The sequence below is a fragment of the Mustelus asterias genome, chromosome 6 (genome assembly GCF_964213995.1).
Source record: "Mustelus asterias chromosome 6, sMusAst1.hap1.1, whole genome shotgun sequence".
Lineage (NCBI taxonomy): Eukaryota > Metazoa > Chordata > Chondrichthyes > Carcharhiniformes > Triakidae > Mustelus > Mustelus asterias.
The window spans coordinates 42868104-43012282 of NC_135806.1; the positions used below are offsets into that span (position 1 = coordinate 42868104).

Genomic DNA, 144179 nt, shown 5'->3' on the forward strand with positions numbered 1-144179 from the left:
TTCCTGTCAGAAGAAAATCAAACATTTTCCAACAAGGTGGGTATGAGGTATTTACTGCTTGTGAGGGGACAAGCGAGTGAATTGCATATTAGTCACAGTCTAAAAGGAAACAACATTGTAGCTGCTGCTTTAGGTTAAACGTAGCTTTGTCTAAATCCCTTGTGTGGAATTGTGGTCAAAATACGAAAACAAGATGACGACATTAGCTTGAATTTCCTTGGAGTTGCCCCTGTTCCTCCATCGTAACTTAGCTACAGTGTAAGCTCATGGAAACTAGGCTTTCAACATCTTTCTGGTAAATCTACTGCAGCAGAACTCCAGGCTCAGTCTTATGCATAAGTGATACAGTAAAATCTTTATTACCCAGCATACATGATGGGTGGTGCCAGGCAATCAAAAACAGAGAGTTTCACTTCCCAATGGAATACAGCTCAATACTTAGAATCATAGAATCCCTACAGTGCAGAAGTAGCTCATTGGACCCATCGAGTTTGCAGCAACTCTCTGACAGAGCATCTTACCCTATGCCCATAACTCCATACATTTATCCTGCTAACCTAATCCCCCAACCTAATTGGGGACACTAATTATCAATTTAGCGTGGTCAACCCACCTACTCTGTACATCTCAGGACTGTGGGAGGAAACCGGAGTACCCGGAGGAAACCCACACAGGCACGGGGACAACGCGTAAACTCCACACAGTCATCAAAGCTCGAATTGAACCCTGGTGCTGTGAGGCAGCAGTGGTAATCACTGTGCCACTGTGTCACCCCATTTGTAGGATGAAGTAATACACAAGTACTAAGAGGTAAATAACAGTATTCTCATCACATCCGATCCTCAGCAGTATATTAAAACATCATTTAAAGTACAAAATAGTACAATACACAGTTATGGGTCCCGGATAACTTCATCATTGCTGGTAAGGGATGATTTGTATGAGGAGTACATCAGGAATCCTGGTAAGTAGAGAATTCTGGTTGGTAGAGTGCCAGATAACACAGAGTTTACTGTAATTATTAAATTTATACATGTATAGAAAAAAAACTTTATTCAAAAGATGATAAATGGTTGAAATAATCCTGGCACGTAGCAATAATCCAAAATTATTAGCAATACAATTATGTAATGAACCAGTACAAATGTATTAAAGTTAAAGCCAGTGAGTGGGAAGGGTGAAAACTTTCTGAAGAGTTATATAAAAGCAAATCTTGGTGATATCTGATAATTCTGTATCATATTTTATTTGCCACATAGAATATACATATCAGATCATAATTGGCATACTTTCAGTGAAATAAGTCTAATTTTCCCATCTTTCTTTGCATTTGTATTTTCTCATACCGGGAACATCCTTGTGAATTGACATTGCAATGCATCGGCCACAAAATTCTTCCTCTAATTTGGAGCCGAATGCCTCACCAGAAGCACACCTGGATTGTCTCCCACTTTCTATCATCCAAACTTGAGTTCATTCAAAGCTCTGCTACCCATGCCCTAACACTCAAATTTGGATCATTCATCACCCCTGCACTTGCGAAGTTACATTGGACTCGGGATAAACAACGTCTCAAATTAAAAACACTTGTTATCAAAACCCTCAACAGCCTTGCCCCTTCCTATCTATAATCTCTTCCAGCTCCACAACCCTCGGAGAAATTTGCTCTCCTCTAATTCTGGCCTCTTGAACATCCCCTATTTTAATTACTCCACTATTGGTTGCTGTGGGTGCGATCTTACCCACTGTTCATGCCATGCTCATGCAAGGTCAGAGAATTTGGCTGCTAGCCAAATCTCCTTTCGCTACAGTGGGATGGGAAATTCCCACTGACATGAATGGGGCTACGATTCCAGCCATATGCCTTCAGTTGCCATGCATTCTACTGACTAGGCCCTAAACTCTGAAATTCCAGCCTTGAACCTCTTAGCCTCTCTTTCCTCTCATAAGACACTCCTTAAAACTTATCTCTTTGACCAAGCTTTTGGTCACCTGCCTAAATATCTCCTTAGTAACTTGGTGTCATATTTTGTTTCATGATGTTTCTGTAAAGCTCCTTAACATTTCACTGTTTTGAAGGTGTTTTTCAGCAAGTTGTTATTGCTGCCTGTTGCTACAAATACCTTCATGAAATGCAGACAAAAGGTACAACTCTAGAAATAAAGCTAGGAGGATTTAAAAAAATCAGATGTGGCAAGGTTCTGGAGAAAAAAAAGCTTAATGTTGAGCAACTTTATTATTTGGAGGGGATGATTCAAGATTGGCCCCATAGTCCCACCTCTCCCCTTGATAGATGCTGCTTACAGTACTCCTACTGGTGAATTTGTAGAGCTGCAAGTTCAGAACCTCCATTAAAAATAAGCAGGATGCTGAGGCAGGAACGAGGAATTGTAATGATAGGATAGTGTTGGACACAAAGGACATAAATATGAAAACCTTACTCATGAATAAGAAAGCGAAACTCAGAACAAAAGAAGGAAACACTCATAGCTTTAATAGAGTCATTTCATCGGGAGCTTTTTGAATAGTCTGGAGATTGTCAAGCCCCTTTGAGCTGGGGAGTTTGTTTAATAGCATAACCTCCTGTCTCACTGTTGTACAATATCTATTGCCTGGCACAGTTAACAAGAGTTTCTCAGTGCTGACTGCTCTTGCTTCTGTAGCTGAGGGTAATACTGAGGACGTGTTTACAAATGCTGGGGCTATCCTCCGGGTATACATGTCCCATTTGATGAATTCTGTAGGAAAGCTCCTGCAATCCTATTACCTTTGATATGAATATTATCTAATAACTGTGTCCTTGATAAAAGGAACTCGTTAAATAAATGTTTGTTTTGTATCTGCACACACAAACATAAACATGGGCAAACGCATGCATTGACATGAATGCACACACAGGCACAAATACATCGATACTTGCACAAACAAATGCACAGAATCATGTGCGCACATATACAGAAGAACACACAAGCACACATATCCATGCTTGTGCACAGCAAACACACCACACACACACACATGCATACACGCACACACACACAAGCAGCTACACACATAGACACCCACAATGTCATACACACACACAGACATATACACACCCACAATGCCATACACACACACACAGACGCAGATACACACACAAACATACACAACCCACAGACACACACACCCACACAGACACACATGGACATCGATACACATACACACAGATGCAGGTATTCACACACACACACCTACACACAGGCACACAGACACATACAGACACTCATATAGGTACACCACGCACACATATACACACAGATTCTTGCGAAGAAGCTATATGGGAAAACATGTTTCAAATCAGTTCAATTTTAGGTCCTTTTCTGCAACAGAAAGGTTAGTTTGGTTATGTATTGTGTGGCCAATCCACTATCACCTGCAGTGAAGGCAATATCGCATTCTAGGTTTCTAACAGTGGCAGTGGGTTGTCTGGGTTGCTTTGAGTTGGTATTCATGAACCTTGTGGCTGCTCGGCATTGCTACTGGAACTGTCAATATGTTCAAGAAGAATGTTTACAGTTTCACAAGGTGTGCTGAGCACTGGAAGTTACAAAGTGCTGGAATCATCCATAGACTGTTACAGCACCGAAACAGGCTGATCTCTGAGATCTCTGCAATTCTCCTTCTCCACTTCATGTCAGCCTGTTCTCCTGTTTGCTCCTCCTAACTATCCACATTCTTATTCAGCAAGCAATCCTCCTTTTATAGAATGTATGCCTTTGCTTTAACAGAACCTCCATGAATGCGTTTACAATGTTGCTACACAGAGTGACGAGTGGGATTGCTCCCTCAGTGCAGTACCTTCACCCACTGTCACTAACTGTGAATTGTGTCACCCGCCCTCCCCTCAGTGTCGCAGTGATATCTGACCTCTGCCTGCAGCAGGTCTCCAGCAGACTATTATTCCCCCCCCCCCCCCCCCCATTCCTCTCACATTGGTTGTGGGAGCTGGATCAGGCGGCTCTGAGCGCAGACGACAAACCAGTCCTGGGGGGATGGTAATCAGCCCGCTTTCACTTTTCCCTTTTACTCAGTGTTTGTGCAGCAAGCAGGGGAAAGCAGTAGATAGAAACCACCACAGCAACTTTCACTTCCCCGACACCTGTGACTAACCGTTTGCAGCAAAGTACTTCAGCTGTGAGCTTTATTGCTCGAGGATTAAAAATAAATATATAAAGAACGACAGGTCCCCAAGAGTGTTAACAAGGGAGTGATTCCTACTCAACAACCAGAGATTTAAAAAACATTCTCAAACTTCTTTTTTGCAGTTCAGATTATTGATTTGCCAACAGTCAAGTTCCATTTTAAGACTGAGAATAGTTTGTGGGTTGTGGAGCTGGTAGGGGGCAGATTAAATTGTTTTACTGACACTCATGGCCAGGCTTGGAGCTGTCAGGTGGGTGAATACGGCCCATGTCACCACTTCAGGCCCTCGGCCACTTCAGCGCCAGGCAGCCCCATTTTCTGACCATTTAACTGAGGTGCTCATGATACAGATGATCCCATTCCAAATGTCCCACTGGCATTAAGTTTTATTCACACCAGAGCAAAAACTGTCACCTGGATTTGTGAGGATCTCCCTTAATGCTGATGTGTGGGTTAGGTGCATTGGCCATCCTAACTTAACATCAGAACATAAGAACTAGGAGCAGGAGTAGGCCATCTCGCCCCTCAGGCCTGCTCCGCTATTCAATAAGATCATGGCTGATCTTTTCATGAACTCAGCTCCACTTACCCGCTCACCATAACCCTTAATTCCTTTACTGCTCAAAAATCTATCTATCCTTGCCTTAAAAATATTCAATGAGGTAGCCTCAACTGCTTCACTGGGCAGGGAATTCCACAGAAGAAGTTCCTCCTCAAAGAACAAACAACAGTACAGCACAGGAAAACAGGCCCTTCAGCCCTCCAAGCCTGTGCCGCTCATTGGTCCAACTAGACTATTCGTTTGTATCCCTCCATTCCCAGACTGCTCATGTGACTATCCAGGTAAGTCTTAAACGATGCCAGCGTGTCTGCCTCCACCACCCTTCTTGGCAGCACATTCCAGGCCCCCACTACTCTCTGTGTAAAAAACGTCCCTCTGATACCTGAGTTATACCTCGCCCCTCTCACCTTGAGCCCGTGACCCCTCGTGATCGTCACCTCTGACCTGGGAAAAAGCTTCCCACTGTTCACCCTATCTATACCCTTCATAATTTTGTACACCTCTATTAGGTCTCCCCTCATTCTCCGTCTTTCCAGGGAGAATAAGCCCAGATTACCCAATCTCTCCTCATAGCTAAGAACCTCCATACCAGGCAACATCCTGGTAAACCTTCTCTGCACTTTCTCTAAAGCCTCCACGTCCTTCTGGTAGTGCGGCGACCAGAACTGGACGCAGTACTCCAAATGTGGCCTAACCAGCGATATATACAGCTGCAACATCAGACTCCAGCTTTTATACTCTATACCCCGTCCTATAAAGGCAAGCATACCATATGCCTTCTTCACCACCTTCTCCACCTGTGCTGCCACCTTCAAGGATTTCTGGACTTGCACACCTAGGTCCCTCTGTGTTTCTATACTCTTGATGGCTCTGCCATTTATTGTATAACTCCCCCCTACATTAGTTCTTCCAAAATGCATCATTTCGCATTTATCTGGATTAAATTCCATCTGCCATTTCTCCGCCCAATTTTCCAGCCTATCTATATCCTGCTGTATTGTCCGACAATGTTCATCGCTATCCGCAAGTCCAGCCATCCTCGTGTCATCCGCAAACTTGCTGATAACACCAGTTACACCTTCTTCCAAATCATTTATATATATCACAAATAGCAGAGGTCCCAGTACAGAGCCCTGCGGAACACCACTAGTCACAGACCTCCAGCCGGAAAAAGACCCTTCGACTGCTACCCTCTGTCTCCTGTGGCCAAGCCAGTTTTCTACCCATCTGGCCACCTCTCCTTGTATCCCATGAGCCTTAACCTTCTTAACCAACCTCGTCCCATTGGCGATTCCCCTCCAACTCGCCATCTTGGAAGAACAGAAGGAACAACACTGGACTGGTAAGGTTCCAGTTCAGACCATGGTGCCATCTGTTGGCACCTCTATGCCATGGCATAGAGGCAGAGATGCTCCTATGTGTTTTTGACCAAAGGCCGTTGATGCCCGCACGTCTCTCGCCCACCCATACGACAGGCGTCACTGTTTCTTCGTGGTAAACCTGTGTCAATCAGTCCTAAATCTGCTCCCTCTCAATCAGTCCTAAATCTGCTCCCCCTTATTTTGAGGCCATGCCTCCTAGTTCTAGTTTCACCTGCCAGTGGAAACAACTTCTCGGCTTCTATCTATCTATTCCCTTCAGAACCTTATATGTTTCTATAAGATCCCCCCTCATTCTTCTGAATTCCAATGAGTATAGCCCCAGTCTACTCTAAATTGCTCCTTAGTGCCCTGGGATGCGTAGGTTAGAGGGATTAGCGGGGTAAATTTGTGGGGTTATAGGGATAGGGCCTGGGTGGGATTGTTGTCGGTGCAGATTCGATGGGCCAAATGACCTCCTTCTGCATTGTAGGGATTCTATGATTCTATGACGTCCATTAAAAGGAACAAGCTTATATGCAAAAATAGTGAAAATCTTACAGCATTGTTTTTTTCCATATTTTGTTTTATTTTGTGATGTTGCCACTTACTTTACCAGCTACTTCAGAGACAGTTGTTATGGGGACATTATTATTATTATCTTTTCAGACTCGGCACAATGGTCGTTCCATTGGCGATTCCCCTCCAACTCGCCATCTTGGAAGAACAGAAGGAACAACACTGGACTGGTGAGGTTCCAGTTCAGACCATGGTGCCATCTGTTGGCACCTCTGTGCCATGGCAATTATCAGTAACCCCCACAGCTTTCCCCCTGATCTTGCAGAATCTCACTAGCTGTTCTGTCTGGAGACAATACACATCTCTTTAACCTGTGTTGAATGCTCCCTCTACCCACATTGTCTGTACCTTTAAGACCTGGCTGGCTGTAGAGATTTGCATTCTAATTAGTATTCTGTAACTTGATTTCTGTGTCTGTGCACTGTTGGAGAACAGATATCCACTCCATCTGACGAAGGAGCTGTGCTCCGAAAGCTTATGGTATTTGCTACCAAATAAACCTGTTGGACTTTAACCTGGTGTTGTGAGACTTCTTACCATGGCATAGAGGCAGAGATGCTCCTATCTGTTTTTGACCAAAGGCCGCTGATGCCCGCACGTCTCTCGCCCACCCATACGACAGGCGTCACTGTTTCTTCGTGGGAAACCTGTGTCAGCATAATACTGCAGTTCAATTTTACCTGATAGTTGGATTCTGAAGGTTACAAGGAGTTGTAGGTGATAGTCACATAACCACGTATGCTCCCTTCATCAATAGCATCTAGTTGGACATGATCCTGTAAGGAAATTCTCACCTCCTTTGTGGCCTCCATAATGTGATTTTAAAGAATCCCACAGTACAGTCCAATTCCGTTGACACCACAGAGATATAAGCCATCCACCACAACCCTGGCTTAGCACACCAATGTGCTTCCCCAGGACCCCAGCTGAACAATGCTATAATGAGACTCATTCACCCTCCAGAACTATCATCAGCCACATCACAGCCATACTGAGAGGGAAGGAGAGAGGGAAATAAAGACAGAATTACATTCATATAGAACCTTGCATGACCTCAGGTGCCCCAAAACATTTTTGAAATGTAGCCAATGAAGCGGAGAAAGTAGAACATACTTCAGTGACTAAACAGCTGGACAGCACAGCTGCAAATCAGAATTACAATAGTAAATATCGTTTGGTAGTACAAAACTTGAGTATTGCTGAAAAAAAGAGTTTTAAAGTTTATTTTATTCATGTCAACAATGTAGGTTTACATTAACACTGCAATGAAGTTATTATGAAAATCCCCTAGTCGACACACTCCACGCCTGTTCGGGTTACACTGAGGGAGAATTTAGCATGGCCAATGCACATTCCCAGCACATCTTTCAGACTGTGGGAAGAAACCAGAGCACTCAGAGGAAACCCACGCAGACACGGATGTAGAACGTGCAGACTCTGCACAGACAGTGATCCAAGCTGGGAATCGAACCTGGGTCCCTGGTGCTGTGAGCAGCAGTGCTAACCACTGTGCCACCATACTACCCTAAACATGCTTTCAAAACTTTTTGTCGTAACACAGGCTGGAATTCTCCAACCTCATCAGCAGCTGGGATTTTCTGGTCCCGCTGCTGAGCACTAAATTCTCTGTTCTGACTGGCAGTGGTGGTGGGGCGTGAATGGGATCCGAGAATCCTGGCGATAGAGATAAGCACCAGGATGTTTCCTTATGGAAAACGGATTTTTTTTTTGTTTATATATCCAATTCAATCCAATCAAAGTCCAATTCAAAGTCTCAGCGAGTGAGACATTCCCGATCCAAGCTGACAAGACAGGCCTCTCACTGCCTGTCCCGGGCTTGATCTACATGATCCAAGCTGACAAGACAGGCCTCTCACTGCCTGTTCCGGGCTCGATCTACATGATCCCAGCTGTTTGGAGCAGGCATTGCACCATCTCCAAGGCTTGATCTCATTTGCATCTTAGCCAAAAGGCCAAGATGCTGCTTTTAAAAACTGCTTCAAATGAAGCTAAAATGCAACATAATGACTTCAGCCAAGTCCAGCATGTCGATACTACACTTGATCTTAGCCAAAAGGCCGAGAAGCAATTTAAAAAAAAAAAAATTCCACTTGTAGCCCAATTAAAATTCCCAGTGTCCTAATTGGCCCTCACTATTTTTCCAGTGAATGCCATTGATGAAGGTTGCCAAATCCTGGGAATGGGATAGAGGAGCAAATTTTCAGGTAATGTACAGCGAGTTGTAAGAACTTCGGAATAATGAGAATGGGGGATTTCAATCATCCTGGGATAGGAGGTGTAAAGGGCAAAGGAGGGATGGAATTCCTAAAATATATACAAGGAATTAGTTTGATCTGTGTGTTTTCCACCCAACAAGGAAGAAAGCTGTGCTGGATTCAGTTCTGGGAATGAAGTGGGGCAAGTACGACATGTTTCAATGGGAAAACAGCCGGGGAACACAGATCGAAATCAGATATAGAATAATAAACATCATTTGGCAGTACAGATCTTGAGCATTGCTGAATAAAGAGACATGCTATCGAAACTTTTTGTCTTGCACTTGTCAGGGGAGCTATGCAAGATAAATCAACAGGAAAGGGAACAACAATTTATACTGCCTGAGAAGAGAGTGCTGATTGTTTGGCAAGTGAACTCTGATTGGTAGAGGTGTTGCCATGGAGAATGCAGCAGAGGGCACTTGACTGTTAACTGTCAAGCTTTTGTTTCAAATTAAAACTAAACAGCCCGACTCTGATTGGTCAAGGCATCTGGTGGAGGAGAGGGGAGCAGGGGACCTGCCAGCCAGCAGCAGCAAACCTCTAAGAGTGGGAGGTTGGACTGTTGGGAGCTCTCTAAAGCTTGGCAGTTAACTGTCCTCTGCTGCATTCTCCATGCAGCACCAGTTATTATCATATGATACATGGCTGCATCCTGAAGATAGCCTGATGTGTGTCTTTGCTTATTCCCATGTGGTCATATGGAGGAAGCATCCAGGAGGCCTCATCATGGGCCAAAGGAATTATACCTGCATATGTGTTGGGCTAGGCTCTTTGCGGAAACTCAATATCTCTCCTTCTGCCTGCAGGAAAGGTGGACCCGAGTTGTCCAATTGCCTTTGCCTCTGGAACGAGGAGCTCATCACTCTCTGCCGCCCACTCCGCAGTTGCCTCCACATCCTCATTGTCAGTTGGGGAGTCCTCCTGATGCACGACCATTGACCTCTACCTCACCCTGCCCCCCCTCCCCCCAACCCTACCAACATTCTGCAGTGCTAGCTTATTTAGAGATCAGGAGACCACAGTGATATGGGAGACCCTCACTGGGGTATACAACAGATCTCCATCAGATCCACTGAGAAACAGGCATCTCATCTTCGGTTAGCCAATGGCCTGCTGGATGTTCATTTGGGTGGACTCCTGGTGGATATTGTATCTCTGCTCCATTGAAATGTGAGTGTTCCTCACAGCCATGTCTTCAATGTCTCCGAGGATCCATCCCTGAAAGCATACGATTGGCTGGGGCTGTGGATGCATGTCAGTGATATTCTCCTGGGGAGCAAAGCACACGCCTACAGTGGTAGTCACAGGCCAGTTGGACACTGATGGATTGGAATCCTTTCCTGTTGATGAAGGCCACATTCTTGGATCCTATCTTAAATTTCCCTCTTTGGGAGCATGATGGCCACAATCACTGACCTTGCACCTGGGTGAATCTAATGATTGCCTAATTTGATTGCCCTTTTGCCTGGCTGACAGTATCAGTGTGGTAGCTCATATAGTCACCAGCGCCCTGGAATAGAGCATTGGCCAACTCCTTGATGCAACAGTGTCTTGCAAATCCCACCTGTGTCCCCAATGGAAAGAGCCAAATGGGTAAACGGTCAGTGCTGCAGTGACCTTCAGGGCCATGGGCATTGGGTGTCAACTGAGGCTCATGATCACAGCTCATTTGCAAGCATGGAGTGTAAGTCAGTGAAGGCCTCACTACTCCCGCACCCTCCCCCCCTGCCCCCCACTGCCCCATTCCCACCCCACTCCCCTTAACAACCTCAGTCTTTGATGATACTGTCGCTCAGACATCTGAGGTAGCTGCAGCAATTCCACTAGATTCTCAGCCATGGAAAAGACTACCTTGGCATGGGTGCCTGCTGCCTCTTTTGTTCCTCAAGTGGTGTGCCAAGCCAGAGGATGGCCCTCTTGCTGCTCTGCTGTTGTTGCAATGGAGGCTCTGGGGCCTGGTCCTCTCTCCCTCTGCACTGCTGCTCCTCCATATGGGATCCAAGAGGCTGGGTGTGTAAATTGCATGGCCAGGGTTCTCTCTCTCTTTTTCTTTTTCTCTCTCTGTTTTTCTCTCTCTATTTCTCTCATGCAGTCTACCTTTCCTGAGATCTTACCCACATTTCTGAGCCAGCAGCAATGTTCCTGCATCATTTGCAGAAAACCCAGCAGCAGAGTAGGCTCCCATTCTCAGAGACCCGCTGCTGTGGGCAGGCAAGGGCCTCGGCTCCCCTCTCCACGTTAGGTCAACAACAAATCAAGCAATCACCTCAATATGGCTGACTTCCAGAGGTGGAACTCAGGCCTCATTGTCCTGCTGCCAGTTTTAACTGCTCGGGGATCTGGAGGCACATGATCCCTGTGCACCGTCCACTGAACCTTGAACTCGGCTAAAATCGCTGACAGATGAATGCAGATAACTGTTATGTACTTGCTCGAAGAGCTTAACTTCAGTCCCGCCTTGTTGTAGCAGCAACACCATCTTGGGGCTTTCCCATAGCTGGTAAAAGCTGGAACCAATATCATAACATTGGGGCAAAAACAGAAAGTGCTGGAAAAACCCAGCATGTCTGGCAGCATCTGTGGAGAGAGAAAGCAAGTTAATGTTTTGAGTCCAATATGGCTCTTGTTTGCTTCGAGGCTCTGGGTGTACACACCCACTCTGATTGTCCGACCCGCGTGCCTTTTATTTTTCTCCTGAAGGCTCCCTGAAATTTAGCCCCATAATTCTGGATATTCTCTTTGCACCTAAACCTTGGTCAAGTCTCATTAATGTATTTTATCAAATGAAGATAAGCATGTGTCTTTTGATAAGGCGGAGGCTAGGTCCTGGCACCTTCTCTAGTTGCTCTTCTCTGAAGCTCACAAAGTAGAGATGATTAAAGAAAGGACTTGTATTTACACAATGCCTTTTACAACCTCACAAAATCCCAAAGCACCTTACAGCCAATTACATACTTTGAAATGTGGCCACTGACGTAATATCGGAAACACAACAGTAAATTTTCCCACAGTAAGATCCCACAAACAATGAGATAATAACCAAATAATCTGAGAGCTGGCAGGGCCTAACTTAATGTTTCATTTGAAAGATGGCACCTCTGACAGTGCAGCACTTCCTCAGTATTGCACTGGAGTGTCAGCTGAGATGATGTGCACAAGTGTTTGGAGTGGCACTTGAATCCACAACTTTCTGATTGGCTGACACCTTGAAGAACCCGATTTTATCTCTAGGCACTGGCGGCATGGTGGCACAGTGGTTAGCACTGCTGCCTCACAGCGCCAGGGTCCCAGGTTCAATTCCAGCCTTGGGTGACTGTCTGTGTGGAGTTTGCACATTCTTCCCATGTTTGTGTGGGTTTCCTCTGGGTGCTCAGGTTTCCTCCCATGCTTCAAATTGTGCAGGTTAGGTGGATTGGTCATGGTAAATTGTCCTTTAATGTCCCATGATATGTAGGTTGCGGGAATTAGTGGGGTAAATATGTGGGGTTATGGGGATAGGGCCTGGGTGGGATCCTATCTGTAGTAGAGTCGGTGCAACCCGATGGGTTGAATGGCCTCTTTCTGTACTCTAGGGATGTTATGATTATTAAGCAAGTATCTCATTGTAATATCTAGTTACTCCTGAAATGATAATTCCAGGGTAGTTTTTAGTTCCACTATAGGAGCCCATTCCAAATGTTGCTCATGTTTTCTGTGATGAAGAACATGCTGAAAACAATCCGAAACCTGCGATTGGCCAGTTTGGACAAGTGTCCTCATATCCTCTTCCTGTTTTTCTACTTTAATTACCTCAAAAAAAAATTGCTTAATTAACCCCACAAAACTCAACGCTTTCTTCCCTGTCTTTCAGCAATTTGGAAATCTTCACAAAGTTCCCACCATTCTGCCGCCATGACCTTTTTGCTTTGCTTTGATTTGATTTATGATTGTCACATGTATTAATATACAGTGAAAAGTATTGTTTCTTGTGCTACACAGACAAAACATACCATTCATAGAGAAGGAAAGGAGAGGGTGTGGTGTCACAGTCATAGCTAGGGTGTAGAGAAAGATCAACTTAATTTAAAAGAGTTAGAGTAGAGTTTTAAAAACATAGAACGAGAGTAAACGATAGAATTAGAGGGTATGCTGGGGACAGCTTGCACAAGGTCACCTCGCTCCGCGCCATCTTGGACCCTTTCCGTAAGTGTGGTGGCAATCCTATGACCTGTGTAAACTCTGGCAAAATTCCAGTGAGATCACATCTGAGCACATCACTGCCTATGGTCTTCCAATGCCAGCAACCAGCTTTGTGACTCTTTTTTGTCCCCACTCCCTACCCCATCAGCACTGAGTGTCTCCCTCGACCCCACTCCCCGGCTCTGGATTTTTGATGCTTTGTCCAAGTGTTACAGGAGCAGAGTACTCAATGCAGGTTGCAAAATCTCAGCTTCCAACTCTGGAGTCATATCCTAACGCTGCAAAAGGTGGAGAAAGTGGAGGAAGAGCAGAGAGATGGAGAGGGGAGGAAAGGGAGGAGAGAGGGTGAGGGAAGAGGAGAGAGAAGGAGAGAGGGAGAGATGGAGCCTGCAGAGTTCACTGGTACATTTGATGCCTTTAGCAGCCGGTGGGAACCACAGAGTGTTTTATAGATATATTATTGTCATTCTGACTGAGATGTGGGCTGGGATTCTCCCACCTCACCCGCGACTCGGATTCTCCGACCTCGCCCGCGGCTGGGATTCTCCGACCTCGCCCGCGGCTGGGATTCTCCGACCTCGCCCGCGACTCGGATTCTCCGACCTCGCCCGCGGCTGGGATTCTCCGACCTCGCCCGCGGCTGGGATTCTCCGACCTCGCCCGCGGCTGGGATTCTCCGACCTCTCCCGCGGCTGGGATTCTCCGACCTCACCTGCGGCTGGGATTCTCCGACCTCGCCCGCGGCTGGGATTCTCCGACCTCGCCCGCGGCTGGGATTCTCCGACCTCACCTGCGGCTGGGATTCTCCGACCTCGCCCGCGGCTGGGATTCTCCGACCTCTCCCGCGGCTGGGATTCTCCGACCTCACCTGCGACTGGGATTCTCCGACCTCGCCCGCGGCTGGGATTCTCCGACCTCGCCCGCGGCTGGGATTCTCCGACCTCTCCCGCGACTGGGATTCTCCCACTTCGCCCGCGGCTGGGATTCACCAGTCCCGCTGCACTGAAAGGAGTTTTGGCTGAGCACCAAATTCTCCGTTCTCGCTGGCAATGGTGGTGGGGGGTGGGAGACTGGAGAATTCTGGCTGTTGAGTTTTTGTTCTGTTGTTGTGTTCGGGATGTTATTGTTCATTTTATTAGATTAGTGGTGTCCCAGAACAGGGATTATAATGATTTCCTGTTTTTGTTTGCTTGCGCAAGGGTGTTTAGTGTAGCCCCTCTTGGTTTAAATAAGAAAGGCCTAAAACCATGAATGGCCTTCATTCATGACTTTATCTTTGCACTGGCAGGGTATAACTCCGGTCTAGTGTGAAGTTACATTAAAAAGTACTGAGTCAGCCCATGGGCCAGGATTTCCTCACCCCTCTTACCTGACGGGAGATTATGGTCCCGCTGAAGTGAACGGCAATTTAAATGGCCCATTGCATCCACCAGAGGCGGAGAGACAAGCTGTGTAAATCTTGGCCCGTGGGTGTCTCAAATATTTTACAAAGTTGGTATTGAAACTTGTAACCTGGTGACTGATATTACTGAGAATGGGCTTTAATTATTTCTGCTGGACAAGTTACAGGTGGGCAACAAGTCGGAACTTGTTCTGATTTTCCTGTTCTCTGTCCCATCTCCCAAAAGGAACAAATAAAACCAAACATCCTGAGAATGATTTCTAATAATTGTAGAATAAGCAAAATACTGCAGATGCTGGAATCTGAAACAAATAGAGAATGCTGGAAAAACTCAGCAGGTCTGGCAGCATCTGAGGGAGAGAGAGCAAAGTTAATATTTTGAGCCTGTTTGGCTCTTCATCAGAAGGTTAACTCTATTCTCCCTCCCTACGGATGCTGCCAGACCTGCTGAGATGTTCCAGCGTTCTCTGTATGCCTCTAATAACCGTAGGCCCAATTCTCTGATCCCTGCTGGGGAATTGCAGGATCACCATCAGCCTCATCATCTTTTCAGCTGTCCGGGGACATCCGGCCAAAATCAAAAGCTAAGTTTACCAGTGGGGCAGAAACTTCTGATTTGAACACAGGTATTGTCATTCCGTGCCTCATTGCAAAAGTTTTATTCTAAATTTGTTGGCTGTTATTTCGACTCCCAATGCTCAGACTTCAAGATGACGGCCAAAGCATAGCCAAAAATATTTTGAGTGATTTGCTTGGCTGAAGTTTTATTGGTTAACTTTACAGATTTAAAAATAAATAATGCAGTAATTCGGCCAAATGCCAGTTTCCGTCACCAACATATTTTATTGTGAACTAAGGAAAAGGGCGCTCTCGTGGCTGACAGTCAGATAGTCTTCACCTCAGCACCTACAACTCAGGTCTGGAGAAAGTTACAGGCTTAAAAATGCCTGCTGGCAGCTTCCCATTGGGCGAGCTGCTGCTCACTCAATAAGGCAGCTCGTATTTCACAAAGACCAGATCTATTGATGAGATAGATCTGGTCTTTGGTCCCTATGGCTTTTGTGCTCATTTTGTGAGGATGTCCTTTTTGATGTTTGGCCCTCGGGTGGATGTCCATTGAAGCCGGGTTGGGTCAGGCAGTGTATATCGAACAGAGGACCTTCTTTTTCCCAGGGTGTGTTGCAGAGTTATTGAAGCAGGTTTATCCTTAGGTTCCGCTTCAACCTGGAGGCCTATTTCTTCAGCCTCCATCTTCGAGTCCGTACATTCGCTATCTGGAGGGGCCAATGCGGAGGCAGCTTCAGGCTGAGAGCTGGCACCGGCAGCGGGTATCTCCATAGCTGGTGGCGGGGTGGCTCAGGCATGGACTCACTGGCCCTGAGAGGGTCTAAGTGTATCTTTAGGGTATTACCCTGAACTTTGGCCTTGTAAGATACTGGTCCTGTTTTCTTCATAATGATTCCTGGGGCCCATCTGGTACCATCCCCGAAGCTCCTTACATGAATCAGATCACCCATTGCAAAAGTTCTTTCTGTCTTTGTGGAATCAAAGTTTTTTTTGTGGTTCTCCTGTTCTCCACCTTCGCTGCCAAGTTTGGGAATAATGGGCTCAATCTGGTATGAAGCCATCATCCCATCAACAGCTCTATTGGAGCAACATCTGTTGTGGTGTGTGGTGTGGTCTTGTAATTGACCAAAAACCATGCCAGTTTAGTCACCATGGGTGCCACCAGTCGTTTCTTCATACCATTTTTGAAGGTTTGAACTGCCTGATTTACCAGTCCATTTGATGACAGGTGATAAGATGCAGCCAGATGTGTTGGGTACCATTGTCGAGTGCACAGTTAGTGAAGGCCATGCCGTTATTGGAAACCAGGACTTCTGCTATTCCGTGTCATAGAATCATAGAAACCCTATAGTACAGAAAGAGGCCGTTCGGCTCATCAAGTCTGCACCGACCACAATCCCACCCAGGCCCTACCCCCATATCACTACATATTTATCCACTAATCCCTCTAACCTACGCATCTCAGGACACTAAGGGGCAATTTTAGCATGGCCAATCAACCTAACCCGCACATCTTTGGACTGTGGGAGGAAACCGGAGGAAATCCATGCAGACACGAAGAGAATGTGCAAACTCCACATAGACAGTGACCCGAGCTGGAATCGAACCCAGGTCCCTGGAGCTGTGAAGCAGCAGTGCTAACCACTGTGCTACCGTGTCTGCTGAAGCTTTGCTTCTATTCTTTGATCATGACCTCAGTAGCCATAGAGTCCAACCGATGCACCTGTGTCCACTCGGAGTGTGAGTCGACCATAATTAAAAACAGGGAAGCCATAAGGGGACCTGCAAAGTCCACATGTAGAGGCCACTCCCACGGGTGTAGGGAGGCTGAGGGTGGGAGCTTTCGATTTTCCTGGCACAGGTCACAAGTCTGTGATTTGGAATCAAGACCAGGCCACCAGGTGTAACTCCAGGCCCGAGGCATCCCTTCTCAATGGATCAGCTGCTGGTTCTGTTTCTGAATGTCTGTGCATGTGGTCGCCCTGAAGAACCTGCCTGACCCCTGCCTGGCGTCACTGCCACTGCCACTGTGCTCGGCCACAAATGAAGACGGATATGATTAACTGAGGCGTGGAGGTTGAACTGGTTTGGATCTCCATGTTTACCCCATGGCCCCATGCTTGCCTCCTGCTCCCAGTTACAATCAGGGCTGATGGCAATGGGAACTGCAGGGAACATTTGTTCAGGCTTGTTTTTTTTTTCCTTTTGGGTTTTTTTCCTGAAATTGATGCAATATTTGCACTTTAAAGGCAACCCGGGGGTTATGCCAGCAATAAACAGGACATGAGAAACAAGGTTTACTCAACATTCCTCTTGAATCTGTAGAACAAAAGCCTTTTGTGTCTGGCTGACAGTAACATGCCCTCTCACTAGTGCCAGACTTTTGAGTCCCCGCAATGTGCATTTGTCCCATTAAAATATTTTCCTGGTTTTGCAATGTCGATGCTAGCACACAGTGCACCAGGGAACAGTGTCGCCTCTTTGATTCTGACTGTGTACAGATTTTCCCCCTCGCAGACATTACCATCAACGTCTCCTGATCAGTAGCAATTAGAGTAAATGGATTCGTCTGTGGGCTTGAGAAGCACGGGATAAAGGTGACAATATAATTAAGGTTTTTAATTCTATGCCTGAATAGTTAAGTCCAGAATTCCTGATAATTAGCTGGCTATAATGAAAAATCTTTAGTTGCCATTTTCACTCTTTGTTTCCAGTGTCTGTTCATCTCAGCTGTCTACACTTGTCCTTTGATCTGAGTTGTGTCCGCTATTTTGGTGTCAATTAATTTACCGCTGGCGATTGAGACAGAGGAATGACATTCATTGTGCAGTTAAATTAAAATAAATGAATGGCTTGTATTTACAGTGCAGTTTCACTGACTCATGACAGAATTGCAGATGGTGTAAAATTGAGCTTTGATGTATTAAGACAGAAGTTTCCAAACATGAGTTTCCTGTTTTTCTTTCTTCGAAGACAGTATTTTCAGGCACAGTTTTTATGAACAAAAGGTAATCTGGTTTGAACTGAAGTCAAATGACGTCTTTCACCAGTCTGTGAAATATCCTGGGAATGTGTGACTCTTAAAGCTGTGTGATGATTCCCTTCACCAGTCTGTTCCTCACCTTGAGATGTTTAGTTAGTGTTCTGAGTTATATTTAATGTGACACTTTATTATTTACTCTGGGCTAATTTTGCAAATCTAACTCGAACCCCACTTTTTGCAGTGATATATTTTCAACCCATGGCAGCCCCTGATTATAATTCGGGTATTGGCAGTGTGTGGTCTTAGAGTGAGTTAGCTGATAAACTGGCAATTTGAACAGGCCGCTCCACTAGGAATTAAAGTTGACGATGGATTCATGTTGCTGTGGATTTCCAAAGTCAGTGTACAGGTGTAATAGGAGGAGAGAGAGGGATGTTTTTACATGTTGCATGTTTATCTGCTCAACAATACATGGGTGGCATGGTGGCACAGTGGTTAGCACTGCTGCCTCACAGTGCCAGGGACCTGGGTTCAATTCCCGACTTGGGCCACTGTTTGTGCGGAGTCTGCACATTCTCTCCGTGTTGGCATGGGTTTCTTCTGGGTGTCCCAGTTACCTCCCACAGTCCGAAAGACCTGCTGGTTAGATGCATTGGCCATGCTAAATTCTCCCTCAGTGTACCTGAATAGGCGCCAGAGTGTGGCGACTAGGGGATTTTCACAGTAACTTCATTACAGTGTTAATGTAAGCCAACTTGAGATACAAATAAATAAACTTAAACAATTCTAAGAAAGATTTCATTGGCTGTAACTGCTTTGGGGTGTTCCTCGGATCTGCTAAGATGCTGTTTAATTGCAAGTTCTTCCCTCTTTTGGTGTTGTGGCACTGGTTTGTCTCTGCTTCAGCCTCGAGTCCAGTCTGAAGTCCCAGTTCTCACGCACTCCATGACATTCCTCATCAATTAAAGTTGACGATGGAGGGTCCGGCAGCTCTGGATTCATGTTGCTGTGGATTTCCAAAGTCGGTGTACAGGTGTAATAGGAGGAGGGAGAGGGATGTTTTTACATGTTGCCCCATCACACCTCATTCAGCTAAAGAGCAACAAGCTGAAATGGCTGCTCCCACAGTTAAAATGAGGCTATCTGCAAATAAGTCATGGGTCTCTTGGCAATTTACTTTTAAAACATTGTTTCGATAAAAAAGAATCCTGCTACCATCTTATCCATAAATTATCAACGAACTTCCCTTTAACTCTCTTTCTCTCTCCACAGATGCTGCCAAACCTGCTGAGTTTATCCAGCATTTTCTGTCTTCATTTCTGATTTCCAGCATCCGCAGTGTTTTGCTTTCACATTCCTGCCAATAATATTACCCATCCATTATCCCGGTTCACTGTCTCCTGCCATTCAGTCTATTCCCTATCCAGAGGAACATAGGAATAGGAACACAGGGACACAGGAGTAGGTGAAGGCCATTCAGCCCATTGGGCCTGTTCTGCCATTCAGTACCATCATGGCTGATCATCCACTTCAATGCCTTTTTCTCTCACTAGCCCCATATGGTATTTAGAAATCTGTCAGTCTCTGCTTTAAACATACTCAATGACTGAGTTTCCCTCGGGGGTATAGAATTCCAAAGATTCACAACCTTCTGAGTCAAAAAGATGTTCCTCATCTCAGATCAAACTGGCTTCCCCCTTATTTTGAAATTGTGTTCCCTGGTTCTAGACTCCCTAAGAGAAACATCACACTGCATCTACCCTCTCAATCCCTTTAAATATTTTGCAGGTTTCAATGAGATCACCCCCCCCCCCCCCCCCCCCCCCCCCACATCAAATCTCTCTTCACAGGACGGTCCTGTCATACCAAGAAACAAGTCTGACGAATGTTCATTGCACTCTCTCTATGGCAATAATATTCTTCCTAAGGTAAGGGAACCAAAACTGCACACAGTACCCCAGGTGCAGTCTAACCAAGTTTCAATACAATCGAAGCAAGACTTCCTTGTACTCAAATCTTCTTGCGATGATGGCTAACATACCATTAGCCTCCTAATTGCTTGATGCACCTGCATGTTAGCTTTCAGTGACTTATTGACGAGGACACCAAGGTCCCTTTGTACATCTATGTACAAAGATTAGCTATGAGGAGAGATTGGGTAGACTGGGGTTGTTCTCCTTGGAAAGACGGAGAATGAGGGGAGATCTAATAGAGGTATACAAGATTATGAAGGGTATAGATAGGGTGAACAGTGGGAAGCTTTTTCCCAGGTCAGAGGTGACGATCACGAGGGGTCACGGGCTCAAGCTGAGAGGGGCGAAGTATAACTCAGACACCAGAGGGACGTTTTTTACACAGAGGGTGGTGGGGGCCTGGAATGCGCTGCCAAGTAGGGTGGTGGAGGCAGGCACGCTGACATCGTTTAAGACTTACCTGGATAGTCACATGAGCAGCCTGGGAATGGAGGGATACAAACGATTGGTCTAGTTGGACCAAGGAGCGGCACAGGCTTGGAGGGCCGAAGGGCCTGTTTCCTGTGCTGTACTGTTCTTTGATCTTTGTTCTTTGTTCTATCTATACTTTCTGATCTCTCACCATTTAGGAAACTCTGCACATCTGTTCATCTTACCAAAGTGGATAACCTCACATTTTTCCAAATTATATTACATCTGAAATGTTTTTGCCTTTTCACCAAGTCTGTCCAAATTCTGTTGAAGCCACTTTGTATCTTCTTCACAACACACGTTCCCACCTTGCTTTGTGTCATCGATGAACTTGAAAATATTACACTTGGTCCTTGAATGCAAATCGTTGATTCAGACAGTGAACAGTTACGGCCCCGTGTACTGATCCTTGCACAACCTCACCAGTCACAGTCTGCCAATGTGTATCTGAGCTGAAATCATCTCTGGGGATGGTAAACTATTATGGAAACTTTTACAGATGCACAATAGAAAGCATTCTTTCTGGTTGTATTACAGCTTGGTATGGCTCCTGCTCTGCCCAAGACTGCAAGAAACTACAAAAGGTTGTGAATGTCACCTAATCCATCACGCAAACTAGCCTCCCATCCACTGACTTTGTCTACATCTCTCGCTGCCTTGGCAAAGCAACCAGCATAATTAAGGTCCCCATGCACCTCGGGCATTCTCTCTTCCGCCTTTTCCGCTGAAAAAGATACAAAAGTCTGAGGTCATGTACCAACCGACTCAAGAACAGCTTCTTCCCTGCTGCTGTCAGACTTTTGAATGGACTTACCTTGCATTAAGTTGATCTTTCTCTACACCTTACCTCAGACTGTAACACTACATTCTGCATTCTCTTGTTTCCTTCTCTATGAATGGCATGCTTTGTCTGTATAGCGCACAAGGAACAAGACTTTTCACTGTATGTTAATACATGTGACAATAATAAATCAAATCAAATCAACAGTGGTTAGCACTGCTGCCTCCCAGCGCCAGGGTCCTGGGTTCAATTCTGGCCTTGGGTCACTGTCTATGTGGAGTTTGCACATTTTCCCCGTGTCTGTGTGGGTTTCCTCCGGGTGCTCCAGTTTCCTCCCACAGTCCAAAGATGTGCAGGTTAGCTGGATTGGCCATGCTAAATTGTCGCTTAGTGTCCCAAGATGTGTAGATTAGGGGGAGTATTGGCATAAACATGTGGGGTTATGGGGATGGGGCCTGGGTTGGAAAGTCAGTGCAGACTCGATGGGCAAATGGCCTTCTTCTGCACTGTAGGGATTCTATGATTAAACCTTTGATGAGTTTTCCAGTGGCTCTTCTTACTGCCCTTTTTACATAAGAACCTATTGTGCATCTTACTAACTCTGTTCTTTCTTTCTCCTTCGGAGTATTTCAGATTTCAGGGGGAAGATGTGTAGGAGCGTGGCTCTTTTAGGGGGGGGTGTTTACCGAGGACCCTTTTAGTGGGGGGTGTTTACCGAGGACCCTTTTAGTGGGGGGTGTTTACCGAGGACCCTTTTAGTGGGGGGTGTTTACCGAGGACCCTTTTAGGGGGGGTGTTTACCGAGGACCCTTTTAGTGGGGGGTGTTTACCGAGGGCCCTTTTAGTGGGGGGTGTTTACCGAGGGCCCTTTTAGTGGGGGGTGTTTACCGAGGGCCCTTTTAGGGGGGTGTTTACCGAGGGCCCTTTTAGGGGGGTGTTTACCGAGGGCCCTTTTAGGGGGGTGTTTACCGAGGGCCCTTTTAGGGGGGTGTTTACCGAGGGCCCTTTTAGGGGGGTGTTTACCGAGGGCCCTTTTAGGGGGGTGTTTACCGAGGGCCCTTTTAGGGGGGTGTTTACCGAGGACCCTTTTAGGGGGGTGTTTACCGAGGGCCCTGTCATCGGCATGACCCTATGGATCATCCCAACATGAAGTAGAGCCAATCAGCAGCAGGATGCGGAGCATGGGTCGAGGAGGGCCTCGAAGTTGGAGCCAGGGACTTGAGTAAAGCAGTCGCATTGTATCTGAGTCTGACCTTGCTGTATGCATTTTATTCTTTATTTGACAACAAAGCCTTTGGTGAGTCAAGCTACATCGAGTCGCCCTCGATTTATAATACCATACTACTGATGTAAGGCTAACAGAGCTGTGCTGTCTGGAATTTGGAAAGTGAAGGGGTGATTTGACCAAAGTAAAGGGAAATAGATAAGTTAGAAAGAACCTATTTTCATTGTTTGAAGTCTCGAAATAAAGGACGTAGTCTAAAAATTAGCCAGATATTCCAGGAGGTAAATTAAGAAACACTTACAGACACTAAGGTGGTAGACGTTTAGAACTCACCTCTGCAAACTACAATTGATTCTAGATTAACCGTGCATCTGCTTGTTTTCCATTGTTAATCAAAGGCATTAAGGGACAAGGGGCAAACAGAAATAAAGGGCAGGGTTCTCCGGTCTCATCCATTCCTGTCTCACTGCCAGAAAGAATAGAGAATTTGGCACTCAGTTAAAATGTCATTCACCGTGCCAGCACTGGAGAATCCCAGCCATGGCGAGGATCTGGGGTAGGCCTCAGGCCTCTCAGTGTTTACATGCGAGAGGCCACATCTCAATTTTTTTCTCACTCCAATAAAATGTTGAGGTATGTAGAAAATGTATAACTTCCTGAGCAGAAGGATAGCAATGCCAAAGCAATAAATGGACCATTTAAAATATTGAGTGAGTAATGAAGATGACTATGAAAGATTCAAATGGTGTTTCTCAGCTGATTCTCAGGATATTTATTCACTTTCTCTCACACAGAATCCGTTACTGTGTTGGGGCGGATGGAGCTGAGAGTGAACCCAGAGATTAGGAGTGAGTCTCTCCTCCCACTCACACACCCACGGATGCATCCTCCCCACACTCACGCACCCGCTGGCACCTGCCCCCCCCGACTCACATCCCCCGACTGTGCTCACACCCCCACCCCCCCCGTGTTCACAACCCCCTGTGCTCACACCCCCCCTGTGCTCACACCCCCCTTGTGCTCACCCCCCCTGTGCTCACACCCCCTGTGCTCACACCCCCCCGTGCTCACCCCCTGTGCTCACCCCCCCTGTGCTCACCCTCCTGTGCTCACCCCCCCTGTGCTCACCCTCCTGTGCTCACCCCCCCTGTGCTCACCCCCCCTGTGCTCACCCTCCTGTGCTCACCCCCCCTGTGCTCACCCCCCCTGTGCTCACCCTCCTGTGCTCACCCCCCCTGTGCTCACCCCCCCTGTGCTCACCCTCCTGTGCTCACCCCCCCTGTGCTCACACCCCCTGTGCTCACCCCCCCTGTGCTCACCCTCCTGTGCTCACCCCCCCTGTGCTCACCCTCCTGTGCTCACCCCCCCTGTGCTCACCTTCCTGTGCTCACCCCCCCTGTGCTCACCCTCCTGTGCTCACCCCCCCTGTGCTCACCCTCCTGTGCTCACCACCCTGTGCTCACCCCCCTGTGTTCACCCCCCCCCCCCCCCCCCGCCGTGTTCACACACACACCCCCTGTGCTCACACATACCCCCGTGCTCACTAGAAGGCCAGGCCGGGAATTACTCTGGGGCCTGGGTCCAGAAGCCTGGCGAGCTGGGCAGTGGTTGGGGGCTTGGCTAGAGTGGCCTGGGGTACTGGCTAGTGAGTGCTGCACAAGCCTGCTCTGGAGGGTACCTGGCTCAGTTCCTATGTGCCAATATTATAGAATCATGTCAGATCAGCAAACGCTGACGGCTCTGCTCTGCAAGATCAAAGCTTAAATCATTCAAATAACTAGAATAAAATGCACAGCTTAACACAATTTCAGATACAGCTACTGCCCATGTAGGTTGATTGACAACCTTTATTGCTTTGAGAGCAAGTGAGAGAGAGAAGTAGTCACTGGGGTTGCATCTCAAAATCTACCCCAGACAGGCAGCCAAAATCCACCAGTATGATTTTGTTACATTATCCATAAAAGGATGTCTACCAGGTGATTTTTGCACTGCACAGAACTCACTCCAAACACTGTGGGCTGTACATGGTCCCAATTTGAAAGGCTACAATGGAAGATCTTTGTTCAAAGGTAAGTTTTGGAGTGGCTGTCAGTTAGTTAGACCATAGAATCCCTACAGTGCAGAAAGAAGCCATTCAGCCCATCGAGTCTGCACTAAATCTCCAAAACAGCATCTCGCCTAGGGTCACCCCCTGCCCTATCCCCGTAACGCCCATGCATTTACCCTGCTAATCCCCCTAACCTACACATCTTGGGACACTAAGGGGCAATTTAGCATGGTCAATCCACCTAACCTGCACATGTTTGGACTGTGGGAGGAAACCGGAGCACCTGGAGGAAACCCACAGAGACACGGGGAGAACATGCAAACTCCACACAGACAGTGACCAAAGCCAGGAATCAATCCCGGATCCCTGGCGCTGTGAGGCAGCAGTGCTAACTACTGTGTTTCATACAAACCATTAGTAATTATCTCTTATGTTTTAACTTCACCAAAGTATCCAGTCCACACCACTCGCCCCTGCTATCAGCTCAGCTCTGTCACTTCCAGAGCCTGGCATTTCCTTCTGAATGTAACCCTCACACAAGGAGAACCCAAACAGGCAACAGTCTTCAGAACTCAGCTCAGTTACAGTCACTTTATGAATATATTCCTGAGTGAATGTAATACTCAAATAATTATATCTCTGTTCTAATAAACATCGAGCCTTCTGACAGTTATTAAATAAATATTTAATTGCGTTATTGAGTTAAATCATTTAATACTGACTAGATTTCATAGGCGCATAATTTACTGACTGACATGCCTTCCACACATAAATAATGTTCAATGTTTCTGAGCTTTCAGAGCAACTAGTTATTAAATGAATCGGCACAAAAATATCAACAGTGTTCACCAATGTACCTAGAGGCCAGTTGTTAATCAGCATATAAGAGAATAATGATGAAATTCAAAATGAAACATACAAATGTGCTTTAATCAATGGCTCATTGTACAAATTAACCAAATTGCCACTTGCCTTGCTTTCCGTATTCCTTCTTCACTCTGAGAGCCTCACTCTGCCCTTTCCTTTCTGGAATATCATTGATCACTGCTCTTTCCCGCTCAGCTTCTTCCTAGCAACTTCCAAAGGCTTCCATACTTTTCCCTGTCCACTTCCCAGCGACTGCTGCTTCCGGGTCATGGCCTGATGTTAGAGGCACATCACTGCCTTTGATCTGTTCCTGCACCACCAGCACTGCCCCATTGCATCCATCCATTCCCAGGGCTCTGCCCAGGGCTCTGCATTGCCCTTTACCCTCTCTCCGACTTCAGCTGGATGCTGAAATTCTGAGGGTGGGCGGAGTTTGTTGCTGCGCCTGAATTTGGGTAACATGCCCAACACCTCACCTGGGAATCTCTTCTTGGCTACATTTATTCATTAACGGTGTGTGGACATCGCTGGCAAGACCAGCATTTATTGCCCATCCCTAGTTGCTCTTGTGAAGGTGGTGGTGAGCTTCTTGAACCAAAGTCCTGAAGTGTAGGCACACCAACAGCGCTGTTAGTGAGGGAATTTCTTCCTAAACTCCTCTCCTCCATTCTCAACTGGACAAACAAATGTGAGAGGCTCATGAACCTCTTTGTCACAAAGATTGAGCCTATCATTGAGCTGCCCCAGCCGCCTCTCTCCCTTGCTCTAATCCACTGGGAATATCTTCATCTCAGATCCCCAAACTAACCATCTATCGTTCTCTAGATTCTCTCCATCTCCTTCCCTTACGCCCTCTCCAATCTCATTTTATCGATGTGATGATTTCCATGAATTTCAACAAACCAAAAGAACTGAATGACCCCAGTGGAAAACCAATGGATAAGATTTCACACTCTTCAACTATCAAACCAAAAACAATATAAACTAAATGTGAATTTACAGGCAAATTGTGGTCAATATAAAATAATTACACATTAAATTGTAGATACGACAAAGATAGATCTCAGGGGTTATTGGGCAGCTCACTTAACATATCAGACTTTTGAATGGACCTACCTTGTATTAAGTTGATCTTTCTCTACACCCTAGCTATGCCTGTAACACTACATTCTGCACTCTCTCGTCTCCTTCTCTATGAACGGTATGTTTTGTCTGTGTAGCGCACAAGAAACAATATTTTTCACTGTATACTAATACATGTGACAATAATAAATCAAATCAAATCCATTCATATCTGGCACTAATTCCAGCCACATGTCGTTTGAAGCTCTGAACCATCTCAGGTAGAGTTCCAGCTCCTTTCTTTCGAGGATGTGGTCACTGATCCATATTGAACAGCGGCTGCCTGCAATGGTCATGGTCTTCACTGGCTCACTTTTGCAGAACATCTTCCTCAGCTCCGTACACAACTGTGATGATGGTGTGGATTCACCCAGAGTTAGTTTTATCTAACCCCTCAGCAGCACCTCTGTGCATTGTGTGGCCAGTTCTGGTCAATCACTCCCTTTATATCCTTAACTCACCTAATGCAGGAACAGCGCTCCGAAAGCTCGTGATTCCAAATAAACCTGTTGAACTTTAACCTGTTCTTTTGAGACTGCCTACTGTGCCCACCCCAGTCCAACGCCGGCACCTCCACATCATGACTCCCTTTATAATCACTGAAGAAGCAACAGTAACCTGCTTTTCAGTTCTTCCTGCTCCCAGATCCAGCTTCATGTTTACCTTTTTTCAACTTCTTCTGCATTGCACCTGTTCACATGGGCCAGTTTTCTGCACTGGCCTGGGATCATGTGTGCCTGGTTTACATTGCATAGCCTGGTGGTTGCCTGATTCCCCAAACATACTATTGTCTCCCCCTCCCCACCCCACACAACCCCAACCCCCCCCCCTTGGAAAATCACCTCCAAATGCTGCCTCCGCCCCCCCCCCCCCCCCACCCCACGCCCGGCTTTGGGACATTGACTGACACTGACAGTTGCCATTGCTGGCTCTGGCTAAGCTGCAGCCTCTTTCCCCCCTCTGTGCAGGCTCTTGCCCCCCTCCAGCTGATTGGCTCAGGCTGACACCAGCACACGTGAAAGCCGCCTTCTGCTCCCTCAAACTGCTGCCTACCCATCCTCCCTTCCTGCGCCCCATGCCAGCTGATGTTATTAACCCGGGTTTCATTCCCGGCTTGGGTCACTGTCTGTGAGGAGTCTGCACGTTCTCCCTGTGTCTGTGTGGGTTTCCTCCGGGTGCTCCGGTTTCCTCCCACAGTCCATTGATGTGCGGGTTAGGTGGATTGGCCGTGCTAAATTGACCCTAGTGTCAGGGGGACTAGCAGGGTAAATATGTGAGGTTATGAGGGATAGGGCCTGGGTAGGATTGTGCTCAGTGTAGACTCGATGGGCCGAATGGCCTCTTTCTGCACTGTAGGGATTCTATGACCAACCTGTCTCCAATCTCCCTTTCCTCTCCAATGTACTTCAATGTGTTGTCACCTCATAAACCTTTGCAAGAACTTCATATTTGAATCACTAAAATCAGGTTTTCACCCCTGCCACAGGACTTAAAAGGCTTTTTGTTGATCAAAGTCATAGATTACATTTTATGTGAGTGTGACCTTCCCTCCTCATCCTGCTGGACCTGTCTGCCTTTGACACAGTTGACTGCACCATCCTCCAACCGCTCTCCTTTGTCACCCAGCCGGGTGGACTGCCCTGGCCTTGTTCCATTCTTATCTATTTAGTTGTGTCGCCAGCTCCTGTTGCCAGTCCCACGCTGTGAGCTGAGGTATCCTTCAAGAATATCTTTGGGCCCCTCCTGTTTCTTTTCCACATACATCATCTAAAAGCATATTTTTAGGTCCTGAAAGTTCACTGAGGGCAATCAGCTTTATGTCACCACTAACTCTCTGGAACCCACCATTGTCTCCAGATTGCGAGACTCCTTGTCAAATGTCCATTGCAGGATGAGCAGAAATCTTCTCCAACTAAAAAAAAGACTATAGTTCATTGCCTTCGATGTCTGGCACAAACTCTGCTCCCTCACCACAGACTTCATCCGTCTCTCTTGCAACTGTCTGAGGCTGAAATAGATCAACGATGTCCTTTGTTTTATTTGACATTTGACACCAAAATGAGCTTTTGGCCACGTATCTACTTCATCCCCAAGGTTGTCTTCTGCACCTCTAAAACATTCCCTGCCTCTGTCTCTGCCTCAACTTTCCTATTGCTGAAATCCTCATCCCGTCTGATCCAGTACTTGGTGCAATTTTGGGACAACTCTTGTTTCTCTCTCCACAGATGCTGCCAGATCTGCTGAGTTTATACAGCTTTTTCTGTTTTAATTCAGCAGCATCCACAGTGTTTTGCTTTCATTATTATATTGCATTGATGTGCTGCCTTTAACCACCGTAAAATCGTCCCAAGGTACTTTACAGGAAGCAAAAAATGTTGTTCGTCCGCTCCCTACTGAATGCTTCTCAATCCCAGTGAACCTGTTAGCCTTTCCTCCAGCCCAATTAATTCTATCTGATCCACTTTCATGCTCACTTATGTGTATTATTTATGCTTGTTTCTTATTTACTTTTTGACTGATTAATTTTATCTATCAATTTTCCTCTATTATTTTATTCTTCAGGCTAATCACATGTACCAGTTCAGCCAGGGTCTCATAAGAGATGGAAAAGGCTTTGATGGGCCGAATGGTCTACTTCTGTTCCTAGCAAGTGGCTTTGGTTTGGCTGGGAAGTTAAAATGTTAGAACATTTCAAACCCAAACACAATCCATCTCCATGCTGTCCACCTTTACTTCTAAACAAAGCCGGATAGCTGACCCCCCCATTAATCTGCCATCAGCAAAATCACAAACTAGAATCATTGAATCCCTACTGTGCAGAAGGAGGCCATTCGGCCCACTGAGTCTGCACTGACCACAATCCCACCCAGGCCCTATCCCCATAGCCCCCATGTATTTACCCCGCTAGTTCCCCTGATACAATTTATCATGGCCAAACAACCTAACCTGCACATCTTTTTGGACTGTGGGAGGAAACCGGAGCACCCAGAGGAAACCCACGCAGACATGGGGAGAATGTTCTAACTCCGCACAGACAGTGGCCCATGCCGAGAATCGAACCCAGGTCCCTGGCGCTGTGAGGCAGAAGTGCTAACCACTGTGCTATCGTGCCACCCAAACTAGTTTTATGTCAGCGGGTTTCCAACATTTTGCCAGCTGCTGGACTCTCCGCTTCCAGCTTCCAGCTGTGGGATGGAAGAATTCTGCCTTTAAAGTGGGTAAGGCTGTGGAATCAGGAGTGAGATTGGCAAAGACAGCCACGGGTTAGGAACCTAATTGATCCAGTTGGAGGCCAGCTGAGTGCGGCAGAGGCTATGGTGGTCCATTATTGGCCAAGTTTGGCGAGAGATGACACCAGCTCCGGGATCTTCTTGACTGCGGTGAGACACCCACTCACACCCCTCACCCTCTCACCTTCTGCTGAGGCTAGAAACTGAACTGGAGACAACCTATCAGCACAGCCAGGGAACCATTGGTGCCTCCTCTCCATCTGCCCCAGCACCGACTGGCTGGAATGTGGCAGCCATATTCCTATGGAGGGATTCTCCTGCACAATGTGGCCGAGAGGATTCTGAGCTTGCTGCAGGGAGCGTCTCCAAATTGCAGCTCTCATGTAGTCTCCTGCTGCCCTCAGCAGCATCCAGCTGTCCCGGTGAAGCTGGCAGCTGGACATCGGTGAGAGTGCTCAGACTGAGCCTGCTGCTTCCCTGATTTCCCACCTCCTCTTATCCGGATTGGGCTTCTGGAGGCAGCTTTGTGATTGGCCGTCTCCGGGGAGATCATGAACGACTTCCCAGCACAGTCACTTCAAGGTGCCCGACCTAAAATTGAAGCCAACACAGGGTTTGTGATCCAACTGGGAAAATCTAACCCAGAGCATCATCGAATAGTTACATCACAGAAGGAGGCCATTCAGCCCATTGTGCTTGCACAAGCTCTTGGCAAGAACAATTCAGCTTATCCCATACATTCAATGGCGGTATCAGTTAAAAGGACCATCTGACTGTTGAACTAAAGAACAAAGAACAAAGAAAATTACAGCACAGGAACAGGCTCTTCGGCCCTCCAAGCCTGCACCGACCATGCTGCCTGACTTAACTAACCCCCTACCCTTCCGAGGACTATATCCCTCTATTCCCATCCTATTCATGTATTTGTCAAGACGCCCCTTAAAAGTCACTACCTCCCCCGGCAACAAGTTCCAGGCACCCACTACTCTCTGTGTAAAAAATCTGCCTCGTACATCTCCTTTAACCTTGCCCCTCACACCTTAAACCTCTGCCCCCTAGTAATTGACACTTCCATCCTGGGAAAAAGTTTCTGACTATCCACTCTGTCCATGCCTCTCATAATCTTGTAGACTTCTATCAGGTCTCCCCTCAATCTCCATCGTTCCAGTGAGAACAAACCAAGTTTCCCCAACCTCTCCTCATAGTTAATGCCCTCCATACCAGGCAACATCCTGGTAAATCTTTTCTGTACCCTCTCCAAAGCCTCCACATCCTTCTGGTAGTGTGGCGACCAGAATTGAACACTATATTCCAAGTGCGGCCTAACTAAGGTTCTATAAAGCTGCAACATGACTTGCCAATTTTTAAACTCAATGCCCCGACCAATGAAGGCAAGCATGCCGTATGCCTTCTTGACTACCTTCTCCACCTGCATTGCCACTCTCAGTGACCTGTGTACCTGTACACTCAGATCCCTTTGCCTATCAATATTCTTAAGTGTTCTGCCATTTACTGTATATTTCCTAACCGTATTAGACCTTCCAAAATGCATTATCTTACATTTGTACGGATTAAACTCCATCTGCCATCTCTCCGCCCAAGTCTCCAACCGAACTATATCCTGCTGTATCCCCTGATGTTCCTCATCGCTATCCGCAAATCCACCAACCTTTGTGTCATCCGCAAACTTACTAATCAAACCAGTTACATTTTCCTCCAATCATTTATATATATTACAAATAGCAAAGGTCCCAGCACTGATCCCTGAGGAACGCCACTTGTCACAGCCCTTCATTCAGAAACGCACCCTTCCACTGCTACCCTCTGTCTTCTTTGACCGAGCCAGTTTTGTATCCACCTTGCCAGCTCACCTCTGATCCCATGCGACTTCACCTTCTGCACCAGTCTGCCATGAGGGACCTTGTCAAAGGCCTTACTGAAGTCCATGTAGACAACATCCACTGCCCTACTCTCATCAATCATCTTCGTCACTTCCTCGAAAAACTCGATCAAGTTCATGAGATATGACCTCCCCTTCACAAAACCATGTTGCCTCTCACTAATACGTTCACTTATTTCCAAGTGGGAATAAATCCTGTCTCGAAGAATCCTCTCCAATAATTTCCCTACCACTGATGTAAGGCTCACCGGCCTGTAATTACCTGGATTATTCTTGCTACCCTTCTTAAACAAAGGAACAACATTGGCTATTCCCCAATCCTCTGGCTCCCCTGTAGCCAGTGAGGATACAAAGATTTCTCTCAAGGCCCCAGCAACTTCCTCCCTTGCCTCTCTCAGTATTCTGGGGTATATCCCATCAGGCCCTGGGGACTTGTCTACCTTAATGTTTCTCAAGAACCCCAATACCTCCACCTTTTTGATCTCAACATGACTCAAACTATCTACACATCCTTTCCCAGACTCATCATCCAATAAGTCCTTTTCTTTGGTGAATACTGACGCAAAGTATTCATTTAATACCTCACCCATTTCCTCTGGCTTTTATTTGTTATAAAATCCTAAATGTTTCAATGATGTCCATTCTTTAGGGAAGGAAACTTCTGTCTTTACCCAATCTGATATACATGTGATTCTAATTCCACATCACCACGGTTGACACCATGGCCAAGGAAGCTACTCAGTTGTAACAAATCGCTATCAGTGGCTCTCGAGGGAGAATTACCACAACCTTAGCAGGGATAGACAATAAAAAGCAGCCAAGCTAGTGATGGCCACATTCCCATAATAAATAAAAGAAAAAAATATCTTCCTGTACTACCTCCTTATAACTTGATGCCACAGAACGTAGAATGATAAACGGATAGAGCAGCAAAGGAGGCCCTTCAGCCCATTTGAGAGCATGCTGGATCTCTGAATTGACCCAGATGGATGGCCTCTCATGTTTACCCTGCTGATCCTCCTGGCACTAGCACGGCCAATCAACCTAACTCTGCTGGCAGCTGAGACAGGGTGAGAGCAAGTTTCAGTCTGAACCAGCCAATGGGAAGCTGTCAGGATCAAATTGCTCACCCTTTTTAGACTCTGCCCCATTTTACTTTCTGCTCACTTTAAAAGAAAGGCAAATCCAGTTGGCAGTTGGAGCTGAGGTGGGGAAAGTTATATGGAATGGGGACCACTCCTGTCTGGCCTCACTTAAAATATAGGAGGTATTTATTGGTCTATTTGTGACCTAGCTCCCGTGTTTATTTGAGGACAAATGGTTAGGTCACTGATACCTGACAAAAGGGGGCAGAATGTTGTTGCTCCACCCTTTGGACCTCAACATCCAATTGCAGCCCTAATAGAAGGCAGCTTGGCATAACTTGATGATGTTTCATGATGTGGGTATGAGGGCCGTTTTTGAAATGCCCCTGGGCACGGTGGTTGGGATTCCAGCAGGAGCTACAAGGTGTGAGGTACAGTACTCAAACTTGCAGCCCACTGCTAGCCAGTCTCCATCCAACAGACTGAGTTATATACAAACTAGGAGCAGGACTAGGCAATTTAGCCCCTTGAGCCTGCTCCACCATTTAATACAATCATGGCTGATCCCATCTCAGCCTCAACTCCACTTTCCTGCCCATTCACCATGGCCCTTTAAACCCTTACAAATTAAAAATCTGTCCACCTCTTCCTTAAGTTTACTCAATGTCCCGGCATCCACCAAGCTCTGGAATAGTGAATTCCACAGACTCACCACCCTTTGAGAGAAGTAATTTCTCCTCATCTCTGTTTTAAATCTGCCACCCCTTATCCTAAAATGATGACCTCTTGTTCTAGATTGCACTGTGAGAAGAAACATCCTCTCCATGTTTTGTCAATTCCCCTTTATCATCATGTGCACCTCAATTAGATCGTCTCTCATTCTTCTAAATTCCAGGGAGTACAGGCTTAAACAGCCCAATCTCGCTCCGTGAGACAAACCCTTGATCTCTGGAATCAATCTAGTGAATTTCCTCTGAACCGCAATTACATCCTTCCTCAAGTAAGGGAACCAAAGCCTTACACAATATTTTAAGTGTGGTCTTATTAATGCTTTGTACAGGAGCAGCAACAGTTCATTACTTTTATATTCTATTCCTTTCACAATAAGTGCCAAGATTCCATTTGCCTCCCTTATTACCTGCTGTACCTGCATTCTAGTTTTTTGCAATTCATGCACGAAGACTCCCAGATCCCTTTGCACCAAAGCACTCCAAAATTTCTCTCCAGTTAGATAATTTGCCTTCATATTTTTCCGACCAAAATGGATAACCTCACATTTAGCCATGTTAAACTTCATCTGACAAAATTTGCTCCATTCGCTTATTCTATCCATATCCATTTGTAAGTTTCTTATTTCATTATCGCAACAACTTACTATTCCACCTATTTTAGCGTCATCGGCAAATTTGGCAATGGTACCTACTGTCCCTGCATTCAAGTCATTAATATGGATTGTAAACAGTTGGGGCCCGAAGACTGAACCCTGTGGCAACCCACTAGTTACATCTTGCCAACCAGAAAAGACCATTTATCCCAACTCCATGCTTTCTGTGGTTAGCCAATCCTCTATCCAAGCTAATAAATTACCCCTAATCCCATGTGAACTAAACTTGTGCATTAACCTTTTGTGTGGCACCTCATCAAATTCCCTCTGGAAGTCCAGATATACTACACCCACCTTGTTTGTTACATCTTCGGAGAACTTAAGCAAATTAGTCAAACATGATTTACCATTGATAAAACCATGCTGACTCTCATGGATCGCATTTCGACTTTCCAAATGTCCTGTTATTACTTCCTTAACAATGGATTCCAACAATTTCCCAATGACAGATGTTAAACTAATTGGCCTATAGTTGCCTACATTTTCCTCCCTTTTTGAATAAGAGTATTATATTAATAGAGGGCAGCACGGTGGCACAGTGGTTAGCACTACTGCCTCACAGCACCAGGGACCCGGGTTTGATTCCCGGCTTGGGTCACTGTCTGTGCGGAGTCTGCACATCCTCCCCGTGTCTGCGTGGGTTTCCTCCGGGTGCCCCCGTTTCCTCTCACACTCCAAAAGACATGCTGGTTAGATACATTGGCCGTGCTGAATTCTCCCTCAGTGTACCCAAACAAGTGTGGAGACTAGGGGATTTTCACAGTAACTTCACTGCAGTGTTAATGTAAGCCTACTTGTGACACTAATAAATAAACTTTAAACTTAATTAGCAGTTTCCCCGTCCACCAGAACCTCCCCCGCATTCAGGGAATTTTGGAATATTGTAATCAATGGATCTACTATCTCCAATGCCTCTTCCCTTAAGACCCTCGGATGTCAGCCAACAGGCCCTGGGAACTTGTCTGCCTTCAATCCCAATGGTTTGCTCAGCATGTTTTCCCTAGTGGCGATGAGAGTTCTATGTTCCTTCATTCCTGTAACCTCTACACTTTTTATTACTATTGGGATGATACTCGTGTCCTTCACCATGAAAACTGAAGCAAAATATTGATTCAGCGTCTCAGCTATTTCTGCGTTCCCCACTATTAACTTCCCAGCCTCATCTTCCAAGGAACCAACATTCACTTTAGCTACTCTCTTCCTCTTTATAGAAGCTTTTGATGACCATTTTTATATTTTGTACTAATTTGTTTCATAATTTACCCTTGCCCTTTTTATTTCTTTTTTAGTGACCCTTTGTTGAACTTTAAAAGCTTCCCAACCTTCCGGCCTTTACAATATGATATGCCTTAGTTTTTATCTTTCTGTTATCCTTAACTTCCTTCCTTAGCCATGGAAGTCTTTTTCCCCTCTTACCACCTTTCCTTCTCTCTGGAATATATTTCAGTTGGGAGGATTTGAAACTCTCCTTAAATATCTGCCACTGTTCATCAAATGTCCTACCTTGTAGTTATCCTGCCCACTCCACTAGGGCCAAATCTTCCTCATGCCTGTATAATTCCCTTTGTTTAGTTCCTGATTGCTAGCATGGTTCTCCAGTTTCTTGCCCTCAGACTGATTTTGAAATTCTACAATGCTAGCCCTAACATGTCCAGCCAATGCAATCACTCAGGTATTGAGCTGTGTAACCAAAGCAGCACAAGTCAGATGGGATAATGATGGAACTCTGCAGTTTTCAGACCATTTTGAGTCACTGAGAAACCGGGGAGTTATTCAAACACTGGAGGCTGCGCATGGGGTAGTCACAAGGCTGATTTCCAGTAGCAGAGGGCTGAGTGATGGGGATAGACTGGGGAGGGATAGGCGTTGATATTGACAGGGGTGGTTTATGCTGTTTGGGGGGTGGGGGGGCACCAGCTCCTTCTGGTCCACAGGCAGTGTTTGAAAGCTGTCCCCACCTCCCCTGAGCTGATGCATTTCCCCAGGTTGGTGAGGTTAAACCTGCAAAGCAAAGTAAATCTGAGGCTGTCACCTTTCAATTGCCAATCAGCCTCCTGCCACTCTGTGGCCTTCCTACACCCTCCTTCAGTCTCTGGGAAGTGGGCAAGTTCTGGCCGGGTTTGAGGTTCTCAAGTCTTTAACATCTCATCTGACCCCAAACTACTTGTCTTTGCGGGGGTTTTAAAATTTACTCCTTGGGGCTTCCAGCCTGAAATGTAGGTACCTAGGAGATGATCTTATAAGGGGAAATAAGATTGCGAACAATATGTAAAGGGTTAGTCTGGAATGCTACATTAACCTGTGTGAGAAGGACAAGAGATCACAGGTTCAAACTAGTTGTAAATTCCATTAATAATCTATGATGGAGGAATAATACTGCAGCTTGCATTTTACCTCCAGCAAGTTTATTCTATAATACTGTAGAGATACAAACTCCTTGTGGCTCCCCACTTCAACTTTTCCAGCTCTGTCCATTTATACTCTTATGCCGGTTGAGGCAATCACTTGTAAGGCAATTTAGCTTAACAATGACATTGCTAAAGCATATACTTGCTGATACATTGACACTAGTCAAAGATAACTTTCAGACTGATAGCAAGAGGATCTTCCTACTCTGAGGCATCAACACTTGCATCTGACAGAGAAGGGGAGCTGAAAACTCTGGAATCATTTGAGAAGCAAGTAGAATCTGCAGTGGGGGGAGTGTTGATTTGTACTGGATAGATGTATTCAAATGGGCTGAATGGCCTCCCTTAGTCTTATGATGTAGTGAGCAGCTGATGCTCTCTGAGTCAGAAATAACGAACCATTTTGAGGCTTTCAAACAGTCCTCTTTACACTAATTCTTTGTTGCAGGAATTCCTATTCCACTACAGTCTTGAAATCTTTACTCTTCCTTCCTGAGAAAGTGTCGAAAGATAATAATTAGCAGAAGTTGAACAAACTGTATTAATATTAATAAAAGGTGCAGCCGTGCTAATTGGGTGGAAACTGTTTAACATACAGTCTGGCAAAGGGTTCATTTATACCAGCAACAAATATTTATAGAGGAAGCAGTTTCATCTTCAGAGCTCCTGTTAAAAATTTTAATTGCTACAGAGTTGCTACATTATATGTAACCTTAATGCACTTTGGATTTCCTTTTACCTAACCTGTTAAATTTTTTGGCACTATTAAAACATTTTTGCTTAAACTACTGGGGTGAATTCATGCCGTGTGATATTAGCATGCAAACATGTCCAAAATTCTTTTGTCTGTTATTTCAGAAAAGGGGGTAACTAAGAATTATTGTGTTAAAATAAGCAGACAAAGGAATTTCATCTGAATATGCCCACGTGTTCATATGTTAATATCACACAGTGTGATTTCACTTCAAGTGAGTGCTAATGACACCATCAGGGAAGCTGGTGTTGAAGTAATGTTTCAGTGAGGAGGGACTGGGACCAATATCGGGTGCGGCACAGATTTAACAATGTATGCATTTTGCACAGAGATATGTCAGTGAACTTTCTCAAAAGGGCTAGGGAAAATGTTTATATTTTAAAAAGCAGCCAATCTCAAAGAGGAATCATAAGGGAATAATGTAATAGATCATCTCAGTCAAGCATTGAAGAGAAACATTAGTACAACTTGCATTCATACAGCACTTTTAATTGAGAAAAAAACATCCCAAGGCATGTTACAGAGGAGAAATCAAAAAAATGGACAGCAAGCCAAATAATTGACCCAGAACTTGTTGCAAAGATGGGTCTGTGAATGACACACTCTTGTTAATGTGCAAATTGGCCAGCAAGTTGTAGCGAGGAAGTGATACCACATAAATTGAAAAATGCCACAAGTTGTTGGTTAACGTACACCAGTTGGTTGTTAGCTTCGCAAAAGCAGTCTCCTGCCCTTAACCTCCCTGTGATTAAATTGTTGGATTTGTGTATTAATTTCCAATTAAAATCTGCACACAATGTGAGATCAAATCATATGTAAGCACCCTTTAAACAACATAAGAACATAAGAACATAAGAAATAGGAGCAGGAGTAGGCCATCTAGCCCTTCGAGCCTGCCCCGCCATTCAATAAGATCATGGCTGATCTGACGTGGATCAGTACCACTTACCCGCCTGATCCCCATAACCCTTAATTCCCTTACCGATCAGGAATCCATCCATCCGCGCTTTAAACATATTCAGCGAGGTAGCCTCCACCACCTCAGTGGGCAGAGAATTCCAGAGATTCACCACCCTCTGGGAGAAGAAGTTCCTCCTCAACTCTGTCTTAAACCGACCCCCCTTTATTTTGAGGCTGTGTCCTCTAGTTTTAACTTCCTTACTAAGTGGAAAGAATCTCTCCGCCTCCACCCTATCCAGCCCCCGCATTATCTTATAAGTCTCCATAAGATCCCCCCTCATCCTTCTAAACTCCAACGAGTACAAACCCAATCTCCTCAGCCTCTCCTCATAATCCAAACCCCTCATCTCCGGTATCAACCTGGTGAACCTTCTCTGCACTCCCTCCAATGCCAATATATCCTTCCTCATATAAGGGGACCAATACTGCACACAGTATTCCAGCTGCGGCCTCACCAATGCCCTGTACAGGTGCATCAAGACATCCCTGCTTTTATATTCTATCCCCTTCGCAATATAGGCCAACATCCCATTTGCCTTCTTGATCACCTGTTGTACCTGCAGACTGGGCTTTTGCGTCTCATGCACAAGGACCCCCAGGTCCCTTTGCACGGTAGCATGTTTTAATTTGTTTCCATTGAGATAGTAATCCCATTTGTTATTATTTCCTCCAAAGTGTATAACCTCGCATTTCTCAACGTTATACTCCATTTGCCATATCCTCGCCCACTCACTCAGCCTGTCCAAATCTCTCTGCAGATCTTCTCCGTCCTCCACACGATTCACTTTTCCACTTATCTTTGTGTCGTCTGCAAACTTCGTTACCCTACACTCCGTCCCCTCCTCCAGATCATCTATATAAATGGTAAATAGTTGCGGCCCGAGTACCGATCCCTGCGGCACGCCACTAGTTACCTTCCTCCAACCGGAAAAACACCCATTTATTCCGACTCTTTGCTTCCTGTCGGATAGCCAGTCCCCAATCCACTTTAACACACTACCCCCAACTCCGTGTGCCCTAATCTTCTTCAGTAGCCTTTTATGGGGCACCTTATCAAACGCCTTTTGGAAATCCAAAAACACCGCATCCACCGGTTCTCCTCCATCAACCGCCCTAGTCACATCTTCATAAAAATCCAACATGTTCGTCAAGCACGACTTTCCCCTCATGAATCCATGCTGCGTCTGATTGATCGAACCATTTCTATCCAGATGCCCTGCTATCTCCTCTTTAATAATGGATTCCAGCATTTTCCCTACTACAGACGTTAAGCTGACCGGCCTATAGTTACCCGCCTTTTGTCTCCTTCCTTTTTTAAACAGCGGCGTAACATTAGCCGTTTTCCAATCAACCGGCACTACCCCAGAATGCAACGAGTTTTGATAAATAATCACTAACGCATCCACTATTACCTCTGACATTTCTTTCAATACCCTGGGATGCATTCCATCCGGACCCGGGGACTTGTCCACCTTCAGTCCCATTAGTCTACCCAGCACTGCCTCTCTGGTTACATTAATTGTATTAAGTATTTCTCCTGCTGCCAACCCTCTATCGTTAATATTTGGCAAACTATTTGTGTCCTCCACCGTGAAGACCGACACAAAAAACTTATTTAAAGACTCAGCCATATCCTCATTTCCCACTATTAACTCCCCCCTCTCGTCCTCCAAGGGTCCAACATTCACTCGAGCCACTCTATTCCTTTTTATATATTTATAAAAACTTTTACTATCATTTTTTATATTAATTGCTAGCCTAGCTTCATAGTCTATCCTTCCTTTCTTTATCGCTTTCTTAGTCTCTCTTTGTTGTTTCTTAAATTTTTCCCAATCACTTGTTTCTCCACTATTTTTGGCCACTCTGTACGCAGCTGTTTTTATTTTAATACTCTCCTTTATTTCCTTCGTTATCCACGGCTGGTTCTCCCTTTTCTTACAATCCTTGTTTTTTGCTGGAATATATTTTTGCTGAGAACTGAAAAGGATCTCCTTAAAAATCCTCCACTGTTCCTCAGCTATCCTACCTGCCAGCCTGCTCTCCCAGTCTACCTTAGCCAATTCATCCCTCATCCTATCATATTTCCCTCTGTTCAAACAGAGGACACTGGTTTGGGACCAAACTTTCTCCTCTTCCATCTGAATCAGAAATTCGACCATATTGTGGTCACTAGACCCAAGAGGGTCCTTCACAATAAGATCCTTAATTCTACCTACCTCGTTACACAATACCAGATCCAAAATAGCTCGTTCCCTCGTCGGTTCCGTAACATGCTGTTCAAGGAAACTATCCCGACAGCATTCTAAGAACTCTTCCTCCATTCCACCCTTACCGACTTGAGTCTGCCAGTCAATGTGCATGTTGAAGTCCCCCATGATTATTGCCGTTCCGTTTTTACACGCATCCCTTATCTGCTTGTTTATAGCCCTCCCCACCTCAACATTATTATTTGGGGGCCTATATACCACACCTACTAGTGTCTTTCTCCCTCTACTATTCCTCATCTCTACCCATAACGATTCCACGTTTTGTTCCTCAGAGCCTATGTCATCCCTCAGTACTACCCTGATATTATCTCTTATTAATAGCGCGACCCCACCACCTTTTCCTTCCTGTCTATTCTTCCTAAACGCCTGATACCCCTGGATATTCATCTCCCAGTCCTGGTCACCTTTCAGCCACGTTTCTGTAATGGCCACTAGATCGTACCCACTCGTGCTGATTTGCACCATCAACTCATATACCTTGTTCCGAATGCTTCGTGCATTCAGGCAAAGTGTCCTTATTCCAGCTTTTATCTGGACCCGCTTTGATGAGTCGCGAACACCCTCTCCCTCTACTCCCTTATCTAAATTACCGCCTTCATTCACTTGCACCCTCTCCTCTACCATTAATTTTGTAATTCCCCTTACCCCTGCATCCTCCACCCCATCAATTAGTTCCTTGATCCTAGTCAACTCTTCTAGCTCCCCTCCCCCCAACCTATCTAGTTTAAATTCTCCCCAGTAACTTTAGCCAACCTACCGGCCAGGATATTGGTCCCCGTGTGATTCAAGTTCCACCCGTTTTTTGTATACAGATCACCCCTGCCCCTAAAGAGGTCCCAATGGTCCAGGAACCTGAATCCCTGCCCCCTGCACCAGTCCCTCAGCCACACATTCATCTTCCACCTCACTCCATTCCTGCCCTCACCTTCCCGTGGCACAGGCAGTAATCCTGAGATTACTACCTTTGCTTTCCTCTTTCTCAGCTGTCTCCCTAATTCCCTGTACTCCCTTTTCATGACCCCTTCTCCCTTCCTACCCACATCAGCGGTACCAATATGTACCGCTACCTCAGGCTCCTCTCCCTCCCACCTCAGGATTTCCGGGACGCGACTAGCGACATCCTGGATCCCGGCCCCAGGGAGGCAGATAATAATAATAATAATAATAATAATAATAATAATAATAATAATAACATGATAATCATTAGCAACTGCCAATAAACCTCTCTGGCCTAGAAAGTAAACACTTGAAAGTGTAGAAACTCATTCCTTCAGGTTATGAATTGTTGTTGGAGATTTTTAAAATGTCAGTTTTAAAAATTAACGACGTTTTAAATTACCTTTGTTCTATCTCTCTCCCTCTTAATCCAGTCTTTACTCACCTCTCTGTATCCCTCTTTCTGGAACTGATTTGACATTGAATTCACCCTCTTTAATTCAAGCTTGTTCTTTGTATTTCCCCTGTTGATTTCTCAGGTCTTTAATCTCATTAGTTCAGGAGGCATCCTGTTTATTTCATTGTTGTCAAGGTCCTAGAGGCCCCATTACCTTCACTGCCTCACTATCAGTGCACACTTCCACCAACTTTGTTGTCAAAGACATTAAAGCCTGAGTGCCCAAACCAGTCCATCTGATAGAGTATGTCACAAACAACCCTGCCCCAACAAAAAGGATCACCATATTGAATTGTGTTTTAAGCAAGGTCCTAAACATAGAAACATAGAGACGAGAAGCAGGTGTAGGCCCTTGGAGCCTGCTCCGCCATTCATTTTGATCATGGCTGATCATCAAATTCAATATCCTGACCCCCCTTTCCCCCAAATCCCTTGATCCCTTTAACCCCAAGAGCTATATCAAATTTCTTCTTGAAATCAGACAACATTTTGGCCTCAACTACTTCCTGTGGTAGTGAATTCCACACATTCACCACCCGCTGGGTGAAGAAATTTCTCCTCACCTCAGTTCTAAAAGGTTTACCCCTTCTCCTCAAACTATGACCCCTAGTACTTGACTGAACCAAAGGAAATATGAGTAGGAAACATTAGTTGTCAAGAAGGGAACTGAAACAGGTTGGCACATTTGGAGGTTCAGACTCGAGGCTGAAATGACTGGTTTTCCATTCTCCACAGGTGTATTTATAAAGAGTGTGGTCCTCTGATTACTGAGCTGTGTTGAAAGAACATGCAACATGGGCGGCACGGTAGCACAGTGGTTAGCACTGCTGCTTCACAGCTCCGGGGACCTGGGTTCGATTCCTGGCTTGGGTCTCTGTCTGTGTGGAGTTTGCACATTCTCCTCGTGTCTGCGTGGGTTTCCTCCGGGTGCTCCGGTTTCCTCCCACAGTCCAAAGATGTGTGGGTTAGGTTGATTGGCCATGCTAAAATTGCCCCTGAGTGTCCTGAGATGTGTAGGTTAGAGGGATTAGTGGATAAATATGTAGGGATATGGAGGTAGGGCCTGGGTGGGATTGTGGTCGGTGCAGACTCGATGGGCCGAATGGCCTCTTCCTGCACTGTAGGGTTTCTATGATTTTTTTCTATGATTTCTAACACGTATGATCATGATATGAAATGGAATATTCTGGCATTTTTCCAATCCAGTATCAGCATCAAGCATTCTAATTATCCTTCTTTGAACTCTTGGGCAAGGAATGGGATGTGATGAGGAATAGAAACATAGAAAATAGGAGCAGGAGTAGGCCATTTGGCCATTCAAGCCTGCTCACCATTCATTAGGATCATGGCTGATCATCCAATCTTTTCCCGTTTTACCCCCATATCCTTTGATCCCCTTCGCACCAAGTACTATATAACTCCTTTTTGAAAACATATAGGGGGCGATTCTCCCAGCTGCTGCACTGTTCTAGCATTTCTGCTGTCGTCAGCTCCGCGCCGAATTCCGGTTTGGAGCTGATTTGAATATTGAAATTCCTATTTAAATCTTATTAATAGGCTTGGGGCTGACGTCTCTGGACCTGCTAGTGTCTCCCACCCCCAACCCCCCCCCCGCCCACCGGGCATCGGGCAGCGCCAAGGGGGTGGGGCCAGAGTGGTGGGACCTATTGGGGCAGGGCCTATGGGGAAACGATCAGTGGGGGTGGGGGGTCCTGCTGCCACTCTGCAGTCAGGATCAATGACAGTGGGAGGGAAGAGATTGTGGCTGGCCATCAGGGTGGGGTGGGAGGTCAGGACTCCCTGGGGGAAGCGGGTAGGGGAGATCGGAGCTGCTGGGGGGGGGGGAAGGAGGAGAGGCCGGGGGGATTGAGGTGGACTGAGGGAGTCGGGGCTGGCCCAGAAACGTCCAGGAAACCAGCGATTGGAGGATAGGGAGGTCGGAAGGCCAGGGATGGAGAGTTGCTGTGCTGGCCAGCGATCGGGAGGCTGGCAGTGCGGGGCTACTGCTCTGACAGATCGGCGCATACGCAGTGGCCCACTCAGCGCTATGATACCGACTTCTTCAGTGGGAATAGGCCCCGCCCACTGATTTTCTACGTGAACTTTGCTAGGACGCTCTGCAGTGCTCAGAATATAGGAGGCTCATTTTGAAAATCCCGTTAGACAGACAGTGTTACTGCCTGAAAATATGGCAGACAGACAGTGTTACTGTCTGAGAATGTGGCAGACAGACAGTGTTACTGTCTGAGAATGTGGCAGACAGACAGTGTTACTGTCTGAGAATGGGGCAGAGAGATAGTGTTACTGTCTGAGAATGGAGCAGACAGACAGTGTTACTGTCTGAGAATGGAGCAGACAGAAGTGTTACTGTCTGAGAATGAAGCAGACAGACAGTGTTGCAGTCTGAGAATGTGGCAGGCAGACAGTGTTATTGTCTGAGAGTGTGGCAGACAGACAGTGTTACTGTCTGAGAATGGGGCAGACAGACAGTGTTACTGTCTGAGAATGTGGCAGAGAGACAGTGTTACTGTCTGAGCATGGGGCAGACAGACAGTGTTACTGTCTGAGAATGGAGCAGACAGACAGTGTTATTGTCTGAGAATGTGGCAGACAGACACTGTTAAAGTCTGAGAATGTGTCAGACAGACAGTGTTACTGTCTGAAAATATGGCAGACAGACAGTGTTACTGTCCGGGAATGCGGCAGACAGGCAATGTAACTGTCCGAGAATGGGGCAGACAGACAGTGTTACTGTCTGAGAATGGAGCAGACAGACAGTGTTACTGTCTGAGAATGGAGCAGACAGACAGTGTTACTGTCGGAGAATGGAGCAGACAGAAGTGTTACTGCCTGAGAATGGAGCAGACAGACAGTGTTGCAGTCTGAGAATGTGGCAGGCAGACAGTGTTACTGTCTGAGAACGTGGCAGAGAGACAGTGTTACTGTCTGAGCATGGGGCAGACAGACAGTGTTACTGTCTGAGAATGGGGCAGACAGACAGTGTTACTGTCTGAGAACGTGGCAGAGAGACAGTGTTACTGTCTGAGCATGGGGCAGACAGACAGTGTTACTGTCTGAGAATGGAGCAGACAGACAGTGTTATTGTCTGAGAATGTGGCAGACAGACAGTGTTAAAGTCTGAGAATGCGTCAGACAGACAGTGTTACTGTCTGAAAATATGGCAGGCAGACAGTGTTACTGTCCGAGAATGCGGCAGACAGACAGTGTTACTGTCTGAGAATGTGGCTGACAGACAGTGTTACTGTCTGACAATGGAGCAGACAGACAGTGTTACTGTCAGAGAATGGAGCAGACAGACAGTGTTACTGTCAGAGAATGGAGCAGACAGACAGTGTTACTGTCTGAGAATGTGGCAGACAGACAGTGTTACTGTCTGAGAATGTGGCAGACAGGCAGTTTAATGTCTGAGAATGGAGCAGACAGACAGTGTTACTGTCAGAGAATGGAGCAGACAGACAGTGTTACTGTCAGAGAATGGAGCAGACCGACAGTGTTACTGTCTGAGAATGTGGCAGCCAGACAGTGTTACTGTCTGAGAATGGAGCAGACAGACAGTGTAACTGTCTGAGAATGGAGCAGACAGACAGTGTTACGGTCTGAGAATGGAGCAGACAGACAGTGTGACTGTCTGAGAATGTGGCAGACAGACAGTGTTACTGTCTGAGAATGTGGCAGACAGATAGTGTTACTGTCTGAAAATGGAGCAGACAGACAGTGTTACTGTCTGAGAATGGAGCAGACAGAAGTGTTACTGCCTGAGAATGGAGCAGACAGACAGTGTTGCAGTCTGAGAATGTGGCAGGCGGACAGTGTTATTGTCTGAGAGTGTGGCAGACAGACAGTGTTATTGTCTCAGAATGTGGCAGACAGACAGTGTTACTGTGTGAGAATGGGCAGACGGACAATGTTACTGTCTGAGAATGGGGCAGACAGACAGTGTTACTGTCTGAAAATGTGGCACACAGACAGTGTTATTGTCTGAGAATAGAGCATGCAGACTGTGTTACTGTCTGAAAATGCGTCAGACAGACACTGTTACTGTCTGAAAATGTGGCAGACAGACAGTGTTATTGTCTCAGAATGTGGCAGGCAGACAGTGTTACTGTCTGACAATCCGGCAGACGGACAATGATACTGCCTGAGAATGGGGCAGACAGACAGTGATCCCGTCTGAGAATGGGGCAGACAGACAGTGTTACCGTCTGAGAATGTGGCAGACAGACAGTGTTACAGTCTGAGAATGTGGCTGACGGACAGTGTTACTGTCTGAGAATGTGGCTGACAGACAGTGTTACTGTCTGAGAATGTGGCAGACAGACAGTAACTGTCTGAGCCTAGAGCAGACAGACAGTGTTGCGGTCTGAGAATGGAGCAGACAGACAGTGTGACCGTCTGAGAATGGGGCAGCCAGAGAGTGTTACTGTCTGAGAATGTGGCAGACAGACAGTGTTACTCTCTGAGAATGGGCCAGACAGCCAGTGTTACTGTCTGAGAATGTGGCAGACAGACAGTGTTACAGTCTGAGAATGGGGCAGTCAGACAGTCCTACTGTCTGAGAATGGAGCAGACAGACAGTGTTCCTGTCTGCGAATGGACGGACAGACAGAGATACTGTCTGAGAATGTGGCAGACAGACAATGTTACTGTCTGAGAATTGAGCAGACAGACAGTGTTACTGTCTGAGAATGGAATAGACAGACAGTGATACTGTCTGAGAATAGAGCAGACAGACAGTGTTACTGTCTGAGAATGTGGCAGACAGAGAGTGTTGCTGTCTGAGAATGTGGCAGACAGACAGTGTTACTCTCTGAGAATGGGGCAGACAGACAGTGTAACAGTCTGAGAATGGGGCAGTCAGACAGTGTTACTGTCTGAGAATGGAGCAGACATACAGTGTTACTGTCTGACCATGGAGCAGACAGGCAGTGTTACTGTCTGAGAATGGAGTAGACAGACAGTGTTACAGTCTGAGAATGTGGCAGGCAGAGAGTGTTATTGTCTGAGAATGGAGCATGCAGACAGTGTTACTGTCTGAAAATGCATCAGACAGACAGTGTTACTGTCTGAAAATGTGGCAGACAGACAGTGTTATTGTCTCAGAATGTGGCAGGCAGACAGTGTTACTGTCTGACAATCCGGCAGACGGACAATGATACTGCCTGAGAATGGGGCAGACAGACAGTGATCGCGTCTGAGAATGGGGCAGACAGACAGTGTTACCGTCTGAGAATGTGGCAGACAGACAGTGTTACAGTCTGAGAATGTGGCTGACGGACAGTGTTACTGTCTGAGAATGTGGCTGACAGACAGTGTTACTGTCTGAGAATGGAGCAGACAGACAGTGTAACTGTCTGAGCACGGAGCAGACAGACAGTGTTACAGTCTGAGAATGGAGCAGACAGACAGTGTGACTGTCTGAGAATGTGGCAGACAGACAGTGTTACTCTCTGTGAATGGGCCAGACAGCCAGTGTTACTGTCTGAGAATGTGGCAGACAGACAGTGTTACAGTCTGAGAATGGGGCAGTCAAACAGTCCGACTGTCTGAGAATGGAGCAGACAGACAGTGTTACTGTCTGAGAACGTGGCAGACAGACAGTGTTACTGTCTGGGCATGGGTCAGACAGAGAGTGTTACTGTCTGAGAATGGAGCAGCCAGACAGTGTTACAGTTTGAGAATGTGGCAGGCAGACCGTGTTATTGTCTGAGAATGTGGCAGAGAGACAGTGTTACTGTCTGAGCGTGGGGCAGACAGACAGTGTAACTGTCTGAGAATGGAGCAGACAGACAGTGTTATTGTCTGAGAATGTGGCAGACAGACAGTATTACAGTCTGAGAATACGTCAGACAGACAGTGTTACTGCCTGAAAATATGGCAGGCAGACAATGTTACTGTCCGAGAATGCAGCAGACAGACAATGTCACTGTCCGAGAATGGGGCAGACAGACAGTGTTACTGTCTGAGAATGGAACAGACAGACAGTGTTACTGTCTGACAATGGAACAGATAGACAGTGTTACTGTCTGAGAATGTGGCAGACAGAGAGTGTTGCTGTCTGAGAATATGGCAGACAGGCAGTGTTACTCTCTGAGAATGGGACAGGCAGACAGTGTTACTGTCTGAGAATGTGGCAGACAGACAGTGTTACAGTCTGAGAATAGGGCAGTCAGACAATGTTACGGTCTGAGAATGGAGCAGACATACAGTGTTCTTGTCTGCGAATGGAGCAGACAGACAGTGTTACAGTTTGAGAATGTGGCAGGCAGACAGTGTTATTGTCTGAGAGTGTGGCAGACAGACAGTGTTACTGTCTGTGAATGGGGCAGACAGACAGTGTTACTGTCTGAAAATATGGCAGACAGACAGTGTTACTGTCCGAGAATGCGGCAGACAGACAGTGTTACTGTCTGAGAATGTGGCTGATAGACAGTGTTACTGTCTGAGAATGTGGCAGACAGACAGTGTTACTGTCTGAGAATGGGGCAGAGAGACAGTGTTACTGTATGAGAATGGAGCAGACAGACAGTGTTACTGTCTGAGAATGGAGCAGACAGAAGTGTTACTGCCTGAGAATGGAGCAGACAGACAGTGTTGCAGTCTGAGAATGTGGCAGGCAGACAGTGTTATTGTCTGAGAGTGTGGCAGACAGACAGTGTTACTGTCTGAGAATGGGGCAGTCAGACAGTGTTACTGTCTGAGAACGTGGCAGAGAGACAGTGTTACTGTCTGAGCATGGGGCAGACAGACAGTGTTACTGTCTGAGAACGTGGCAGAGAGACAGTGTTACTGTCTGAGCATGGGGCAGACAGACAGTGTTACTGTCTGAGAATGGAGCAGACAGACAGTGTTATTTTCTGAGAATGTGGCAGACAGACAGTGTTAAAGTCTGCGAATGCGTCAGACAGACAGTGTTACTCTCTGAAAATATGACAGGCAGACAGTGTTACGGTCCGAGAATGCGGCAGACAGACAGTGTTAAAATCTGAGAATGTGGCAGACAGACAGTGTTACTGTCAGAGAATGTGGCAGACAGACAGTGTTACTGTCTGAGATTGTGGCAGACAGACAGTGTTACTGTCAGAGAATGGAGCAGACAGACAGTGTTACTGTCAGAGAATGGAGCAGACAGACAGTGTTACTGTCTGAGAATGTGGCAGACAGACAGTGTTACTGTCTGAGAATGGAGCAGACAGACAGTGTTACTGTCAGAGAATGGAGCAGACAGACAGTGTTACGGTCAGAGAATGGAGCAGACAGACAGTGTTACTGTCTGAGAATGTGGCAGACAGACAGTGTTACTGTCTGAGAATGTGGCAGACAGACAGTGTTACTGTCTGAGAATGTGGCAGACAGACAGTGTTACTGTCAGAGAATGGAGCAGACAGACAGTGTTACTGTCAGAGAATGGAGCAGACAGACAGTGTTACTGTCTGAGAATGTGGCAGACAGACAGTGTTACTGTCTGAGAATGGAGCAGACAGACAGTGTTACAGTCTGAGAATGGGGCAGTCAAACAGTCCTACTGTCTGAGAATGGAGCAGACAGACAGTGTTACTGTCTGAGAAGGTGGCAGACAGACAGTGTTACTGTCTGAGCATGGGTCAGACAGAGAGTGTTACTGTCTGAGAATGGAGCAGCCAGACAGTGTTACAGTTTGAGAATGTGGCAGGCAGACAGTGTTATTGTCTGAGAATGGAGCAGACAGACAGTGTTATTGTCTGAGAATGTGGCAGACAGACAGTATTACAGTCTGAGAATGCGTCAGAGAGACAGTGTTACTGCCTGAAAATATGGCAGGCAGACAGTGTTACTGTCCGAGAATGCGGCAGACAGGCAATGTCACTGTCCGAGAATGGGGCAGACAGACAGTGTTACTGTCTGAGAATGGAACAGACAGACAGTGTTACTGTCTGACAATGGAACAGATTGACAGTGTTACTGTCTGAGAATGTGGCAGACAGAGAGTGTTGCTGTCTGAGAATATGGCAGACAGGCAGTGTTACTCTCTGAGAATGGGACAGGCAGACAGTGTTACTGTCTGAGAATGTGGCAGACAGACAGTGTTACAGTCTGAGAATGGGGCAGTCAGACAGTGTTGCGGTCTGAGAATGGAGCAGACAGACAGTGTTCCTGTCTGCGAATGGACGGACAGACAGAGTTACTGTCTGAGAATGTGGCAGACAGACAATGTTACTGTCTGAGAATTGAGCAGACAGACAGTGTTACTGTCTGAGAATGGAATAGACAGACAGTGATACTGTCTGAGAATAGAGCAGACAGACAGTGTTACTGTCTGAGAATGTGGCAGACAGAGAGTGTTGCTGTCTGAGAATGTGGCAGACAGACAGTGTTACTCTCTGAGAATGGGGCAGACAGACAGTGTTACAGTCTGAGAATGGGGCAGTCAGACAGTGTTACTGTCTGAGAATGGAGCAGACATACAGTGTTACTGTCTGACCATGGAGCAGACAGGCAGTGTTACTGTCTGAGAATGGAGTAGACAGACAGTGTTACAGTCTGAGAATGTGGCAGGCAGAGAGTGTTATTGTCTGAGAATGGAGCATGCAGACAGTGTTACTGTCTGAAAATGCATCAGACAGACAGTGTTACTGTCTGAAAATGTGGCAGACAGACAGTGTTATTGTCTCAGAATGTGGCAGGCAGACAGTGTTACTGTCTGACAATCCGGCAGACGGACAATGATACTGCCTGAGAATGGGGCAGACAGACAGTGATCGCGTCTGAGAATGGGGCAGACAGACAGTGTTACCGTCTGAGAATGTGGCAGACAGACAGTGTTACAGTCTGAGAATGTGGCTGACGGACAGTGTTACTGTCTGAGAATGTGGCAGACAGGCAGTGTTACTCTCTGAGAATGGGACAGGCAGACAGTGTTACTGTCTGAGAATGTGGCAGACAGACAGTGTTACAGTCTGAGAATGGGGCAGTCAGACAGTGTTGCGGTCTGAGAATGGAGCAGACAGACAGTGTTCCTGTCTGCGAATGGACGGACAGACAGAGTTACTGTCTGAGAATGTGGCAGACAGACAATGTTACTGTCTGAGAATTGAGCAGACAGACAGTGTTACTGTCTGGGAATGGAATAGACAGACAGTGATACTGTCTGAGAATAGAGCAGACAGACAGTGTTACTGTCTGAGAATGTGGCAGACAGAGAGTGTTGCTGTCTGAGAATGTGGCAGACAGACAGTGTTACTCTCTGAGAATGGGGCAGACAGACAGTGTAACAGTCTGAGAATGGGGCAGTCAGACAGTGTTACTGTCTGAGAATGGAGCAGACATACAGTGTTACTGTCTGACCATGGAGCAGACAGGCAGTGTTACTGTCTGAGAATGGAGTAGACAGACAGTGTTACAGTCTGAGAATGTGGCAGGCAGAGAGTGTTATTGTCTGAGAATGGAGCATGCAGACAGTGTTACTGTCTGAAAATGCATCAGACAGACAGTGTTACTGTCTGAAAATGTGGCAGACAGACAGTGTTATTGTCTCAGAATGTGGCAGGCAGACAGTGTTACTGTCTGACAATCCGGCAGACGGACAATGATACTGCCTGAGAATGGGGCAGACAGACAGTGATCGCGTCTGAGAATGGGGCAGACAGACAGTGTTACCGTCGGAGAATGTGGCAGACAGACAGTGTTACAGTCTGAGAATGTGGCTGACGGACAGTGTTACTGTCTGAGAATGTGGCTGACAGACAGTGTTACTGTCTGAGAATGGAGCAGACAGACAGTGTAACTGTCTGAGCACGGAGCAGACAGACAGTGTTACGGTCTGAGAATGGAGCAGACAGACAGTGTGACTGTCTGAGAATGTGGCAGACAGACAGTGTTACTCTCTGAGAATGGGCCAGACAGCCAGTGTTACTGTCTGAGAATGTGGCAGACAGACAGTGTTACAGTCTGAGAATGGGGCAGTCAAACAGTCCTACTGTCTGAGAATGGAGCAGACAGACAGTGTTACTGTCTGAGAACGTGGCAGACAGACAGTGTTACTGTCTGAGCATGGGTCAGACAGAGAGTGTTACTGTCTGAGAATGGAGCAGCCAGACAGTGTTACAGTTTGAGAATGTGGCAGGCAGACCGTGTTATTGTCTGAGAATGTGGCAGAGAGACAGTGTTACTGTCTGAGAATGGAGCAGACAGACAGTGTTATTGTCTGAGAATGTGGCAGACAGACAGTATTACAGTCTGAGAATACGTCAGACAGACAGTGTTACTGCCTGAAAATATGGCAGGCAGACAATGTTACTGTCTGAGAATGGAGCAGACAGACAGTGTTATTTTCTGAGAATGTGGCAGACAGACAGTGTTAAAGTCTGAGAATGCGTCAGACAGACAGTGTTACTGTCTGAAAATATGGCAGGCAGACAGTGTTACTGTCCGAGAATGCGGCAGACAGACAGTGTTAAAGTCAGAGAATGTGGCAGACAGACAGTGTTACTGTCAGAGAATGTGGCAGACAGACAGTGTTACTGTCTGAGAATGTGGCAGACAGACAGTGTTACTGTCAGAGAATGGAGCAGACAGACAGTGTTACTGTCAGAGAATGGAGCAGACAGACAGTGTTACTGTCTGAGAATGTGGCAGACAGACAGTGTTACTGTCTGAGAATGGAGCAGACAGACAGTGTTACTGTCAGAGAATGGAGCAGACAGACAGTGTTACGGTCAGAGAATGGAGCAGACAGACAGTGTTACTGTCTGAGAATGTGGCAGACAGACAGTGTTACTGTCTGAGAATGTGGCAGACAGACAGTGTTACTGTCTGAGAATGTGGCAGACAGACAGTGTTACTGTCAGAGAATGGAGCAGACAGACAGTGTTACTGTCAGAGAATGGAGCAGACAGACAGTGTTACTGTCTGAGAATGTGGCAGACAGACAGTGTTACTGTCTGAGAATGGGGCAGTCAAACAGTCCTACTGTCTGAGAATGGAGCAGACAGACAGTGTTACTGTCTGAGAACGTGGCAGACAGACAGTGTTACTGTCTGAGCATGGGTCAGACAGAGAGTGTTACTGTCTGAGAATGGAGCAGCCAGACAGTGTTACAGTTTGAGAATGTGGCAGGCAGACAGTGTTATTGTCTGAGAATGGAGCAGACAGACAGTGTTATTGTCTGAGAATGTGGCAGACAGACAGTATTACAGTTTGAGAATGCGTCAGAGAGACAGTGTTACTGCCTGAAAATATGGCAGGCAGACAGTGTTACTGTCCGAGAATGCGGCAGACAGGCAATGTCACTGTCCGAGAATGGGGCAGACAGACAGTGTTACTGTCTGAGAATGGAACAGACAGACAGTGTTACTGTCTGACAATGGAACAGATTGACAGTGTTACTGTCTGAGAATGTGGCAGACAGAGAGTGTTGCTGTCTGAGAATATGGCAGACAGGCAGTGTTACTCTCTGAGAATGGGACAGGCAGACAGTGTTACTGTCTGAGAATGTGGCAGACAGACAGTGTTACAGTCTGAGAATGGGGCAGTCAGACAGTGTTACGGTCTGAGAATGGAGCAGACAGACAGTGTTCCTGTCTGCGAATGGACGGACAGACAGAGTTACTGTCTGAGAATGTGGCAGACAGACAATGTTACTGTCTGAGAATTGAGCAGACAGACAGTGTTACTGTCTGAGAATGGAATAGACAGACAGTGATACTGTCTGAGAATAGAGCAGACAGACAGTGTTACTGTCTGAGAATGTGGCAGACAGAGAGTGTTGCTGTCTGAGAATGTGGCAGACAGACAGTGTTACTCTCTGAGAATGGGGCAGACAGACAGTGTAACAGTCTGAGAATGGGGCAGTCAGACAGTGTTACTGTCTGAGAATGGAGCAGACATACAGTGTTACTGTCTGACCATGGAGCAGACAGGCAGTGTTACTGTCTGAGAATGGAGTAGACAGACAGTGTTACAGTCTGAGAATGTGGCAGGCAGAGAGTGTTATTGTCTGAGAATGGAGCATGCAGACAGTGTTACTGTCTGAGAATGCATCAGACAGACAGTGTTATTGTCTGAGAATGGAGCAGACAGACAGTGTTATTGTCTGAGAATGTGGCAGACAGACAGTATTACAGTTTGAGAATGCGTCAGAGAGACAGTGTTACTGCCTGAAAATATGGCAGGCAGACAGTGTTACTGTCCGAGAATGCGGCAGACAGGCAATGTCACTGTCCGAGAATGGGGCAGACAGACAGTGTTACTGTCTGAGAATGGAACAGACAGACAGTGTTACTGTCTGACAATGGAACAGATTGACAGTGTTACTGTCTGAGAATGTGGCAGACAGAGAGTGTTGCTGTCTGAGAATATGGCAGACAGGCAGTGTTACTCTCTGAGAATGGGACAGGCAGACAGTGTTACTGTCTGAGAATGTGGCAGACAGACAGTGTTACAGTCTGAGAATGGGGCAGTCAGACAGTGTTACGGTCTGAGAATGGAGCAGACAGACAGTGTTCCTGTCTGCGAATGGACGGACAGACAGAGTTACTGTCTGAGAATGTGGCAGACAGACAATGTTACTGTCTGAGAATTGAGCAGACAGACAGTGTTACTGTCTGAGAATGGAATAGACAGACAGTGATACTGTCTGAGAATAGAGCAGACAGACAGTGTTACTGTCTGAGAATGTGGCAGACAGAGAGTGTTGCTGTCTGAGAATGTGGCAGACAGACAGTGTTACTCTCTGAGAATGGGGCAGACAGACAGTGTAACAGTCTGAGAATGGGGCAGTCAGACAGTGTTACTGTCTGAGAATGGAGCAGACATACAGTGTTACTGTCTGACCATGGAGCAGACAGGCAGTGTTACTGTCTGAGAATGGAGTAGACAGACAGTGTTACAGTCTGAGAATGTGGCAGGCAGAGAGTGTTATTGTCTGAGAATGGAGCATGCAGACAGTGTTACTGTCTGAAAATGCATCAGACAGACAGTGTTACTGTCTGAAAATGTGGCAGACAGACAGTATTATTGTCTCAGAATGTGGCAGGCAGACAGTGTTACTGTCTGACAATCCGGCAGACGGACAATGATACTGCCTGAGAATGGGGCAGACAGTGATCGCGTCTGAGAATGGGGCAGACAGACAGTGTTACCGTCTGAGAATGTGGCAGACAGACAGTGTTACAGTCTGAGAATGTGGCTGACGGACAGTGTTACTGTCTGAGAATGTGGCTGACAGACAGTGTTACTGTCTGAGAATGGAGCAGACAGACAGTGTAACTGTCTGAGCACGGAGCAGACAGACAGTGTTACGGTCTGAGAATGGAGCAGACAGACAGTGTGACTGTCTGAGAATGTGGCAGACAGACAGTGTTACTCTCTGAGAATGGGCCAGACAGCCAGTGTTACTGTCTGAGAATGTGGCAGACAGACAGTGTTACAGTCTGAGAATGGGGCAGTCAAACAGTCCTACTGTCTGAGAATGGAGCAGACAGACAGTGTTACTGTCTGAGAACGTGGCAGACAGACAGTGTTACTGTCTGAGCATGGGTCAGACAGAGAGTGTTACTGTCTGAGAATGGAGCAGCCAGACAGTGTTACAGTTTGAGAATGTGGCAGGCAGACAGTGTTATTGTCTGAGAATGTGGCAGAGAGGCAGTGTTACTGTCTGAGCGTGGGGCAGACAGACAGTGTTATTGTCTGAGAATGTGGCAACAGACAGTATTACAGTCTGAGAATACGTCAGACAGACAGTGTTACTGCCTGAAAATATGGCAGGCAGACAATGTTACTGTCCGAGAATGCAGCAGACAGACAATGTCACTGTCCGAGAATGGGGCAGACAGACAGTGTTACTGTCTGAGAATGGAACAGACAGACAGTGTTACTGTCTGACAATGGAACAGATAGACAGTGTTACTGTCTGAGAATGTGGCAGACAGAGAGTGTTGCTGTCTGAGAATATGGCAGACAGGCAGTGTTACTCTCTGAGAATGGGACAGGCAGACAGTGTTACTGTCTGAGAATGTGGCTGACAGACAGTGTTACAGTCTGAGAATAGGGCAGTCAGACAATGTTACGGTCTGAGAATGGAGCAGACATACAGTGTTCCTGTCTGCGAATGGAGCAGACAGACAGTGTTACAGTTTGAGAATGTGGCAGGCAGACAGTGTTATTGTCTGAGAGTGTAGCAGACAGACAGTGTTACTGTCTGTGAATGGGGCAGACAGAGAGTGTTACTGTCTGAGAATGTGGCAGAGAGACAGTGTTACTGTCTGAGCATGGGGCAGACAGACAGTGTTACTCTCTGAGAATGGAGCAGACAGACAGTGTTATTGTCTGAGAATGTGGCAGACAGACAGTGTTAAAGTCTGAGAATGCGTCAGACAGACAATGTTACTGTCTGAAAATATGGCAGACAGACAGTGTTACTGTCCGAGAATGCGGCAGACAGACAGTGTTACTGTCTGAGAATGTGGCTGATAGACAGTGTTACTGTCTGAGAATGTGGCAGACAGACAGTGTTACTGTCTGAGAATGGGGCAGAGAGACAGTGTTACTGTATGAGAATGGAGCAGACAGACAGTGTTATTGTCTGAGAATGGGGCAGACAGATAGTGTTACTGTCTGAGAATGGAGCAGACAGAAGTGTTACTGCCTGAGAATGGAGAAGACAGACAGTGTTCCAGTCTGAGAATGTGGCAGGCAGACAGTGTTATTGTCTGAGAGTGTGGCAGACAGACAGTGTTACTGTCTGAGAATGGGGCAGTCAGACAGTGTTACTGTCTGAGAACGTGGCAGAGAGACAGTGTTACTGTCTGAGCATGGGGCAGACAGACAGTGTTACTGTCTGAGAATGGAGCACACAGACAGTGTTACTGTCTGAGAATGTGGCAGACAGACAATGTTACTGTCTGAGAATGAAGCTGACTGACAGTGTTACTGTCTGAGAATGGAGCACACAGACAGTGTTACTGTCTGAGAATGGGGCAGACAGACAGTGTTACTGTCTCCGAATGCGGCAGACAGACAGTGTTACTGTCGGAGAATGGGGCAGACAGACAGTGTTACTGTCTGAGAATGGAGCAGGCAGACAGTGTTACTGTCTGAGAATGGAGCAGACAGACAGTGTTACTGTCAGAGAATGGAGCAGACAGACAGTGTTACTGTCAGAGAATGGAGCAGACAGACAGTGTTCCTGTCTGAGAATGTGGCAGACAGACAGTGTTACTGTTTCCGAATGCGGCAGACAGTCAGTGTTACTGTCTGAGAATGAGGCAGACAGACAGTGTTGCCATCTGAGAATGGAGCAGACAGACAGTGTTACTATCTGAGAATTGGGCAGACAGTCAGTGTTACAGTCTGAGAATGGGGCAGACAGACAGTGTTACTGTCTGAGAATGGAGCAGACAGACCGTGTTACTGTCTGGGAATGTGGCAGACAGACAGTGTTACTGTCTGAGAATGGAGCAGACAGACAGTGTTTCTGTCTGAGAATGGAGATGACAGACAGTGTTACTATCTGAGAATGGAGCACACAGATAGTGTTACAGTCTGAGAATGTAGCAGACAGACAGTGTTTATATCTCAGAATGGGGCAGAAAGTCAGTCTTACTGTCGGAGAATGTGGCAGTCAGACAGTGTTACTGTCTGAGAATGGAGTAGACAGACAGTGTTACTGTCTGAGAATGGAGCAGACAGACAGTGTTACTGTCTGAAAATGTGGCAGACAGACAGTGTTACTGTTTCCGAATGCGGCAGACAGACAGTGTTACTGTCTGAGAATGAGGCAGACAGACAGTGTTACTATCTGAGAATGCGGCAGACAGACAGTGTTACTATCTGAGAATGGGGCAGACAGACAGTGTTACCATCTGAGAATGAAGCAGGCAGACAGTGTTACTGTCTGAGAATGGAGCAGACAGACAGTGTTACTGTCTGCGAATGCGGCAGTCAGACATTGTTTCTGTCTGAGAATGGAGCTGACAGACAGTGTTACTGTCTGAGAATGGAGCAGACAGACAGTGTCACTAACTGAAAATGTGGCAGACAGACAGTGTTACTGTTTCCGAATGCGGCAGACAGACAGTGTTACTGCCTGAGAATGGAACAGACTGACAGTGTTACTGTCTGAGAATGGAACAGACAGACAGTGTTACTGTCTGAGAATGTGGCAGACAGCCAATGTCACTGTCTGAGAAAGTGGCAGACAGACAGTGTTACTGTCTGAGAATGTGGCAGACAGACAGTGTTACTGTCGGAGAATGGAGCAGAAAAACAGTGTCACTGTCTGAGAATGTGGCAGACAGACAATGTTACTGTCAGAGAATGTGGCAGACAGACAGTGTTACTGCCTTAGAATGGAACAGACAGACAGTGTTGCTGTCTGAGAATGTGGCAGACAGACAGTGTTACTGTCTGAGAATGTGGCAGGCAGACAATGTTACTGTCTGAGAATGGAGCTGACAGACAGTGTTACTGTCAGAGAATGGAGCACACAGACAGTGCTACTGTCTGAGAATGGGGCAGACAGACAGTATTACTGTCTGAGAATGTAGCAGACAGACAGTGTTACTGTCTCCGAATGCGGCAGACAGACAGTGTTACTAACTGAAAATGTGGCAGACAGACAGTGTTACTGTTTCCGAATGCGGCAGACAGACAGTGTTACTGTCTGAGAATGAGGCAGACAGACAGTGTTCCCATCTTAAAATGGATCGGACAGACAGTGTTACTATCTGAGAATGAGGCAGACAAACAGTGTTACTGTCTGAGAATGGAACAGATAGACAAGGTTACTGTCTGGGAATGTGGCAGAAAGACAGTGTTACTGTCTGAGAATGAGGCAGACAGACAGTGTTCCCATCTTAGAATGGAGCAGACAGACAGTGTCACTGTCTGAGAATGGAACAGACAGACAGTGTTACTGTCTGAGAATGTGGCAGACAGACAGTTTTACTGTCTGAGAATGCGGCAGACAGACAATGTTACTGTCTGAGAATGGGGCAGACAGACAGTGTTACAGTCTGAGAATGGGGCAGACGGACAGTGCTACTGTCTGTGAATGTGGCAGACTGACAGTGTTACAGTCTGCGAATGTGGCAGACAGACAGTGTTCCTGTATGAGGTGCGGCAGACAGACAGTGTTACTGTCTGAGAATGTGGCAGACAGCGAGTGTTACTGTCTGAGAATGTGAAAGACAGAGAGAGTTACTGTCTGAGAATGGAGCAGACAGACAGTGTTCCTGTCTGAAAATTTGGCAGACAGACAGTGTTACTGTCTGAGAATGGAACGGATAAACAGCGTTACTGTCTGAGAATGTGGCAGACAGAACGTGTTACAGTCTGCGAATGTGGCAGACACACAGTGTTACAGTCTGAGCATGTGGTAGACAGACAGTGTTACTGTCTGAGAATGGAGCAAACAGACAGTGTTATTGTCTGAGAATGGAGCACACAGACAGCGTTACTGTCTGAGAATGTGGCAGACAAACAGTGTTACTGTCTGAGAATGGAACAGACAGACAGTGTTACTGTCTGAGAATGTGGCAGAAAGACAGTGTTACTGTCTGAGAATGTGGCAGACAGACAGTGTTACTGTCTGAGAATAGAAAAGAAAAACAGTGTTACTGTCTGAGAATGTGTCAGACAGAAAGTGTTACAGTCTGCGAAGGTGCCAGACAGACAATGTTAGTGTCTGAAAATGTGGCAGACAGACAGTGTTATTGTCTGAGAATGTGGCAGAAAGACAATGTTACTGCCTGAGAATGGAACAGACAGACAGTGTTACTGTCTGAGAATGGAACAGACAGACAGTGTTACTGTCTGAGAATGTGGCAGACAGCCAATGTCACTGTCTGAGAAAGTGGCAGACAGACAGTGTTACTGTCTGAGAATGTGGCAGACAGACAGTGTTACTGTCTGAGAATGGAGCAGAAAAACAGTGTCACTGTCTGAGAATGTGGCAGACAGACAATGTTACTGTCAGAGAATGTGGCAGACAGACAGTGTTACTGCCTTAGAATGGAACAGACAGACAGTGTTACTGTCTGAGAATGTGGCAGACAGACAGTGTTACTGTCTGAGAATGTGGCAGGCAGACAATGTTACTGTCTGAGAATGGAGCGGACAGACAGTGTTACTGTCAGAGAATGGAGCACACAGACAGTGCTACTGTCTGAGAATGGGGCAGACAGACAGTATTACTGTCTGAGAATGTAGCAGACAGACAGTGTTATTGTCTCCGAATGCGGCAGACAGACAGTGTTACTAACTGAAAATGTGGCAGACAGATAGTGTTCCTGTGTCCGAATGCGGCAGACAGACAGTGTTACTGTCTGAGAATGAGGCAGACAGACAGTGTTCCCATCTTAGAATGGATCGGACAGACAGTGTTACTATCTGAGAATGTGGCAGACAAACAGTGTTACTGTCTGAGAATGTGGCAGACAAACAGTGTTACTGTCTGAGAATGGAACAGACAGACAAGGTTACTGTCTGGGAATGTGGCAGAAAGACAGTGTTACTGTCTGAGAATGAGGCAGACAGACAGTGTTCCCATCTTAGAATGGAGCAGACAGACAGTGTCACTGTCTGAGAATGGAACAGACAGACAGTGTTACTGTCTGAGAATGTGGCAGACAGACAGTTTTACTGTCTGAGAATGCGGCAGACAGACAATGTTACTGTCTGAGAATGGGGCAGACAGACAGTGTTACCGTCTGAGAATGGGGCAGACGGACAGTGCTACTGTCTGAGAATGTGGCAGACTGACAGTGTTACAGTCTGCGAATGTGGCAGACAGACAGTGTTCCTGTATGAGATGCGGCAGACAGACAGTGTTACTGTCTGAGAATGTGGCAGACAGCGAGTGTTACTGTCTGAGAATGTGAAAGACAGTGAGAGTTACTGTCTGAGAATGGAGCAGACAGACAGTGTTCCTGTCTGAAAATGTGGCAGACAGACAGTGTTACTGTCTGAGAATGGAACGGATAAACAGCGTTACTGTCTGAGAATGTGGCAGACAGAACGTGTTACAGTCTGCGAATGTGGCAGACACACGGTGTTACAGTCTGAGCATGTGGTAGACAGACAGTGTTACTGTCTGAGAATGGAGCACACAGACAGTGTTACTGTCTGAGAATGTGGCAGACAAACAGTGTTACTGTCTGAGAATGGAACAGACAGACAGTGTTACTGTCTGAGAATGTGGCAGAAAGACAGTGTTACTGTCTGAGAATGTGGCAGACAGACAGTGTTACTGTCTGAGAATAGAAAAGAAAAACAGTGTTACTGTCTGAGAATGTGTCAGACAGAAAGTGTTACAGTCTGCGAAGGTGCCAGACAGACAATGTTAGTGTCTGAAAATGTGGCAGACAGACAGTGTTATTGTCTGAGAATGTGGCAGAAAGACAATGTTACTGCCTGAGAATGGAACAGACAGACAGTGTTACTGTCTGAGAATGGAACAGACAGACAGTGTTACTGTCTGAGAATGTGGCAGACAGCCAATGTCACTGTCTGAGAAAGTGGCAGACAGACAGTGTTACTGTCTGCGAATGGAGCAGAAAAACAGCGTCACTGTCTGAGAATGTGGCAGACAGACAATGTTACTGTCAGAGAATGTGGCAGACAGACAGTGTTACTGCCTTAGAATGGAACAGACAGACAGTGTTACTGTCTGAGAATGTGGCAGACAGACAGTGTTACTGTCTGAGAATGTGGCAGGCAGACAATGTTACTGTCTGAGAATGGAGCAGACAGACAGTGTTACTGTCAGAGAATGGAGCACACAGACAGTGCTACTGTCTGAGAATGGGGCAGACAGACAGTATTACTGTCTGAGAATGTAGCAGACAGACAGTGTTACTGTCTCCGAATGCGGCAGACAGACAGTGTTACTGTCAGAGAATGGGGCAGACAGACAGTGGTACTGTCTGAGAATGTGGCAGACAGGCAATGTTAATGTCTGAGAATGGAGCTGACAGACAGTGTTACTGTCTGAGAATGTGGCAGACAGACAGTGTTACTGTCTGAGAATGGAACAGACAGACAGTGTTACTGTCTGAGAATGTGGCAGACAGACAGTGGTACTGTCTGAGAATGTGGCAGACAGACAATGTTACTGTCTGAGAATGGAGCTGACAGACAGTGTTACTGTCTGAGAATGGAGCACACAGACAGTGTTACTGTCTGAGAATGGGGCAGACAGACAGTGTTACTGTCTGAGAATGTGGCAGACAGACAGTGTTACTGTCTGAGAATGGAGCAGACAGACAGTGTTACTGTCTGAGAATGTGGCAGACAGCCAATGTCACTGTCTGAGCAAGTGGCAGACAGACAGTGTTACTGTCTGAGAATGTGGCAGACAGACAGTGTTACTGTCTGAGAATGTGGCAGGCAGACAATGTTACTGTCTGAGAATGGAGCTGACAGACAGTGTTACTGTCAGAGAATGGAGCACACAGACAGTGTTACTGTCTGAGAATGGGGCAGACAGACAGTATTACTGTCTGAGAATGTAGCAGACAGACAGTGTTACTGTCTCCGAATGCGGCAGACAGACAGTGTTACTGTCGGCGAATGGGGCAGACAGACAGTGGTACTGTCTGAGAATGTGGCAGACAAACAATGTTAATGTCTGAGAATGGAGCTGACAGACAGTGTTACTGTCTGAGAATGTGGCAGACAGACAGTGTTACTGTCTGAGAATGGAACAGACAGACAGTGTTACTGTCTGAGAATGTGGCAGACAGACAGTGGTACTGTCTGAGAATGTGGCAGACAGACAATGTTACTGTCTGAGAATGGAGCTGACAGACAGTGTTACTGTCTGAGAATGGAGCACACAGACAGTGTTACTGTCTGAGAATGGGGCAGACAGACAGTGTTACTGTCTGAGAATGTGGCAGACAGACAGTGTTACTGTCTGAGAATGGAGCAGACAGACAGTGTTACTGTCTGAGAATGTGGCAGACAGCCAATGTCACTGTCTGAGCAAGTGGCAGACAGACAGTGTTACTGTCTGAGAATGTGGCAGACAGACAGTGTTACTGTCTGAGAATGGAGCAGAAAAACAGTGTCACTGTCTGAGAATGTGGCAGACAGACAATGTTACTGTCAGAGAATGTGGCAGACAGACAGTGTTACTGCCTTAGAATGGAACAGACAGACAGTGTTACTGTCTGAGAATGTGGCAGACAGACAGTGTTACTGTCTGAGAATGTGGCAGGCAGACAATGTTACTGTCTGAGAATGGAGCTGACAGACAGTGTTACTGTCAGAGAATGGAGCACACAGACAGTGTTACTGTCTGAGAATGGGGCAGACAGACAGTATTACTGTCTGAGAATGTAGCAGACAGACAGTGTTACTGTCTCCGAATGCGGCAGACAGACAGTGTTACTGTCGGAGAATGGGGCAGACAGACAGTGGTACTGTCTGAGAATGTGGCAGACAAACAATGTTAATGTCTGAGAATGGAGCTGACAGACAGTGTTACTGTCTGAGAATGTGGCAGACAGACAGTGTTACTGTCTGAGAATGGAACAGACAGACAGTGTTACTGTCTGAGAATGTGGCAGACAGACAGTGGTACTGTCTGAGAATGTGGCAGACAGACAATGTTACTGTCTGAGAATGGAGCTGACAGACAGTGTTACTGTCTGAGAATGGAGCACACAGACAGTGTTACTGTCTGAGAATGGGGCAGACAGACAGTGTTACTGTCTGAGAATGTGGCAGACAGACAGTGTTACTGTCTCCGAATGCGGCAGACAGACAGCGATACTGTCGGAGAATGGAGCAGACAGACAGTGTTACTGTCTGAAAATGTGGCAGACAGACAGTGTTACTATTTCCGAATGCGGCAGACAGACAGTGTTACTGTCTGAGAATGAGGCAGACAGACAGTGTTGCCATCTGAGAATGGAGCAGACAGACAGTGTTACTGTCTGAGAATGGAGCAGACAGACAGTGTTACTACCTGAGAATTGGGCCGACAGACAGTGTTACTGTCTGAGAATGGGGCAGACAGACAGTGTTACTGTCGGAGAATGTGGCAGTCAGACAGTGTTACTGTCTGAGAATGGGGCAGACACACAGTGTTACCGTCTGAGAATGGAGCAGGCAGACAGTGTTACTGTCTGAGAATGGAGCTGACAGACAGTGTTACTGTCAGAGAATGGAGCACACAGACAGTGCTACTGTCTGAGAATGGGGCAGACAGACAGTATTACTGTCTGAGAATGTAGCAGACAGACAGTGTTATTGTCTCCGAATGCGGCAGACAGACAGTGTTACTAACTGAAAATGTGGCAGACAGATAGTGTTCCTGTGTCCGAATGCGGCAGACAGACAGTGTTACTGTCTGAGAATGAGGCAGACAGACAGTGTTCCCATCTTAGAATGGATCGGACAGACAGTGTTACTATCTGAGAATGTGGCAGACAAACAGTGTTACTGTCTGAGAATGTGGCAGCCAAACAGTGTTACTGTCTGAGAATGGAACAGACAGACAAGGTTACTGTCTGGGAATGTGGCAGAAAGACAGTGTTTTACTGTCTGAGAATGAGGCAGACAGACAGTGTTCCCATCTTAGAATGGAGCAGACAGACAGTGTCACTGTCTGAGAATGGAACAGACAGACAGTGTTACTGTCTGAGAATGTGGCAGGCAGACAGTTTTACTGTCTGAGAATGCGGCAGACAGACAATGTTACTGTCTGAGAATGGGGCAGACAGACAGTGTTACCGTCTGAGAATGGGGCAGACGGACAGTGCTACTGTCTGAGAATGTGGCAGACTGACAGTGTTACAGTCTGCGAATGTGGCAGACAGACAGTGTTCCTGTATGAGATGCGGCAGACAGACAGTGTTACTGTCTGAGAATGTGGCAGACAGCGAGTGTTACTGTCTGAGAATGTGAAAGACAGTGAGAGTTACTGTCTGAGAATGGAGCAGACAGACAGTGTTCCTGTCTGAAAATGTGGCAGACAGACAGTGTTACTGTCTGAGAATGGAACGGATAAACAGCGTTACTGTCTGAGAATGTGGCAGACAGGACGTGTTACAGTCTGCGAATGTGGCAGACACACGGTGTTACAGTCTGAGCATGTGGTAGACAGACAGTGTTACTGTCTGAGAATGGAGCACACAGACAGTGTTACTGTCTGAGAATGTGGCAGACAAACAGTGTTACTGTCTGAGAATGGAACAGACAGACAGTGTTACTGTCTGAGAATGTGGCAGAAAGACAGTGTTACTGTCTGAGAATGTGGCAGACAGACAGTGTTACTGTCTGAGAATAGAAAAGAAAAACAGTGTTACTGTCTGAGAATGTGTCAGACAGAAAGTGTTACAGTCTGCGAAGGTGCCAGACAGACAATGTTAGTGTCTGAAAATGTGGCAGACAGACAGTGTTATTGTCTGAGAATGTGGCAGAAAGACAATGTTACTGCCTGAGAATGGAACAGACAGACAGTGTTACTGTCTGAGAATGGAACAGACAGACAGTGTTACTGTCTGAGAATGTGGCAGACAGCCAATGTCACTGTCTGAGAAAGTGGCAGACAGACAGTGTTACTGTCTGAGAATGTGGCAGACAGACAGTGTTACTGTCTGAGAATGGAACAGAAAAACAGCGTCACTGTCTGAGAATGTGGCAGACAGACAATGTTACTGTCAGAGAATGTGGCAGACAGACAGTGTTACTGCCTTAGAATGGAACAGACAGACAGTGTTACTGTCTGAGAATGTGGCAGACAGACAGTGTTACTGTCTGAGAATGTGGCAGGCAGACAATGTTACTGTCTGAGAATGGAGCAGACAGACAGTGTTACTGTCAGAGAATGGAGCACACAGACAGTGCTACTGTCTGAGAATGGGGCAGACAGACAGTATTACTGTCTGAGAATGTAGCAGACAGACAGTGTTACTGTCTCCGAATGCGGCAGACAGACAGTGTTACTGTCTGAGAATGTGGCAGACAGACAGTGTTACTGTCTGAGAATGGAACAGACAGACAGTGTTACTGTCTGAGAATGTGGCAGACAGACAGTGGTACTGTCTGAGAATGTGGCAGACAGACAATGTTACTGTCTGAGAATGGAGCTGACAGACAGTGTTACTGTCTGAGAATGGAGCACACAGACAGTGTTACTGTCTGAGAATGGGGCAGACAGACAGTGTTACTGTCTGAGAATGTGGCAGACAGACAGTGTTACTGTCTGAGAATCGAGCAGACAGACAGTGTTACTGTCTGAGAATGTGGCAGACAGCCAATGTCACTGTCTGAGCAAGTGGCAGACAGACAGTGTTACTGTCTGAGAATGTGGCAGACAGACAGTGTTACTGTCTGAGAATGGAGCAGAAAAACAGTGTCACTGTCTGAGAATGTGGCAGACAGACAATGTTACTGTCAGAGAATGTGGCAGACAGACAGTGTTACTGCCTTAGAATGGAACAGACAGACAGTGTTACTGTCTGAGAATGGAGCACACAGACAGTGTTACTGTCTGAGAATGGGGCAGACAGACAGTATTACTGTCTGAGAATGTAGCAGACAGACAGTGTTACTGTCTCCGAATGCGGCAGACAGACAGTGTTACTGTCGGAGAATGGGGCAGACAGACAGTGGTACTGTCTGAGAATGTGGCAGACAGACAATGTTAATGTCTGAGAATGGAGCTGACAGACAGTGTTACTGTCTGAGAATGTGGCAGACAGACAGTGTTACTGTCTGAGAATGGAACAGACAGACAGTGTTACTGTCTGAGAATGTGGCAGACAGACAGTGGTACTGTCTGAGAATGTGGCAGACAGACAATGTTACTGTCTGAGAATGGAGCTGACAGACAGTGTTACTGTCTGAGAATGGAGCACACAGACAGTGTTACTGTCTGAGAATGGGGCAGACAGACAGTGTTACTGTCTGAGAATGTGGCAGACAGACAGTGTTACTGTCTCCGAATGCGGCAGACAGACAGCGATACTGTCGGAGAATGGAGCAGACAGACAGTGTTACTGTCTGAAAATGTGGCAGACAGACAGTGTTACTATTTCCGAATGCGGCAGACAGACAGTGTTACTGTCTGAGAATGAGGCAGACAGACAGTGTTACCGTCTGAGAATGGGGCAGACGGACAGTGCTACTGTCTGAGAATGTGGCAGACTGACAGTGTTACAGTCTGCGAATGTGGCAGACAGACAGTGTTCCTGTATGAGATGCGGCAGACAGACAGTGTCTGAAAATGTGGCAGACAGACAGTGTTACTGTCTGAGAATGGAACGGATAAACAGCGTTACTGTCTAAGAATGTGGCAGACAGAACGTGTTACAGTCTGCGAATGTGGCAGACACACGGTGTTACAGTCTGAGCATGTGGTAGACAGACAGTGTTACTGTCTGAGAATGTGGCAGAAAGACAGTGTTACTGTCTGAGAATGTTGCAGACAGACAGTGTTACTGTCTGAGAATAGAAAAGAAAAACAGTGTTACTGTCTGAGAATGTGTCAGACAGAAAGTGTTACAGTCTGCGAAGGTGCCAGACAGACAATGTTAGTGTCTGAAAATGTGGCAGACAGACAGTGTTATTGTCTGAGAATGTGGCAGAAAGACAATGTTACTGCCTGAGAATGGAACAGACAGACAGTGTTACTGTCTGAGAATGGAACAGACAGACAGTGTTACTGTCTGAGAATGTGGCAGACAGCCAATGTCACTGTCTGAGAAAGTGGCAGACAGACAGTGTTACTGTCTGAGAATGTGGCAGACAGACAGTGTTACTGTCTGAGAATGGAGCAGAAAAACAGCGTCACTGTCTGAGAATGTGGCAGACAGACAATGTTACTGTCAGAGAATGTGGCAGACAGACAGTGTTACTGCCTTAGAATGGAACAGACAGACAGTGTTACTGTCTGAGAATGTGGCAGACAGACAGTGTTACTGTCTGAGAATGTGGCAGGCAGACAATGTTACTGTCTGAGAATGGAGCAGACAGACAGTGTTACTGTCAGAGAATGGAGCACACAGACAGTGCTACTGTCTGAGAATGGGGCAGACAGACAGTATTACTGTCTGAGAATGTAGCAGACAGACAGTGTTACTGTCTCCGAATGCGGCAGACAGACAGTGTTACTGTCGGAGAATGGGGCAGACAGACAGTGGTACTGTCTGAGAATGTGGCAGACAGACAATGTTAATGTCTGAGAATGGAGCTGACAGACAGTGTTACTGTCTGAGAATGTGGCAGACAGACAGTGTTACTGTCTGAGAATGGAACAGACAGACAGTGTTACTGTCTGAGAATGTGGCAGACAGACAGTGGTACTGTCTGAGAATGTGGCAGACAGACAATGTTACTGTCTGAGAATGGAGCTGACAGACAGTGTTACTGTCTGAGAATGGAGCACACAGACAGTGTTACTGTCTGAGAATGGGGCAGACAGACAGTGTTACTGTCTGAGAATGTGGCAGACAGACAGTGTTACTGTCTCCGAATGCGGCAGACAGACAGCGATACTGTCGGAGAATGGAGCAGACAGACAGTGTTACTGTCTGAAAATGTGGCAGACAGACACTGTTACTATTTCCGAATGCGGCAGACAGACAGTGTTACTGTCTGAGAATGAGGCAGACAGACAGTGTTGCCATCTGAGAATGGAGCAGACAGAGTGTTACTGTCTGAGAATGGAGCAGACAGACAGTGTTACTATCTGAGAATTGGGCCGACAGACAGTGTTACTGTCTGAGAATGGGGCAGACAGACAGTGTTACTGTCGGAGAATGTGGCAGTCAGACAGTGTTACTGTCTGAGAATGGAGCAGACAGACAGTGTTACTGTCTGAGAATGGAGCAGACAGACAGTGTTACTGTCTGAAAATGTGGCAGACATACAGTGTTACTGTTTCCGAATGCGGCAGACAGACAGTGTTCCTGTCTGAGAATGAGGCAGACAGACAGTGTTCCCATCTTAGAATGGATCGGACAGACAGTGTTACTATCTGAAAATGCGGCAGACAGACAGTGTTACTGTCTGAGAATGGGGCAGACACACAGTGTTACCGTCTGAGAATGGAGCAGGCAGACAGTGTTACTGTCTGAGAATGGGGCAGACAGACAGTGTTACTGTCTGAGAATGTGGCAGACAGACAGTGTTACTGTCTCCGAATGCGGCAGACAGACAGCGATACTGTCGGAGAATGGAGCAGACAGACAGTGTTACTGTCTGAAAATGTGGCAGACAGACAGTGTTACTATTTCCGAATGCGGCAGACAGACAGTGTTACTGTCTGAGAATGAGGCAGACAGACAGTGTTACCGTCTGAGAATGGGGCAGACGGACAGTGCTACTGTCTGAGAATGTGGCAGACTGACAGTGTTACAGTCTGCGAATGTGGCAGACAGACAGTGTTCCTGTATGAGATGCGGCAGACAGACAGTGTCTGAAAATGTGGCAGACAGACAGTGTTACTGTCTGAGAATGGAACGGATAAACAGCGTTACTGTCTAAGAATGTGGCAGACAGAACGTGTTACAGTCTGCGAATGTGGCAGACACACGGTGTTACAGTCTGAGCATGTGGTAGACAGACAGTGTTACTGTCTGAGAATGTGGCAGAAAGACAGTGTTACTGTCTGAGAATGTTGCAGACAGACAGTGTTACTGTCTGAGAATAGAAAAGAAAAACAGTGTTACTGTCTGAGAATGTGTCAGACAGAAAGTGTTACAGTCTGCGAAGGTGCCAGACAGACAATGTTAGTGTCTGAAAATGTGGCAGACAGACAGTGTTATTGTCTGAGAATGTGGCAGAAAGACAATGTTACTGCCTGAGAATGGAACAGACAGACAGTGTTACTGTCTGAGAATGGAACAGACAGACAGTGTTACTGTCTGAGAATGTGGCAGACAGCCAATGTCACTGTCTGAGAAAGTGGCAGACAGACAGTGTTACTGTCTGAGAATGTGGCAGACAGACAGTGTTACTGTCTGAGAATGGAGCAGAAAAACAGCGTCACTGTCTGAGAATGTGGCAGACAGACAATGTTACTGTCAGAGAATGTGGCAGACAGACAGTGTTACTGCCTTAGAATGGAACAGACAGACAGTGTTACTGTCTGAGAATGTGGCAGACAGACAGTGTTACTGTCTGAGAATGTGGCAGGCAGACAATGTTACTGTCTGAGAATGGAGCAGACAGACAGTGTTACTGTCAGAGAATGGAGCACACAGACAGTGCTACTGTCTGAGAATGGGGCAGACAGACAGTATTACTGTCTGAGAATGTAGCAGACAGACAGTGTTACTGTCTCCGAATGCGGCAGACAGACAGTGTTACTGTCGGAGAATGGGGCAGACAGACAGTGGTACTGTCTGAGAATGTGGCAGACAGACAATGTTAATGTCTGAGAATGGAGCTGACAGACAGTGTTACTGTCTGAGAATGTGGCAGACAGACAGTGTTACTGTCTGAGAATGGAACAGACAGACAGTGTTACTGTCTGAGAATGTGGCAGACAGACAGTGGTACTGTCTGAGAATGTGGCAGACAGACAATGTTACTGTCTGAGAATGGAGCTGACAGACAGTGTTACTGTCTGAGAATGGAGCACACAGACAGTGTTACTGTCTGAGAATGGGGCAGACAGACAGTGTTACTGTCTGAGAATGTGGCAGACAGACAGTGTTACTGTCTCCGAATGCGGCAGACAGACAGCGATACTGTCGGAGAATGGAGCAGACAGACAGTGTTACTGTCTGAAAATGTGGCAGACAGACACTGTTACTATTTCCGAATGCGGCAGACAGACAGTGTTACTGTCTGAGAATGAGGCAGACAGACAGTGTTGCCATCTGAGAATGGAGCAGACAGAGTGTTACTGTCTGAGAATGGAGCAGACAGACAGTGTTACTATCTGAGAATTGGGCCGACAGACAGTGTTACTGTCTGAGAATGGGGCAGACAGACAGTGTTACTGTCGGAGAATGTGGCAGTCAGACAGTGTTACTGTCTGAGAATGGAGCAGACAGACAGTGTTACTGTCTGAGAATGGAGCAGACAGACAGTGTTACTGTCTGAAAATGTGGCAGACATACAGTGTTACTGTTTCCGAATGCGGCAGACAGACAGTGTTCCTGTCTGAGAATGAGGCAGACAGACAGTGTTCCCATCTTAGAATGGATCGGACAGACAGTGTTACTATCTGAAAATGCGGCAGACAGACAGTGTTACTGTCTGAGAATGGGGCAGACACACAGTGTTACCGTCTGAGAATGGAGCAGGCAGACAGTGTTACTGTCTGAGAATGGAGCAGACTGACAGTGTTACTGTCTGCGAATGCGGCAGTCAGAGAGTGTTTCTGTCTGAGAATGGAGCTGACAGACTGTGTTACTGTCTGAGAATGGAGCAGACAGACAGTGTCACAGTCTGAAAATGGAACAGACAGACAGTGTTACTGTCTGAGAATGAGGAAGACAGACAGTGTTGCCATCTGAGAATGGAGCAGACAGACAGTGTTACTGTCTGAGAATGGAGCAGACAGACAGTGTTACTATCTGAGAATTGGGCAGACAGACAGTGTTACTGTCTGAGAATGGAGCAGACAGACAGTGTTTCTGTCTGAGAATGGAGCAGACAGACAGTGTTACTGTCTGGGAATGGAGCTGACAGACAGTGTTACTATCTGAGAATGGAGCACACAGATAGTGTTACAGTCTGAGAATGTAGCAGACAGACAGTGTTGCTATCTGAGAATGGGGCAGAAAGACAGTCTTACTGTCGGAGAATGTGGCAGTCAGACAATGTTACTGTCTGAGAATGGAGCAGAAAGACAGTGTTATTGTCTGAGATTGAGCAGACAGACAGTGTTACTGTCTGAAAATGTGGCAGACAGACAGTGTTACTGTTTCCGAATGCGGCAGAGAGACAGTGTTACTGTCTGAGAATGGAGCTGACAGACAGTGTCACTGTCTGAAAATGGAACAGACAGACAGTGTTACTGTCTGAGAATGTGGCAGACAAACAGTGTTACTGTCTGAGAATGTGGCAGACAGACAGTTTTACTGTCAGAGAATGCGGCAGACAGACAAGGTTACTGTCTGGGAATGTGGCAGAAAGACAGTGTTACTGTCTGAGAATGAGGCAGACAGACAGTGTTCCCATCTCAGAATGGAGCAGGCAGACAGTGTTGCTGTCTGAGAATGGAACAGACAGACAATGTTACTGTCTGAGAATGTGGCAGACAGACAGTTTTACTGTCAGAGAATGCGGCAGACAGACAATGTTACTGTCTGAGAATGGGGCAGACAGACAGTGTTACCGTCTGGGAATGGGGCAGACGGACAGTGCTACTGTCTGAGAATGTGGCAGACTGATGGTGTTACAGTCTGCGAATGTGGCAGACAGACAGTGTTCCTGTATGAGATGCGGCAGACAGACAGTGTTACTCTGTCTGGGAATGTGGCAGACAGACAGTGTTATTGTCTGAGAATGAGGCAGACAGACAGTGTTCCCATCTTAGAATGGAGCAGGCAGACAGTGTTACTGTCTGAGAATGGAACAGACAGACAATGTCACTGTCTGAGAAAGTGGCAGACAGACAGTGTTACTGTCTGAGAATGTGGCAGACAGACAGTGTTACTGTCTGAGAATGGAGCAGAAAGACAGTGTCACTGTCTGAGAATGTGGCAGACAGACAGTGTTACTGTCAGAGAATGTGGCAGACAGACAGTGTTACTGCCTGAGAATGGAACAGACAGACAGTGTTACTGTCTGAGAATGTGGCAGACAGACAGTGTTACTGTCTGAGAATGTGGCAGACAGACAATGTTACTGTCTGAGAATCGAGCTGACAGACAGTGTTACTGTCTGAGAATGTGGCAGACAGACAGTGTTACTGTCTGAGAATGGAACAGACAGACAGTGTTACTGTCTGAGAATGTGGCAGACAGACAGTGGTACTGTCTGAGAATGTGGCAGACAGACAATGTTACTGTCTGAGAATGGAGCTGACAGACAGTGTTACTGTCTGAGAATGGAGCACACAGACAGTGTTACTGTCTGAGAATGGGGCAGACAGACAGTGTTACTGTCTGAGAATGTGGCAGACAGACAGTGTTACTGTCTCCGAATGCGGCAGACAGACAGCGATACTGTCGGAGAATGGAGCAGACAGACAGTGTTACTGTCTGAAAATGTGGCAGACAGACAGTGTTACTATTTCCGAATGCGGCAGACAGACAGTGTTACTGTCTGAGAATGAGGCAGACAGACAGTGTTGCCATCAGAGAATGGAGCAGACAGACAGTGTTACTGTCTGAGAATGGAGCAGACAGACAGTGTTACTATCTGAGAATTGGGCCGACAGACAGTGTTACTGTCTGAGAATGGGGCAGACAGACAGTGTTACTGTCGGAGAATGTGGCAGTCAGACAGTGTTACTGTCTGAGAATGGAGCAGACAGACAGTGTTACTGTCTGAGAATGGAGCAGATAGACAGTGTTACTGTCTGAAAATGTGGCAGACATACAGTGTTACTGTTTCCGAATGCGGCAGACAGACAGTGTTCCTGTCTGAGAATGAGGCAGACAGACAGTGTTCCCATCTTAGAATGGATCGGACAGACAGTGTTACTATCTGAAAATGCGGCAGACAGACAGTGTTACTGTCTGAGAATGGGGCAGACACACAGTGTTACCGTCTGAGAATGGAGCAGGCAGACAGTGTTACTGTCTGAGAATGGAGCAGACTGACAGTGTTACTGTCTGCGAATGCGGCAGTCAGAGAGTGTTTCTGTCTGAGAATGGAGCTGACAGACTGTGTTACTGTCTGAGAATGGAGCAGACAGACAGTGTCACAGTCTGAAAATGGAACAGACAGACAGTGTTACTGTCTGAGAATGAGGAAGACAGACAGTGTTGCCATCTGAGAATGGAGCAGACAGACAGTGTTACTGTCTGAGAATGGAGCAGACAGACAGTGTTACTATCTGAGAATTGGGCAGACAGACAGTGTTACTGTCTGAGAATGGAGCAGACAGACAGTGTTTCTGTCTGAGAATGGAGCAGACAGACAGTGTTACTGTCTGGGAATGGAGCTGACAGACAGTGTTACTATCTGAGAATGGAGCACACAGATAGTGTTACAGTCTGAGAATGTAGCAGACAGACAGTGTTGCTATCTGAGAATGGGGCAGAAAGACAGTCTTACTGTCGGAGAATGTGGCAGTCAGACAATGTTACTGTCTGAGAATGGAGCAGAAAGACAGTGTTATTGTCTGAGATTGAGCAGACAGACAGTGTTACTGTCTGAAAATGTGGCAGACAGACAGTGTTACTGTTTCCGAATGCGGCAGAGAGACAGTGTTACTGTCTGAGAATGGAGCTGACAGACAGTGTCACTGTCTGAAAATGGAACAGACAGACAGTGTTACTGTCTGAGAATGTGGCAGACAAACAGTGTTACTGTCTGAGAATGTGGCAGACAGACAGTTTTACTGTCAGAGAATGCGGCAGACAGACAAGGTTACTGTCTGGGAATGTGGCAGAAAGACAGTGTTACTGTCTGAGAATGAGGCAGACAGACAGTGTTCCCATCTCAGAATGGAGCAGGCAGACAGTGTTGCTGTCTGAGAATGGAACAGACAGACAATGTTACTGTCTGAGAATGTGGCAGACAGACAGTTTTACTGTCAGAGAATGCGGCAGACAGACAATGTTACTGTCTGAGAATGGGGCAGACAGACAGTGTTACCGTCTGGGAATGGGGCAGACGGACAGTGCTACTGTCTGAGAATGTGGCAGACTGATGGTGTTACAGTCTGCGAATGTGGCAGACAGACAGTGTTCCTGTATGAGATGCGGCAGACAGACAGTGTTACTCTGTCTGGGAATGTGGCAGACAGACAGTGTTATTGTCTGAGAATGAGGCAGACAGACAGTGTTCCCATCTTAGAATGGAGCAGGCAGACAGTGTTACTGTCTGAGAATGGAACAGACAGACAATGTCACTGTCTGAGAAAGTGGCAGACAGACAGTGTTACTGTCTGAGAATGTGGCAGACAGACAGTGTTACTGTCTGAGAATGGAGCAGAAAGACAGTGTCACTGTCTGAGAATGTGGCAGACAGACAGTGTTACTGTCAGAGAATGTGGCAGACAGACAGTGTTACTGCCTGAGAATGGAACAGACAGACAGTGTTACTGTCTGAGAATGTGGCAGACAGACAGTGTTACTGTCTGAGAATGTGGCAGACAGACAATGTTACTGTCTGAGAATCGAGCTGACAGACAGTGTTACTGTCTGAGAATGTGGCAGACAGACAGTGTTACTGTCTGAGAATGGAACAGACAGACAGTGTTACTGTCTGAGAATGTGGCAGACAGACAGTGGTACTGTCTGAGAATGTGGCAGACAGACAATGTTACTGTCTGAGAATGGAGCTGACAGACAGTGTTACTGTCTGAGAATGGAGCACACAGACAGTGTTACTGTCTGAGAATGGGGCAGACAGACAGTGTTACTGTCTGAGAATGTGGCAGACAGACAGTGTTACTGTCTCCGAATGCGGCAGACAGACAGCGATACTGTCGGAGAATGGAGCAGACAGACAGTGTTACTGTCTGAAAATGTGGCAGACAGACAGTGTTACTATTTCCGAATGCGGCAGACAGACAGTGTTACTGTCTGAGAATGAGGCAGACAGACAGTGTTGCCATCAGAGAATGGAGCAGACAGACAGTGTTACTGTCTGAGAATGGAGCAGACAGACAGTGTTACTATCTGAGAATTGGGCCGACAGACAGTGTTACTGTCTGAGAATGGGGCAGACAGACAGTGTTACTGTCGGAGAATGTGGCAGTCAGACAGTGTTACTGTCTGAGAATGGAGCAGACAGACAGTGTTACTGTCTGAGAATGGAGCAGATAGACAGTGTTACTGTCTGAAAATGTGGCAGACATACAGTGTTACTGTTTCCGAATGCGGCAGACAGACAGTGTTCCTGTCTGAGAATGAGGCAGACAGACAGTGTTCCCATCTTAGAATGGATCGGACAGACAGTGTTACTATCTGAAAATGCGGCAGACAGACAGTGTTACTGTCTGAGAATGGGGCAGACACACAGTGTTACCGTCTGAGAATGGAGCAGGCAGACAGTGTTACTGTCTGAGAATGGAGCAGACTGACAGTGTTACTGTCTGCGAATGCGGCAGTCAGAGAGTGTTTCTGTCTGAGAATGGAGCTGACAGACTGTGTTACTGTCTGAGAATGGAGCAGACAGACAGTGTCACAGTCTGAAAATGGAACAGACAGACAGTGTTACTGTCTGAGAATGAGGAAGACAGACAGTGTTGCCATCTGAGAATGGAGCAGACAGACAGTGTTACTGTCTGAGAATGGAGCAGACAGACAGTGTTACTATCTGAGAATTGGGCAGACAGACAGTGTTACTGTCTGAGAATGGGGCAGACAGACAGTGTTACTGTCTGAGAATGGAGCAGACAGACCGTGTTACTGTCTGAGAATGTGGCAGACAGACAGTGTTACTGTCTGAGAATGGAGCAGACAGACAGTGTTTCTGTCTGAGAATGGAGCTGACAGACAGTGTTACTGTCTGGGAATGGAGCTGACAGACAGTGTTACTATCTGAGAATGGAGCACACAGATAGTGTTACAGTCTGAGAATGTAGCAGACAGACAGTGTTGCTATCTGAGAATGGGGCAGAAAGACAGTCTTACTGTCGGAGAATGTGGCAGTCAGACAATGTTACTGTCTGAGAATGGAGCAGACAGACAGTGTAACTGTCTGAGATTGAGCAGACAGACAGTGATACTGTCTGAAAATGTGGCAGACAGACAGTGTTACTGTTTCCGAATGCAGCAGAGAGACAGTGTTACTGTCTGAGAATGGAGCTGACAGACAGTGTCACTGTCTGAAAATGGAACAGACAGACAGTGTTACTGTCTGAGAATGTGGCAGACAAACAGTGTTACTGTCTGAGAATGGAACAGACAGACAAGGTTACTGTCTGGGAATGTGGCAGAAAGACAGTGTTACTGTCTGAGAATGAGGCAGACAGACAGTGTTCCCATCTCAGAATGGAGCAGGCAGACAGTGTTGCTGTCTGAGAATGGAACAGACAGACAATGTTACTGTCTGAGAATGGGGCAGACAGACAGTGTTACCGTCTGAGAATGGGGCAGACGGACAGTGCTACTGTCTGAGAATGTGGCAGACTGACAGTGTTACAGTCTGCGAATGTGGCAGACAGACAGTGTTCCTGTATGAGATGCGGCAGACAGACAGTGTTACTCTGTCTGGGAATGTGGCAGACAGACAGTGTTATTGTCTGAGAATGAGGCAGACAGACAGTGTTCCCATCTTAGAATGGAGCAGGCAGACAGTGTTACTGTCTGAGAATGGAACAGACAGACAATGTCACTGTCTGAGAAAGTGGCAGACAGAGAGTGTTACTGTCTGAGAATGTGGCAGACAGACAGTGTTACTGTCTGAGAATGGAGCAGAAAGACAGTGTCACTGTCTGAGAATGTGGCAGACAGACAGTGTTACTGTCAGAGAATGTGGCAGACAGACAGTGTTACTGCCTGAGAATGGAACAGACAGACAGTGTTACTGTCTGAGAATGTGGCAGACAGACAGTGTTACTGTCTGAGAATGTGGCAGACAGACAATGTTACTGTCTGAGAATCGAGCTGACAGACAGTGTTACTGTCTGAGAATGTGGCAGACAGAGAGTGTTACTGTCTGAGAATGGAACAGACAGACAGTGTTACTGTCTGAGAATGTGGCAGACAGACAGTGTTACTGTCTCCGAATGCGGCAGACAGACAGTGTTACTGTCGGAGAATGGGGCAGACAGACAGTGTTACTGTCTGAGAATGGAGCAGACAGACAGTGTTACTGTCTGAAAATGTGGCAGACAGACAGTGTTACTGTTTCCGAATGCGGCAGACAGACAGTGTTACTGTCTGAGAATGAGGCAGACAGACAGTGTTGCCATCTGAGAATGGAGCAGACAGACTGTGGTACTGTCTGAAAATGGAGCAGACAGACAGTGTTACCATCTGAGAATTGGGCAGACAGACAGTGTTACTGTCTGAGAATGGGGCAGACAGACAGTGTTACTGTCTGAGAATGGAGCAGACAGACCGTGTTACTGTCTGAGAATGTGGCAGACAGACAATGTTACTGTCTGAGAATGGAGCTGACAGACACTGTTACTGTCTGAGAATGGAACACACAGACTGTGTTACTGTCTGAGAATGGGGCAGACAGACAGTGTTACTGTCTGAGAATGTGGCAGACAGATAGTGTTACTGTCTCCGAATGCGGCAGACAGACAGTGTTACTGTCGGAGAATGGGGCAGACAGACAGTGTTACTGTCTGAGAATGGAGCAGACAGACAGTGTTACTGTCTGAAAATGTGGCAGACAGACAGTGTTACTGTTTCCGAATGCGGCAGACAGACAGTGTTACTGTCTGAGAATGAGGCAGACAGACAGTGTTGCCATCTGAGAATGGAGCAGACAGACTGTGTTACTGTCTGAAAATGGAGCAGACAGACAGTGTTACCATCTGAGAATTGGGCAGACAGACAGTGTTACTGCCTGAGAATGGGGCAGACAGACAGTGTTACTGTCTGAGAATGGAGCAGACAGACCGTGTTACTGTCTGAGAATGTGGCAGACATTCAGTGTTACTGTCTGAGAATGGTGCAGACAGACAGTGTTTCTGTCTGAGAATGGAGCTGACAGACAATGTTACTGTCTGAGAATGGAGCTGACAGACAGTGTTACTATCTGAGAATGGAGCACACAGATAGTGTTACAGTCTGAGAATGTCGCAGATAGACAGTGTTGCTATCTGAGAATGGGGCAGAAAGACAGTCTTACTGTGGGAGAATGTGGCAGTCAGACAGTGTTACTCTCTGAGAATGGAGCAGACAGACAGTGTTACTGTCTGAGAGTGGAGCAGACAGACAGTGTTACTGTCTGAAAATGTGGCAGACAGACAGTGTTACTGTTTCCGAATGCGGCAGACAGACAGTGTTACTGTTGAGAATGAGGCAGACAGACAGCGTTCCCATCTTAGAATGGAGCAGACAGACAGTGTTACGGTCTGAGAATGGAGCAGACAGACAGTGGTACTATCTGAGAATGCCGCAGACAGACTGTGTTACTGTCTGAAAATGGAGCAGACAGACAGTGTTACCATCTGAGAATTGGGCAGACAGACAGTGTTACTGTCTGAGAATGGGGCAGACAGACAGTGTAACTGTCTGAGAATGGAGCAGACAGACCGTGTTACTGTCTGAGAATGGAGCAGACAGACAGTGTTTCTGTCTGAGAATGGAGCTGACAGACAATGTTACTGTCTGAGAATGGAGCTGACAGTGTTACTATCTGAGAATGGAGCACACAGATAGTGTTACAGTCTGAGAATGTAGCAGACAGACAGTGTTGCTATCTGAGAATGGGGCAGAAAGACAGTCTTACTGTGGGAGAATGTGGCAGTCAGACAGTGTTACTCTCTGAGAATGGAGCAGACAGACAGTGTTACTGTCTGAGAGTGGAGCAGACAGACAGTGTTACTGTCTGAAAATGTGGCAGACAGACAGTGGTACTGTTTCCGAATGCGGCAGACAGACAGTGTTACTGTCTGAGAATGAGGCAGACAGACAGTGTTCCCATCTTAGAATGGAGCAGACAGACAGTGTTACGGTCTGAGAATGGAGCAGACATACAGTGGTAATATCTGAGAATGCGGCAGACAGACAGTGTTACTGTCTGAGAATGGGGCAGACAGACAGTGTTACCGTCTGAGAATGGAGCAGACAGACAGTGTTACTGGCTGCGAATGCAGCAGTCAGACATTGTTTCTGTCTGAGAATGGAGCAGACAGACAGTGTTACTGTCTGAGAATGGAGCAGACAGACAGTGTCACTGTCTGAAAATGGAACAGACAGACAGTGTTACTGTCTGAGAATGCGACAGAATGACAGTGTTACTGTCTGAAAATGTGGCAGACAGTGTTATTGTCTGAGAATGTGTCAGAATGACAATGTTACTGCCTGAGCATGGAATAGACAGACAGTGTTACTGTCTGAGAATGGAACTGACAGACAGTGTTACTGTCTGAGAATGGAACAGACAGCCAATGTCACTGTCTGAGAAAGTGGCAGACAGCCAGTGTTACTGTCTGAGAATGTGGCAGACAGACAGTGTTACTGTCTGAGAATGGAGCAGAAAGACAGTGTCACTGTCTGAGAATGTGGCAGACAGACAGTGTTACTGTCAGAGAATGTGGCAGACAGACAGTGTTACTGCCTGAGAATGGAACAGACAGACAGTGTTACTGTCTGAGAATGTGGCAGACAGACAATGTTACTGTCTGAGAATGGAGCTGACTGACAGTGTTACTGTCTGAGAATGGAGCACACAGACTGTGTTACTGTCTGAGAATGGGGCAGACAGACAGTATTACTGTCTCCGAATGCGGCAGACAGACAGTGTTACCGTCTCCGAATGCGGCAGACAGACAGTGTTACTGTCGGAGAATGGGGCAGACAGACAGTGTTACTGTCTCCGAATGCGGCAGACAGACAGTGTTACTGACGGAGAATGGGGCAGACAGACAGTGTTACTGTCTGAGAATGGAGCAGAGAGACAGTGTTACTGTCTGAAAATGTGGCAGACAGAAAGTGTTACTGTTTCCGAATGCGGCAGACAGTCAGTGTTACTGTCTGAGAATGAGGCAGACAGACAGTGTTACTGTCTGAGAATGGAGCAGACAGACCGTGTTACTGTCTGAGAATGTGGCAGACAGACAGTGTTACTGTCTGAGAATGGAGCAGACAGACAGTGTTTCTGTCTGAGAATGGAGCTGACAGACAATGTTACTGTCTGAGAATGGAGCTGACAGACAGCGTTCCCATCTTAGAATGGAGCAGACAGACAGTGTTACGGTCTGAGAATGGAGCAGACAGACAGTGCTACTGTCTGAGAATGTGGCAGACAGACAGTGTTACAGTCTGCGAATGTGGCAGACAGACAGTGTTCCTGTATGAGATGCGGCAGACAGACAGTGTTACTGTCTGAGAATGTGGCAGACAGAGAGTGTTACTGTCTGAGAATGAGGCAGACAGACAGCGTTCCCATCTTAGAATGGAGCAGACAGACAGTGTTACGGTCTGAGAATGGAGCAGACAGACAGTGCTACTGTCTGAGAATGTGGCAGACAGACAGTGTTACAGTCTGAGAATGAGGCAGACAGACAGCGTTCCCATCTTAGAATGGAGCAGACAGACAGTGTTACGGTCTGAGAATGGAGCACACAGATAGTGTTACACTCTGAGAATGTAGCAGACAGACAGTGTTACTGTCTGAGAATGAGGCAGACAGACAGCGTTCCCATCTTAGAATGGAGCAGACAGACAGTGTTACGGTCTGAGAATGGAGCAGACAGACAGTGCTACTGTCTGAGAATGTGGCAGACAGACAGTGTTACAGTCTGCGAATGTGGCAGACAGACAGTGTTCCTGTATGAGATGCGGCAGACAGACAGTGTTACTGTCTGAGAATGTGGCAGACAGAGAGTGTTACTGTCTGAGAATGTGAAAGACAGAGAGAGTTACTGTCTGAGAATGGAGCAGACAGACAGTGTTCCTGTCTGAAAATGTGGCAGACAGGCAGTGTTACTGTCTGAGAATGGAACGGATAAACAGCGTTACTGTCAGAGAATGTGGCAGACAGAACGTGTTACAGTCTGCGAATGTGGCAGACACACGGTGTTACAGTCTGAGCATGTGGTAGACAGACAGTGTTACTGTCTGAGAATGGAGCAAACAGACAGTGTTACTGTCTGAGAATGGAGCACACAGACAGTGTTACTGTCTGAGAATGTGGCAGAAAGACAGTGGTACTGTCTGAGAATGTGGCAGACAGGCAGTGTTACTGTCTGAGAATAGAACAGAAAAACAGTGTTACTGTCTGAGAATGTGTCAGACAGAAAGTGTTACAGTCTGCGAATGTGCCAGACAGACAATGTTACTGTCTGAAAATGTGGCAGACAGACAGTGTTATTGTCTGAGAATGTGGCAGAAAGACAATGTTACTGCCTGAGAATGTGGCAGACAGCCAATGTCACTGTCTGAGAAAGTGGCAGACAGACAGTGTTACTGTCTGAGAATGTGGCAGACAGCCAGTGTTACTGTCTGAGAATGGAGCAGAAAGTCAGTGTCACTGTCTGAGAATGTGGCAGACAGACAGTGTTACTGTCAGAGAATGTGGCAGACAGACAGTGTTACTGCCTTAGAATGGAACAGACAGACAGTGTTACTGTCTGAGAATGTGGCAGACAGACAGTGTTACTGTCTGAGAATGGGGCAGACAGACAGTGTTACTGTTTCCGAATGCGGCAGAGAGACAGTGTTACTGTCTGAGAATGGAGCTGACAGACTGTGTTACTGTCTGAGAATGGAGGAGACAGACAGTGTCACTGTCTGAAAATGGAACAGACAGACAGTGTTATTGTCTGAGAATGTGGTGACAGACAGTGTTACTGTCTGAGAATGCGGCAGAAAGACAATGTTACTGTCTGAGAATGTGGCAGACAGACAGTGTTACTGTCTGAGAATGTGGCAGACAGACAATGTTACTGTCTGAGAATGGAGCAGACAGACAGTGTTACTGTCTGAGAATGTGGCAGACAGACAGTGTTACTGTCTGAGAATGTGGCAGACAGACAATGTTACTGTCTGAGAATGGAGCAGACAGACAGTGTTACTGTCTGAGAATGTGGCAGACAGAGAGTGTTACTGTCTGAGAATGGGGCAGACAGACAGTGTTACTGTCTGAGAATGGAGCAGATAGACAGTGTTACTGTCTGAGAATGTGGCAGACAGCCAGTGTTACTGTCTGAGAATGGGGCAGACAGACAGTGTTATTATCTGAGAATGGAGCAGACAGACAGTGTTACTGTCTGAGAATGGGGCAGACAGACAGTGTTACTGTCTGAGAATGTGGCAGACAGACAATGTTACTGTCTGAGAATGGAGCTGACAGACAGTGTTACTGTCTGAGAATGGAGCACGCAGACAGTGTTACAGTCTGAGAATGGGGCAGACAGACAGTGTTACTGTCTGAGAATGCGGCAGACAGACAGTGTTACTGTCTCCGAATGTGGCAGACAGACAGTGTTACTGTTTCTGAATGCGGCAGACAGACAGTGTTACTGTCTGAGAATGAGGCAGACAGACAGTGTTGCCATCTGAGAATGGAGCAGACAGACAGTGTCACTGTCTGAGAATGTGGCAGACAGACAGTGTTACTGTCGGAGAATGTGGCAGACAGACAGTGTTGCTGCCTTAGAATGGAACCGACAGACAGTGTTACTGTCTGAGAATGGGGCAGACAGACAATGTTACTGTCTGAGAATGCGTCAGACTGACAGTGTTGCTGTCTGAAAATGTGGCAGACAGGGTGTTATTGTCTGAGAATGTGGTGACAGACAGTGTTACTGTCTGAGAATGCGGCAGAAAGACAATGTTACTGTCGGAGAATGTGGCAGACAGACAGTGTTACTGTCTGAGAATGTGGCAGACAGACAATGTTACTGTCTGAGAATGGTGCAGACAGACAGTGTTACTGTCTGAGAATGTGGCAGACAGAAGTGTTACTGTCTGACAATGGGGCAGACAGACAGTGTTACTGTCTGAGAATGGAGCAGACAGACAGTGTTACTGTCTGAGAATGTGGCAGACAGACAGTGTTGCTGTCTGAGAATGGAGCAGACAGACATTGTCACTGTCTGAGAATGTGGCAGACGGTCAGTGTTACTGTCAGAGAATGTGGCAGACAGACAGTGTTACTGCCTGAGAATGGAACAGACAGACAGTGTTACTGTCTGAGAATGTGGCAGACAGACAGTGTTACTGTCTGAGAATGTGGCAGACAGACAATGTTACTGTCTGAGAATGGAGCAGACAGACAGTGTTACTGTCTGAGAATGTGGCAGACAGAGAGTGTTACTGTCTGAGAATGGAGCAGATAGACAGTGTTACTGTCTGAGAATGTGGCAGACAGAGAGTGTTACTGTCTGAGAATGGGGCAGACAGACAGTGTTACTGTCTGAGAATGGAGCAGATAGACAGTGTTACTGTCTGAGAATGTGGCAGACAGAGAGTGTTACTGTCTGAGAATGGGGCAGACAGACAGTGTTACTGTCTGAGAATGGGGCAGACAGACAGTGTTACTGTCTGAGAATGTGGCAGACAAACAATGTTACTGTCTGAGAATGGAACTGACAGACAGTGTTACTGTCTGAGAATGGAGCACACAGACAGTGTTACTGTCTGAGAATGGGGTAGAAAGACAGTGTTACTGTCGGAGAATGTGGCAGTCAGACAGTGTTACTCTCTGAGAATGGATCAGACAGACAGTGTTACTGTCTGAGAGTGGAGCAGACAGACAGTGTTACTGTCTGAAAATATGGCAGACAGACAGTGTTACTGTTTCCGAATGCGGCAGACAGACAGTGTTACTGTCTGAGAATGAGGCAGACAGACAGTGTTCCCATCTTAGAATGGAGCAGACAGACAGTGTTACGGTCTGAGAATGGAGCAGACAGACAGTGGTAATATCTGAGAATGCGGCAGACAGAAGTGTTACTGTCTGACAATGGGGCAGACAGACAGTGTTACTGTCTGAGAATGGAGCAGACAGACAGTGTTACTGTCTGAGAATGTGGCAGACAGACAGTGTTGCTGTCTGAGAATGGAGCAGACAGACAGTGTCACTGTCTGAGAATGTGGCAGACGGTCAGTGTTACTGTCAGAGAATGTGGCAGACAGACAGTGTTACTGCCTGAGAATGGAACAGACGGACAGTGTTACTGTCTGAGAATGTGGCAGACAGACAGTGTTACTGTCTGAGAATGTGGCAGACAGACAATGTTACTGTCTGAGAATGGAGCAGACAGACAGTGTTACTGTCTGAGAATGTGGCAGACAGAGAGTGTTACTGTCTGAGAATGGGGCAGACAGACAGTGTTACTGTCTGAGAATGGAGCAGATAGACAGTGTTACTGTCTGAGAATGTGGCAGACAGAGAGTGTTACTGTCTGAGAATGGGGCAGACAGACAGTGTTATTATCTGAGAATGGAGCAGACAGACAGTGTTACTGTCTGAGAATGGGGCAGACAGACAGTGTTACTGTCTGAGAATGTGGCAGACAAACAATGTTACTGTCTGAGAATGGAGCTGACAGACAGTGTTACTGTCTGAGAATGGAGCACACAGACAGTGTTACTGTCTGAGAATGGGCCAGACAGACAGTGTTACTGTCGGAGAATGTGGCAGTCAGACAGTGTTACTCTCTGAGAATGGAGCAGACAGACAGTGTTACTGTCTGAGAGTGGAGCAGACAGACAGTGTTACTGTCTGAGAATGGAGCAGACAGACAGTGTTACTGGCTGAGAATGGAACAGACAGACAGTGTTACTGTCTGAGAATGGAGCAGACAGACAGTGTTACTGTCTGAGAATGGAGCAGACAGACTGTGTTACTGTCTGAGAATGGAGGAGACAGACAGTGTCACTGTCTGAAAATGGAACAGACAGACAGTGTTATTGTCTGAGAATGTGGTGACAGACAGTGTTACTGTCTGAGAATGTGGCAGAAAGACAATGTTACTGTCTGAGAATGTGGTAGACAGACAGTGTTACTGTCTGAGAATGTGACAGACAGACAATGTTACTGTCTGAGAATGGAGCAGACAGACAGTGTCACTGTCTGAGAATGTGGCAGACAGTCAGTGTTACTGTCAGAGAATGTGGCAGACAGACAGTGTTACTGCCTGAGAATGGAACAGACAGACAGTGTTACTGTCTGAGAATGGAGCAGACAGACAGTGTTACTGTCTGAGAATGTGGCAGACAGACAATGTTACTGTCTGAGAATGGAGCAGACAGACAGTGTTACTGTCTGAGAATGTGGCAGACAGAGAGTGTTACTGTCTGAGAATGGGGCAGACAGACAGTGTTACTGTCTGAGAATGGAGCAGATAGACAGTGTTACTGTCTGAGAATGTGGCAGACAGCCAGTGTTACTGTCTGAGAATGGGGCAGACAGACAGTGTTATTATCTGAGAATGGAGCAGACAGACAGTGTTACTGTCTGAGAATGGGGCAGACAGACAGTGTTACTGTCTGAGAATGTGGCAGACAGACAATGTTACTGTCTGAGAATGGAGCTGACAGACAGTGTTACTGTCTGAGAATGGAGCACACAGACAGTGTTACTGTCTGAGAATGGGGCAGACAGACAGTGTTACTGTCTGAGAATGCGGCAGACAGACAGTGTTACTGTCTCCGAATGCGGCAGACAGACAGTGTTACTGTTTCTGAATGCGGCAGACAGACAGTGTTACTGTCTGAGAATGTGGCAGACAGAGAGTGTTACTGTCTGAGAATGGGGCAGACAGACAGTGTTACTGTCTGAGAATGGAGCAGATAGACAGTGTTACTGTCTGAGAATGTGGCAGACAGCCAGTGTTACTGTCTGAGAATGGGGCAGACAGACAGTGTTATTATCTGAGAATGGAGCAGACAGACAGTGTTACTGTCTGAGAATGGGGCAGACAGACAGTGTTACTGTCTGAGAATGTGGCAGACAGACAATGTTACTGTCTGAGAATGGAGCTGACAGACAGTGTTACTGTCTGAGAATGGAGCACGCAGACAGTGTTACAGTCTGAGAATGGGGCAGACAGACAGTGTTACTGTCTGAGAATGCGGCAGACAGACAGTGTTACTGTCTCCGAATGTGGCAGACAGACAGTGTTACTGTTTCTGAATGCGGCAGACAGACAGTGTTACTGTCTGAGAATGAGGCAGACAGACAGTGTTGCCATCTGAGAATGGAGCAGACAGACAGTGTCACTGTCTGAGAATGTGGCAGACAGACAGTGTTACTGTCGGAGAATGTGGCAGACAGACAGTGTTGCTGCCTTAGAATGGAACAGACAGACAGTGTTACTGTCTGAGAATGGGGCAGACAGACAATGTTACTGTCTGAGAATGCGTCAGACTGACAGTGTTGCTGTCTGAAAATGTGGCAGACAGGGTGTTATTGTCTGAGAATGTGGTGACAGACAGTGTTACTGTCTGAGAATGCGGCAGAAAGACAATGTTACTGTCGGAGAATGTGGCAGACAGACAGTGTTACTGTCTGAGAATGTGGCAGACAGACAATGTTACTGTCTGAGAATGGAGCAGACAGACAGTGTTACTGTCTGAGAATGTGGCAGACAGAAGTGTTACTGTCTGACAATGGGGCAGACAGACAGTGTTACTGTCTGAGAATGGAGCAGACAGACAGTGTTACTGTCTGAGAATGTGGCAGACAGACAGTGTTGCTGTCTGAGAATGGAGCAGACAGACATTGTCACTGTCTGAGAATGTGGCAGACGGTCAGTGTTACTGTCAGAGAATGTGGCAGACAGACAGTGTTACTGCCTGAGAATGGAACAGACAGACAGTGTTACTGTCTGAGAATGTGGCAGACAGACAGTGTTACTGTCTGAGAATGTGGCAGACAGACAATGTTACTGTCTGAGAATGGAGCAGACAGACAGTGTTACTGTCTGAGAATGTGGCAGACAGAGAGTGTTACTGTCTGAGAATGGAGCAGATAGACAGTGTTACTGTCTGAGAATGTGGCAGACAGAGAGTGTTACTGTCTGAGAATGGGGCAGACAGACAGTGTTACTGTCTGAGAATGGAGCAGATAGACAGTGTTACTGTCTGAGAATGTGGCAGACAGAGAGTGTTACTGTCTGAGAATGGGGCAGACAGACAGTGTTACTGTCTGAGAATGGGGCAGACAGACAGTGTTACTGTCTGAGAAAGTGGCAGACAAACAATGTTACTGTCTGAGAATGGAACTGACAGACAGTGTTACTGTCTGAGAATGGAGCACACAGACAGTGTTACTGTCTGAGAATGGGGTAGAAAGACAGTGTTACTGTCGGAGAATGTGGCAGTCAGACAGTGTTACTCTCTGAGAATGGATCAGACAGACAGTGTTACTGTCTGAGAGTGGAGCAGACAGACAGTGTTACTGTCTGAAAATGTGGCAGACAGACAGTGTTACTGTTTCCGAATGCGGCAGACAGACAGTGTTACTGTCTGAGAATGAGGCAGACAGACAGTGTTCCCATCTTAGAATGGAGCAGACTGACAGTGTTACGGTCTGAGAATGGAGCAGACAGACAGTGGTAATATCTGAGAATGCGGCAGACAGAAGTGTTACTGTCTGACAATGGGGCAGACAGACAGTGTTACTGTCTGAGAATGGAGCAGACAGACAGTGTTACTGTCTGAGAATGTGGCAGACAGACAGTGTTGCTGTCTGAGAATGGAGCAGACAGACAGTGTCACTGTCTGAGAATGTGGCAGACGGTCAGTGTTACTGTCAGAGAATGTGGCAGACAGACAGTGTTACTGCCTGAGAATGGAACAGACGGACAGTGTTACTGTCTGAGAATGTGGCAGACAGACAGTGTTACTGTCTGAGAATGTGGCAGACAGACAATGTTACTGTCTGAGAATGGAGCAGACAGACAGTGTTACTGTCTGAGAATGTGGCAGACAGAGAGTGTTACTGTCTGAGAATGGGGCAGACAGACAGTGTTACTGTCTGAGAATGGAGCAGATAGACAGTGTTACTGTCTGAGAATGTGGCAGACAGAGAGTGTTACTGTCTGAGAATGGGGCAGACAGACAGTGTTATTATCTGAGAATGGAGCAGACAGACAGTGTTACTGTCTGAGAATGGGGCAGACAGACAGTGTTACTGTCTGAGAATGTGGCAGACAAACAATGTTACTGTCTGAGAATGGAGCTGACAGACAGTGTTACTGTCTGAGAATGGAGCACACAGACAGTGTTACTGTCTGAGAATGGGGCAGACAGACAGTGTTACTGTCGGAGAATGTGGCAGTCAGACAGTGTTACTCTCTGAGAATGGAGCAGACAGACAGTGTTACTGTCTGAGAGTGGAGCAGACAGACAGTGTTACTGTCTGAGAATGGAGCAGACAGACAGTGTTACTGGCTGAGAATGGAACAGACAGACAGTGTTACTGTCTGAGAATGGAGCAGACAGACAGTGTTACTGTCTGAGAATGGAGCAGACAGACAGTGTTACTGTCTGAGAATGTGGCAGACAGACAATGTTACTGTCTGAGAATGGAGCAGACAGACAGTGTTACTGTCTGAGAATGTGGCAGACAGAGAGTGTTACTGTCTGAGAATGGGGCAGACAGACAGTGTTACTGTCTGAGAATGGAGCAGATAGACAGTGTTACTGTCTGAGAATGTGGCAGACAGCCAGTGTTACTGTCTGAGAATGGGGCAGACAGACAGTGTTATTATCTGAGAATGGAGCAGACAGACAGTGTTACTGTCTGAGAATGGGGCAGACAGACAGTGTTACTGTCTGAGAATGTGGCAGACAGACAATGTTACTGTCTGAGAATGCGGCAGACAGACAGTGTTACTGTCTCCGAATGCGGCAGACAGACAGTGTTACTGTTTCTGAATGCGGCAGACAGACAGTGTTACTGTCTGAGAATGAGGCAGACAGACAGTGTTGCCATCTGAGAATGGAGCAGACAGACAGTGTCACTGTCTGAGAATGTGGCAGACAGACAGTGTTACTGTCAGAGAATGTGGCAGACAGACAGTGTTACTGACTTAGAATGGAACAGACAGACAGTGTTACTGTCTGAGAATGTGGCAGACAGACAGTGTTAATGTCTGAGAATGGGGCAGACAGACAGTATTACTGTCTGAGAATGTGGCAGACAAACAGTGTTACTGTCTGAGAATGGAGCAGACAGACAATGTTACTGTCTGAGAATGCGTCAGACTGACAGTGTTACTGTCTGAAAATGTGGCAGACAGACAGTGTTATTGTCTGAGAATGTGGTGACAGACAGTGTTACTGTCTGAGAATGCGGCAGAAAGACAATGTTACTGTCTGAGAATGTGGTAGACAGACAGTGTTACTGTCTGAGAATGTGGCAGACAGACAATGTTACTGTCTGAGAATGGAGCAGACAGACAGTGTTACTGTCTGAGAATGTGGCAGACAGAAGTGTTACTGTCTGAGAATGGGGCACACAGACTGTGTTACTGTCTGAGAATGGGGCAGACAGACAGTATTACTGTCTGAGAATGTGGCAGACAGACAGTGTTACTGTCTCCGAATGCGGCAGACAGACAGTGTTACTGTCGGAGAATGGGGCAGACAGACAGTGTTACTGTCTGAGAATGGAGCAGACAGACAGTGTTACTGTCTGAGAATGTGGCAGACAGAAAGTGTTACTGTTTCCGAATGCGGCAGACAGTCAGTGTTACTGTGTGAGAATGAGGCAGACGGACAGTGTTGCCATCTGAGAATGGAGCAGACAGACAGTGTTACTATCTGAGAATTGGGCAGACAGTCAATGTTACTGTCTGAGAATGGGGCAGACAGACAGTGTTACTGTCTGAGAATGGAGCAGACAGACCGTGTTACTGTCTGAGAATGTGGCAGACAGACAGTGTTACTGTCTGAGAATGGAGCAGACAGACAGTGTTTCTGTCTGAGAATGGAGCTGACAGACAATGTTACTGTCTGAGAATGGAGCTGACAGACAGTGTTACTATCTGAGAATGGGGCACACAGATAGTGTTACAGTCTGAGAATGTAGCAGACAGACAGTGTTACTGTCTGAGAATGAGGCAGACAGACAGCGTTCCCATCTTAGAATGGAGCAGACAGACAGTGTTACGGTCTGAGAATGGAGCAGACAGACAGTGCTACTGTCTGAGAATGTGGCAGACAGACAGTGTTACAGTCTGCGAATGTGGCAGACAGACAGTGTTCCTGTATGAGATGCGGCAGACAGACAGTGTTACTGTCTGAGAATGTGGCAGACAGAGAGTGTTACTGTCTGAGAATGTGAAAGACAGAGAGAGTTACTGTCTGAGAATGGAGCAGACAGACAGTGTTCCTGTCTGAAAATGTGGCAGACAGGCAGTGTTACTGTCTGAGAATGGAACGGATAAACAGCGTTACTGTCTGAGAATGTGGCAGACAGAACGTGTTACAGTCTGCGAATGTGGCAGACACACAGTGTTACAGTCTGAGCATGTGGTAGACAGACAGTGTTACTGTCTGAGAATGGAGCAAACAGACAGTGTTACTGTCTGAGAATGGAGCACACAGACAGTGTTACTGTCTGAGAATGTGGCAGAAAGACAGTGTTACTGTCTGAGAATGTGGCAGACAGGCAGTGTTACTGTCTGAGAATAGAACAGAAAAACAGTGTTACTGTCTGAGAATGTGTCAGACAGAAAGTGTTACAGTCTGCGAATGTGCCAGACAGACAATGTTACTGTCTGAAAATGTGGCAGACAGACAGTGTTATTGTCTGAGAATGTGGCAGAAAGACAATGTTACTGCCTGAGAATGTGGCAGACAGCCAATGTCACTGTCTGCGAAAGTGACAGACAGACAGTGTTACTGTCTGAGAATGTGGCAGACAGCCAGTGTTACTGTCTGAGAATGGAGAAGAAAGACAGTGTCACTGTCTGAGAATGTGGCAGACAGACAGTGTTACTGTCAGAGAATGTGGCAGACAGACAGTGTTACTGCCTTAGAATGGAACAGACAGACAGTGTGACTCTCTGAGAATGTGGCAGACAGACAGTGTTACTGTCTGAGAATGGGGCAGACAGACAGTGTTACTGTTTCCGAATGCGGCAGAGAGACAGTGTTACTGTCTGAGAATGGAGCTGACAGACTGTGTTACTGTCTGAGAATGGAGGAGACAGACAGTGTCACTGTCTGAAAATGGAACAGACAGACAGTGTTATTGTCTGAGAATGTGGTGACAGACAGTGTTACTGTCTGAGAATGTGGCAGAAAGACAATGTTACTGTCTGAGAATGTGGTAGACAGACAGTGTTACTGTCTGAGAATGTGGCAGACAGACAATGTTACTGTCTGAGAATGGAGCAGACAGACAGTGTTACTGTCTGAGAATGGAGCAGACAGACAGTGTTACTGTCTGAGAATGTGGCAGACAGAAAGTGTTGCTGTCTGAGAATGGAGCAGACAGACAGTGTCACTGTCTGAGAATGTGGCAGACAGTCAGTGTTACTGTCAGAGAATGTGGCAGACAGACAGTGTTACTGCCTGAGAATGGAACAGACAGACAGTGTTACTGTCTGAGAATGGAGCAGACAGACAGTGTTACTGTCTGAGAATGTGGCAGACAGACAATGTTACTGTCTGAGAATGGAGCAGACAGACAGTGTTACTGTCTGAGAATGTGGCAGACAGAGAGTGTTACTGTCTGAGAATGTGGCAGACAGCCAGTGTTACTGTCTGAGAATGGGGCACACAGACAGTGTTATTATCTGAGAATGGAGCAGACAGACAGTGTTACTGTCTGAGAATGGGGCAGACAGACAGTGTTACTGTCTGAGAATGTGGCAGACAGACAATGTTACTGTCTGAGAATGGAGCTGACAGACAGTGTTACTGTCTGAGAATGGAGCACACAGACAGTGTTACTGTCTGAGAATGGGGCAGACAGACAGTGTTACTGTCTGAGAATGCGGCAGACAGACAGTGTTACTGTCTCCGAATGCGGCAGACAGACAGTGTTACTGTTTCTGAATGCGGCAGACAGACAGTGTTACTGTCTGAGAATGAGGCAGACAGACAGTGTTGCCATCTGAGAATGGAGCAGACAGACAGTGTCACTGTCTGAGAATGTGGCAGACAGACAGTGTTACTGTCAGAGAATGTGGCAGACAGACAGTGTTACTGCCTTAGAATGGAACAGACAGACAGTGTTACTGTCTGAGAATGTGGCAGACAGACAGTGTTACTGTCTGAGAAAGGGGCAGACAGACAATGTTACTGTCTGAGAATGCGTCAGACTGACAGTGTTACTGTCTGAAAATGTGGCAGACAGACAGTGTTACTGTCTGAGAATGTGGCAGACAGAAGTGTTACTGTCTGAGAATGGGGCACACAGACTGTGTTACTGTCTGAGAATGGGGCAGACAGACAGTATTACTGTCTGAGAATGTGGCAGACAGACAGTGTTACTGTCTCCGAATGCGGCAGACAGACAGTGTTACTGTCGGAGAATGGGGCAGACAGACAGTGTTACTGTCTGAGAATGGAGCAGACAGACAGTGTTACTGTCTGAGAATGTGGCAGACAGAAAGTGTTACTGTTTCCGAATGCGGCAGACAGTCAGTGTTACTGTGTGAGAATGAGGCAGACAGACAGTGTTGCCATCTGAGAATGGAGCAGACAGACAGTGTTACTATCTGAGAATTGGGCAGACAGTCAATGTTACTGTCTGAGAATGGGGCAGACAGACAGTGTTACTGTCTGAGAATGGAGCAGACAGACCGTGTTACTGTCTGAGAATGTGGCAGACAGACAGTGTTACTGTCTGAGAATGGAGCAGACAGACAGTGTTTCTGTCTGAGAATGGAGCTGACAGACAATGTTACTGTCTGAGAATGGAGCTGACAGACAGTGTTACTGTCTGAAAATGTGGCAGACAGACAGTGTTACTGTCTGAGAATGTGGCAGACAGAAGTGTTACTGTCTGAGAATGGGGCACACAGACTGTGTTACTGTCTGAGAATGGGGCAGACAGACAGTATTACTGTCTGAGAATGTGGCAGACAGACAGTGTTACTGTCTCCGAATGCGGCAGACAGACAGTGTTACTGTCGGAGAATGGGGCAGACAGACAGTGTTACTGTCTGAGAATGGAGCAGACAGACAGTGTTACTGTCTGAGAATGTGGCAGACAGAAAGTGTTACTGTTTCCGAATGCGGCAGACAGTCAGTGTTACTGTGTGAGAATGAAGCAGACAGACAGTGTTGCCATCTGAGAATGGAGCAGACAGACAGTGTTACTATCTGAGAATTGGGCAGACAGTCAATGTTACTGTCTGAGAATGGGGCAGACAGACAGTGTTACTGTCTGAGAATGGAGCAGACAGACCGTGTTACTGTCTGAGAATGTGGCAGACAGACAGTGTTACTGTCTGAGAATGGAGCAGACAGACAGTGTTTCTGTCTGAGAATGGAGCTGACAGACAATGTTACTGTCTGAGAATGGAGCTGACAGACAGTGTTACTATCTGAGAATGGGGCACACAGATAGTGTTACAGTCTGAGAATGTAGCAGACAGACAGTGTTACTGTCTGAGAATGAGGCAGACAGACAGCGTTCCCATCTTAGAATGGAGCAGACAGACAGTGTTACGGTCTGAGAATGGAGCAGACAGACAGTGCTACTGTCTGAGAATGTGGCAGACAGACAGTGTTACAGTCTGCGAATGTGGCAGACAGACAGTGTTCCTGTATGAGATGCGGCAGACAGACAGTGTTACTGTCTGAGAATGTGGCAGACAGAGAGTGTTACTGTCTGAGAATGTGAAAGACAGAGAGAGTTACTGTCTGAGAATGGAGCAGACAGACAGTGTTCCTGTCTGAAAATGTGGCAGACAGGCAGTGTTACTGTCTGAGAATGGAACGGATAAACAGCGTTACTGTCTGAGAATGTGGCAGACAGAACGTGTTACAGTCTGCGAATGTGGCAGACACACAGTGTTACAGTCTGAGCATGTGGTAGACAGACAGTGTTACTGTCTGAGAATGGAGCAAACAGACAGTGTTACTGTCTGAGAATGGAGCACACAGACTGTGTTACTGTCTGAGAATGTGGCAGAAAGACAGTGTTACTGTCTGAGAATGTGGCAGACAGGCAGTGTTACTGTCTGAGAATGTGGCAGAAAGACAGTGTTACTGTCGGAGAATGTGGCAGACAGCCAGTGTTACTGTCTGAGAATGGAGAAGAAAGACAGTGTCACTGTCTGAGAATGTGGCAGACAGACAGTGTTACTGTCAGAGAATGTGGCAGACAGACAGTGTTACTGCCTTAGAATGGAACAGACAGACAGTGTGACTCTCTGAGAATGTGGCAGACAGACAGTGTTACTGTCTGAGAATGGGGCAGACAGACAGTGTTACTGTTTCCGAATGCGGCAGAGAGACAGTGTTACTGTCTGAGAATGGAGCTGACAGACTGTGTTACTGTCTGAGAATGGAGGAGACAGACAGTGTCACTGTCTGAAAATGGAACAGACAGACAGTGTTATTGTCTGAGAATGTGGTGACAGACAGTGTTACTGTCTGAGAATGTGGCAGAAAGACAATGTTACTGTCTGAGAATGTGGTAGACAGACAGTGTTACTGTCTGAGAATGTGGCAGACAGACAATGTTACTGTCTGAGAATGGAGCAGACAGACAGTGTCACTGTCTGAGAATGTGGCAGACAGTCAGTGTTACTGTCAGAGAATGTGGCAGACAGACAGTGTTACTGCCTGAGAATGGAACAGACAGACAGTGTTACTGTCTGAGAATGGAGCAGACAGACAGTGTTACTGTCTGAGAATGAGGCAGACAGACAGTGTTGCCATCTGAGAATGGAGCAGACAGACAGTGTCACTGTCTGAGAATGTGGCAGACAGACAGTGTTACTGTCAGAGAATGTGGCAGACAGACAGTGTTACTGCCTTAGAATGGAACAGACAGACAGTGTTACTGTCTGAGAATGTGGCAGACAGACAGTGTTACTGTCTGAGAAAGGGGCAGACAGACAATGTTACTGTCTGAGAATGCGTCAGACTGACAGTGTTACTGTCTGAAAATGTGGCAGACAGACAGTGTTATTGTCTGAGAATGTGGTGACAGACAGTGTTACTGTCTGAGAATGCGGCAGAAAGACAATGTTACTGTCTGAGAATGTGGCAGACAGACAGTGTTACTGTCTGAGAATGTGGCAGACAGAAGTGTTACTGTCTGAGAATGGGGCAGACAGACAGTGTTACTGTCTGAGAATGGAGCAGACAGACATTGTTACTGTCTGAGAATGTGGCAGACAGACAATGTTACTGTCTGAGAATGGAGCAGACAGACAGTGTTACTGTCTGAGAATGTGGCAGACAGAAGTGTTACTGTCTGAGAATGGGGCAGACAGACAGTGCTACTGTCTGAGAATGGAGCAGACAGACATTGTTACTGTCTGAGAATGTGGCAGACAGACAGTGTTACTGTCTGAGAATGGAGCAGACAGACAGTGTCACTGTCTGAGAATGTGGCAGTCGGTCAGTGTTACTGTCAGAGAATGTGGCAGACAGACAGTGTTACTGCCTGAGAATGGAACAGACAGACAGTGTTACTGTCTGAGAATGTGGCAGACAGACAGTGTTACTGTCTGATAATGTGGCAGACAGACAATGTTACTGTCTGAGAATGGAGCAGACAGACAGTGTTACTGTCTGAGAATGTGGCAGACAGAGAGTGTTACTGTTTGAGAATGGGGCAGACAGACAGTGTTACTGTCTGAGAATGGAGCAGATAGACAGTGTTACTGTCTGAGAATGTGGCAGACAGAGAGTGTTACTGTCTGAGAATGGGGCAGACAGACAGTGTTATTATCTGAGAATGGAGGAGACAGACAGTGTTACTGTCTGAGAATGGGGCAGACAGACAGTGTTACTGTCTGAGAATGTGGCAGACAAACAATGTTACTGTCTGAGAATGGAGCTGACAGACAGTGTTACTGTCTGAGAATGTGGCAGACAGACAATGTTACTGTCTGAGAATGGAGCTGACAGACAGTGTTACTGTCTCAGAATGGGGCAGACAGACAGTGTTACTGTCTGAGAATGGGGCAGACAGACAGTGTTATTATCTGAGAATGGAGGAGACAGAGAGTGTTACTGTCTGAGAATGGGGCAGACAGACAGTGTTACAGTCTGCGAATGTGCCAGACAGACAATGTTACTGTCTGAGAATGTGGCAGACAGCCAGTGTTACTGTCTGAGAATGGAGAAGAAAGACAGTGTCACTGTCTGAGAATGTGGCAGACAGACAGTGTTACTGTCAGAGAATGTGGCAGACAGACAGTGTTACTGCCTTAGAATGGAACAGACAGACAGTGTTACTGTCTGAGAATGTGGCAGACAGACAATGTTACTGTCTGAGAATGGAGCAGACAGACAGTGTTACTGTCTGAGAATGTGGCAGACAGAAGTGTTACTGTCTGACAATGGGGCAGACAGACAGTGTTACTGTCTGAGAATGGAGCAGACAGACAGTGTTACTGTCTGAGAATGTGGCAGACAGACAGTGTTGCTGTCTGAGAATGGAGCAGACAGACATTGTCACTGTCTGAGAATGTGGCAGACGGTCAGTGTTACTGTCAGAGAATGTGGCAGACAGACAGTGTTACTGCCTGAGAATGGAACAGACAGACAGTGTTACTGTCTGAGAATGTGGCAGACAGACAGTGTTACTGTCTGAGAATGTGGCAGACAGACAATGTTACTGTCTGAGAATGGAGCAGACAGACAGTGTTACTGTCTGAGAATGTGGCAGACAGAGAGTGTTACTGTCTGAGAATGGAGCAGATAGACAGTGTTCCTGTCTGAGAATGTGGCAGACAGAGAGTGTTACTGTCTGAGAATGGGGCAGACAGACAGTGTTACTGTCTGAGAATGGAGCAGATAGACAGTGTTACTGTCTGAGAATGTGGCAGACAGAGAGTGTTACTGTCTGAGAATGGGGCAGACAGACAGTGTTACTGTCTGAGAATGGGGCAGACAGACAGTGTTACTGTCTGAGAATGTGGCAGACAAACAATGTTACTGTCTGAGAATGGAACTGACAGACAGTGTTACTGTCTGAGAATGGAGCACACAGACAGTGTTACTGTCTGAGAATGGGGTAGAAAGACAGTGTTACTGTCGGAGAATGTGGCAGTCAGACAGTGTTACTCTCTGAGAATGGATCAGACAGACAGTGTTACTGTCTGAGAGTGGAGCAGACAGACAGTGTTACTGTCTGAAAATATGGCAGACAGACAGTGTTACTGTTTCCGAATGCGGCAGACAGACAGTGTTACTGTCTGAGAATGAGGCAGACAGACAGTGTTCCCATCTTAGAATGGAGCAGACAGACAGTGTTACGGTCTGAGAATGGAGCAGACAGACAGTGGTAATATCTGAGAATGCGGCAGACAGAAGTGTTACTGTCTGACAATGGGGCAGACAGACAGTGTTACTGTCTGAGAATGGAGCAGACAGACAGTGTTACTGTCTGAGAATGTGGCAGACAGACAGTGTTGCTGTCTGAGAATGGAGCAGACAGACAGTGTCACTGTCTGAGAATGTGGCAGACGGTCAGTGTTACTGTCAGAGAATGTGGCAGACAGACAGTGTTACTGCCTGAGAATGGAACAGACGGACAGTGTTACTGTCTGAGAATGTGGCAGACAGACAGTGTTACTGTCTCCGAATGTGGCAGACAGACAATGTTACTGTCTGAGAATGGAGCAGACAGACAGTGTTACTGTCTGAGAATGTGGCAGACAGAGAGTGTTACTGTCTGAGAATGGGGCAGACAGACAGTGTTACTGTCTGAGAATGGAGCAGATAGACAGTGTTACTGTCTGAGAATGTGGCAGACAGAGAGTGTTACTGTCTGAGAATGGGGCAGACAGACAGTGTTATTATCTGAGAATGGAGCAGACAGACAGTGTTACTGTCTGAGAATGGGGCAGACAGACAGTGTTACTGTCTGAGAATGTGGCAGACAAACAATGTTACTGTCTGAGAATGGAGCTGACAGACAGTGTTACTGTCTGAGAATGGAGCACACAGACAGTGTTACTGTCTGAGAATGGGCCAGACAGACAGTGTTACTGTCGGAGAATGTGGCAGTCAGACAGTGTTACTCTCTGAGAATGGAGCAGACAGACAGTGTTACTGTCTGAGAGTGGAGCAGACAGACAGTGTTACTGTCTGAGAATGGAGCAGACAGACAGTGTTACTGGCTGAGAATGGAACAGACAGACAGTGTTACTGTCTGAGAATGGAGCAGACAGACAGTGTTACTGTCTGAGAATGGAGCAGACAGACTGTGTTACTGTCTGAGAATGGAGGAGACAGACAGTGTCACTGTCTGAAAATGGAACAGACAGACAGTGTTATTGTCTGAGAATGTGGTGACAGACAGTGTTACTGTCTGAGAATGTGGCAGAAAGACAATGTTACTGTCTGAGAATGTGGTAGACAGACAGTGTTACTGTCTGAGAATGTGACAGACAGACAATGTTACTGTCTGAGAATGGAGCAGACAGACAGTGTCACTGTCTGAGAATGTGGCAGACAGTCAGTGTTACTGTCAGAGAATGTGGCAGACAGACAGTGTTACTGCCTGAGAATGGAACAGACAGACAGTGTTACTGTCTGAGAATGGAGCAGACAGACAGTGTTACTGTCTGAGAATGTGGCAGACAGACAATGTTACTGTCTGAGAATGGAGCAGACAGACAGTGTTACTGTCTGAGAATGTGGCAGACAGAGAGTGTTACTGTCTGAGAATGGGGCAGACAGACAGTGTTACTGTCTGAGAATGGAGCAGATAGACAGTGTTACTGTCTGAGAATGTGGCAGACAGCCAGTGTTACTGTCTGAGAATGGGGCAGACAGACAGTGTTATTATCTGAGAATGGAGCAGACAGACAGTGTTACTGTCTGAGAATGGGGCAGACAGACAGTGTTACTGTCTGAGAATGTGGCAGACAGACAATGTTACTGTCTGAGAATGGAGCTGACAGACAGTGTTACTGTCTGAGAATGGAGCACACAGACAGTGTTACTGTCTGAGAATGGGGCAGACAGACAGTGTTACTGTCTGAGAATGCGGCAGACAGACAGTGTTACTGTCTCCGAATGCGGCAGACAGACAGTGTTACTGTTTCTGAATGCGGCAGACAGACAGTGTTACTGTCTGAGAATGTGGCAGACAGAGAGTGTTACTGTCTGAGAATGGGGCAGACAGACAGTGTTACTGTCTGAGAATGGAGCAGATAGACAGTGTTACTGTCTGAGAATGTGGCAGACAGCCAGTGTTACTGTCTGAGAATGGGGCAGACAGACAGTGTTATTATCTGAGAATGGAGCAGACAGACAGTGTTACTGTCTGAGAATGGGGCAGACAGACAGTGTTACTGTCTGAGAATGTGGCAGACAGACAATGTTACTGTCTGAGAATGGAGCTGACAGACAGTGTTACTGTCTGAGAATGGAGCACGCAGACAGTGTTACAGTCTGAGAATGGGGCAGACAGACAGTGTTACTGTCTGAGAATGCGGCAGACAGACAGTGTTACTGTCTCCGAATGTGGCAGACAGACAGTGTTACTGTTTCTGAATGCGGCAGACAGACAGTGTTACTGTCTGAGAATGAGGCAGACAGACAGTGTTGCCATCTGAGAATGGAGCAGACAGACAGTGTCACTGTCTGAGAATGTGGCAGACAGACAGTGTTACTGTCGGAGAATGTGGCAGACAGACAGTGTTGCTGCCTTAGAATGGAACAGACAGACAGTGTTACTGTCTGAGAATGGGGCAGACAGACAATGTTACTGTCTGAGAATGCGTCAGACTGACAGTGTTGCTGTCTGAAAATGTGGCAGACAGGGTGTTATTGTCTGAGAATGTGGTGACAGACAGTGTTACTGTCTGAGAATGCGGCAGAAAGACAATGTTACTGTCGGAGAATGTGGCAGACAGACAGTGTTACTGTCTGAGAATGTGGCAGACAGACAATGTTACTGTCTGAGAATGGAGCAGACAGACAGTGTTACTGTCTGAGAATGTGGCAGACAGAAGTGTTACTGTCTGACAATGGGGCAGACAGACAGTGTTACTGTCTGAGAATGGAGCAGACAGACAGTGTTACTGTCTGAGAATGTGGCAGACAGACAGTGTTGCTGTCTGAGAATGGAGCAGACAGACATTGTCACTGTCTGAGAATGTGGCAGACGGTCAGTGTTACTGTCAGAGAATGTGGCAGACAGACAGTGTTACTGCCTGAGAATGGAACAGACAGACAGTGTTACTGTCTGAGAATGTGGCAGACAGACAGTGTTACTGTCTGAGAATGTGGCAGACAGACAATGTTACTGTCTGAGAATGGAGCAGACAGACAGTGTTACTGTCTGAGAATGTGGCAGACAGAGAGTGTTACTGTCTGAGAATGGAGCAGATAGACAGTGTTACTGTCTGAGAATGTGGCAGACAGAGAGTGTTACTGTCTGAGAATGGGGCAGACAGACAGTGTTACTGTCTGAGAATGGAGCAGATAGACAGTGTTACTGTCTGAGAATGTGGCAGACAGAGAGTGTTACTGTCTGAGAATGGGGCAGACAGACAGTGTTACTGTCTGAGAATGGGGCAGACAGACAGTGTTACTGTCTGAGAAAGTGGCAGACAAACAATGTTACTGTCTGAGAATGGAACTGACAGACAGTGTTACTGTCTGAGAATGGAGCACACAGACAGTGTTACTGTCTGAGAATGGGGTAGAAAGACAGTGTTACTGTCGGAGAATGTGGCAGTCAGACAGTGTTACTCTCTGAGAATGGATCAGACAGACAGTGTTACTGTCTGAGAGTGGAGCAGACAGACAGTGTTACTGTCTGAAAATGTGGCAGACAGACAGTGTTACTGTTTCCGAATGCGGCAGACAGACAGTGTTACTGTCTGAGAATGAGGCAGACAGACAGTGTTCCCATCTTAGAATGGAGCAGACTGACAGTGTTACGGTCTGAGAATGGAGCAGACAGACAGTGGTAATATCTGAGAATGCGGCAGACAGAAGTGTTACTGTCTGACAATGGGGCAGACAGACAGTGTTACTGTCTGAGAATGGAGCAGACAGACAGTGTTACTGTCTGAGAATGTGGCAGACAGACAGTGTTGCTGTCTGAGAATGGAGCAGACAGACAGTGTCACTGTCTGAGAATGTGGCAGACGGTCAGTGTTACTGTCAGAGAATGTGGCAGACAGACAGTGTTACTGCCTGAGAATGGAACAGACGGACAGTGTTACTGTCTGAGAATGTGGCAGACAGACAGTGTTACTGTCTGAGAATGTGGCAGACAGACAATGTTACTGTCTGAGAATGGAGCAGACAGACAGTGTTACTGTCTGAGAATGTGGCAGACAGAGAGTGTTACTGTCTGAGAATGGGGCAGACAGACAGTGTTACTGTCTGAGAATGGAGCAGATAGACAGTGTTACTGTCTGAGAATGTGGCAGACAGAGAGTGTTACTGTCTGAGAATGGGGCAGACAGACAGTGTTATTATCTGAGAATGGAGCAGACAGACAGTGTTACTGTCTGAGAATGGGGCAGACAGACAGTGTTACTGTCTGAGAATGTGGCAGACAAACAATGTTACTGTCTGAGAATGGAGCTGACAGACAGTGTTACTGTCTGAGAATGGAGCACACAGACAGTGTTACTGTCTGAGAATGGGGCAGACAGACAGTGTTACTGTCGGAGAATGTGGCAGTCAGACAGTGTTACTCTCTGAGAATGGAGCAGACAGACAGTGTTACTGTCTGAGAATGGAGCAGACAGACAGTGTTACTGGCTGAGAATGGAACAGACAGACAGTGTTACTGTCTGAGAATGGAGCAGACAGACAGTGTTACTGTCTGAGAATGGAGCAGACAGACAGTGTTACTGTCTGAGAATGTGGCAGACAGACAATGTTACTGTCTGAGAATGGAGCAGACAGACAGTGTTACTGTCTGAGAATGTGGCAGACAGAGAGTGTTACTGTCTGAGAATGGGGCAGACAGACAGTGTTACTGTCTGAGAATGGAGCAGATAGACAGTGTTACTGTCTGAGAATGTGGCAGACAGCCAGTGTTACTGTCTGAGAATGGGGCAGACAGACAGTGTTATTATCTGAGAATGGAGCAGACAGACAGTGTTACTGTCTGAGAATGGGGCAGACAGACAGTGTTACTGTCTGAGAATGTGGCAGACAGACAATGTTACTGTCTGAGAATGCGGCAGACAGACAGTGTTACTGTCTCCGAATGCGGCAGACAGACAGTGTTACTGTTTCTGAATGCGGCAGACAGACAGTGTTACTGTCTGAGAATGAGGCAGACAGACAGTGTTGCCATCTGAGAATGGAGCAGACAGACAGTGTCACTGTCTGAGAATGTGGCAGACAGACAGTGTTACTGTCAGAGAATGTGGCAGACAGACAGTGTTACTGACTTAGAATGGAACAGACAGACAGTGTTACTGTCTGAGAATGGAACAGACAGACAGTGTTACTGTCTGAGAATGTGGCAGACAGACAGTGTTAATGTCTGAGAATGGGGCAGACAGACAGTATTACTGTCTGAGAATGTGGCAGACAAACAGTGTTACTGTCTGAGAATGGAGCAGACAGACAATGTTACTGTCTGAGAATGCGTCAGACTGACAGTGTTACTGTCTGAAAATGTGGCAGACAGACAGTGTTATTGTCTGAGAATGTGGTGACAGACAGTGTTACTGTCTGAGAATGCGGCAGAAAGACAATGTTACTGTCTGAGAATGTGGTAGACAGACAGTGTTACTGTCTGAGAATGTGGCAGACAGACAATGTTACTGTCTGAGAATGGAGCAGACAGACAGTGTTACTGTCTGAGAATGTGGCAGACAGAAGTGTTACTGTCTGAGAATGGGGCACACAGACTGTGTTACTGTCTGAGAATGGGGCAGACAGACAGTATTACTGTCTGAGAATGTGGCAGACAGACAGTGTTACTGTCTCCGAATGCGGCAGACAGACAGTGTTACTGTCGGAGAATGGGGCAGACAGACAGTGTTACTGTCTGAGAATGGAGCAGACAGACAGTGTTACTGTCTGAGAATGTGGCAGACAGAAAGTGTTACTGTTTCCGAATGCGGCAGACAGTCAGTGTTACTGTGTGAGAATGAGGCAGACGGACAGTGTTGCCATCTGAGAATGGAGCAGACAGACAGTGTTACTATCTGAGAATTGGGCAGACAGTCAATGTTACTGTCTGAGAATGGGGCAGACAGACAGTGTTACTGTCTGAGAATGGAGCAGACAGACCGTGTTACTGTCTGAGAATGTGGCAGACAGACAGTGTTACTGTCTGAGAATGGAGCAGACAGACAGTGTTTCTGTCTGAGAATGGAGCTGACAGACAATGTTACTGTCTGAGAATGGAGCTGACAGACAGTGTTACTATCTGAGAATGGGGCACACAGATAGTGTTACAGTCTGAGAATGTAGCAGACAGACAGTGTTACTGTCTGAGAATGAGGCAGACAGACAGCGTTCCCATCTTAGAATGGAGCAGACAGACAGTGTTACGGTCTGAGAATGGAGCAGACAGACAGTGCTACTGTCTGAGAATGTGGCAGACAGACAGTGTTACAGTCTGCGAATGTGGCAGACAGACAGTGTTCCTGTATGAGATGCGGCAGACAGACAGTGTTACTGTCTGAGAATGTGGCAGACAGAGAGTGTTACTGTCTGAGAATGTGAAAGACAGAGAGAGTTACTGTCTGAGAATGGAGCAGACAGACAGTGTTCCTGTCTGAAAATGTGGCAGACAGGCAGTGTTACTGTCTGAGAATGGAACGGATAAACAGCGTTACTGTCTGAGAATGTGGCAGACAGAACGTGTTACAGTCTGCGAATGTGGCAGACACACAGTGTTACAGTCTGAGCATGTGGTAGACAGACAGTGTTACTGTCTGAGAATGGAGCAAACAGACAGTGTTACTGTCTGAGAATGGAGCACACAGACAGTGTTACTGTCTGAGAATGTGGCAGAAAGACAGTGTTACTGTCTGAGAATGTGGCAGACAGGCAGTGTTACTGCCTGAGAATAGAACAGAAAAACAGTGTTACTGTCTGAGAATGTGTCAGACAGAAAGTGTTACAGTCTGCGAATGTGCCAGACAGACAATGTTACTGTCTGAAAATGTGGCAGACAGACAGTGTTATTGTCTGAGAATGTGGCAGAAAGACAATGTTACTGCCTGAGAATGTGGCAGACAGCCAATGTCACTGTCTGCGAAAGTGGCAGACAGACAGTGTTACTGTCTGAGAATGTGGCAGACAGCCAGTGTTACTGTCTGAGAATGGAGAAGAAAGACAGTGTCACTGTCTGAGAATGTGGCAGACAGACAGTGTTACTGTCAGAGAATGTGGCAGACAGACAGTGTTACTGCCTTAGAATGGAACAGACAGACAGTGTGACTCTCTGAGAATGTGGCAGACAGACAGTGTTACTGTCTGAGAATGGGGCAGACAGACAGTGTTACTGTTTCCGAATGCGGCAGAGAGACAGTGTTACTGTCTGAGAATGGAGCTGACAGACTGTGTTACTGTCTGAGAATGGAGGAGACAGACAGTGTCACTGTCTGAAAATGGAACAGACAGACAGTGTTATTGTCTGAGAATGTGGTGACAGACAGTGTTACTGTCTGAGAATGTGGCAGAAAGACAATGTTACTGTCTGAGAATGTGGTAGACAGACAGTGTTACTGTCTGAGAATGTGGCAGACAGACAATGTTACTGTCTGAGAATGGAGCAGACAGACAGTGTTACTGTCTGAGAATGGAGCAGACAGACAGTGTTACTGTCTGAGAATGTGGCAGACAGAAAGTGTTGCTGTCTGAGAATGGAGCAGACAGACAGTGTCACTGTCTGAGAATGTGGCAGACAGTCAGTGTTACTGTCAGAGAATGTGGCAGACAGACAGTGTTACTGCCTGAGAATGGAACAGACAGACAGTGTTACTGTCTGAGAATGGAGCAGACAGACAGTGTTACTGTCTGAGAATGTGGCAGACAGACAATGTTACTGTCTGAGAATGGAGCAGACAGACAGTGTTACTGTCTGAGAATGTGGCAGACAGAGAGTGTTACTGTCTGAGAATGTGGCAGACAGCCAGTGTTACTGTCTGAGAATGGGGCACACAGACAGTGTTATTATCTGAGAATGGAGCAGACAGACAGTGTTACTGTCTGAGAATGGGGCAGACAGACAGTGTTACTGTCTGAGAATGTGGCAGACAGACAATGTTACTGTCTGAGAATGGAGCTGACAGACAGTGTTACTGTCTGAGAATGGAGCACACAGACAGTGTTACTGTCTGAGAATGGGGCAGACAGACAGTGTTACTGTCTGAGAATGCGGCAGACAGACAGTGTTACTGTCTCCGAATGCGGCAGACAGACAGTGTTACTGTTTCTGAATGCGGCAGACAGACAGTGTTACTGTCTGAGAATGAGGCAGACAGACAGTGTTGCCATCTGAGAATGGAGCAGACAGACAGTGTCACTGTCTGAGAATGTGGCAGACAGACAGTGTTACTGTCAGAGAATGTGGCAGACAGACAGTGTTACTGCCTTAGAATGGAACAGACAGACAGTGTTACTGTCTGAGAATGTGGCAGACAGACAGTGTTACTGTCTGAGAAAGGGGCAGACAGACAATGTTACTGTCTGAGAATGCGTCAGACTGACAGTGTTACTGTCTGAAAATGTGGCAGACAGACAGTGTTACTGTCTGAGAATGTGGCAGACAGAAGTGTTACTGTCTGAGAATGGGGCACACAGACTGTGTTACTGTCTGAGAATGGGGCAGACAGACAGTATTACTGTCTGAGAATGTGGCAGACAGACAGTGTTACTGTCTCCGAATGCGGCAGACAGACAGTGTTACTGTCGGAGAATGGGGCAGACAGACAGTGTTACTGTCTGAGAATGGAGCAGACAGACAGTGTTACTGTCTGAGAATGTGGCAGACAGAAAGTGTTACTGTTTCCGAATGCGGCAGACAGTCAGTGTTACTGTGTGAGAATGAGGCAGACAGACAGTGTTGCCATCTGAGAATGGAGCAGACAGACAGTGTTACTATCTGAGAATTGGGCAGACAGTCAATGTTACTGTCTGAGAATGGGGCAGACAGACAGTGTTACTGTCTGAGAATGGAGCAGACAGACCGTGTTACTGTCTGAGAATGTGGCAGACAGACAGTGTTACTGTCTGAGAATGGAGCAGACAGACAGTGTTTCTGTCTGAGAATGGAGCTGACAGACAATGTTACTGTCTGAGAATGGAGCTGACAGACAGTGTTACTGTCTGAAAATGTGGCAGACAGACAGTGTTACTGTCTGAGAATGTGGCAGACAGAAGTGTTACTGTCTGAGAATGGGGCACACAGACTGTGTTACTGTCTGAGAATGGGGCAGACAGACAGTATTACTGTCTGAGAATGTGGCAGACAGACAGTGTTACTGTCTCCGAATGCGGCAGACAGACAGTGTTACTGTCGGAGAATGGGGCAGACAGACAGTGTTACTGTCTGAGAATGGAGCAGACAGACAGTGTTACTGTCTGAGAATGTGGCAGACAGAAAGTGTTACTGTTTCCGAATGCGGCAGACAGTCAGTGTTACTGTGTGAGAATGAAGCAGACAGACAGTGTTGCCATCTGAGAATGGAGCAGACAGACAGTGTTACTATCTGAGAATTGGGCAGACAGTCAATGTTACTGTCTGAGAATGGGGCAGACAGACAGTGTTACTGTCTGAGAATGGAGCAGACAGACCGTGTTACTGTCTGAGAATGTGGCAGACAGACAGTGTTACTGTCTGAGAATGGAGCAGACAGACAGTGTTTCTGTCTGAGAATGGAGCTGACAGACAATGTTACTGTCTGAGAATGGAGCTGACAGACAGTGTTACTATCTGAGAATGGGGCACACAGATAGTGTTACAGTCTGAGAATGTAGCAGACAGACAGTGTTACTGTCTGAGAATGAGGCAGACAGACAGCGTTCCCATCTTAGAATGGAGCAGACAGACAGTGTTACGGTCTGAGAATGGAGCAGACAGACAGTGCTACTGTCTGAGAATGTGGCAGACAGACAGTGTTACAGTCTGCGAATGTGGCAGACAGACAGTGTTCCTGTATGAGATGCGGCAGACAGACAGTGTTACTGTCTGAGAATGTGGCAGACAGAGAGTGTTACTGTCTGAGAATGTGAAAGACAGAGAGAGTTACTGTCTGAGAATGGAGCAGACAGACAGTGTTCCTGTCTGAAAATGTGGCAGACAGGCAGTGTTACTGTCTGAGAATGGAACGGATAAACAGCGTTACTGTCTGAGAATGTGGCAGACAGAACGTGTTACAGTCTGCGAATGTGGCAGACACACAGTGTTACAGTCTGAGCATGTGGTAGACAGACAGTGTTACTGTCTGAGAATGGAGCAAACAGACAGTGTTACTGTCTGAGAATGGAGCACACAGACTGTGTTACTGTCTGAGAATGTGGCAGAAAGACAGTGTTACTGTCTGAGAATGTGGCAGACAGGCAGTGTTACTGTCTGAGAATAGAACAGAAAAACAGTGTTACTGTCGGAGAATGTGGCAGACAGCCAGTGTTACTGTCTGAGAATGGAGAAGAAAGACAGTGTCACTGTCTGAGAATGTGGCAGACAGACAGTGTTACTGTCAGAGAATGTGGCAGACAGACAGTGTTACTGCCTTAGAATGGAACAGACAGACAGTGTGACTCTCTGAGAATGTGGCAGACAGACAGTGTTACTGTCTGAGAATGGGGCAGACAGACAGTGTTACTGTTTCCGAATGCGGCAGAGAGACAGTGTTACTGTCTGAGAATGGAGCTGACAGACTGTGTTACTGTCTGAGAATGGAGGAGACAGACAGTGTCACTGTCTGAAAATGGAACAGACAGACAGTGTTATTGTCTGAGAATGTGGTGACAGACAGTGTTACTGTCTGAGAATGTGGCAGAAAGACAATGTTACTGTCTGAGAATGTGGTAGACAGACAGTGTTACTGTCTGAGAATGTGGCAGACAGACAATGTTACTGTCTGAGAATGGAGCAGACAGACAGTGTCACTGTCTGAGAATGTGGCAGACAGTCAGTGTTACTGTCAGAGAATGTGGCAGACAGACAGTGTTACTGCCTGAGAATGGAACAGACAGACAGTGTTACTGTCTGAGAATGGAGCAGACAGACAGTGTTACTGTCTGAGAATGAGGCAGACAGACAGTGTTGCCATCTGAGAATGGAGCAGACAGACAGTGTCACTGTCTGAGAATGTGGCAGACAGACAGTGTTACTGTCAGAGAATGTGGCAGACAGACAGTGTTACTGCCTTAGAATGGAACAGACAGACAGTGTTACTGTCTGAGAATGTGGCAGACAGACAGTGTTACTGTCTGAGAAAGGGGCAGACAGACAATGTTACTGTCTGAGAATGCGTCAGACTGACAGTGTTACTGTCTGAAAATGTGGCAGACAGACAGTGTTATTGTCTGAGAATGAGGTGACAGACAGTGTTACTATCTGAGAATTGGGCAGACAGTCAATGTTACTGTCTGAGAATGGGGCAGACAGACAGTGTTACTGTCTGAGAATGGAGCAGACAGACCGTGTTACTGTCTGAGAATGTGGCAGACAGACAGTGTTACTGTCTGAGAATGGAGCAGACAGACAGTGTTTCTGTCTGAGAATGGAGCTGACAGACAATGTTACTGTCTGAGAATGGAGCTGACAGACAGTGTTACTATCTGAGAATGGGGCACACAGATAGTGTTACAGTCTGAGAATGTAGCAGACAGACAGTGTTACTGTCTGAGAATGAGGCAGACAGACAGCGTTCCCATCTTAGAATGGAGCAGACAGACAGTGTTACGGTCTGAGAATGGAGCAGACAGACAGTGCTACTGTCTGAGAATGTGGCAGACAGACAGTGTTACAGTCTGCGAATGTGGCAGACAGACAGTGTTCCTGTATGAGATGCGGCAGACAGACAGTGTTACTGTCTGAGAATGTGGCAGACAGAGAGTGTTACTGTCTGAGAATGTGAAAGACAGAGAGAGTTACTGTCTGAGAATGGAGCAGACAGACAGTGTTCCTGTCTGAAAATGTGGCAGACAGGCAGTGTTACTGTCTGAGAATGGAACGGATAAACAGCGTTACTGTCTGAGAATGTGGCAGACAGAACGTGTTACAGTCTGCGAATGTGGCAGACACACAGTGTTACAGTCTGAGCATGTGGTAGACAGACAGTGTTACTGTCTGAGAATGGAGCAAACAGACAGTGTTACTGTCTGAGAATGGAGCACACAGACTGTGTTACTGTCTGAGAATGTGGCAGAAAGACAGTGTTACTGTCTGAGAATGTGGCAGACAGGCAGTGTTACTGTCTGAGAATGTGGCAGAAAGACAGTGTTACTGTCGGAGAATGTGGCAGACAGCCAGTGTTACTGTCTGAGAATGGAGAAGAAAGACAGTGTCACTGTCTGAGAATGTGGCAGACAGACAGTGTTACTGTCAGAGAATGTGGCAGACAGACAGTGTTACTGCCTTAGAATGGAACAGACAGACAGTGTGACTCTCTGAGAATGTGGCAGACAGACAGTGTTACTGTCTGAGAATGGGGCAGACAGACAGTGTTACTGTTTCCGAATGCGGCAGAGAGACAGTGTTACTGTCTGAGAATGGAGCTGACAGACTGTGTTACTGTCTGAGAATGGAGGAGACAGACAGTGTCACTGTCTGAAAATGGAACAGACAGACAGTGTTATTGTCTGAGAATGTGGTGACAGACAGTGTTATTGTCTGAGAATGAGGTGACAGACAGTGTTACTATCTGAGAATTGGGCAGACAGTCAATGTTACTGTCTGAGAATGGGGCAGACAGACAGTGTTACTGTCTGAGAATGGAGCAGACAGACCGTGTTACTGTCTGAGAATGTGGCAGACAGACAGTGTTACTGTCTGAGAATGGAGCAGACAGACAGTGTTTCTGTCTGAGAATGGAGCTGACAGACAATGTTACTGTCTGAGAATGGAGCTGACAGACAGTGTTACTATCTGAGAATGGGGCACACAGATAGTGTTACAGTCTGAGAATGTAGCAGACAGACAGTGTTACTGTCTGAGAATGAGGCAGACAGACAGCGTTCCCATCTTAGAATGGAGCAGACAGACAGTGTTACGGTCTGAGAATGGAGCAGACAGACAGTGCTACTGTCTGAGAATGTGGCAGACAGACAGTGTTACAGTCTGCGAATGTGGCAGACAGACAGTGTTCCTGTATGAGATGCGGCAGACAGACAGTGTTACTGTCTGCGAATGCGGCAGAAAGACAATGTTACTGTCTGAGAATGTGGCAGACAGACAGTGTTACTGTCTGAGAATGTGGCAGACAGAAGTGTTACTGTCTGAGAATGGGGCAGACAGACAGTGTTACTGTCTGAGAATGGAGCAGACAGACATTGTTACTGTCTGAGAATGTGGCAGACAGACAATGTTACTGTCTGAGAATGGAGCAGACAGACAGTGTTACTGTCTGAGAATGTGGCAGACAGAAGTGTTACTGTCTGAGAATGGGGCAGACAGACAGTGCTACTGTCTGAGAATGGAGCAGACAGACATTGTTACTGTCTGAGAATGTGGCAGACAGACAGTGTTACTGTCTGAGAATGGAGCAGACAGACAGTGTCACTGTCTGAGAATGTGGCAGTCGGTCAGTGTTACTGTCAGAGAATGTGGCAGACAGACAGTGTTACTGCCTGAGAATGGAACAGACAGACAGTGTTACTGTCTGAGAATGTGGCAGACAGACAGTGTTACTGTCTGATAATGTGGCAGACAGACAATGTTACTGTCTGAGAATGGAGCAGACAGACAGTGTTACTGTCTGAGAATGTGGCAGACAGAGAGTGTTACTGTTTGAGAATGGGGCAGACAGACAGTGTTACTGTCTGAGAATGGAGCAGATAGACAGTGTTACTGTCTGAGAATGTGGCAGACAGAGAGTGTTACTGTCTGAGAATGGGGCAGACAGACAGTGTTATTATCTGAGAATGGAGGAGACAGACAGTGTTACTGTCTGAGAATGGGGCAGACAGACAGTGTTACTGTCTGAGAATGTGGCAGACAAACAATGTTACTGTCTGAGAATGGAGCTGACAGACAGTGTTACTGTCTGAGAATGTGGCAGACAGACAATGTTACTGTCTGAGAATGGAGCTGACAGACAGTGTTACTGTCTCAGAATGGGGCAGACAGACAGTGTTACTGTCTGAGAATGGGGCAGACAGACAGTGTTATTATCTGAGAATGGAGGAGACAGAGAGTGTTACTGTCTGAGAATGGGGCAGACAGACAGTGTTACAGTCTGCGAATGTGCCAGACAGACAATGTTACTGTCTGAGAATGTGGCAGACAGCCAGTGTTACTGTCTGAGAATGGAGAAGAAAGACAGTGTCACTGTCTGAGAATGTGGCAGACAGACAGTGTTACTGTCTGAGAATGTGGCAGACAGACAGTGTTACTGCCTTAGAATGGAACAGACAGACAGTGTTACTGTCTGAGAATGTGGCAGACAGACAATGTTACTGTCTGAGAATGGAGCTGACAGACAGTGTTACTGTCTGAGAATGGAGCACACAGACAGTGTTACTGTCTTAGAATTGGGCAGACAGACAGTGTTACTGTCTGAGAATGCGGCAGACAGACAGTGTTACTGTCTCCGAATGCGGCAGACAGACAGTGTTACTGTTTCTGAATGCGGCAGACAGACAGTGTTACTGTCTGAGAATGAGGCAGACAGACAGTGTTGCCATCTGAGAATGGAGCAGACAGACAGTGTCACTGTCTGAGAATGTGGCAGACAGACAGTGTTACTGTCAGAGAATGTGGCAGACAGACAGTGTTACTGCCTTAGAATGGAACAGACAGACAGTGTTACTGTCTGAGAATGTGGCAGACGGACAGTGTTACTGTCTGAGAAAGGGGCAGACAGACAATGTTACTGTCTGAGAATGCGTCAGACTGACAGTGTTACTGTCTGAGAATGTGGTGACAGACAGTGTTACCGTCTGAGAATGCGGCAGAAAGACAATGTTACTGTCTGAGAATGTGGCAGACAGACAGTGTTACTGTCTGAGAATGTGGCAGACAGACAATGTTACTGTCTGAGAATGGAGCAGACAGACAGTGTTACTGTCTGAGAATGTGGCAGACAGACAGTGTTACTGTCAGAGAATGTGGCAGACAGACAGTGTTACTGCCTGAGAATGGAACAGACAGACAGTGTTACTGTCTGAGAATGTGGCAGACAGACAGTGTTACTGTCTGAGAATGTGGCAGACAGACAGTGTTACTGTCTGAGAATGGAGCAGATAGACAGTGTTAATGTCTGAGAATGTGGCAGACAGAGAGTGTTACTGTCTGAGAATGGGGCAGACAGACAGCGTTATTATCTGAGAATGGAGGAGACAGACAGTGTTACTGTCTGAGAATGGGGCAGCCAGACAGTGTTACTGTCTGAGAATGTGGCAGACAAACAATGTTACTGTCTGAGAATGGAGCTGACAGACAGTGTTACTGTCTGAGAATGGAGCACACAGACAGTGTTACTGTCTCAGAATGGGGCAGACAGACAGTGTTACTGTCTGAGAATGGGGCAGACAGACAGTGTTATTATCTGAGAATGGAGGAGACAGAGAGTGTTACTGTCTGAGAATGGGGCAGACAGACAGTGTTACAGTCTGCGAATGTGCCAGACAGACAATGTTACTGTCTGAAAATGTGGCAGACAGACAGTGTTATTGTCCGAGAATGTGGCAGAAAGACAATGTTACTGTCTGAGAATGGGGCAGACAGACAGTGTTACTGTTTCCGAATGCGGCAGAGAGACAGTGTTACTGTCTGAGAATGGAGCTGACAGACTGTGTTACTGTCTGAGAATGGAGGAGACAGACAGTGTCACTGTCTGAAAATGGAACAGACAGACAGTGTTATTGTCTGAGAATGTGGTGACAGACAGTGTTACTGTCTGAGAATGCGGCAGAAAGACAATGTTACTGTCTGAGAATGTGGTAGACAGACAGTGTTACTGTCTGAGAATGTGGCAGACAGACAATGTTACTGTCTGAGAATGGAGCAGACAGACAGTGTTACTGTCTGAGAATGGAGCAGACAGACAGTGTTACTGTCTGAGAATGTGGCAGACAGACAGTGTTGCTGTCTGAGAATGGAGCAGACAGACAGTGTCACTGTCTGAGAATGTGGCAGACAGTCAGTGTTACTGTCAGAGAATGTGGCAGACAGACAGTGTTACTGCCTGAGAATGGAACAGACAGACAGTGTTACTGTCTGAGAATGGAGCAGACAGACAGTGTTACTGTCTGAGAATGTGGCAGACAGACAATGTTACTGTCTGAGAATGGAGCAGACAGACAGTGTTACTGTCTGAGAATGTGGCAGACAGAGAGTGTTACTGTCTGAGAATGGGGCAGACAGACAGTGTTACTGTCTGAGAATGGAGCAGATAGACAGTGTTACTGTCTGAGAATGTGGCAGACAGCCAGTGTTACTGTCTGAGAATGGGGCAGACAGACAGTGTTATTATCTGAGAATGGAGCAGGCAGACAGTGTTACTGTCTGAGAATGGGGCAGACAGACAGTGTTACTGTCTGAGAATGTGGCAGACAGACAATGTTACTGTCTGAGAATGGAGCTGACAGACAGTGTTACTGTCTGAGAATGGAGCACACAGACAGTGTTACTGTCTGAGAATGGGGCAGACAGACAGTGTTACTGTCTGAGAATGCGGCAGACAGACAGTGTTACTGTCTCCGAATGCGGCAGACAGACAGTGTTACTGTTTCTGAATGCGGCAGACAGACAGTGTTACTGTCTGAGAATGAGGCAGGCAGACAGTGTTGCCATCTGAGAATGGAGCAGACAGACAGTGTCACTGTCTGAGAATGTGGCAGACAGACAGTGTTACTGTCAGAGAATGTGGCAGACAGACAGTGTTACTGCCTTAGAATGGAACAGACAGACAGTGTTACTGTCTGAGAATGTGGCAGACAGACAGTGTTACTGTCTGAGAAAGGGGGAGACAGACAATGTTACTGTCTGAGAATGCGTCAGACTGACAGTGTTACTGTCTGAAAATGTGGCAGACAGACAGTGTTATTGTCTGAGAATGTGGAGACAGACAGTGTTACTGTCTGAGAATGCGGCAGAAAGACAATGTTACTGTCTGAGAATGTGGCAGACAGACAGTGTTACTGTCTGAGAATGTGGCAGACAGACAATGTTACTGTCTGAGAATGCAGCAGACAGACAGTGTCACTGTCTGAGAATGTGGCAGACCGTCAGTGTTACTGTCAGAGAATGTGGCAGACAGACAGTGTTACTGCCTGAGAATGGAACAGACACACAGTGTTACTGTCTGAGAATGTGGCAGACAGACAGTGTTACTGTCTGATAATGTGGCAGACAGACAATGTTACTGTCTGAGAATGGAGCAGACAGACAGTGTTACTGTCTGAGAATGTGGCAGACAGAGAGTGTTACTGTCTGAGAATGGGGCAGACAGACAGTGTTACTGTCTGAGAATGGAGCAGATAGACAGTGTTACTGTCTGAGAATGTGGCAGACAGAGAGTGTTACTGTCTGAGAATGGGGCAGACAGACAGTGTTATTATCTGAGAATTGAGGAGACAGACAGTGTTACTGTCTGAGAATGGGGCAGACAGACAGTGTTACTGTCTGAGAATGTGGCAGACAAACAATGTTACTGTCTGAGAATGGAGCTGACAGACAGTGTTACTGTCTGAGAATGGAGCACACAGACATTGTTACTGTCTCAGAATGCGGCAGACAGACAGTGTTACTGTCTCCGAATGCGGCAGACAGACAGTGTTACTGTTTCTGAATGCGGCAGACAGACAGTGTTACTGTCTGAGAATGAGGCGGACAGACAGTGTTGCCATCTGAGAATGGAGCAGACAGACAGTGTCACTGTCTGAGAATGTGGCAGACAGACAGTGTTACTGTCTGAGAATGTGGCAGACAGACAGTGTTACTGTCTGGGAATGGGGCAGACAGACAGTATTACTGTCTGAGAATGTGGCAGACAAACAGTGTTACTGTCTGAGAATGGAGCAGACAGACAGTGTTACTGTCTGAGAATGTGGCAGACAGACAGTGTTACTGTCTGAGAATGGAGCAGACAGACAGTGTCAGTGTCTGAGAATGTGGCAGACGGTCAGTGTTACTGTCTGAGAATGTGGCAGACAGACAGTGTTACTGCCTGAGAATGGAACAGACAGACAGTGTTACTGTCTGAGAATGTGGCAGACAGACAGTGTTACTGTCTGAGAATGTGGCAGACAGACAATGTTACTGTCTGAGAATGGAGCAGACAGACAGTGTTACTGTCTGAGAATGTGGCAGACAGAAGTGTTACTGTCTGAGAATGGAGCAGATAGACAGTGTCACTGTCTGAGAATGTGGCAGACGGTCAGTGTTACTGTCAGAGAATGTGGCAGACAGACAGTGTTACTGCCTGAGAATGGAACAGACAGACAGTGTTACTGTCTGAGCATGGGGCAGACAGACAGTGTTACTGTCTGAGAATGTGGCAGACAGAGAGTGTTACTGTCTGAGAATGGGGCAGACAGACAGTGTTACTGTCTGAGAATGGAGCAGATAGACAGTGTTACTCTCTGAGAATGTGGCAGACAGAGAGTGTTACTGTCTGAGAATGGGGCAGACAGACAGTGTTATTATCTGAGAATGGAGCAGAAAGACAGTGTTACTGTCTGAGAATGGGGCAGACAGACAGTGTTACTGTCTGAGAATGTGGCAGACAAACAATGTTACTGTCTGAGAATGGAGCTGACAGACAGTGTTACTGTCTGAGAATGGAGCACACAGACAGTGTTACTGTCTGGGAATGGGGCGGACAGACAGTGTTACTGTTTCTGAATGCGGCAGACAGACAGTGTTACTGTCTGAGAATGAGGCAGACTGACAGTGTTGCCATCTGAGAATGGAGCAGACAGACAGTGTCACTGTCTGAGAATGTGGCAGACAGACAGTGTTACTGTCAGAGAATGTGGCAGACAGACAGTGTTACTGCCTTAGAATGGAACAGACAGACAGTGTTACTGTCTGAGAATGTGGCAGACAGACAGTGTTACTGTCTGAGAATGGGGCAGACAGACAGTATTACTGTCTGAGAATGTGGCAGACAAACAGTGTTACTGTCTGAGAATGGAGCAGACAGACAATGTTACTGTCTGAGAATGCGTCAGACTGACAGTGTTACTGTCTGAAAATGTGGCAGACAGACAGTGTTATTGTCTGAGAATGTGGTGACAGACAGTGTTACTGTCTGAGAATGCGGCAGAAAGACAATGTTACTGTCTGAGAATGTGGCAGACAGACAGTGTTACTGTCTGAGAATGTGGCAGACAGACAATGTTACTGTCTGAGAATGGAGCAGACAGACAGTGTTACTGTCTGAGAATGTGGCAGATAGAAGTGTTACTGTCTGAGAATGTGGCAGACAGACAGTGTTACTGTCTGAGAATGGAGCAGACAGACAGTGTTACTGTCTGAGAATGTGGCGGACAGACAGTGTTACTGTCTGAGAATGGAGCAGACAGACAGTATCACTGTCTGAGAATGAGGCAGACAGACCGTGTTACTGTCTGAGAATGTGGCAGACAGAGAGTGTTACTGTCTGAGAATGGGGCAGACAGACAGTGTTACTGTCTGAGAATGGAGCAGACAGACAGTGTTACTGTCTGAGAATGTGGCAGACAGACAATGTTACTGTCTGAGAATGGAGCAGACAGACAGTGTTATTGTCTGAGAATGTGGCAGACAGAAGTGTTACTGTCTGAGAATGGGGCAGACAGACAGTGTTACTGTCTGAGAATGGAGCAGACAGACATTGTTACTGTCTGAGAATGTGGCAGACAGACAGTGTTACTGTCTGAGAATGGAGCAGACAGACAGTGTCACTGTCTGAGAATGTGGCAGACGGTCAGTGTTACTGTCAGAGAATGTGGCAGACAGACAGTGTTACTGCCTGAGAATGGAACAGACAGACAGTGTTACTGTCTGAGAATGTGGCAGACAGACAGTGTTACTGTCTGATAATGTGGCAGACAGACAATGTTACTGTCTGAGAATGGAGCAGACAGACAGTGTTACTGTCTGAGAATGTGGCAGACAGAGAGTGTTACTGTCTGAGAATGGGGCAGACAGACAGTGTTACTGTCTGAGAATGGAGCAGATAGACAGTGTTACTGTCTGAGAATGTGGCAGACAGAGAGTGTTACTGTCTGAGAATGGGGCAGACAGACAGTGTTATTATCTGAGAATGGAGGAGACAGACAGTGTTACTGTCTGAGAATGGGGCAGACAGACAGTGTTACTGTCTGAGAATGTGGCAGACAAACAATGTTACTGTCTGAGAATGGAGCTGACAGACAGTGTTACTGTCTGAGAATGGAGCACACAGACAGTGTTACTGTCTGAGAATGGGGCAGACAGACAGTGTTACTGTCTGGGAATGCGGCAGACAGACAGTGTTACTGTCTCCGAATGCGGCAGACAGACAGTGTTACTGTTTCTGAATGCGGCAGACAGACAGTGTTACTGTCTGAGAATGAGGCGGACAGACAGTGTTGCCATCTGAGAATGGAGCAGACAGACAGTGTCACTGTCTGAGAATGTGGCAGACAGACAGTGTTACTGTCTGAGAATGTGGCAGACAGACAGTGCTACTGTCTGGGAATGGGGCAGACAGACAGTATTACTGTCTGAGAATGTGGCAGACAAACAGTGTTACTGTCTGAGAATGGAGCAGACAGACAGTGTTACTGTCTGAGAATGTGGCAGACAGACAGTGTTACTGTCTGAGAATGGAGCAGACAGACAGTGTCACTGTCTGAGAATGTGGCAGACAGTCAGTGTTACTGTCAGAGAATGTGGCAGACAGACAGTTTTTCTGCCTGAGAATGGAACAGACAGACAGTGTTACTGTCTGAGAATGTGGCAGACAGACAGTGTTACTGTCTGAGAATGTGGCAGACAGACAATGTTACTGTCTGAGAATGGAGCAGACAGACAGTGTTACTGTCTGAGAATGTGGCAGACAGATGTGTTACTGTCTGAGAATGGAGCAGATAGACAGTGTCACTGTCTGAGAATGTGGCAGACGGTCAGTGTTACTGTCAGAGAATGTGGCAGACAGACAGTGTTACTGCCTGAGAATGGAACAGACAGACAGTGTTACTGACTGAGAATGGGGCAGACAGACAGTGTTACTGTCTGAGAATGTGGCAGACAGAGAGTGTTACTGTCTGAGAATGGGGCAGACAGACAGTGTTACTGTCTGAGAATGGAGCAGATAGACAGTGTTACTCTCTGAGAATGTGGCAGACAGAGAGTGTTACTGTCTGAGAATGGGGCAGACAGACAGTGTTATTATCTGAGAATGGAGCAGACAGACAGTGTTACTGTCTGAGAATGGGGCAGACAGACAGTGTTACTGTCTGAGAATGGGGGAGACAGACAGTGTTACTGTCTGAGAATGGAGCAGATAGACAGTGTTACTCTCTGAGAATGTGGCAGACAGAGAGTGTTACTGTCTGAGAATGGGGCAGACAGACAGTGTTATTATCTGAGAATGGAGCAGACAGACAGTGTTACTGTCTGAGAATGGGGCAGACAGACAGTGTTACTGTCTGAGAATGTGGCAGACAAACAATGTTACTGTCTGAGAATGGAGCTGACAGACAGTGTTACTGTCTGAGAATGGAGCACACTGACAGTGTTACTGTCTGAGAATGGGGCGGACAGACAGTGTTACTGTCTGAGAATGCGGCAGACAGACAGTGTTACTGTCCCCGAATGCGGCAGACAGACAGTGTTACTGTTTCTGAATGCGGCAGACAGACAGTGTTACTGTCTGAGAATGAGGCAGACTGACAGTGTTTCCATCTGAGAATGGAGCAGACAGACAGTGTCACTGTCTGAGAATGTGGCAGACAGACAATGTTACTGTCAGAGAATGTGGCAGACAGACAGTGTTACTGCCTTAGAATGGAACAGACAGACAGTGTTACTGTCTGAGAATGTGGCAGACAGACAGTGTTACTGTCTGAGAATGGGGCAGACAGACAGTATTACTGTCTGAGAATGTGGCAGACAAACAGTGTTACTGTCTGAGAATGGAGCAGACAGACAATGTTACTGTCTGAGAATGCGTCAGACTGACAGTGTTACTGTCTGAAAATGTGGCAGACAGACAATGTTATTGTCTGAGAATGTGGTGACAGACAGTGTTACTGTCTGAGAATGCGGTAGAAAGACAATGTTACTGTCTGAGAATGTGGCAGACAGACAGTGTTACTGTCTGAGAATGGAGCAGACAGACATTGTTACTGTCTGAGAATAGGGCAGACAGACAGTGTTACTGTCTGAGAATGGAGCAGATAGACAGTGTTACTGTCTGAGAATGTGGCAGACAGAGAGTGTTACTGTCTGAGAATGGGGCAGACAGACAGTGTTACTGTCTGAGAATGGAGCAGACAGACAGTGTTACTGTCTGAGAATGTGGCAGACAGAGAGTGTTACTGTCTGAGAATGCAACAGACAGACAGTGTTACTGTCTGAGAATGTGGCAGACAGACAGTGTTACTGTCTGAGAATGTGGCAGACAGACAATGTTACTGTCTGTGAATGGAGCAGACAGACAGTGTTACTGTCTGAGAATGTGGCAGACAGACAATGTTACTGTCTGAGAATGGAGCAGACAGACAGTGTTACTGTCTGAGAATGTGGCAGACAGAGAGAGTTACTGTCTGAGAATGGGGCAGACAGACAGTGTTACTGTCATGAGAATGTGGCTGACAGACAGTGTTACTGTCTGAGAATGGAGCTGACAGACAGTGTTACTGTCTGAGAATGGAGCACACAGAGAGTGTTACTGTCTGAGAATGTGGCAGACAGACAATGGTACTGTCTGAGAATGGAGCAGACAGACAGTGTTACTCTCTGAGAATGTGGCAGACAGAAGTGTTACTGTCTGAGAATGGGGCAGACAGACAGTGTTACTGTCTGAGAATGGAGCAGACAGACAGTGTTACTGTCTGAGAATGGAGCAGACAGACAGTGTCACTGTCTGAGAATGTGGCAGACGGTCAGTGTTACTGTCAGAGAATGTGGCAGACAGACAGTGTTACTGCCTGAGAATGGAACAGACAGACAGTGTTACTGTCTGAGAATGTGGCAGACAGACAGTGTTACTGTCTGATAATGTGGCAGACAGACAATGTTACTGTCTGAGAATGGAGCAGACAGACAGTGTTACTGTCTGAGAATGTGGCAGACAGAGAGTGTTACTGTCTGAGAATGGGGCAGACAGACAGTGTTACTGTCTAAGAATGGAGCAGATAGACAGTGTTACTGTCTGAGAATGTGGCAGACAGAGAGTGTTACTGTCTGAGAATGGGGCAGACAGACAGTGTTATTATCTGAGAATGGAGGAGACAGACAGTGTTACTGTCTGAGAATGGGGCACACAGACAGTGTTACTGTCTGAGAATGTGGCAGACAAACAATGTTACTGTCTGAGAATGGAGCTGACAGACAGTGTTACTGTCTGAGAATGGAGCACACAGACAGTGTTACTGTCTGAGAATGGGGCAGACAGACAGTGTTACTGTCTGAGAATGCGGCAGACAGACAGTGTTACTGTCTCCGAATGCGGCAGACAGACAGTGTTACTGTTTCTGAATGCGGCAGACAGACAGTGTTACTGTCTGAGAATGAGGCGGACAGACAGTGTTGCCATCTGAGAATGGAGCAGACAGACAGTGTCACTGTCTGAGAATGTGGCAGACGGTCAGTGTTACTGTCTGAGAATGTGGCAGACAGACAGTGTTACTGTCTGGGAATGGGGCAGACAGACAGTGTTACTGTCTGAGAATGTGGCAGACAAACAGTATTACTGTCTGAGAATGGAGCAGACAGACAGTGTTACTGTCTGAGAATGTGGCAGACAGACAGTGTTACTGTCTGAGAATGGAGCAGACAGACAGTGTCACTGTCTGAGAATGTGGCAGACAGTCGGTGTTACTGTCAGAGAATGTGGCAGACAGACAGTTTTTCTGCCTGAGAATGGAACAGACAGACAGTGTTACTGTCTGAGAATGTGGCAGACAGACAGTGTTACTGTCTGAGAATGTGGCAGACAGACAATGTTACTGTCTGAGAATGGAGCAGACAGACAGTGTTACTGTCTGAGAATGTGGCAGACAGATGTGTTACTGTCTGAGAATGGAGCAGATAGACAGTGTCACTGTCTGAGAATGTGGCAGACGGTCAGTGTTACTGTCAGAGAATGTGGCAGACAGACAGTGTTACTGCCTGAGAATGGAACAGACAGACAGTGTTACTGTCTGAGAATGGGGCAGACAGACAGTGTTACTGTCTGAGAATGTGGCAGACAGAGAGTGTTACTGTCTGAGAATGGGGCAGACAGACAGTGTTACTGTCTGAGAATGGAGCAGATAGACAGCGTTACTCTCTGAGAATGTGGCAGACAGAGAGTGTTACTGTCTGAGAATGGGGCAGACAGACAGTGTTATTATCTGAGAATGGAGCAGACAGACAGTGTTACTGTCTGAGAATGGGGCAGACAGACAGTGTTACTGTCTGAGAATGGGGGAGACAGACAGTGTTACTGTCTGAGAATGGAGCAGATAGACAGTGTTACTCTCTGAGAATGTGGCAGACAGAGAGTGTTACTGTCTGAGAATGGGACAGACAGACAGTGTTATTATCTGAGAATGGAGCAGACAGACAGTGTTACTGTCTGAGAATGGGGCAGACAGACAGTGTTACTGTCTGAGAATGTGGCAGACAAACAATGTTACTGTCTGAGAATGGAGCTGACAGACAGTGTTACTGTCTGAGAATGGAGCACACTGACAGTGTTACTGTCTGAGAATGGGGCGGACAGACAGTGTTACTGTCTGAGAATGCGGCAGACAGACAGTGTTACTGTCCCCGAATGCGGCAGACAGACAGTGTTACTGTTTCTGAATGCGGCAGACAGACAGTGTTACTGTCTGAGAATGAGGCAGACTGACAGTGTTCCCATCTGAGAATGGAGCAGACAGACAGTGTCACTGTCTGAGAATGTGGCAGACAGACAATGTTACTGTCAGAGAATGTGGCAGACAGACAGTGTTACTGCCTTAGAATGGAACAGACAGACAGTGTTACTGTCTGAGAATGTGGCAGACAGACAGTGTTACTGTCTGAGAATGGGGCAGACAGACAGTATTACTGTCTGAGAATGTGGCAGACAAACAGTGTTACTGTCTGAGAATGGAGCAGACAGACAATGTTACTGTCTGAGAATGCGTCAGACTGACAGTGTTACTGTCTGAAAATGTGGCAGACAGACAATGTTATTGTCTGAGAATGTGGTGACAGACAGTGTTACTGTCTGAGAATGCGGTAGAAAGACAATGTTACTGTCTGAGAATGTGGCAGACAGACAGTGTTACTGTCTGAGAATGTGGCAGACAGACAATGTTACTGTCTGAGAATGGAGCAGACAGACAGTGTTACTGTCTGAGAATGTGGCAGACAGAAGTGTTACTGTCTGAGAATAGGGCAGACAGACAGTGTTACTGTCTGAGAATGGAGCAGATAGACAGTGTTACTGTCTGAGAATGTGGCGGGCAGACAGTGTTACTGTCTGAGAATGGAGCAGACAGACAGTATCACTGTCTGAGAATGTGGCAGACAGACAGTGTTACTGTCTGAGAATGTGGCAGACAGAGAGTGTTACTGTCTGAGAATGGGGCAGACAGACAGTGTTACTGTCTGAGAATGGAGCTGACAGACAGTGTTACTGTCTGAGAATGGAGCACACAGACAGTGTTACTGTCTGAGAATGGGGCAGACAGACAGTGTTACTGTCTGAGAATGCGGCAGACAGACAGTGTTACTGTCTCCGAATGCGGCAGACAGACAGTGTTACTGTTTCTGAATGCGGCAGACAGACAGTGTTACTGTCTGAGAATGAGGCGGACAGACAGTGTTGCCATCTGAGAATGGAGCAGACAGACAGTGTCACTGTCTGAGAATGTGGCAGACAGACAGTGTTACTGTCTGAGAATGTGGCAGACAGACAGTGTTACAGTCTGGGAATGGGGCAGACAGACAGTGTTACTGTCTGAGAATGTGGCAGACAAACAGTGTTACTGTCTGAGAATGGAGCAGACAGACAGTGTTACTGTCTGAGAATGTGGCAGACAGACAGTGTTACTGTCTGAGAATGGAGCAGACAGACAGTGTCACTGTCTGAGAATGTGGCAGACAGTCAGTGTTACTGTCAGAGAATGTGGCAGACAGACAGTTTTTCTGCCTGAGAATGGAACAGACAGACAGTGTTACTGTCTGAGAATGTGGCAGACAGACAGTGTTACTGTCTGAGAATGTGGCAGACAGACAATGTTACTGTCTGAGAATGGAGCAGACAGACAGTGTTACTGTCTGAGAATGTGGCAGACAGATGTGTTACTGTCTGAGAATGGAGCAGATAGACAGTGTCACTGTCTGAGAATGTGGCAGACGGTCAGTGTTACTGTCAGAGAATGTGGCAGACAGACAGTGTTACTGCCTGAGAATGGAACAGACAGACAGTGTTACTGTCTGAGAATGGGGCAGACAGACAGTGTTACTGTCTGAGAATGTGGCAGACAGAGAGTGTTACTGTCTGAGAATGGGGCAGACAGACAGTGTTACTGTCTGAGAATGGAGCAGATAGACAGTGTTACTCTCTGAGAATGTGGCAGACAGAGAGTGTTACTGTCTGAGAATGGGGCAGACAGACAGTGTTATTATCTGAGAATGGAGCAGACAGACAGTGTTACTGTCTGAGAATGGGGCAGACAGACAGTGTTACTGTCTGAGAATGGGGGAGACAGACAGTGTTACTGTCTGAGAATGGAGCAGATAGACAGTGTTACTCTCTGAGAATGTGGCAGACAGAGAGTGTTACTGTCTGAGAATGGGACAGACAGACAGTGTTATTATCTGAGAATGGAGCAGACAGACAGTGTTACTGTCTGAGAATGGGGCAGACAGACAGTGTTACTGTCTGAGAATGTGGCAGACAAACAATGTTACTGTCTGAGAATGGAGCTGACAGACAGTGTTACTGTCTGAGAATGGAGCACACTGACAGTGTTACTGTCTGAGAATGGGGCGGACAGACAGTGTTACTGTCTGAGAATGCGGCAGACAGACAGTGTTACTGTCCCCGAATGCGGCAGACAGACAGTGTTACTGTTTCTGAATGCGGCAGACAGACAGTGTTACTGTCTGAGAATGAGGCAGACTGACAGTGTTCCCATCTGAGAATGGAGCAGACAGACAGTGTCACTGTCTGAGAATGTGGCAGACAGACAATGTTACTGTCAGAGAATGTGGCAGACAGACAGTGTTACTGCCTTTGAATGGAACAGACAGACAGTGTTACTGTCTGAGAATGTGGCAGACAGACAGTGTTACTGTCTGAGAATGGGGCAGACAGACAGTATTACTGTCTGAGAATGTGGCAGACAAACAGTGTTACTGTCTGAGAATGGAGCAGACAGACAATGTTACTGTCTGAGAATGCGTCAGACTGACAGTGTTACTGTCTGAAAATGTGGCAGACAGACAATGTTATTGTCTGAGAATGTGGTGACAGACAGTGTTACTGTCTGAGAATGCGGTAGAAAGACAATGTTACTGTCTGAGAATGTGGCAGACAGACAGTGTTACTGTCTGAGAATGTGGCAGACAGACAATGTTACTGTCTGAGAATGGAGCAGACAGACAGTGTTACTGTCTGAGAATGTGGCAGACAGAAGTGTTACTGTCTGAGAATAGGGCAGACAGACAGTGTTACTGTCTGAGAATGGAGCAGACAGACAGTGTTACTGTCTGAGAATGTGGCGGGCAGACAGTGTTACTGTCTGAGAATGGAGCAGACAGACAGTATCACTGTCTGAGAATGTGGCAGACAGACAGTGTTACTGTCTGAGAATGTGGCAGACAGAGAGTGTTACTGTCTGAGAATGGGGCAGACAGACAGTGTTACTGTCTGAGAATGGAGCAGACAGACAGTGTTACTGTCTGAGAATGTGGCAGACAGAGAGTGTTACTGTCTGAGAATGCAACAGACAGACAGTGTTACTGTCTGAGAATGTGGCAGACAGACAGTGTTACTGTCTGAGAATGTGGCAGACAGACAATGTTACTGTCTGTGAATGGAGCAGACAGACAGTGTTACTGTCTGAGAATGTGGCAGACAGACAATGTTACTGTCTGAGAATGGAGCAGACAGACAGTGTTACTGTCTGAGAATGTGGCAGACAGAGAGAGTTACTGTCTGAGAATGGGGCAGACAGACAGTGTTACTGTCTGAGAATGTGGCAGACAGACAGTGTTACTGTCTGAGAATGGAGCTGACAGACAGTGTTACTGTCTGAGAATGGAGCACACAGACAGTGTTACTGTCTGAGAATGGGGCAGACAGACAGTGTTACAGTCTGAGAATGTGGCAGACAGAGAGTGTTACTGTCTGAGAATGTGGCAGACAGACAATGTTACTGTCTGAGAATGGAGCAGACAGACAGTGTTACTCTCTGAGAATGTGGCAGACAGAAGTGTTACTGTCTGAGAATGGGGCAGACAGACAGTGTTACTGTCTGAGAATGGAGCAGACAGACATTGTTACTGTCTGAGAATGTGGCAGACAGACAGTGTTACTGTCTGAGAATGGAGCAGACAGACAGTGTCACTGTCTGAGAATGTGGCAGACGGTCAGTGTTACTGTCAGAAAATGTGGCAGACAGACAGTGTTACTGCCTGAGAATGGAACAGACAGACAGTGTTACTGTCTGAGAATGTGGCAGACAGACAGTGTTACTGTCTGATAATGTGGCAGACAGACAATGTTACTGTCTGAGAATGGAGCAGACAGACAGTGTTACTGTCTGAGAATGTGGCAGACAGAGAGTGTTACTGTCTGAGAATGGGGCAGACAGACAGTGTTACTGTCTGAGAATGGAGCAGATAGACAGTGTTACTGTCTGAGAATGTGGCAGACAGAGAGTGTTACTGTCTGAGAATGGGGCAGACAGACAGTGTTGCCATCTGAGAATGGAGGAGACAGACAGTGTTACTGTCTGAGAATGGGGCAGACAGACAGTGTTACTGTCTGAGAATGTGGCAGACAAACAATGTTACTGTCTGAGAATGGAGCTGACAGACAGTGTTACTGTCTGAGAATGGAGCACACAGACATTGTTACTGTCTCAGAATGGGGCAGACAGACAGTGTTACTGTCTGAGAATGCGGCAGACAGACAGTGTTACTGTCTCCGAATGCGGCAGACAGACAGTGTTACTGTTTCTGAATGCGGCAGACAGACAGTGTTACTGTCTGAGAATGAGGCGGACAGACAGTGTTGCCATCTGAGAATGGAGCAGACAGACAGTGTCACTGTCTGAGAATGTGGCAGACGGTCAGTGTTACTGTCAGAGAATGTGGCAGACAGACAGTGTTACTGCCTGAGAATGGAACAGACAGACAGTGTTACTGTCTGAGAATGTGGCAGACAGACAGTGTTACTGTCTGAGAATGTGGCAGACAGACAATGTTACTGTCTGAGAATGGAGCAGACAGACAGTGTTACTGTCTGAGAATGTGGCAGACAGAAGTGTTACTGTCTGAGAATGGAGCAGATAGACAGTGTCACTGTCTGAGAATGTGGCAGACGGTCAGTGTTACTGTCAGAGAATGTGGCAGACAGACAGTGTTACTGCCTGAGAATGGAACAGACAGACAGTGTTACTGTCTGAGCATGGGGCAGACAGACAGTGTTACTGTCTGAGAATGTGGCAGACAGAGAGTGTTACTGTCTGAGAATGGGGCAGACAGACAGTGTTACTGTCTGAGAATGGAGCAGATAGACAGTGTTACTCTCTGAGAATGTGGCAGACAGAGAGTGTTACTGTCTGAGAATGGGGCAGACAGACAGTGTTATTATCTGAGAATGGAGCAGAAAGACAGTGTTACTGTCTGAGAATGGGGCAGACAGACAGTGTTACTGTCTGAGAATGTGGCAGACAAACAATGTTACTGTCTGAGAATGGAGCTGACAGACAGTGTTACTGTCTGAGAATGGAGCACACAGACAGTGTTACTGTCTGGGAATGGGGCGGACAGACAGTGTTACTGTCTGAGAATGCGGCAGACAGACAGTGTTACTGTCCCCGAATGCGGCAGACAGACTGTGTTACTGTTTCTGAATGCGGCAGACAGACAGTGTTACTGTCTGAGAATGAGGCAGACTGACAGTGTTGCCATCTGAGAATGGAGCAGACAGACAGTGTCACTGTCTGAGAATGTGGCAGACAGACAGTGTTACTGTCAGAGAATGTGGCAGACAGACAGTGTTACTGCCTTAGAATGGAACAGACAGACAGTGTTACTGTCTGAGAATGTGGCAGACAGACAGTGTTACTGTCTGAGAATGGGGCAGACAGACAGTATTACTGTCTGAGAATGTGGCAGACAAACAGTGTTACTGTCTGAGAATGGAGCAGACAGACAATGTTACTGTCTGAGAATGCGTCAGACTGACAGTGTTACTGTCTGAAAATGTGGCAGACAGACAGTGTTATTGTCTGAGAATGTGGTGACAGACAGTGTTACTGTCTGAGAATGCGGCAGAAAGACAATGTTACTGTCTGAGAATGTGGCAGACAGACAGTGTTACTGTCTGAGAATGTGGCAGACAGACAATGTTACTGTCTGAGAATGGAGCAGACAGACAGTGTTACTGTCTGAGAATGTGGCAGACAGAGAGTGTTACTGTCTGAGAATGGGGCAGACAGACAGTGTTACTGTCTGAGAATGGAGCAGACAGACAGTGTTACTGTCTGAGAATGTGGCAGACAGACAATGTTACTGTCTGAGAATGTGGCAGACAGACAGTGTTGCTGTCTGAGAGTGTGGCAGACAGAAGTGTTACTGTCTGAGAATGGGGCAGACAGACAGTGTTACTGTCTGAGAATGGAGCAGACAGACATTGTTACTGTCTGAGAATGTGGCAGACAGACAGTGTTACTGTCTGAGAATGGAGCAGACAGACAGTGTCACTGTCTGAGAATGTGGCAGACGGTCAGTGTTACTGTCAGAGAATGTGGCAGACAGACAGTGTTACTGCCTGAGAATGGAACAGACAGACAGTGTTACTGTCTGAGAATGTGGCAGACAGACAGTGTTACTGTCTGATAATGTGGCAGACAGACAATGTTACTGTCTGAGAATGGAGCAGACAGACAGTGTTACTGTCTGAGAATGTGGCAGACAGAGAGTGTTACTGTCTGAGAATGGGGCAGACAGACAGTGTTACTGTCTGAGAATGGAGCAGATAGACAGTGTTACTGTCTGAGAATGTGGCAGACAGAGAGTGTTACTGTCTGAGAATGGGGCAGACAGACAGTGTTATTTTCTGAGAATGGAGGAGACAGACAGTGTTACTGTCTGAGAATGGGGCAGACAGACAGTGTTACTCTCTGAGAATGTGGCAGACAAACAATGTTACTGTCTGAGAATGGAGCACACAGACAGTGTTACTGTCTGAGAATGGGGCAGACAGACAGTGTTACTGTCTGAGAATGCGGCAGACAGACAGTGTTACTGTCTCCGAATGCGGCAGACAGACAGTGTTACTGTTTCTGAATGCGGCAGACAGTGTTACTGTCTGAGAATGAGGCGGACAGACAGTGTTGCCATCTGAGAATGGAGCAGACAGACAGTGTCACTGTCTGAGAATGTGGCAGACAGACAGTGTTACTGTCTGAGAATGTGGCAGACAGACAGTGTTACTGTCTGGGAATGGGGCAGACAGACAGTATTACTGTCTGAGAATGTGGCAGACAAACAGTGTTACTGTCTGTGAATGGAGCAGACAGACAGTGTTACTGTCTGAGAATGTGGCAGACAGACAGTGTTACTGTCTGAGAATGGAGCAGAAAGACAGTGTCACTGTCTGAGAATGTGGCAGACAGTCAGTGTTACTGTCAGAGAATGTGGCAGACAGACAGTGTTACTGCCTGAGAATGGAACAGACAGACAGTGTTACTGTCTGAGAATGTGGCAGACAGACAGTGTTACTGTCTGAGAATGTGGCAGACAGACAATGTTACTGTCTGAGAATGGAGCAGACAGACAGTGTTACTGTCTGAGAATGTGGCAGACAGATGTGTTACTGTCTGAGAATGGAGCAGATAGACAGTGTCACTGTCTGAGAATGTGGCAGACGGTCAGTGTTACTGTCAGAGAATGTGGCAGACAGACAGTGTTACTGCCTGAGAATGGAACAGACAGACAGTGTTACTGTCTGAGAATGGGGCAGACAGACAGTGTTACTGTCTGAGAATGTGGCAGACAGAGAGTGTTACTGTCTGACAATGGGGCAGACAGACAGTGTTACTGTCTGAGAATGGAGCAGATAGACAGTGTTACTCTCTGAGAATGTGGCAGACAGAGAGTGTTACTGTCTGAGAATGGGGCAGACAGACAGTGTTATTATCTGAGAATGGAGCAGACAGACAGTGTTACTGTCTGAGAATGGGGCAGACAGACAGTGTTACTGTCTGAGAATGGGGGAGACAGACAGTGTTACTGTCTGAGAATGGAGCAGATAGACAGTGTTACTGTCTGAGAATGTGGCAGACAGAGAGTGTTACTGTCTGAGAATGGGACAGACAGACAGTGTTATTATCTGAGAATGGAGCAGACAGACAGTGTTACTGTCTGAGAATGGGGCAGACAGACAGTGTTACTGTCTGAGAATGTGGCAGACAAACAATGTTACTGTCTGAGAATGGAGCTGACAGACAGTGTTACTGTCTGAGAATGGAGCACACTGACAGTGTTACTGTCTGAGAATGGGGCGGACAGACAGTGTTACTGTCTGAGAATGCGGCAGACAGACAGTGTTACTGTCCCCGAATGCGGCAGACAGACAGTGTTACTGTTTCTGAATGCGGCAGACAGACAGTGCTACTGTCAGAGAATGAGGCAGACTGACAGTGTTCCCATCTGAGAATGGAGCAGACAGACAGTGTCACTGTCTGAGAATGTGGCAGACAGACAGTGTTACTGTCAGAGAATGTGGCAGACAGACAGTGTTACTGCCTTAGAATGGAAGACAGACAGTGTTACTGTCTGAGAATGTGGCAGACAGACAGTGTTACTGTCTGAGAATGGGGCAGACAGACAGTATTACTGTCTGAGAATGTGGCAGACAAACAGTGTTACTGTGTGATAATGGAGCAGACAGACAATGTTACTGTCTGAGAATGCGTCAGACTGACAGTGTTACTGTCTGAAAATGTGGCAGACAGACAATGTTATTGTCTGAGAATGTGGTGACAGACAGTGTTACTGTCTGAGAATGCGGTAGAAAGACAATGTTACTGTCTGAGAATGTGGCAGACAGACAGTGTTACTGTCTGAGAATGTGGCAGACAGACAATGTTACTGTCTGAGAATGGAGCAGACAGACAGTGTTACTGTCTGAGAATGTGGCAGACAGAAGTGTTACTGTCTGAGAATAGGGCAGACAGACAGTGTTACTGTCTGAGAATGGAGCAGACAGACAGTGTTACTGTCTGAGAATGTGGCGGACAGACAGTGTGACTGTCTGAGAATGGAGCAGACAGACAGTATCACTGTCTGAGAATGTGGCAGACAGACAGTGTTACTGTCTGAGAATGTGGCAGACAGAGAGTGTTACTGTCTGAGAATGGGGCAGACAGACAGTGTTACTGTCTGAGAATGGAGCAGACAGACAGTGTTACTGTCTGAGAATGTGGCAGACAGAGAGTGTTACTGTCTGAGAATGCAACAGACAGACAGTGTTACTGTCTGAGAATGTGGCAGACAGACAGTGTTACTGTCTGAGAATGTGGCAGACAGACAATGTTACTGTCTGTGAATGGAGCAGACAGACAGTGTTACTGTCTGAGAATGTGGCAGACAGACAATGTTACTGTCTGAGAATGGAGCAGACAGACAGTGTTACTGTCTGAGAATGTGGCAGACAGAGAGAGTTACTGTCTGAGAATGGGGCAGACAGACAGTGTTACTGTCTGAGAATGTGGCAGACAGACAATGTTACTGTCTGAGAATGGAGCTGACAGACAGTGTTACTGTCTGAGAATGGAGCACACAGACAGTGTTACTGTCTGAGAATGGGGCAGACAGACAGTGTTACAGTCTGAGAATGCGGCAGACAGACAGTGTTACTGTCTCCGAATGGGGCAGACAGACAGTGTTACTGTTTCTGAATGAGGCAGACAGACAGTGTTACTGTCTGAGAATGTGGCAGACAGACAGTGTTACTGTCAGAGAATGTGGCAGACAGACAGTGTTACTGCCTTAGAATGTAACAGACAGACAGTGTTACTGTCTGAGAATGTGGCAGACAGACAGTGTTACTGTCTGGAAATGGGGCAGACAGACAGTATTACTGTCTGAGAATGTGGCAGACAAACAGTGTTACTGTCTGAGAATGGAGCAGACAGACAATGTTACTGTCTGGGAATGCGTCAGACAGACAGTGTTATTGTCTGCGAATGTGGTGACAGACAGTGTTACTGTCTGAGAATGCGGCAGAATGACAATGTTACTGTCTGAGAATGTGGCAGACAGACAGTGTTACTGTCTGAGAATGTGGCAGACAGACAATGTTACTGTCTGAGAATGGAGCTGACAGACAGTGTTACTGTCTGAGAATGGAGCACACAGACAGTGTTACTGTCTGAGAATGGGGCAGACAGACAATGTTACTGTCTGAGAATGGAGCTGACAGACAGTGTTACTGTCTGAGAATGGAGCACACAGACAGTGTTACTGTCTGAGAATGGGGCAGACAGACAGTGTTACAGTCTGAGAATGCGGCAGACAGACAGTGTTACTGTCTCCGAATGCGGCAGACAGACAGTGTTACTGTTTCTGAATGAGGCAGACAGACAGTGTTACTGTCTGAGAATGTGGCAGACAGACAGTGTTACTGTCAGAGAATGTGGCAGACAGACAGTGTTACTGCCTAAGAATGTAACAGACAGACAGTGTTACTGTCTGAGAATGTGGCAGACAGACAGTGTTACTGTCTGGAAATGGGGCAGACAGACAGTATTACTGTCTGAGAATGTGGCAGACAAACAGTGTTACTGTCTGAGAATGGAGCAGACAGACAATGTTACTGTCTGAGAATGGAGCTGACAGACAGTGTTACTGTCTGAGAATGGAGCACACAGACAGCGTTACTGTCTGAGAATGGGGCAGACAGACAGTGTTACAGTCTGAGAATGCGGCAGACAGACAGTGTTACTGTCTCCGAATGCGGCAGACAGACAGTGTTACTGTTTCTGAATGAGGCAGACAGACAGTGTTACTGTCTGAGAATGTGGCAGACAGACAGTGTTACTGTCAGAGACTGTGGCAGACAGACAGTGTTACTGCCTTAGAATGTAACAGACAGACAGTGTTACTGTCTGAGAATGTGGCAGACAGACAGTGTTACTGTCTGGAAATGGGGCAGACAGACAGTATTACTGTCTGAGAATGTGGCAGACAAACAGTGTTACTGTCTGAGAATGTGGTGACAGACAGTGTTACTGTCTGAGAATGCGGCAGAATGACAATGTTACTGTCTGAGAATGTGGCAGACAGACAGTGTTACTGTCTGAGAATGTGGCAGACAGACAATGTTACTGTCTGAGAATGGAGCAGACAGACAGTGTTACTGTCTGAGAATGTGGCAGACAGACAATGTTACTGTCTGAGAATGGAGCAGACAGACAGTGTTACTGTCTGAGAATGTGGCAGACAGAAGTGTTACTGTCTGAGAATGGGGCAGACAGACAGTGTTACTGTCTGAGAATGGAGCGGACAGACAGTGTTACTGTCTGAGAATGTGGCAGACAGACAGTGTTACTGTCTGAGAATGGAGCAGACAGACAGTGTTACTGTCAGAGAATGTGGCAGACAGACAGTGTTACTGCCTGAGAATGGAACAGACAGACAGTGTTACTGTCTGAGAATGTGGCAGACAGACAGTGTTACTGTCTGAGAATGTGGCAGACAGACAATGTTCCTGTCTGAGAACGGAGCAGACAGACAGTGTTACTGTCTGAGAATGTGCCAGACAGAGAGTGTTACTGTCTGAGAATGGGGCAGACAGACAGTGTTACTGTCTGAGAATGGAGCAGATAGACAGTGTTACTGTCTGAGAATGTGGCAGACAGAGAGTGTTACTGTCTGAGAATGGGGCAGACAGACAGTGTTATCATCTGAGAATGTGGCAGACAGACAGTGTTACTGTCTGAGAATGGAGCAGACAGACAATGTTACTGTCTGTGAATGCGTCAGACTGACAGTGTTACTGTCTGAAAATGTGGCAGACAGACAGTGTTATTGTCTGAGAATGTGGTGACAGACAGTGTTACTGTCTGAGAATGCGGCAGAAAGACAACGTTACTGTCTGAGAATGTGGCAGACAGACAGTGTTACTGTCTGAGAACGTGGCAGACAGACAATGTTACTGTCTGAGAATGGAGCAGACAGACAGTGTTACTGTCTGAGAATGTGGCAGACAGAAGTGTTACTGTCTGAGAATGGGGCAGACAGACAGTGTTACTGTCTGAGAATGGAGCAGACAGACAGTGTTACTGTCTGAGAATGTGGCAGACAGACAGTGTTACTGTCTGAGAATGGAGCAGACAGACAGTGTCACTGTCTGAGAATGTGGCAGACAGACTGTGTTACTGTCTGAGAATGTGGCAGACAGAGAGTGTTACTGTCTGAGAATGGGGCAGACAGACAGTGTTACTGTCTGAGAATGGAGCAGACAGACAGTGTTACTGTCTGAGAATGTGGCAGACAGAGAGTGTTACTGTCTGAGAATGCAACAGACAGACAGTGTTACTGTCTGAGAATGTGGCAGACAGACAGTGTTACTGTCTGAGAATGTGGCAGACAGACAATGTTACTGTCTGAGAATGGAGCAGACAGACAGTGTTACTGTCTGAGAATGTGGCAGACAGACAATGTTACTGTCTGAGAATGGAGCAGACAGACAGTGTTACTGTCTGAGAATGTGGCAGACAGAGAGAGTTACTGTCTGAGAATGGGGCAGACAGACAGTGTTACTGTCTGAGAATGTGGCAGACAGACAATGTTACTGTCTGAGAATGGAGCTGACAGACAGTGTTACTGTCTGAGAATGGAGCACACAGACAGTGTTACTGTCTGAGAATGGGGCAGACAGACAGTGTTACAGTCTGAGAATGCGGCAGACAGACAGTGTTACTGTCTCCGAATGCGGCAGACAGACAGTGTTACTGTTTCTGAATGCGGCAGACAGACTGTGTTACTGTCTGAGAATGAGGCAGACAGACAGTGTTGCCATCTGATAATGGAGCAGACAGACAGTGTTCCTGTCTGAGAATGGAACAGACAGACAGTGTCACTGTCTGAGAATGGGGCAGACAGACCGTGTTACTGTTCGAGTATGTGGCAGACAGACAGTGCTATTGTCTCCAAATGCGGCAGACAGACAGTGTTACTGTCTGAGAATGGAGCAGACAGACAGTGTTACTGTCTGAGAATGGAGCAGACAGACCGCGTTACTGACTGAGAACGTGGCAGACAGACAGTGTTAGTGTCTGAGAATGGAGCAGACAGACAGTGTTACTGTCTGAGAATGTGGCAGACAGAGAGTGTTACTGTCTGAGAATGGGGCAGACAGACAGTGTTACTGTCTGAGAATGGAGCAGATAGACAGTGTTACTGTCTGAGAATGTGGCAGACAGAGAGTGTTACTGTCTGAGAATGGGGCAGACAGACAGTGTTATTATCTGAGAATGGAGGAGACAGACAGTGTTACTGTCTGGGAATGGGGCAGACAGACAGTGTTGCCATCTGAGAATGTGGCAGACAAACAATGTTACTGTCTGAGAATGGAGCACACAGACAGTGTTACTGTCTGAGAATGGGGCAGACAGACAGTGTTACTGTCTGAGAATGCGGCAGACAGACAGTGTTACTGTCTCCGAATGCGGCAGACAGACAGTGTTACTGTTTCTGAATGCGGCAGACAGACAGTGTTACTGTCTGAGAATGAGGCAGACACACAGTGTTGCCATCTGAGAATGGAGCAGACAGACAGTGTCACTGTCTGAGAATGTGGCAGACAGACAGTGTTACTGTCAGAGAATGTGGCAGACAGGCAGTGTTACTGCCTTAGAATGTAACAGACAGACAGTGTTACTGTCTGAGAATGTGGCAGACAGACAGTGTTACTGTCTGGGAATGGGGCAGACAGACTGTATTACTGTCTGAGAATGTGGCAGACATACAGTGTTACTGTCTGAGAATGGAGCAGACAGACAATGTTACTGTCTGAGAATGCGTCAGACTGACAGTGTTACTGTCTGAAAATGTGGCAGACAGACAGTGTTATTGTCTGAGAATGTGGTGACAGACAGTGTTACTGTCTGAGAATGTGGCAGAAAGACAATGTTACTGTCTGAGAATGTGGCAGACAGACAGACAGCGTTACTGTCTGAGAATGTGGCAGACAGACAATGTTACTGTCTGAGAATGGAGCAGACAGACAGTGTTACTGTCTGAGACTGTGGCAGACAGAAGTGTTACTGTCTGAGAATGGGGCAGACAGACAGTGTTACTGTCTGAGAATGGAGCAGACAGACAGTTTTACTGTCTGAGAATGTGGCAGACAGACAGTGTTACTGTCTGAGAATGGAGCAGACAGACAGTGTTACTGTCTGAGAATGTGGCAGACAGACAGTGTTACTGTCTGAGAATGTGGCAGACAGAGAGTGTTACTGTCTGAGAATGGGGCAGACAGACAGTGTTACTGTCTGAGAATGGAGCAGACAGACAGTGTTACTGTCTGAGAATGTGGCAGACAGAGAGTGTTACTGTCTGAGAATGCAACAGACAGACAGTGTTACTGTCTGAGAATGTGGCAGACAGACAGTGTTACTGTCTGAGAATGTGGCAGACAGACAATGTTACTGTCTGAGAATGGAGCAGACAGACAGTGTTACTGTCTGAGAATGTGGCAGACAGACAATGTTACTGTCTGAGAATGGAGCAGACAGACAGTGTTACTGTCTGAGAATGTGGCAGACAGAAGTGTTACTGTCTGAGAATGGGGCAGACAGACAGTGTTACTGTCTGAGAATGGAGCGGACAGACAGTGTTACTGTCTGAGAATGTGGCAGACAGACAGTGTTACTGTCTGAGAATGGAGCAGACAGACAGTGTTACTGTCAGAGAATGTGGCAGACAGACAGTGTTACTGCCTGAGAATGGAACAGACAGACAGTGTTACTGTCTGAGAATGTGGCAGACAGACAGTGTTACTGTCTGAGAATGTGGCAGACAGACAATGTTACTGTCTGAGAATGGAGCAGACAGACAGTGTTACTGTCTGAGAATGTGGCAGACAGAGAGTGTTACTGTCTGAGAATGGGGCAGACAGACAGTGTTACTGTCTGAGAATGGAGCAGATAGACAGTGTTACTGTCTGAGAATGTGGCAGACAGAGAGTGTTACTGTCTGAGAATGGGGCAGACAGACAGTGTTATCATCTGAGAATGTGGCAGACAGACAGTGTTACTGTCTGAGAATGGAGCAGACAGACAATGTTACTGTCTGAGAATGCGTCAGACTGACAGTGTTACTGTCTGAAAATGTGGCAGACAGACAGTGTTATTGTCTGAGAATGTGGTGACAGACAGTGTTACTGTCTGAGAATGCGGCAGAAAGACAATGTTACTGTCTGAGAATGTGGCAGACAGACAGTGTTACTGTCTGAGAACGTGGCAGACAGACAATGTTACTGTCTGAGAATGGAGCAGACAGACAGTGTTACTGTCTGAGAATGTGGCAGACAGAAGTGTTACTGTCTGAGAATGGGGCAGACAGACAGTGTTACTGTCTGAGAATGGAGCAGACAGACAGTGTTACTGTCTGAGAATGTGGCAGACAGACAGTGTTACTGTCTGAGAATGGAGCAGACAGACAGTGTCACTGTCTGAGAATGTGGCAGACAGACAGTGTTACTGTCTGAGAATGTGGCAGACAGAGAGTGTTACTGTCTGAGAATGGGGCAGACAGACAGTGTTACTGTCTGAGAATGGAGCAGACAGACAGTGTTACTGTCTGAGAATGTGGCAGACAGAGAGTGTTACTGTCTGAGAATGCAACAGACAGACAGTGTTACTGTCTGAGAATGTGGCAGACAGACAGTGTTACTGTCTGAGAATGTGGCAGACAGACAGTGTTACTGTCTGAGAATGGAGCAGACAGACAGTGTTACTGTCAGAGAATGTGGCAGACAGACAGTGTTACTGCCTGAGAATGGAACAGACAGACAGTGTTACTGTCTGAGAATGTGGCAGACAGACAGTGTTACTGTCTGAGAATGTGGCAGACAGACAATGTTCCTGTCTGAGAACGGAGCAGACAGACAGTGTTACTGTCTGAGAATGTGCCAGACAGAGAGTGTTACTGTCTGAGAATGGGGCAGACAGACAGTGTTACTGTCTGAGAATGGAGCAGATAGACAGTGTTACTGTCTGAGAATGTGGCAGACAGAGAGTGTTACTGTCTGAGAATGGGGCAGACAGACAGTGTTATCATCTGAGAATGTGGCAGACAGACAGTGTTACTGTCTGAGAATGGAGCAGACAGACAATGTTACTGTCTGTGAATGCGTCAGACTGACAGTGTTACTGTCTGAAAATGTGGCAGACAGACAGTGTTATTGTCTGAGAATGTGGTGACAGACAGTGTTACTGTCTGAGAATGCGGCAGAAAGACAACGTTACTGTCTGAGAATGTGGCAGACAGACAGTGTTACTGTCTGAGAACGTGGCAGACAGACAATGTTACTGTCTGAGAATGGAGCAGACAGACAGTGTTACTGTCTGAGAATGTGGCAGACAGAAGTGTTACTGTCTGAGAATGGGGCAGACAGACAGTGTTACTGTCTGAGAATGTGGCAGACAGACAGTGTTACTGTCTGAGAATGGAGCAGACAGACAGTGTCACTGTCTGAGAATGTGGCAGACAGACTGTGTTACTGTCTGAGAATGTGGCAGACAGAGAGTGTTACTGTCTGAGAATGGGGCAGACAGACAGTGTTACTGTCTGAGAATGGAGCAGACAGACAGTGTTACTGTCTGAGAATGTGGCAGACAGAGAGTGTTACTGTCTGAGAATGCAACAGACAGACAGTGTTACTGTCTGAGAATGTGGCAGACAGACAGTGTTACTGTCTGAGAATGTGGCAGACAGACAATGTTACTGTCTGAGAATGGAGCAGACAGACAGTGTTACTGTCTGAGAATGTGGCAGACAGACAATGTTACTGTCTGAGAATGGAGCAGACAGACAGTGTTACTGTCTGAGAATGTGGCAGACAGAGAGAGTTACTGTCTGAGAATGGGGCAGACAGACAGTGTTACTGTCTGAGAATGTGGCAGACAGACAATGTTACTGTCTGAGAATGGAGCTGACAGACAGTGTTACTGTCTGAGAATGGAGCACACAGACAGTGTTACTGTCTGAGAATGGGGCAGACAGACAGTGTTACAGTCTGAGAATGCGGCAGACAGACAGTGTTACTGTCTCCGAATGCGGCAGACAGACAGTGTTACTGTTTCTGAATGCGGCAGACAGACTGTGTTACTGTCTGAGAATGAGGCAGACAGACAGTGTTGCCATCTGATAATGGAGCAGACAGACAGTGTTCCTGTCTGAGAATGGAACAGACAGACAGTGTCACTGTCTGAGAATGGGGCAGACAGACCGTGTTACTGTTCGAGTATGTGGCAGACAGACAGTGCTATTGTCTCCAAATGCGGCAGACAGACAGTGTTACTGTCTGAGAATGGAGCAGACAGACAGTGTTACTGTCTGAGAATGGAGCAGACAGACCGCGTTACTGACTGAGAACGTGGCAGACAGACAGTGTTAGTGTCTGAGAATGGAGCAGACAGACAGTGTTACTGTCTGAGAATGTGGCAGACAGAGAGTGTTACTGTCTGAGAATGGGGCAGACAGACAGTGTTACTGTCTGAGAATGGAGCAGATAGACAGTGTTACTGTCTGAGAATGTGGCAGACAGAGAGTGTTACTGTCTGAGAATGGGGCAGACAGACAGTGTTATTATCTGAGAATGGAGGAGACAGACAGTGTTACTGTCTGGGAATGGGGCAGACAGACAGTGTTGCCATCTGAGAATGTGGCAGACAAACAATGTTACTGTCTGAGAATGGAGCACACAGACAGTGTTACTGTCTGAGAATGGGGCAGACAGACAGTGTTACTGTCTGAGAATGCGGCAGACAGACAGTGTTACTGTCTCCGAATGCGGCAGACAGACAGTGTTACTGTTTCTGAATGCGGCAGACAGACAGTGTTACTGTCTGAGAATGAGGCAGACACACAGTGTTGCCATCTGAGAATGGAGCAGACAGACAGTGTCACTGTCTGAGAATGTGGCAGACAGACAGTGTTACTGTCAGAGAATGTGGCAGACAGGCAGTGTTACTGCCTTAGAATGTAACAGACAGACAGTGTTACTGTCTGAGAATGTGGCAGACAGACAGTGTTACTGTCTGGGAATGGGGCAGACAGACTGTATTACTGTCTGAGAATGTGGCAGACATACAGTGTTACTGTCTGAGAATGGAGCAGACAGACAATGTTACTGTCTGAGAATGCGTCAGACTGACAGTGTTACTGTCTGAAAATGTGGCAGACAGACAGTGTTATTGTCTGAGAATGTGGTGACAGACAGTGTTACTGTCTGAGAATGTGGCAGAAAGACAATGTTACTGTCTGAGAATGTGGCAGACAGACAGACAGCGTTACTGTCTGAGAATGTGGCAGACAGACAATGTTACTGTCTGAGAATGGAGCAGACAGACAGTGTTACTGTCTGAGACTGTGGCAGACAGAAGTGTTACTGTCTGAGAATGGGGCAGACAGACAGTGTTACTGTCTGAGAATGGAGCAGACAGACAGTTTTACTGTCTGAGAATGTGGCAGACAGACAGTGTTACTGTCTGAGAATGGAGCAGACAGACAGTGTTACTGTCTGAGAATGTGGCAGACAGACAGTGTTACTGTCTGAGAATGTGGCAGACAGAGAGTGTTACTGTCTGAGAATGGGGCAGACAGACAGTGTTACTGTCTGAGAATGGAGCAGACAGACAGTGTTACTGTCTGAGAATGTGGCAGACAGAGAGTGTTACTGTCTGAGAATGCAACAGACAGACAGTGTTACTGTCTGAGAATGTGGCAGACAGACAGTGTTACTGTCTGAGAATGTGGCAGACAGACAATGTTACTGTCTGAGAATGGAGCAGACAGACAGTGTTACTGTCTGAGAATGTGGCAGACAGACAATGTTACTGTCTGAGAATGGAGCAGACAGACAGTGTTACTGTCTGAGAATGTGGCAGACAGAGAGTGTTACTGTCTCCGAATGCGGCAGATAGACAGTGTTACTGTTTCTGAATGCGGCAGACAGACTGTGTTACTGTCTGAGAATGAGGCAGACAGACAGTGTTGCCATCTGATAATGGAGCAGACAGACAGTGTTCCTGTCTGAGAATGGAACAGACAGACAGTGTCACTGTCTGAGAATGGGGCAGACAGACCGTGTTACTGTTCGAGTATGTGGCAGACAGACAGTGCTATTGTCTCCAAATGCGGCAGACAGACAGTGTTACTGTCTGAGAATGGAGCAGACAGACCGCGTTACTGACTGAGAACGTGGCAGACAGACAGTGTTAGTGTCTGAGAATGGAGCAGACAGACAGTGTTACTGTCTGAGAATGGAGCAGACAGACAGTGTTACTGTCTGAGAATGGAACAGACAGACAGTGTTACTGTCTGAGAATGTGGCAGACAGACAGTGTTACTGTCTGAGAATGTGGCAGACAGACAATGTTACTGTCTGAGAATGGAGCAGACAGACAGTGTTACTGTCTGAGAATGTGGCAGACAGAGAGTGTTACTGTCTGAGAATGGGGCAGACAGACAGTGTTACTGTCTGAGAATGGAGCAGATAGACAGTGTTACTGTCTGAGAATGTGGCAGACAGAGAGTGTTACTGTCTGAGAATGGGGCAGACAGACAGTGTTATTATCTGAGAATGGAGGAGACAGACAGTGTTACTGTCTGGGAATGGGGCAGACAGACAGTGTTACTGTCTGAGAATGTGGCAGACAAACAATGTTACTGTCTGAGAATGGAGCACACAGACAGTGTTACTGTCTGAGAATGGGGCAGACAGACAGTGTTACTGTCTGAGAATGCGGCAGACAGACAGTGTTACTGTCTCCGAATGCGGCAGACAGACAGTGTTACTGTTTCTGAATGCGGCAGACAGACAGTGTTACTGTCTGAGAATGAGGCAGACACACAGTGTTGCCATCTGAGAATGATGCAGACAGACAGTGTCACTGTCTGAGAATGTGGCAGACAGACAGTGTTACTGTCAGAGAATGTGGCAGACAGGCAGTGTTACTGCCTTAGAATGTAACAGACAGACAGTGTTACTGTCTGAGAATGTGGCAGACATACAGTGTTACTGTCTGAGAATGGAGCAGACAGACAATGTTACTGTCTGAGAATGCGTCAGACTGACAGTGTTACTGTCTGAAAATGTGGCAGACAGACAGTGTTATTGTCTGAGAATGTGGTGACAGACAGTGTTACTGTCTGAGAATGTGGCAGAAAGACAATGTTACTGTCTGAGAATGTGGCAGACAGACAGACAGCGTTACTGTCTGAGAATGTGGCAGACAGACAATGTTACTGTCTGAGAATGGAGCAGACAGACAGTGTTACTGTCTGAGACTGTGGCAGACAGAAGTGTTACTGTCTGAGAATGGGGCAGACAGACAGTGTTACTGTCTCAGAATGGAGCGGACAGACAGTGTTACTGTCTGAGAATGTGGCAGACAGACAGTGTTACTGTCTGAGAATGGAGCAGACAGACAGTGTTACTGTCAGAGAATGTGGCAGACAGACAGTGTTACTGCCTGAGAATGGAACAGACAGACAGTGTTACTGTCTGAGAATGTGGCAGACAGACAGTGTTACTGTCTGAGAATGTGGCAGACAGACAATGTTACTGTCTGAGAATGGAGCAGACAGACAGTGTTACTGTCTGAGAATGTGGCAGACAGAGAGTGTTACTGTCTGAGAATGGGGCAGACAGACAGTGTTACTGTCTGAGAATGGAGCAGATAGACAGTGTTACTGTCTGAGAATGTGGCAGACAGAGAGTGTTACTGTCTGAGAATGGGGCAGACAGACAGTGTTATCATCTGAGAATGTGGCAGACAGACAGTGTTACTGTCTGAGAATGGAGCAGACAGACAATGTTACTGTCTGAGAATGCGTCAGACTGACAGTGTTACTGTCTGAAAATGTGGCAGACAGACAGTGTTATTGTCTGAGAATGTGGTGACAGACAGTGTTACTGTCTGAGAATGCGGCAGAATGACAATGTTACTGTCTGAGAATGTGGCAGACAGACAGTGTTACTGTCTGAGAACGTGGCAGACAGACAATGTTACTGTCTGAGAATGGAGCAGACAGACAGTGTTACTGTCTGAGAATGTGGCAGACAGAAGTGTTACTGTCTGAGAATGGGGCAGACAGACAGTGTTACTGTCTGAGAATGGAGCAGACAGACAGTGTTACTGTCTGAGAATGTGGCAGACAGACAGTGTTACTGTCTGAGAATGGAGCAGACAGACAGTGTCACTGTCTGAGAATGTGGCAGACAGACAGTGTTACTGTCTGAGAATGTGGCAGACAGAGAGTGTTACTGTCTGAGAATGGGGCAGACAGACAGTGTTACTGTCTGAGAATGGAGCAGACAGACAGTGTTACTGTCTGAGAATGTGGCAGACAGAGAGTGTTACTGTCTGAGAATGCAACAGACAGACAGTGTTACTGTCTGAGAATGTGGCAGACAGACAGTGTTACTGTCTGAGAATGTGGCAGACAGACAGTGTTACTGTCTGAGAATGGAGCAGACAGACAGTGTTACTGTCAGAGAATGTGGCAGACAGACAGTGTTACTGCCTGAGAATGGAACAGACAGACAGTGTTACTGTCTGAGAATGTGGCAGACAGACAGTGTTACTGTCTGAGAA

At 46.7% G+C, this 144179-nt stretch overlaps 1 pseudogene; it reads right to left on the reverse strand.

Moving 5' to 3' along the window:
- Nucleotides 1–8632: 8632 nt before the first annotated feature.
- On the reverse strand, nt 8633–8774 carry LOC144495422 (U2 spliceosomal RNA; annotated as a pseudogene).
- Between the last annotated feature and the right edge of the window lie 135405 nt (nt 8775–144179).